Consider the following 144,179-nt stretch of genomic DNA (forward strand, 5'->3'; position numbering starts at 1 on the left):
TAGAGCCCCAAGGGTTTTTATATTCAAAATCAATTAGGTATTCGCTGAAATTATTTTTTACCATCTGGGCAAGAAGGAACAAGAGGCAAGGCTTAAAGCTATTTGTATAAAAAAGATTTTACTTTTTCTCAATATACATTTTAGAAAGACTGTCGCCTCCCACTCCAGATCTCATCTTGCACAATATGCATAAGACAGACTGCTCCTGGTTTGTGAAATAATTTTCAGAATAATTTACTGAGTTTCTGAATATTAAAAACTTAAGTATAAAATAAATCGACATTAACAGCTGCTTAATAGTGATAAAATATATTTTTATTTACTTTGTTGAGTCAGAGGGTTGTAAAAAAAATTATTGCTAAAGTAGATATCAGGCAAAAACAGAAAGGTGCTTTAGAAGTCCAGTTACCTTGGAGTTTATTTAAACTAAGAGAAAAAAGTCATAATGTTTTCATGCAATACATACTTGGTTCTTTAAATAACAATTGTGTGACAAATAGCAGAAGGAATTAAGGAATGCTGCACTTGTGATCCACACAAAACACCAACATTTTAGGTTGTACATAATTAAAGAAATATCTGAAACACTTTTTAAAACACTGTAGTAGCCAATACATAGAGGCATGCCGTAGGTGGGCACAGGAATGCAGTTTAGAAAAGAAAAAAAAAATCACATAGGAACTACTCAATTTCTTTAAAATCACTGAGCAAGAAAAGCAACATTGAACTTTCATACTGATTTTACACAACTTCTATACAGTACCTTGACTTAAATCCAAGAGCAAAAGTTAAGACTCTCCTCCTCTATTTTTGGTAAACAACTGCATGGTAAACTTAGATGACTCTTCCCCCTGGATTTTACCTGGGAGTGGCCTTTTTACATTTTTATTTAAAAGAGGGCAGGTTTGGCACTTTTATACTGATGTCACCAATGTTAATATTTCTTGGGATCTCAGGAAGATTCATATTCTTTACAGCTGATACAGCACGGGCTGGAGCTCCCGCTAAGCCAGCCTGTATACAGAAGCAAATAAAAGAAAAAGAAAATGTACAACTCAGGTGTAGCTCATCATAAAACACTTACAATGGAAGACAATGATAAAAGATTTTCATATAACAAGCTTAGGGACCAGATGGTAGTTTGAATTGGTATGGAATGGTTACTTTGAAATACTAATCTATAAAGAGAAAACAGTGACACATTAAAAAATACAGTGAACACATGCAATGATAACAATGTAAAGATTTAAATACAAATTAATGTGCACTACCACACAATATTCACACAATAAGACCTAAATCTTCACTTGTATCTTGATTTAACTGACATATAGCATGAAGCATGATTTACATTAGGTTCCTTATTAAATATCTCTTGCAACGATCATGATAGATTTTCTTTTGCTTTTAAAATGGCATTTATTATCAATATGTGCTGTGAAATAAAAATTGTAAGTAACAGATCGTGCTTGTTTAATTTCTTTTCTTAGGGATAAACCCTTAAAACATTTTAAAACAATAAAATTAGTTTTTTAAATTGTGGGGGCTCTTTTAAACTTTTCTAAGAAAGTTCTAGAACATTCAAAAAATAGGCTTTTAAGTAAAGCCTCAATCCAAAGAATATAGTTCTGCCTAAAGATGAAACTACAAGAAGAGGATCATTCCAACCCTTTGATGCATTAGTAAAAATGTAATGATTAAAAATGTTTTGTCATATAGCATAGATTGAGCAACATATATTCAGCTTACAGTTCACAAATTTAGAGAAAGAAGAGCATAAAAGCAAGAGGTAGTAAATATAAATAAATGAATTCTAAAATTTCCAGTAAGTACCATTAGTGCATAATACTTGGCTTTCCTATTAGTAGGAACATTTATAATTTGTGAAATAATTTTAAAAGAAAATATGCCTACAAATAAAAGAAAAATGCATGTATATCATTTTTCTCACCTACATTAACAGCCTTCATATTTAAGGTTTAATTTTTATGTCAATTACATTTCATTAATTTTTATTCAAGCTATATAATAAAGCAAAGTCAACAAAGACATCTGAGTTCAGTGGCATCATTTTGTACAAAAATAGACAACAAAAACGAATCTTCCACTTTGATTAGATTATATATAAGGCAATGTCCATCAAATTAGAAACACTAGCTTTAAGGTCCCTTTTCATAATTTTAGTTTTCTTTTCTTATGTAATCCTACCTTTGTTAATAAAAATAAAAATAATAATAAAGCTGTTACCTGAGAAAAATCTTGACTGATACAAAATAGGCCAGTGTAAACTATTTGCTAAATAAAGGATACAAACATTGTTAAGCAATGAAATAAAAGCCATGGATTATCAATTCAGAATTGGAAATAATAGAAAAATTAGTAGAATAGTATTAATAATAAGTATATTCTACACAGGCAATAAGGGTCATACAAATGAATAACTCCATACCCAACTAAATACTGAATAGGGCTGGAGAATTTTTATAATTTAATGGATGTTAGTTATTTTTGATGTACAACTAAAAATGTGATTGACCTCTATACTTATACCTACCTGAAGCAATGAAGTTTTTGTTATCCCCCCTTCCTTCCTGCTCCCCCAAAGATGTTGGAGATACAACTAAATAATAAATAAGGCAGCATGTATCATATTCGAAAGGGTCTTTAATTTCATCATTCCAAGTTAAAGGTCTAGCTACCAAAATTGAGAGTGGGTTGGGATCAAAGAAGAATCTAATTCAAAGAGGTTTACCATCTTTTGGCTTTGTTTTACCAGGAAGTATGCTGTCTACTAAGGAAGAAAAATTTACAAAATTGCAGATGTCCTGGAGGTAGTATCATTTTTTAGACAGGAGGATTTTGTAATTTTTCTAGTTAAAAGACCAATTTGCCACTATTTTTACTTTGGAATTTCCATAAAGAAGACAAATGATGAATTGACTATAGAAAAGTATTGACAAAATATTTGAGTATAAATATTTAAAAAGGCATGAATTATTAAGGGATTTTATTATTGCAAGAGAAATTCTGTGTATCTGTGTATTTTATTGGACACTATGGTTTACACTTATAAATAGTAAACATAATTTTTTTAGTATTAAATGTACATGAAGCTCTCTTTTCCATAATATCCTGTACCATGAACAGCTAAAGCAAAAAAAAAAAAAAAAAAAAAAAAAAAAAAAAATTAAAAAAATTAAAAAACACATCCTGTTAAATTTCATTAGACTGAGTTGTATCTTTGTGACCAAAGATGGTGTCGACTATTGGCTGCTAACAAGAATACATAAAGTCAATACAGCAATTGATTTAAATAGCATATTTGTGCTTAATATGTAAAACCAAAAGAAGTTTCTAAGTACAACAAACTACAATTCTTCTAAACATAAGCAGCAAGCCATAGACATGCAAAAGATGGGAACTATTCAGAACACGCAAATGAATTAGGAGAATCAAATTATTTCTCAAGCATGTTCAATACTTTTGTATAGTATGCCATGAATTTAAATGGTAGGAAATTTTAAAATTGTAATATGTACTTTAAGTTTTAATTAAACTAACATTTTAAGATAATTATTATGCAAAATATAAAATGTGAAGAAAATATGATAATGACAATTGATCAATAAGTAGATGTTTAAACCAGCTAGCAATGTTTATATATAAAAATTTAGGGCAAAAAAAAGACTTTATGTCACTCAGTCAACACCAGAATGGCTATAAAACAAATTTCATTTTCAGACATTCATGAAAGTGATGCCTGAAACATTTTTATTAAAACATAAAATGTAAAGTAATTTTCATTAGGGAATCAGTTTGCTGACACAGAGGTATGAAGTAATTTTCATCTTGATTAAGATATTTTTTTCTAGTAAGATACATTCAAAGCAACAAAGTAACTTTTACTAACACTTAACTTTTCAATGCTAAAACTTACAGAAATTAAGTTTACCTGACTTGTTAGCAGTACAGTAGTCCCCGCTTACCTGCAATTTCACTTTCCATGGTTTCATTTACCTGTGGTTAACTGTGGTCTGAAAATAGGTGTGTACAGTACAATATTGTGATAGAGAGAAGACTTACTCACATAACTTTTTTTTTTTTTTTTTTTTTAGAGACAGGGTCTGACTCTGTCACCCAGGGTGGAGTGAGTGATGCAATCATGGCTCACTGCAGCCTTGAACTCCTGGGCTCAAGTGATCTTCCCACCTGTCTCCTGAATAGTTAGAACTATAAGTGTGTCCCACCATGCCTAGTTAATGTAAAAAATATACATATCTTTTTGTAGAGACGGGGTCTCACTGTGTTGCCCAGACTGGCTCAAACTCCTGGCCTCAAGTAAATCTGCCTTGGCCCCTTAAAGTGTTGGTATTATAGGCGTGAGCCGGTGCACCTGGCCTCACATGACTTTTATTACATTATACTATTATAACTGTTCTCTTTCATTATTAGTTGTTAATCTCTTCGGGTGCCTATTTTAAAAATTAAATTTTATCGTATGTATGTATATGTATAGGAAAAAACATAGCATATATAAGGTTCAGTAGTATTCACAGTTTCAGGCATCCATTGAGTGTTTTGGAATGTATCCAACACAGATAAGGGGGGATTACTGTAAACACATTTTTAAACGTAAAAGTAAGATATTTCTGACAGTACAACATAGTTCTTAAAGATTTAAGATTATATAGTTGACACACAGCAGAAATAAAAAGAATGAAATTCTACTAGAGAAATAACTTGTTTCCGTCTATGTTATACTTGAGCACCACCATGGCAGGTAAAACTGCAGTGACTACACCAATAAAAACAAATATATGAATCCAAAGCAGTTAAGAATATGAACTGGATGAAAGAATGAAGTACAGTATATAAAAGAATGATCATGTTTTCTCTCCCATGAGATTAAATAAATTAACAGAATTAAGAGAAAGAAAACAAAATGAAGTCTGCAAATATACCAAAATGAGGCCAAACAGATAGAAGACTTATACAGACATACTCTTGGAAATTTCAAGCACTTGAATCACAAAGATAGTAATGGATGGATATGATTTGTTTTTGATTTTGTTTTTAAATTGCCAGACCCAAAAATAAACAAAATATGTGCAAGCAAAACTGAAAAAGCAGCATTACTAAAATATATTTCAAAGACCCTGAAAGCTCCCTTTTCTTCATGCAATAAACAATTGACTTTCTTGAAGGGAAAAGGAAAGTAATAATCTTGTTATTTATTTCATAAAATATCATCCTACCATCTTAAAATGTCTTTTTTTTTTTTCAAGTTTGAAATACAGCATAATAAGATGGTAGTTGGAACAATTTGTACATATTAAAACCTTTACCCACCCTTCCTGCTGGAAGTTGCTATATGCACATTCATAATTTTGACCTAACAGCAAAGTGAAAGAACACCAACATTAATAAACACAATATTAAATGGTTTCAGACTCAAAATCATTAACAAAATAATGGCAGATTTTGAAAGCATGTTTTTGAGCAAAAAAGACAATGTCAACAGTTTAAAAAATTTTTCAACATGAGGTAGAATAACTTTTAATCTGGGGATATATAATAGGCTTGTTCTTTGCTTTAATGGCAGTGCTTTAATATGGCAATTATAAACATTTAGATATGCTCATGACAATTCTCTAGTGAGCAATAACTATGGTGTTTTACAGTTTTAACAAAATTAGAATGTTCAAAAATCTAAAAAACCTTCCAAATTATTAGTCATTTTGTACGGATTATCTTCAATTATAGCTTTAATATCAAACGTAGGATTTGCCTGCATGAAAAAAAGAGAGCAGACTAATGACTTTCATGGATGTATTATTACTAGTTTTGACCATTACATGTAACCTCAAGGGTTCTCACCAAAATTTTTTAGAAGTACAAGACAAATGTGTATGTCAAGGTAGAGAGGCAGAACCAACTCATGAGCTGACCGTCCAACATCGGTATTAAAATACCGAGCCACTTTTCTTAGTCTCTACTCTTTGAAAACAGAAACTTGATTTTTTTTTTTTAAAAAAGGCCAATTAACAGTTCTAGTAATGAAAGTTAATAGACCAGGTGATTAGTGGTTCTTTGCTGGAAAATAGCAGTTTAACATAAATTATATACTGTAACACAGAAACTGGCAATAATTTTGCCCACTGGTGAGAATGAGACTACTATGTATTCTCTATATGAGGGACAAAATAACATGGATAGAGGGACCAAAAATGGTACCCCAGTTTTGTGATATAGCCCACAATCTCAAAATAAGATACTATAAAGCTACCTGTATGTTGCTACTTCCCAAACACATCCAGAGAGTAAGTAAAAATTTAGTGGCTAAAAGGCAATGCTTTGTGATATCACCACAATCATCAATTCTCAGTGATGTTTTTCTAATTAGTAAGGTGCATAATCTAACTTTGTAAGTTTACACATTTTTTTCTCCATAGGACTCAATAAATTACTTTTATTTTGAAATTTTCAATCAGAGACCTTATAAACATTTCTTTTTCTTACATGGTTTTACACAAAAGAGTTGCTCATCACCACATACATGGAACTTTTAAAAAAGTAATTAACACAGTTAATTTATGGTGTGAAAAAATATACAGGAAATATCAGAAGAAAAATTAGTTTTGTAAAACTAGAGGTCTATTAAAAACATTTCCAATATTTGCCAATATGCTTTGCAAAAATATTCAGGGTTTTTTAATCAATACTAACTAAAACATTAATGTATTTTTACTGATTCTGATTATGACATGTTTGGATGTCAGAAGGTTTGCTACAATGAAAACCCATTGTATTTTGGTCAATATATTTAATGCCATTTTTCGAGCATTCAAGTTTGAAATACAGTCAAGTTTTATAAGGTTTCTGATCTTATTTTCTGTTGGCCACTGTTAATATGCACCTGCAGGTCAAAACTGTAAAAGGAATTCTGTTAAGACTTTGGAACTGAAAACCATTTGAGGGGAAAAAGTACTATTTAACAGTCACTATTCTAAGCCTTCACTGCTTCCCATTTTGTATGCAAAACTCTGAAGGTTCAGCTTTTGGTTTTTAAATTCACAGCTTCCAAAACCCAGCAGGCAATTTTATGTTAGAATCCTAATTTAGAGATGGAAAAAAAACAAATCTGTGAGAGTTAAATTAAGATTGGTTCTGCTATATGATGCTCAAAATAAATTTTACGTTTTTATACACAAAGTAAATTGTCATTTCTGCAAATGCAATTTGTCAGTTAGATGACAATGTTTAAAAAAAATTTAAACTTTCCTTTTACAATGCAGGCAGACAAAACAGAACAAACATGACATCAATGATATACTAGTAAAATACACTAAGTCCAATAAAAGATGAAGAAACTACAAGGAGAAACTAGAATGGAAAATAGGCTACAGGGACTATATGGGTTTATTAACACAAAGAATTTTTGAGTCTGGCCTAAATAATTAATTGCCTTTGACATCATTTTGCTTTCCCTTTGTTATAGCACATATTTCTCAAAGTCAGCAATACCTTGTCTACCTGTCCTGTCTGGGAGACTGAAAGATAAAGGTCTGTAAGAGAGAAGAATGGAAAGAGCTAGAAAGATCAGGATGTTCGGGAAAAAAAAAGAGGACTGACTTTCAAAAAGTAGTGACTAAATTCAGACCCATTTATCCATCTTAAGAATAACATGAAATACATAAAAGCTAACAGATCTCCCCAACCCCACCCCTCTACCTCCACCCCCAGGGAGTCCTTTCATTCTTAGGCAGGTTCCTGAGTGCCTCTTATACTTGCCCCGAATCCCATCACCCTCCCAGCTTAAACCCTCCTCTCCCAATATTCCAATGTTACAGTAAACCATTTTTCTATCAAAACAGAACAGATGGAAATACATTCAGAGTATATCTTTGCTTCTCTCTTTCAGGATCTGGGAGAGCTTTGCTCTACCTGTCTAGGTATTGGGAATTAAATTGATTCACTTTTTTCCATTACCAGAAATGTACTAACTTTAGACCAACATAATAAAAGCTTTGATTTCTGACAAAGGCCTCTAGATAAATGCATGTTATGTTTCAAAAGCTGTGTTTTAATTATACCCAGAATGATTTTTAAAGATAAATGATGTTCCTAAAATATTACTTAAATGATGTAAAATATTGATAACCAGTTCTTTTCATCAATCATGACATTCTCGATTTTAAACGAGTCTTTTTTTGTGTTTGTTTTTGAGATGGAGTCTTACTCTGTCACCCAGGCTGGAGTGCAGCGGTGCAATCTCAGCTCACGGCAACCTCCGCCTTCCAGATTCGGGCGATTCTTGTGTCTCAGGCTCCAGAGTGACTGGGATTACAGGCAAGTGCCACCATGCCCGGATAATTTTTTTTTTTGTATTTTTAGTAGAGACGGGGTTTCACCATGTTTGCCAGGCTGGTCTCAAACTCCTGACCTCAGGTGATCTGCTTGCTTTGGCCTCCCAAAGTGCTGGGATTACCGGTGTGAGCCACTGCGCCCAGCCAAACAAGTCTTTAAGTTTATGCTTACATAATAAATTTTAACTGAAATTTAGTAAGAAGATTAGTAAAAGTTTACACTTTGCTTTCAAGTAATTTTGGATTATTCTGCAGAGTAATATCTCTGATAAATTTAACCAATTGAAGTAACATGGACATGAAACATATGAAAGCTTTTGACATTTCAATGTTTCTGGAATAAAGCTAGACATCGTTCAAACATACTTAAAATATATGAAAGCTACTGAAAAATTAGTCATCATACTTTTCAGTGCTGTTTTAAAAAGATGATCAGGACTAAATGGCCTCACTTTGATTTGAAATCCGATTTCATAACTAAAATATTAGCAGACATTACATGTATAGAAAATATATAATTTTGTGGTTTATCTCCAATCAAACTTAAAACATACTGTCTTGTAAAAGACAAAAAAAGGGAAACTAATTTGGTACCAGATAACAATTATGTATGATGCAAGATGATCAGGGAATGAAAAATAGAAGTAATCACCAGTATTCTAAACTATTTTAAATAGCATTATTTCTGTGAATGGATTTTAAGTTATAGTATTCTTATAACTACTTCCATTGAAATGTAAATTACATTTTACTGCTCTTTTAAATAAGAAAAATTGCCTCATTAACGAAGTTTTATTCAACAATCAAAAAGCAAATACCCATTATGCAATAATTACAGGTCCTTCATGACTTTCGTCAATATAGCACATTAACCCATTTATGTCAGAGGTTGCAAACTTTTTTTTGTGAAAAATCAGACCTTGGGGATGACCCTGAACAGTAGGATACAAATAACTCCCACAAGCTTAGCATTCCAATAACGGAACACTAGGCATAAATGTGTTAAGTAGCAGAAGAAAAAGAAGGACTACCACCAATGAAAAGGAGTTAAGTACCTGGAAAGGTGAAAATTCCAGACAACTGGTCATATTTTTATAGATGATTATACAGAATTCACAAATTACTAGATACTCATTCATTATACCAGTTATTAAAGGACTGCATAACTGTTTGTCCCTTGGCATTTAAAATCTATAACCATACAGTTTTGCAAAGCAATGTTTAACAAATGACACATATTTTAAGTTCTTTTAAAACTTTAAAAGCAATAGCTCAGGGTTTACAGTAACCTTTTCTTTACTAAATAATATATTGCAAGTCAGTTATACTAAATTAAATTATGAGTCTTTTTCCTTGTCCCAAAACAAAATTTTCTCTATTAACCTAATTTATGTTTTCCACTTTCAAAAGCCAATATTTTAAAAATTGGCTATAGGACAAACAAAATATATAGTTACTTAAGAGAATCTTAGCTCTAAATCACCATTATAAACTTCTCCTTTGGGAAACCAACAGGAATGGGAAATTGAGATAAAAATGCAAGACTATTTTATTTAAAAGAGAACATTGGAAAATGTTTTTACAAGAAAGCTTCAACTGTTTACATATTTCAAATTTATTCTTCATTCTGCGTTTTCTTCCATTAAAATGGGCACAGAATTGAGTTAAACTGATCCTTTAAAATGCCAACAAGATAAATTTTTCAGAACTCACCTGTTGTAAATTAATGCCAGTGTATTTTTAATACCTTGATGTTTTCATAGTAATATTTACTTTAAATCAACAGAACATCTGAGCTTAACACTAATAATTATAAATAAAGTTTGTTTTTTCCAATCTGAGTTATGACTGCAAATACCAAATGTAAGAGTATCCTCAAACCAGCTGGGTGGTGAATGAGAGATCAAAAAATTATTGATCTTTTTTTTTTTGAGATGAAGTTTCACTCTGTCGCCCAGGAGTGCAGCGACCTGATCTTGGCTCACTGCAACCTCCATCTCCAGGGTTCAAGTGATTCTTGTGCCTCAGCCTCCCGAGTAGCTGGGATTACAGGTGCACTCTACATGCCCAGCTAATTCTTTTTTTTTTTTGTAGAGACAGGGTTTCACCATGTTGGCCAGGCCAGTCTCGAACTCCTGACCTCAACTGATAAAACTACTGCTCTTTCTAAACCTCTGCTAGGGTAACAAACAACCCAAATAATGTGAACCCGGGCGGCTCAGCTACAGCACCTGCTACTGATATTCAGACTAGTGCTTGAGGGAAGAGTCACTAAAATTCTGAAGTAGGGTTTTTATACAATGCTAAAGTGCTGGTTGTTCCTCATTTATCCAATCTAAGGTTGAATCTAACAGCAGAAAGTTAGCTAAGTATAACAAACCAATCCTATAGAATGCAATAAAAACCACGGATATATATGTACCAATGTCTAAAATATGTGACTTAACTAACTTGTCAGTAAAATCTTAGGGAAAGATCTAGAATTAAAAGATTAAGGTATTGAATTTCTTTTTTGAATGTGAACTCAAACATGCTAGGCATTTATTTATAACTTGAAACATTACTTACTTCCTTATAAGAATTCCATTTCCTGTCCCTGCCCTTTCCAGAAGTAGTTTTGTAACACAAAATTTATATATCTTTAAAATATTAGTTCTAAGACTTCCTTGATAATTACTGACGTTTTACAAACCAAATATTAGATTCCATTATTCAGATAATTCTTTTAAGCAATAAGATTTGGAATTGTGCTTATTACCCAAGGCAGCTATGACTGTGGCTAAAAGAAGAATACACAAAGCTGTTTGGTAGATAATAGTCACAGAACCTTTAGCATACTAATATGTGTATATTCAATTTTTTAAAAACTGAATAAGCATAACGGCTGAACCTAAAGGGTGATACTGAAGGACAAACAGTGAAAGCTACAAATCATGCGTAATCTGTCATCATGCTTAGAACCTTTCTTAACTATAGCATTTTCCATTCTTACCTCAGATTTTTCCAGCTTATTTTGTGCATCAATTTGTGTAACAATCTCATTCATGTTTGTCTCCAATACCATTCCCCCCATCACCATTTCTGCAAGAATATTGTGAACCTAAAGGAAATAAAAGAACATATACCCATAAAGAAAACTGACTAAAAAGAAGTTTCATGATTCACTTTTTGTTTCAAATACCACTTCATCTATATTAAATGTATGAGTGGTAAAAACAACTTGGAGTAAGGGCTCATAATCCACTTTCATCACTACTGTGAAGTCCTAGGCAGTTATATAACCCCCTTAAGTTAATAGGCTATAAAACATTAAGTTAATGAGCTTAATAGGCTATAAAACAAAAACAATAGTACTAGCTTCATAGGACTGATGAAAGGAATAAGGTAATCCAACGCAGTACTCAAAACAAAGTAAATGACTAGTAAATATTAACTACCATTCTTATTCTTATTATGTCAAGTTTAATACTAAAATATGATTTATAAGGGTCTTTTATGCCAGATTCTTAGCCAACAATAATTAGGTTGTTATTTTACTCATTGTACTTAATGAAGCAATGTAGTACAGTACTTCTAACAGGCTCTAGATTGGAAAAAGGTAGAATTTTTAAAATTGTGGGTACTTTAATAGTGCTTTTACCCCCAAATCCTCTACACATGTAATACTCAGATTTCTCTCATAAATACATCTTATAATGACTAAAAATGGTGTCTTCCATTGGGAAGTAAAAATATAACTTCATGTCTTTTCATAAGGTATTATTGGATCAAAGAAATCAACAATTCAGAGCTGAATTACATTTCACAGAAGAATCTACTCTGCTATATATATATATTTTTAAATAATGTGGTAAGGTTAGAAACGGAGACTCCAAAATTAGATAAGCATGAATACTGACTCTACCACTTATTACTTGTAGCCCTTGAGCAGTTACTTCAGCTCTCTGAGTCTGTTACCTTATTTACAAAATAGAGACAGCAATAATATAGGCACCTCATAGAATTACCATAACAATTACATAAATAATTCATGTAAGTGCTTAGCATAGAACTACTAAGTATTATAAGGTAATTTATTTTTTTTCAACGAATTCTTTTTAGGTATTAAATATATATTATTTGATTTAAATTTCTTTGTAAGATTTCATGCAAATTTATTCATAATTTTAAAAATATCCCTGGAGGCTGGGTATGGTGGCTCACACCTGTAATCCCAACACTTTGGGAGTATGAGGTGGACAGATCACTGGCAATATGATAAAACCCTGTCTTTACAAAAAATGCAGAAAATTAACCAGGCATAGTGCCTCACGTCTGTACTTCCAGTTACTCGGAAGGCTGACCCAGGAGGACTGCCTGAGCCTGGGAAGCAGAGGGTGCAATGAGCCAAAATCACAGTACTGCCCTCTAGCCTGGGCAACAGAGTGAGACCCTGTCTCAAAAAAAAAAAAAAAAAATCATTATTTACTACTTTTCATTTTGGAAATATGGATACCTCATGCACAAATTATGAAGACAAATTTATATAAATTACTTTTTCTAGCCAACCAAACCAAACCAGACATCACAGTGTTTTGAAAACTACTGTAACTTAAAAAAAAAAAAGTAGAATATAGGCAAATGACTAAAAGTTCACACAGAAACTTATGTATGAACAATAGTCTCTACCACACTCTGCATGCGTTATTAGGTCCCTTCATCCAAAGCTAATCAGTCAGCTATATCTTAGGTATCCTAGAAAACTTGCTGTGCACATACTTGTTTTACATGTGTATATGCATATCTAATTTACACAAATGAGAACATATTATATACATTAATTTTTGCAGTTCTGCAAGAAAATAAAGAATTGAAAGTTAGAGTCAGGAAAGAATGAGAAATTAAGTTAGGAAAACCATAAAAGAGACTGGTGACAAATGAAACTGTATTGGTAAGAGCAAACGAACAAAAATATAAAAATTTAAAACAGTGAATCAACATTAACTATTAGACATATATTTGTATAATGAGATCTCTCACTGATCTCTGTCAGAGAAGCAAGTTGCAAATATGGAAAATGAGAAAGCCAGAAGAAATTCTATAGTATTGTACTAGATTCTGAGGTATTAAGAAGTGGTCAATGATTTTTAATATACATATCAAGATCTAGAAACAGCTGTGTGTGTATACACACATCTATTTCCCAGTTCAGTTCACTAAGAACCAGGAGTCACGTCACCCCAGCAACAATGAGCACACACAGTGCCCAAATCGTCATTTCTAAACATCATTCTCCTCTGAAAGAAGCCAGGGTTCCTTGGAGAAATGGTTGACTTGAGGGCTGGAGCAGAAAATATATAAGATGCTCTGTTCATTGAAAAGGCCAAGAAACAATGAGCAGCTTCATAATTATGAGCACCTCTAGACTGTGGTTACTATATATTATCTCCAACACAAAGGCATCAGGGCTCCTAGAAAGATGGGCAACTTGAACATAAAAGAAAATAATGTCTGCAATTGACTTAAACAAATCAAATACATTAAAATTTTTATGTCATAGGACACTAAAAAACTTAAATGATCTTTTTTGGTGGATATTAGAAAAGCAACCAGTTATGAAAATTGGTAAATATAAAAAAAAAAACCACTCTAGAATTTATCTGGCCTTTCCTATATAAACTGTGCCTTTTATTTAAACACATCTTTGTCTTCAATGAATTATTTCATTCAATGTACTTTTAGTGTATTGAATATTATTTCTACCTTTAATTATACTTTCTCTTTTCTCCCAATGTTTGTTAGTTTGATCTAATTTTATTACACTATTCTCTTCCTTTTAAATATGAGACTCTACTGTGCTTATACATCCCATTAATAAATATCTCTCCCTCTTAAATGACTTTGTTATTATTTATAAAACAAATATCAAGTCTTTCTAGATCACTGAGACCTTGTTTTCCTACTAAAATACTTTAATTCTTCCTCATTCTTTTTTCTCTCAATTGGATATGACCCTCCAAGTACTTGTATAATACATGTTAAATGCATCCTTCAAAGTCTCTTATCTTCTTCATGTTTTCCATCTTTCAGTCTTATGCTTTGAGATTATTTCCTACACTTGATCTTCTACCTTTAATTCAAGCCTCAATTGTGACCACCGTCTTTAAAACTTTTCAGTCTGAAAAACTCTTTTCAAGCCCAAGAAGACTTTTCCAAATCTTAAGTACTTTTTAAATCATTTTAAAATTTCAAGTGAGAGGCCAGGTGGTGGCTCACACCTGCAATCCCAATGCTTTGGGAGGCCAAGGCAGGAGGATCACTTGAGGCCAGGAGTTCAAGACCAGCCTGGGCAACACAGCAAGACCCCAACCATACCAAAATAAATAAATTTTAAAATAATAAAATTTCAAGTGTTCCTCTATCTTCTCCAGTAGTTCTTTTCCATGGAGCATAATTTCTGATTGTTCAATGTGTCCATCTTTCTTGTTCAGATGGCAGTGCTTTTTTTCCTATTGGTTTACTGTGCTCAGGGCTGGCCTCCAAGATGTTATTAATCACTAGCTCCTTTATTTGGTGAAAGTAAAAGGAGTCTCTCATTCTGTGCCTGTGGTTAAAGACCAGGCTATCAAAATCCTCAAGAGGGACCAGGTTGGAGGAAAACACTCTGCTCTTAAGTCTTCATTCTCTCAGCCTCAAGGGTAGGAAAGACACTTGGGCCTCCAATCAGATCTCTACACTAATCACTTGTGGAGGCAAGTGGGGGAATGCAGAGAGGAGAACAGAGTATATTAATAGCTGTCATTATCAAAGTCATACATCCTCCAAATCAAGCCCTTTAGCTGTCTCATTTTGCCTTGGATTTGGATGCTTTGTTCCAATACGGGCAACAACAAGGGGCCACCCAATTGAAGTCACACTATATAGGAAATGGGCAGATAACTCAGGAGCTGCTCCCAGCAAATCCACAATAAATATGTAGTCTAAGTAAGAAACATACTGAATTATTCATATTTTAGGATTTTAGGGGTAATAACCACAGCATAACTTAGCTGTACATGATAATGGGTCTGACTCCATTTTTGATGTTTCTCTGCTCACAGCCTTCAAGTTCTACTAGTCCCCATTCCTCTTCTGCCTTATATCTGGGCAAGCTGTTAAGAAGGTCTGGGTACTCCTTCCTTTACACTAGTGGAAAGTTCAGACTAGCTGAGACCTGGCCCACATGCAGAAATCTTCACCCCATTCCCACCACTAAACCACCAGAAAACCCAAGCCCGGTGTTGTTTTCTGCTTTCTCCGGAAAGCCTCATTATGTGAGTAATAAATCTTTTCCAATCCTCTTGGGGCACCTGTGACATTGTTAGTCTCTATATCCAAACCAATTGTGAGTAGGGGCGGGTCTGTCCCACTACTTCAGGGTGACCACACTAGCCTATGTGATTGATACAGCTATAGCATGTAAAGATTTATAAAAAGAAACTGGTAACAACCACGATAAAAGAAAATGTGTGACAGTGGTTTACAGGTTGGACGGCTGGCCCCAAGGAAACTGTTGTATTTGAGGCTAGGAAGTTACTGATGCATGTCTGTAGTGGCAAAATATTTGGTACAATTATCATCTGTGATACCTTGAAAAGCAGATAAATTTACTCAATGAAAACTTTTTTTCTGACATAGAAACTAACAATGTTCTGGATAGTGGCAGCTCTGTTACCATGGATCATTTGTGGAATACGATAAAAATACTGCGTGAATAGGAAATAACCCTTTTTTGTTTCACGGGGTTAACATTTTCATGTTTGTTACTGCAGCATAAATTAACTCATCCTGACTGATAACAGAAGGGGTATTCTCTACAACTTTCTCTTTTCATCTACTCAGTTGTGACCCAGAAGCAGTCTGAGGGTTGTGTGTAAACCTCTCTGGGTCTTGCCTTTAAGAAAATGTGAGCCGTGACTGGGCGTGGTGGCTCACGCCTTGGGAGCCACCACTTTGGGAGGCTGAGGCGGGTGGCTCACGAGGTCAGGAGATCAAGACCAACCTGACTAACACTGTGAAATCCCACCTCTACTAAAAAAAATACAAAAAAATTAGCCAGGTGTGGTGGTGGGTGCCTGTAGTCCCAGCTACTCGGGAGGCTGAGGCAGGAGAATGGCGTGAACCTGAGAGGCAGAGCTTGCAGTGAGCCGAGATCACGCCACTGCACTCCAACCTGGGCGACAGAGAGAGAATCCGTCTCAAAAAAAAAAAAAAAAAAGAAAATGTGAGCTGAGTCACTCAGAAGATTCCTACTGCTGGAAGGTCCAGAGCAGCTTAAAAGTTGAAATTTAAAAATAAATATATATTTTTTAAGTTGAAAATAATTTTCATCAAAGGGCTGAAAGCAAAGTTAGCATTGTCTTGGAGAACAGGAAGGAAATACTTATTTGATCTCTGACTCTTGGTATCCCAAAACTTTTGTCTCCTTGCCTTGAAAAAATAAAACAAGATCTTAGCCCAGAGAAAAGAGAGACAGTTAATTTTGGCAGGTTCTAAAATAGTGATATAGTGTTGTGTAAAATGAACAGGCTACACAAAATACATATTGTATGATTCCATCTTTACTGTTTTAAAGATGCATTTGTTTAAAGATTATTTGTTTTAAAGATGTAAAATCAAGAACTATACATATTCTAAAATGTTAACACTAGGCAATCTCTGGGATAGGGATGATTTTCACATATTTTTCTCATCTGTATTTTCTGATTTTTCTAAAATGAATGCATACTAATGAGAAATAGAAGTTTTAAAAACATTTTGTATCATGTATGGAAGTTGCAGATGAGTACAGCTTAATTTTCTTCGAAATTTTTATTCTCTTTCTCTAGTAAAAAAATACAAGAACCTTACTCTTACCACATTTCACAAGAGAGTCCTCAATTTTCTTAAAAGATGGTAAATGTGTTTATATAAGCTAATGATGACCTCTCAGCAGTCATTTTAAAACACAGCTTTCTAAAAATTTTAATCACGTATCAAAACACAAATTTTTTTCTTTTTTGAGACAGGGTCTCACTCCGTCACCCAGGCTGAAGTTCAGTGGCACAATCATGGCTCACTGCAGCCTCAACCTCCCTGGGCTCAGGTGATCCTCCCTCCTTAGCCTCCCAACCAGCTAGCACTACAGATGCATAACACCACACCTGGCTAATTTTTGTATTTTTTGTAGAGACTGGGTTTTGCCATTTTGCCCAGGATGGCCTTAAACTCCTGGGCTCAAGCAATCCTCCGACCTCAGCCTCCCAAAGTACTGGGATTACAGACATGAGCACTAGCACCTGGTCTTCAAAACAGAATTTTGAGTATTGTGAACCCTAACGACTAAAAATAACAAGTCTTTGTAAGTGTGAAAAAGCATTAGACATAGTAATTAGAGAAAAACAGCAGAACACTAAAAACAGACTCATAAACATATCATGTTTAAGTACTCTGTCCAAAGTGAATTAATTTATAAAATCAAATCACTTGGTAAATGAGAGATATGATCTAGAATATTGGCTAAAGAGAAAAGTATTTTTTTGACATTCACAAATAATGAAATTCATGCCTTGTACTTTGATTGTGATGCTGGTTACATGTACTATACACACCTGTCAAATCTTAGTTTTGTAAGCTTAACCCTGTTGACTTTTAACACCTGTAAATTATGCCTGAATAAAGCCAATTTTTAAAAATCACACTGCATTTTTTTTTTGCTAAAATTTTCAGACTATCTTATTCAATAGTTGAATCACTCATAAAGAATCTCTTAGATTATACAAACTTAATACAGAATAAAATCTGCACATAGTGCAAGTGGAATCTCTTCCTCCTAAGTTCCGTATCACAAATATCAACCAATACTGGTAGAAATCTGTCATTCTTTCTCTTACCTCCAGCTTTCAATAAGCCATCAAATCCTATCACTTCTACCTTCTCCCAAACCTCATCTTAGTGTCTTACCTTCTTTCAAACCTCATGGTAGTGTCTTAGTCATTTCTTTCTGGACTACTGCAATAAACTCTTAATTGACTTCCCTGTGTTTAATTTCTCAACCTATCAATCCAATCTCCATAACACAAGAAAAAATCATTCTATCAAAAAAATATACAAACAAAGCAATAATAATGTCAGTAAAAACCTGTTTAAAAACATTAAATTGCCTCACAATAAAGTTCAAAGTCATGGCATTAATGGTTCTTTTAAATTAGCCCTGTTGATCAATATCAGTCCCTCCTCACAAAAAGGCCTATATTTTGTATCTCTGCCAGTAGGACCATCCTCTCCTTTTCTATGTATGAAATATCTACTAATCCCTTAAAAATCCAGTTTAAATGTAATTTCCTCCCTTCACAGTCTCCTAGGGAGAGGTAAGTGGTTCAGCTGTGTCCCCATTAACATCCTGTACATACTATTATTATTTGTTAATGCCATTGTTTCCGCCCTTAGATGTGAACTCCTCTAAGGAAGGATCTGAATCTTCTCCACCAACCATAAAGCCTGGCTCACAGTAAAAACAATTTATGAACTGAATAATAAAAGAATAAAATAAAAGAAAAAAATAGAATTATTCATTAAAGCCACTTTTGCTATGACAATTATAAGTTAATGTTTTTTTTAAAAAGCTTAGATGTGACAATAGAAATAGTACCTTGTCTACATGGAAAATCAAATCCAGTTCACAGACATTTTCAAAACATTTGTCTAATGTTTCCACAAATACCTATGGAAAAAGAAAAAAGGTTTTGAGACTGTTTAAATTTATTCAAACCTGTTATCTATACAGAAGGCAATTCTTAATTATGAACTAAAATTTTGCATTATACATTTATCTTTTTCAAACTAAAAATTGTATTAAATGTAAAAAAAGTAAAAAAAGAATAGAGTCCTAAAAATACCAAGTTTAACTACAGATAAACTACTTTTCAATACGTAAGTATAGAAAACAAAATAAACTTTTTTTGAAAATCACTAAAACTAGAAAGTCTTAGCACCACTTCTTACAAAATCACTTAAAAATACTCAACTAAGTCTCCTTATTTTGACGTGAGTGGGGGAAGAAAGCTCATTAGGAAATATCTATCAAGAGAGGTGAGGCACAGTCCAACTCCCTACTATATCTAATGTAGCCAGTAACTTTTAATTATCAAATCAGTATAAAAGACCACTAAAAACTACCTATGGAAAAAGCACAGACCTTGGAATCAGACTTACCTGGGTACAAACTCTAAACTGAGTAACTTGTATGACATCGTGTGGAAAAGAGTCATCTCAACAAGCTTGCATTGTTTAAACTCTGCACATTCCCATAAATGGACTGTTTTCAGGACCAGCCCTTGGCCAGCTCCTGAGAACTAAGCTCCGACCTTTCAGAAAGTTGTCCGATTAGAGTGTTTTTGCGTGCTGGAGGTCTTGGGCCATGCTGTACCAGTATGAGCAGGTACTTTATGTTAATAATGTTGATTTACAGTGAATATAAGCTTTTTCTCTGGGGATCTGAAGCTTAAGTAGCCAAGGTCAGTCATGCAGGCATGACATACCCATGTGACTGACCCCCAGGGTAAACTTCCCTGGTTGGGAATATTCTGTACACATTATCACATATTTTGGGGGAAATTAAACATGTCCTGTGTAACTCCAGTAGAAAGGAACACCTGACAGCTTGCAACTGGAGTCTTCCAGACTTCATCCCATGTGCCTTTGCTGACTTTACTCTGTATCCTTTCACTATAATAAACCATAGCATGAATATAGCAACTTCTGAGTCCAGTGCATCCTAGTAAATGATTGAGATGGTCTTGATGATCCCTGATGCAAACCTTCAAAAATCAGTCTCTTAAATTCCACACTGCATAGTTGTCACCAACTATTCTATTCCCATTTCTATTCTCACCACCCCTTTCAGTGGTAATTTCAGATAAAGTGACCATACAATTTATCATCCCAAATGGGGTAGTATTAAAAGTAAAAAGAAACAGCTATTAATACTAAATTACATAATAGGATGCAATATTATCATAATGTAATAATAGCCTGGAACAACAGCTATAAACCAGGACTATCCCTAGTTTATTGAAATGAATAGTCATCCCAGTATTCACAGGTGATCCTATGGGGAAAGGAGTAAAATGTAAACAAGAGGCTTCTTGCTATAGTTGCTCCTATGTAGGGCACCTTTCTACACATCCACAATCCAAGGTTCCTTCCTGGCATCAATGTTAGATGGCTAAGTGGACATGTAACTACAGTTCATCCTTGAACAACATAGCGTTTGGGACTCCAACCATCCAGGCAGCTGAAAATTCATGCATAACTTTGAATTCCCCAAATCTACTAATAGTTTACTGTTGATGGAAGCCTTACCAATGACATAGTTAATTAACACATATTTCATATTTCACAAAATATGTGAAATAACGTTTTCATGCCTTCATGAAATTTCCCAAAAATTTCCTTTTCTTGCTGTTCAACGGTCTGTATGCTGGATCCACTTATCTTGAAATGGAAAGCAACCACAGCTGCAGATCTCAATCTAAGGTACATATCAAGTGATTCAACTTTTGCTGGTAATGTCATGACATTCTCTGCTTCTTGGGGGCACTTCTACCATCACTAGTGGCACTTGGTATGGGAGTTACCATGGTGTTATTCAAGGATTACGATATTGAGTAAACATGATGAAAAATACGTAAGAACCAGGAGAGATTACTTTTTGCTCATGGGGACATAGCAATTAGCAGGACATAGCAATTTAAGCAGATACTCAAAACACTTGACCTCACCACAAGGAGGTGACAACAAAATTATTATAGTTAATATATACAGTTAATTTTGTCTAGCTATAATTTATTTTAATTTCTGTGGGTACACAGTAGGTATACACATCTGTGGGGTACATGAAATGTTTTGATACAGGCATGCAATGCACAATAATCACTTCAAAGGAAATGGGGTATCCATTCCCTCAAGCATTTATCCTTTGTGCTACAAACAATCCAATTATACATTTTTACTTATTTTTGAATGTACAATTCAATGGTCATTGACTATAATCACCATAATGAGCTATCAAATAGTAGGTCTTATTCATTCTATTTTTTTGTATCCATTAATCATCTCCACCTTTCTCCAGCCCCCCACTACCCTTCCAAGTCTCTCGTAACCATCCTTCTACTCTCTATGTCCATGACTTCAATTGTTTTGATTTTTAGATCCTAAAATTAAGTAAGAACATATGATATTTGTCTTTCTGTGTCTGGCTTCTTTCACTTAACATAATGATCTCCAGTTCTATCCATCCATGTTGTTGCAAATGACAACATCATTCTTTTTGCTAGTACTCCATTGTGTATATGTACTGCATTTTCTTTATCTATTATTCATCTGCTGATGAACACTTAGGTTGCTTCCAAATCTTGGATATTCTACACAGAGCTGCAACAAATATGGGAGTGCAGACATCTCTTTGATATACTGATTTCTTTTCTTTTGAATATATACCCAGCAGTGAGCTGGATCCTATGGTAGCTCTATTTTTAGTTTTTTGAGGAACCTCCAAACTGCTCCCCATGGTGGTTGTGCTAATTTACGTTCTCACCAAGTGTACAAGGGTTCCCTTTTCTCCACAACCTTGCCAGCATGTATTATTGCCTGACTTTGCATATAAGACATTTTAACTGGGATGAGATGATATCTCACTGCAGTTTTGATTTACATTTCTCTGATGATCAATGATGTTAAGCACCTTTTCACGTGCCTGTTTGGCATTTGTATGTCTTCTTTTGAGAAATGTCTATTCAAATCTTTTGCCCATTTTTTGGTTGAATTATTAAGGTGCATGCAAATCTGAAATCCAGTGGGGGAGTCAAATCTTAAAGCTCCAAAATCATCTCCTTTGACTCCATATCTCACATCCAGGTCACACTGACGCAAGAAGTGGGCTCCCACAGCCTTGGGCAGCTCCAATCCTGTGGCTTTGCAGGGTACAGCCTCCCTCCTGGCTGCTTTCACAGGCTGGTGTTGAGCGTCTATGGCTTTTCCAGGCACACAGTGCAAGCTGTCAGTGGATCTATCATTCTGGGGTCTGGAGGATGATGGCCCTCTTCTCACAGCTCCATGAGGCAGTGCCCCAGTACGGACTCTGCGTGGTGGCTCTGACCCCACATTTCCCTTCCACACTGCCCTAGCAGAGGTTCTCCATGAGGGTCCCACCCATCTGTATCCTTTGTAATATTCTTTATAATAAGTGGGTAAATGTGTTTCCCTGAGTTCTGTAAAGTGCTCTGGGAAATTAATCGAACTGAGGAGGGGGGTCACAAGAATCCCAATTTACCATCACTCAATCAGAAGTACAGGTCACAACCTACTACTTGCAACTGGCATCTGAAGTGGGGGCAGCCTTGTGGGACTGTGTCATGGGATCTGATACTATCCCCATGTAGACACTGTCAGCACTGAATTATAGGACACCCAGCAGGAGAACTGCTTGGTGTGTCGGGAACAAACTCCCACACATCTGGTGTCAGATGTATTGTATTGAGTGACTGTGGGGGTAGAGGCGAAAAACCATCTTGCATTTTCCTTTTACAACAGGTCAGCCACAAGTGAGATTTTAGTTTAATTTTTTGGTAGGTAAAAAATTAGTATCATTTAGTATCCACCCAAACTCCCAACTTTATTTATTTCTCCTCAAGGCCCTGGTGACACGGTACCTGAAATGACTTTATTCATTCTAACTAATTCAGATACATTTTTCCTCTTTGATACAACAGACTCCTGTTATGAGGACTGAATGGGGTAACGCTGCTTGAACACAGAGTAAGCAATGAACAAATATTAACTTTTTGGAGCAAGTAATAATAGGAGTGAAAAGAGGAAAATTCTTGCTGTTACCAGGGCAGCCCTCATGAAATAGTTGGGAAAGTTCTTTTTCTTACTGTTTTGCTTTAGACCCCTATTAATAGGCATTGCTTAAAGAAACTAGACAGCCTGGGATAATACCAGGGCTCCGGAAACAACTCAAGGTACTGGTGACATTTCTATTGAGAAAGAAGAAAATATTTACTTTGAAAATAGTCTTTAACTTAGAAATCATTTGAATACCTATTTAGAAAATCATAGTTAAAAGTTATGGAAAATAAAGCCATTTAAGTTCTACCCCCTGCTTAAATTTTTACTTAAGTATAACATACACATAGAAAAGTACAAAAATCATAACATATAACATAAATTTTCTGTATAATCAACACTCAAATCATGTTTTAACATTACTAGCATTATAGAAGCCTTCTCAGAGTCCATCAGTCACTATCAACCATCAAAGGTAAACAATACCCTACTTTCTAACACTATGACTACATTTTATCTATGTCTGAACCATATTAAAATGAGATCATAGGATATATGCTCTTTTGTGAGTGGCTTCTTCATTGTTTTCTTTGTGAGATTTATTCAGGTTACTACATAATACAACAGCTAATCATTCTTAGTTGTACAGTATGCCATTGAATTAGAATATCACAATGTGTCCACTCTACTGGTGATATAAATTTGGGTTGTTTCCAGTATGGTGCCATTACAATTAGTACTGTTAGAAACATTTCTTACACATCTTTTGGTGAACATATATATATACACATATCTACTGACTATATACTCGGAATAGAACTCATAGGTCAAAGAGTCGCGTAGGTTAAGCTTTAGTATAGAGTGCCAAATAGACTTTCAAAACAATTATGCACACTTAGACTTTAAACAGCAGTATATGAGAGTTTCTGCAGTTCTATAGCCTTGTCACCACCTTATGTTACCCATCTTTTAACTTTAACCATACTCAACGGTGTGTGGTGGTATATGATGATATTAACTTGTACTTCTCTGATATAAGACTGTGTACCATTTCATCTGTATTACCCATTTAGATATCCATTTTCATAAAGTCTGTTCAAGATTTCTGCTCATTTTCTATTGGTCTTTTTATCATTATTTTTTCTTAAACATGGTCTCACTATGTTGCCCAGGCTGGTCTCAAACTCCTGGGCTCAAGCAATCTTTCCACCTCAGACACCTGAGTAGCTGGGATTAAAGTGGTCTGTATTTTCTTATTGATGTATAGGAATTCTTTATATATTCTAGCTACAGTCTTTTGTCATATGTATTACAAATATCTTTGCCAGTTCTGAGGCTTGCCTTTTCATTCCAAGAGCAGAAATTTTCCATTCCAATAAAATCCAATTTTTCAGTTTTTTTCTTTATAGTTAATATTGTTTTATGTCCACTGTAAGGAATCTTGGCCTACAGCAAGGTCAGGAAAGAGATTCACTCAGAAGAAAACAAAAGCTTTATTATTTTACTCTTCAAGTTTGAACCAAATTTATCTGAAATTGATTTTTGTGTATGATGTGGAGTGGTCTTACTAGATTTTAAATCATTATTAGATTTACTAATCAGAATACAATTTCCAGTATGCCTTTATTTTTTCTTTCTTAATTTTTCTAGTTCCATTGATTACCTATATGTTGCAGTCATCCTTTTTTAACTGTTAGAAGACCATCCTGGTAAAAATGCTGTCTAAATAGTTCCCCTTCACTTACAAGTATTTATAAAAGATCAGCAGAACCTACTAAATGTGCAGATTATACTGGGCAAAAAAGAAAAAAAAAGTTTGTGATAGCATTAAGTGTGCCTCTGGTAAACCAGGGAGTGGTAAAAAATATGGGTTGCCTATACAGACAGTACAGTACTGTGTTGAGGATACATGCTTTGAAACCAGGAAGACATACGTGGCTTCAAATCCCTGCTCTGTGGCCTTAAGTATCATTTAACTCCTTTAAATCTCAGAACTATCAGAGAGAGATAAAAGTACCTACTTTTCTGGATTATCATAAAAATTGAGTTAAACAATTTAGATCGAGGGCCCAGCATAGTTTCAAAGACCCATTTAATAAATGGCAGCCAGAATTATTTATCTAGCTGTTCAAATTACGTGATAATTATAAAATTAAAATAGAAATAGAAAATTGTAATTCTGCTGATAAATACTGATATAAAACGAAGATAACTACATGCCACAACCACCAAGACACTGTGATATGTTAACTTAGAAAGGAAAAATGCTGTCCACATTTAATTCAGAACAATACCAAGTGTAAAAAAATGTGAATACTATAAAAAAAAGTATACCCTGCAGCAAAATGTCATTATAACTGCATGTTCTTAATTTATGAAAAAAATCTTAAAATTTAAAGCACTCAGATACTATGTTCAGTTTTAAAAAATCAAAAACCTTCTTAAAAAGACTTTCTATTAATTTTCTTTTGATTTAGCAAAAATTATTTGATATAATTAGAAATCTAGAGCCCTAAGGTCCATACACACTGATGATCTGTTACATGGACAAGGCCAACAAAAAACAAATAAACGACAATCTGAAGTGAAGAAATTAGGGGGAAAAATTAGAGTCTTGATGGTTCTAACCATAACAACAACAAAATTGCTGTTGCATTATTATTTCACAAGGAGAAAGATAAAAGGAGGTAAGACCTAGAAGTGTCATAGTAAATAGCACCCTCTTGTGTCTCAATTTAAAAATGATATAAAGTTTAAAGATAATTTCAATATAACAGGTATCTAACCACTACTGAGTAGCTATTGAGGTGCCAGGGATATAAAACCAAAGACCTAAACTCTGTCTTCAAGGAATTCAAAAGCTGGTGGATAATATTTTAAATTGTCCTGCATTTTAATTACCTAGTATTCAAAAAATAAATATAAAAAATAAATAGATTCTGAAAAATGCCTCCTCCAAATATTAACAGTTCTCCTTTCCCATGCTATTCTAGTTATAAAACATTCTTGTGTTTTCTTTGTCTTTACATCCAAGCCATAAACAGTGACCTATATATCCAGGCTACAAAGAGTAACAGGTATCTATTATGTGGCAGCTTAGTACTGAGTACTCAAGAGCACAAACTTTAGCAAGCGTATACTCAAATTCTAGCTTTGCCTCTAACTCTGAGATCCAGGGCAAGTTATTTAACACTAAGCCTCAGTTTCTTATCTGAGCATAATAATGGTACCTATATTATAGAGTTGTTTTAGTGATTAAGTGAATCAATATAAAGGGCTTAAAACAATGTCCCACAAAAGAAAACACTCAATACACATTAGCTAGTATTATAATAACAAACACATGGAGAAATAAAAATGTACACAAGATAAAATAAAAATATCACAAATTACCCTTAAACAATACCACTTATTTGGCAGACCCCCTTTCAAGTTTCTAAGTCAAAAAAAATTTTGTTTCTTGGTTTAGAAATTTCTGTTAAAATTCAGGAGGAACAGATCCTGCTGTTTTGAACCTACAATAATAAATGAAATAAAAAAGGGTTACACTGACATGTTATAAGATAGGAAAAGTCTTCAGTGCAAAAATTGGAGGCATAAATTTAAGGATACTAATATGCTGAAGCAAAAAAAAATTTTTTTCATCACCAGCAAGATGTTCTAGAGAGAAACATCTTGGTTTAACTCAAACCAATAACTAAAAAATACCATTACAAATACTGAATGTACCAACAGGTCTAGGGAAGACAAACTGAACTTAAAATCAGATCATTTATCTTTGAAGAACAATTATGAATGTAGCCTAGGTACACTCTCCAATATGTACCACTGCATGTACTATTAAGAATCTTTAAAGTATGGTGTTCAAGATATGTAAATAGCACTTGACTCAACATATGACTGCATTCTGGACTGGATTTCTACTACACCTCACTTGGACACTCACATGCCAGTGATGACAATGTTAGCAAAAACAGTCATTTAATGTGCATTTACTATGTACCATGCACTTAATGCATAATGAACTCTTAATGTCAATATAGAGAAATTAAGAGTTGAAGAAAGGACCATCTATCTTCTGTATCACGTCATAACAATTCTGAAAGAGTTTACATTAATGATTCTTTCTCTGTGGTTTATAGAAAGTTAAAGATAGTAACAGCTAGCATTTACTTGGTACAGTTGATCTTTGAACAACAGGGGGATTGGGATGCTGACTCTCCACACAGTTGAAAATCTGTGTACAACTTTTGACTCACTAAAAACCTAACTACTAATGGCCTGCTGCTGACCAGAAGACTTATCGATAACATAAACAGTCAATTAGTACATTTTTTGTTGTATGTATTATATACTGTAATCTTACAATAAAATGAGCTGGAGAAAAAATGTTATTAAGAAAATAGTGAGGAAGAGAACATATATTTACTATTCATTTAGTGGAAATAGTTCATCATAAAGATCTTTATCTTCGTCTTCACATTGGGCAGACTTAGGAAGACGAGGGGTTGGTTTTGCTGTCTCGCGGGTGGCAGAGATGGAAGAAGTGGAGGAGGTGGAATGGGAGGCACGAGAGGCAGGTACACTCAGCGTAATCTTTGTTTTAAAAAATCTGTGTATAAGTTGACCCACACAGTTCATACCTGTGTTGTTCAAGAGTCAACTCTACGTAGTATTGTGGCATTAACACTGTTCAGAGTGCTTTAAGTATTTTATTTGAGCCTTCACAGTAATCCCATAAGGCAACTACTTTTATCATCAACCATTTGCAGAAGAGTAATCTAAAGCAAAAGGTTAACTCCTAACACTTAATGGTAGAGTCCTGATTCAAATCTCAAAAATCTAATTCCAGAACCGACATCAACAACAAATAATATATTATTTCTAATGTAGTAAGAAGCGATCATTTAGAAAATATGGAAAATACAGAAAAGTATAAAGCAAAAATCTGAACTGTCCATACAGCACCCACAAAAATCTACTGTTAACTGTTAAAATCTCATTCATAACTTCCTTTCAAGTGAAGAAATAGAAAAAGAACTAACTACAAACACAGGCTTTTCACACCATTCTTTAAAGTGTTTCATCTGCCTAAATCAAATGATAAATTTCAAGGAGAATAAAAGAAGTTAACAAAAGGATTCAACATGATGATGGTTAATATTAGGTGTTAACTTGATTGAAGGATGCCTAGATAACTGGTAAAGTACTCTTTCTGGACGTGTCTGTGAGGGTGTTGCCGGAGGAGACTGACATTTGAGTCAGTGGACTGGGAGAGGAAGACCTGCTCTCAGTGTGGGTGGGCACCATCCAACTGGCTGCCAGCATGGCTAGAACAAAGCAGGCAAAAGAAGGTGAAATAACCTTGCTTGCTGAGTCTACTGGCTTTCATCTTTCTCCCACACTGATTGCTTCCTTTGGTTTCTCCTGCCCTAAAACATCAGACTCCAGGTTCTTCAGCCTTTGGACTCTTGGTTTTACACCATGGTTTGCCAGGGGACTCTCCGGCCTTTGGCCACAGACTGAAGGCTGCACTGTTGGCTTCCATGTTTTTGAGGCTTTTGGACTCAGACTGAGCCACTACTGGCTTCTTTCTTCCCCAGCTTGCAGACGGCCTACTGTGGGACTTTGCCTTGTGACTGTGTGAGCCAATTCTCCCTAATAAACTAACTCCCTTTCATATATACATATATCCTATCAGTTCTGTCTCTCTGGAGGACACTGACTAATACAGATGGAAAGTCATTAATGTGTCTTTGGAACCAGGAGGAAGACACTGAGATACTCAAGAAAGCAGAAGAAACGGAAATACAACTAATGTAGTAAATGATATTGGCCATAATGTTAGTGCAGACTTCTGGAAGTAGAAAGAAGTAATATTAGTTAAGTTCATATTATTAAGTCATAGGGCTATGATTTCAACCCAGGAAAAATTTTGAGATCAACAATTTTTCTATGTGATAGAATGTCTGTATCAGTGTTCCTATTAGTGTGTTAGCAAAGAATCAATCTTAGTATCAGGCCAGGGCCTCTCAAGTCAACATATAATAACCTCAGAAACTAGGAAAAAAAATGGTTGCCTTACTAGTTAAGTGATTTTTTAATCCAGAAAGATTTAAAGTAACAAATTATGATGTGAACCTATAATATTAGTATTTTCATGTTAAGTTTAGAAAGAATCTATATAGTTGATATTTAAATACTTACGCCTTAAAAAATGTGGTATCATAAGAATACTTAACAGACTAGGCTTTTATAAATCTAAATTTCAATGTAAACCTGAATATCCAATTGGAATGGGTTGTTTTTTCTTTCTTTCTTTTTTTTTTTTTTTGAGATGAAGTCTCACCCTGTCGCCCAGGCTGGAGTGCAAAGGTGTGATCTCAGCTCATGGCAACCTCCGCCCCCCCGGGGTTCAAGCGATTCTCCTGCTTCAGTCTCCCAAGTAGCTGGGTACAGGCGCACACCACCCTGCCCAGCTAATTTTTTGTATCTTTAGTAGAGATGGGGTTTCACCATGTTGGCCAGGCTGGTCTCAACCTCCTCAAACCTCATGATCCACCTGCCTTTTTAAGCTGAAATATAAAGGAAAACTTGCCTACATTGATTTATGTATTAGAATGTTTAAGATAACTTAAGAATCACCATAATACATGAACTTCTAAAAATTAATTTGAGATATTTAAAAATTTGAGAAAGTTTGCCAAAATATGAGCATAATATTATATATATTACATATATAAATTCAGTTTAAAATACAGGTACTCCTTGCTTTATACGGTACCATGTTAATGGATCTCAGCAACCACTGAACCGTGCAAAGTGATAAACATGGTTCCTGAAAACATGAATTATTACCACGGTATTCTGCAAAGCGAGGACTGCTTGTACTATAGGAAGCTTAATTATGTTTCAGTCCCTCCATTTAAGTGACTTAATTTGATTTGTATGTTGAATTTCTAAGAAAGAACCGGGTTTATGAATTTGTAAGGTTAATAAGTATTAATTTTAAAAATGAAAGTAAACTCTGAATAATTTCTTTCTGTGTACAAAACTACTCATGAGAACATTTTTTAAAGCTTACATTGACAAAAATTGTCAAAACGATATTTAAACTCCCAAGCAAAAGCTGATTTTTAAAATGGTATTTGGCCTAAAAATACATTCTTCTACCTATAGTTGAATATGGTATGATTGATATTTTGAGCAGTGACTTAAAAAGAGTAAAAATATTACAAAGGAGGTGGCTGGCAAGATGGTCGAATAAGAACAGATCCAGTCTGCAGCTCCCAGCAAGATTAATGCAGAAGGCAGTTGATTTCAGCATTTCCAACTGAGGTACCTGGCTCATCTCATTAGGACTGGCGAGACAGTGAGTGTAGCCCAGGAAGGGTGAGCAGAAGCAGGGTGGGGCATTGCCTCACCAGGGAGGCGTAAGGGGTTGGGGAACTCCCTCTCATAGCCAAGGGAAGCTGTGAGGGACTGTGCTGTAAAGGATGGTGCCACCTGGCCCCCATACTACGCTTTTCCTATGGTCTCTGCAACCTGCAGATCAGGAGATTCCCTCAGGTGCCTATACTGCCAGGTCCCTAGGATTTAGCACAAAACTGGGCAGCCGTTGGGCAGACACCACGCTAGCTGCAGGAGTTTTTTGTCATACCCCAGTGGCACCTGGAACACCAGCAAGACAGAACCATTCACTCCCCCGGAAAGGGGGCTGAAGCCAGGGAGCCAAGTGGTCTATCTCGCTCAGTGGATCCCACTCCCATGGAGCCCAGCAAGCTAAGGTCCACTGGCTTGAATATTCGCTGCCAGCACAGCAGTCCGAAGTCAACCTGAGACACCGGAGCTTAGTCGGGGAGAGGTGTCTGCCATTACTGAGGCTTCAGTAGGTGGTTTAACCCTCACAGTGTAAACAAAGCCACCTGGAAGTTCGAACTGGGCGGAGCCCACCGCAACACAGCAAAGCCACTGTGGCCAGACTGCCTCTTTAGATTACTCCTCTCTGAGCAGGGCATCTTTGAAAGAAAGGCAACAGCCCCAGCCAGGGGCTTATGGATAAAACTCCCATCTCCCTGGGACAGAGCAGCTGGGGGAAGGGGTGGCTGTAGGTGCAGCTTTAGCAGACTTAAACGTTCGTGCCTGCCAGCTCCGAAGAGAGCAGCAATCTCCCAGCACAGTGCTCGAGCTCTGATAAGGGACAGACTGCCTCCTCAAGTAGGCCCCTGAGCCCTGTGACTCCTGACTGGGAGACACCTCCCAGCAGGGGTCAACAGACATCTCATACAGGAGAGCTCTGGCTGGCATCTGGTGGGTGCTCCTCTGGGACAAACCTTCCAGAGGAAGGAACAGGCAGCAATCTTTGCTGTTCTGCAGCCTCTGCTGGTGATACCCAGGCAAACAGGGTCTGGAGTGGACCTCTAGCAAGCTCCAGAAGACCTGCAGCAGAACGGACTGTTAGAAGAAAAACTAACAAACAGAAAAGAATAGCATCAACAAGGACCATAAGGATGTCCACACAAAAACCCCATCTGAAGGTTACCAACATCAAAGGCCAAAGGTAGATAAATCCATGAAGACGAGGAAAAACCAGTGCAAAAAGTCTGAAAATTCCAAAAACTAGACCGCCTCTTCTCCTCCAAAGGACCACAATTCCTCGCCAGCAAGGTAACAAAACTGGATGGAGAATGAGTTTGACAAATTGACATAAGTAGGCTTCAGAAGGTGGGTAATAACAAACTCCTCTGAGCTAAAAGAGCATGTTCTAACCCAATGCAAGGAAGCTAAGAACCTTCAAAAAAGGTTAGACAAATTGCTAACTAGAATAACCAGTTTAGAGAGGAACGTAAATGACCTGGTGGAGTTGAAAAACACAGCACGAGAACTTCATGAAGCACACACAAGTATCAATAGCTGAATCAATCAAGTGGAAGAAAGGATATCACAGATTGAAGATCAACTTAATGAAATAAAGCTTGAAGACAAGATTAGAGAAAAAGGAATGAAAAGGAACAAACAATGCCTCCAAGAAATATGGCACTATGTGAAAAGACTTAATCTACGTTTGATTGGTGTACCTGAAAGTGACAGGGAGAATGGAAGCAAGTTGGAAAACACTCTTCCGGATATTATCCAGGAGAAATTCCCCAACCTAGCAAGGCAGGCCAACATTCAAATTCAGGAAATACAGAGAACATCACAAAGTTACTCCTCGAGAAGAGCAACCCCAAGACACATAATCGTCAAATTCACCAAGGTTGAAATGAAGGAAAAAATGTTAAGGGTAGCCAGAGAGAAAGGTTGGGTTACCCACAAAGGGAAGCCCATCAGACTAACAGCGGATCTCTCTGCAGAAACCCTTCTGGCTTATAAGCCAGAAAAGAGTGGAGGCTAATATTCAACATTCTTAAAGAAAAGAATTTTCAACCCAGCATTTCATATCCAGCCAAAAACTAAGTTTCATAAGTGAAGGAGAAATAAAACCCTTTACAGACAAGCAAATGCTGAGAGATTCTGTCATCACCAGGCCTGCCTTACAAGAGTTCTTGAAGGAAGCACTAAATATGGAAAGGAAAAAACAGTACCAGCCACTGCAAAAACATGACAAATTGTAAAGACCATCAACACTATGAAGAAACTGTGTCAACTAACGGGCAAAATAACCAGCTAGCACCATAATGACAGGATCAGATTCACACAAAATAATATTAACCTTAAATGCAAAAGGGCTAAATACCCTAATTAAAAGACACAGGCAAATTGGATAAAAGGTCAAGACCCATTGGTTTGCTGTATTCAGAAGACCCTTTCATGTGCAAACACACACACAGGCTCAAAATAATGGGATGGAGGAATATTTACCAAGAAAATGGAAAGCAAAAGAAAGTAGGGGTTGCAATCCTTGTCTCTGATAAAACAGACTTTAAACCAACAAAGATCAAAAAAGACGAAGAAGAGCATTACATAATGGTAAAGGGATCAACGCAACAAGAAGAGCTACCTTTCCTAAATATATATATCCCAATACAGGAGCACCGAGATTCATAAAGCAAGTTCTTAGAGACATACAAAGAGATTTAGACTCCCACATAATAATAGCGGGAGACTTCAACACCCCATTGTCAATATTTGACAGATCAAGACAGAAAATAAGCAAGGATATTCAAGACATGAACTCAACTGTGGACCAAGTGAACCTAACAGACATCTACAGAACTCTCCACCCCAAATCAATAGAATATACATTCTTCTCAGCACCACATCACACTTATTCTAAAACTGACCACGTAATTGGAAGTAAAATACTCACCAGCAAGTGCAAAAGAACAGAAATCATTAACGAACAGACTCTCACCACAGTGCTATATCAAATTAGAACTCAGGATTAAGAAACTCACTCAAAACCGTACGACTTCATGGAAACTCAACAACCTGCTCCAGAGTGACTACTGGGTAAATAATGAAATTAAGGCAGAAAAAAAATGAGTTCTTTGAAACCAATGAGAACAAAGATACAATGTACCAGAATCTCTGGGACACAACTAAAGCAGTGTTTCAAGGGAAATTTATAGCACTAAAACCCCCACAGGACAAACTGGGAAAGATCTAAAATCAACACCATAACATCACAATTAAAAGAATTAGAGAAGCAAGAGCAAACAAATTCAAAAGCTAGTAGAAGACAAGAAATAACTAAGATCAGAGCAGAATTGAAGGAGACAGACACGTGAAAAACCTTTCAAAAAAATAAATGAATCCAGGAAGTGGTTTTTTGAAAAGACTAACAAAATAGATAGACCACTAGTCAGACTAATAAAGAAGAAAAAAGAAGAATCAAATAGACACAATAAAAAATTATAAAGACGATATAACCACTGTTCCCACAGAAATACAAACTACCATCAGAGAATACTATAAACACCTCTATGCAAATAAGCTAGAAAATCTAGAAGAAATGGATAAATTCCTGGACATATACACCCTCCCAAGACTTAAACCAGGAAGAGGCTGAATCCCTGAACCAGACCAATAACAAGTTCTGAAATTGAGGCAGTAATTAATAGCCTACCAACCAAAAAAAGTCCAGGACCAGACAGATTCACAGCTGAATTCTACCAGAGGTACAAAGATGAGCTGGTACCATTCCTTCTGAAACTATTTTGATCAGTGGAAAAAGAGGGACTCCTCCCTAACTCATTTTTTGAGGCCATCATCATCATGATATGATACCAAAGCCTGACAAAGACACAACAAAAAAAAGAGAATTTTAGGCCAATATCCCTGATGAACATTGATCGCGAAAATCCTCAATAAAATACTGGCAAACCGAATCCAGCAGCACATCAAAAAGCTTATCCACCATGATCAAGTCGGCTTCATCCCTGGGTGGCAAGGCTGGTTTAACACACGCAAATCAATAAACGTAATCCATCACATAAATAGAACCAATGACAAAAACCACATGATTATTTCAATAGATGCAGAAAAGGCCTTCGACAAAATTCAACACCCCTTCATGCTAAAAATTCTCAATAAACTACATATAGATGGAACATATCTCAAAATAATAAGAGCTATTTATCACAAAACCACAGCCAATATAATACTGAATGGGCAAAAGCTGCAAGCATTCCCTTTGAAAACTGGCAGAAGACAAGGATGCCCTCTTGTCACCACTCCTATTCAACACAGTATTGGAAGTTCCGGCCAGGACAATCAGGAAAGAGAAAGAAATAAAGGGTATTCAAATAGGAAGAGAGAAAGTCAAATTGCTTCTGTATGCAGATGACATGACTATATATTTAGAAAACCCCATCGTCTCAGCCCAAAATCTCCTGAAGCTGATAAGTAACTTCAGCAAAGTCTCAGGATACAAAATCAACGTGCAAAAATCACAAGCATTCCTGTACACCAATAATAGACAAACAGAGCCAAATCATGAGTGAACTCCCATTCACAATTGCTACAAAGAGAATAAAATACCTAAGAATACAACTTACAAGGGATGCGAAGGGCCTCTTCAAGGAGAATTACAAACTACTGCTCAAGGAAATAAGAGAGAACACAAACAAATGGAAAAACATTCCATGCTTATGGATAGGAAGAATCAGTATCATGAAAATGGTCATACTGTCCAAAGTAATTTATAGATTCAATGCTATCCTCATCAAGCTACCATTCACTTTCTTCAAAGAATTAGAAAAAAGTACTTTAAATTTCATATGCAACCAAAAAAGAGCCTGTAGAGCCAAGACAACCTTAAATAAAAAGAATAAAGCTGGAGGCATCATGATAACCTGACTTCAAACTATACTATAAGGCTACAGTAACCCAAACAGCATGGTACTGGTGCCAAAACAGGTATACACACCAATGGAACAGGACAGAGGTCTCAGAAATAATGCCACATATCTACAATCATTTGATCTTTGGCAAATCTGACATAAACAAGCAATGGGGAAAAGATTCCCAGCTTAATAAATGGTGTTTGGAAAACTGGCTAGCCATATGTAGAAAACTGAAACTGGACCCCTTACTTACACCTTATACAAAAATTAACTCAAGATGGATTAAAAACTTAAACATAAGACCCAAAATCATAAAAACCCTAGAAGAAAACCTAGGCAATACCATTCAGGACATAGGCATGGGCAAAGACTTCATGACTAAAACTCCAAAAGCAATTGCAACAAAAGCCAAAATTGACAAATGGGATCTAATTAAACTAAAGAGCTTTTGCATAGCAAAAACAAACAAACAAACAAACAAAAAACTATCATCAGAGTGAACAGGCAGCCTACAAAATGGGAGAAAATTTTTGCAATCTATCCATCTGACAAAGGGCTAATATCCAGAATCTACAAGGAAATTAAACAAATTTACAAGGAAAAAACAATCCCATCAAAAAGTGGGCAAAGGATATAAACAGACACTTCTCAAAAGAAGACATTTATGCAGTCAACACACATGAAGAAAAGCTCATCATCACTGGTCATTAAATAAACGCAAATCAAAACCACAATGAGATACCATCTCCCTCCAGTTAGAATGGCAATCATTAAAAAGTCAGGAAACAACAGATGCTGGCAAGGATGTGAAGAAATAGGAACACTTTTAAACTGTTGGTGGGAGTGTAAATTAGTTCAACCACTGTGGAAGACAGTGTGGTGATTCTTCAAGGACCTAGAACCAGAAATACCATTTGACCTAGCAATCCCATTACCAGGTAAATACCCAAAGGATTATAAATCATTCTACTGTAAAGACACATGCACACGTATGTTTATTGCAGCACTGTTCACAATACCAAAGACTTGGAACCAACCCAAATGCCCATCAATGATAGACTGGATAAAGAAAATGTGGCACATATACACACCATGGAATACTATGCAGCCATAAAAAGGATGAGTTCATGTCCTTTGCAGGGACATGGATGAAGCTGGAAACCATCATTCTCAGCAAACGAACACAGGAACAGAAAACCAAACACTGCCATGTTCTCATTCATAAGTGGGAGTTGCACAATGAGAATACATGGACACACAGAAGGGAACATCACACACCGGGACTTGTCAGGGTGTGGAGGGCTAGGGGAGGAATAGCATTAGGAGATAATGCTATCCTACATCTACCTCATGTAGATGATGGGTTGATGGGTGCAGCAAACCACCATGGCATGTGTATACCTACGTAACAAACCTGCACCTTCTGCACATGTATCCCAGAACTTAAAGTATAATAAAAAAAAATGTATCACAAAGCTTTTCCTCACAGAATTTCAACTATTAAATATTGAAGGTATGATAGAAAAAAAACCCCACCATTTGATAAACACCACAAATATTAATAATTCTTTTAGGTAAGAATGATCAATAGATACTAGGATGAATGAACAAATACATGATTAGAAAAAGTATATTTACATAGTCTCAAATATTCCCCATAATATACTAGCACAATGGGAAAATGAAACTTTATGGTGCATAAACCTGTTGGACCCCACCTTAACCAAGTGATCATCACATATCACAAGTAGTGGAACAAACGGACACCATATATCTCTTGATATGATGCACTATGGACATAACATCATTTCTGTGGCATTCTTGCCAAAAATGCACAATCTGTATCATTATGAAGTAACAAATAAACCCAAATTGGGGAATATCAAAATAACCAGCTAGTACTCATCAAAAGGATCAGTATATGAAAGACATGAACGAAAGACAAAGTTAAAGAATTGTTACACAGTAAAGGAGATAAAGGAGACACGACAGCTAATGGAATGTGTGAATTACATCCGGAATGAGAAAAGGACATTAATGGGACAACTGGCAAACTGTAAACAAGGCCTACAGATTATATAGTTGTGTATCAATGTTAATTTCTTGGGTTAATAGCTGTACTGTGGTTAATGTCAAATTTGGGGCGTCTCCCCACCATGTCCAATTCCTTCCTGAAAACCAACCATTCTACATTAGGACATGATGAATTTACCTTAAATCAAAGAAGAAGACCAACATAAGCTGAGTTTTTCTCTTAAACCTACATTGATAGGAAGAAAATAAATTTTAAGTCACTTCCAGCTCCAAAATTCTGATTTTAAGCACTTGAGTTCTAAACTACTTCCTTCACTACTGTGAAGTAACTAAGAAAAGTGTGTCCACTATATTCTAAATCATTTGCTGGTTGTTTATATAAATTAGTTCTAATTCTTACAACAATGGTGAGATAAGTATGAATATCAACACTTACAAAAAAGAAAACTGGGGAAAGATGAGGCTAAGTAATTGCCTAAAGTTATACAACTGTTAGGTGACAGAGCCAAGATTCAAATCCATACTACCTGACTCTAACACCCTGACACTCTAAACTTGACACCATGATGCCTCCTAAAAGAACTGCTAAGACATCAATGACACATGTAAATTATAAGAGCAGGTACTATCAAATTTGATACCAGGATTTGATACCAGGGTTTGTCACAAATAAATAGCAACATAAATAACTAAGAATTATTATATTTGCAATTGCTGGAAATTAGACTTCTCAAGCATGAAAATAATACAGGAAAATAATTTTAGGAATCCTGTACAACTCTAACAATCTGACCCAAACTATTTTTAAAAAATTGGGGGTTGCCCAAAAATATATGAGAAACAAATCTTATTGAAAACAGAAAGTTTTAAATAACCGGGTAACACAGTATAATGTAGGAGGCAGAATTTTTCTAAAATGATCCTAGGCATTCACTTGAGTGCCTGGAAAATAAGCTCGCTAGGCCAGGGATCCCTCTTGCTCCAGCAGGAGGAACTGTACCAGAAACTCATCTGCTTCTGGGACCAGGAGCTAGTTTATCTCCAACAGGAGAGTTGCAAATTCCCACAATTTCCAAGTGCTAGACGGTTGGTTTTCCCAGGCAATTTTAAAAAACAGGTGGTACCCAAACCTACACAGCCCAAGGCTTAAACAGTATATCTGTTACCCCACCAACAAGTGTACTTTCAGGCCTACCATCATGATAGATGAGAACAATAACTGGGTGGGCCTTCATTGGCACACCACTGTATGTTCATTCAGTCAGCAGTACCTACCTCACCATAATTTATTAGGTGATGCTGAGAAGATCAGAGACCTTTCTTCACTTAAGTATTCTTGCCTTATAAATTTCCCCAGTGAAGACTATTTCTTATCACATAAATGTGTCATATAAAATTCATTCCAAGCCATCAAACAACATATAGGATAAAAAGATTCACAAATGCTTCTAACAATGAGAAAGTCAGAAAGATTAAAAAAAAAAAAAAAACCTATTTACTTAATTCAGTTTGTGTACTAACAAAATAATATTTTATATGCCTTTCTTACAAATACATGCTTTAATGATAATGTTAGCTAAAAACCACGGACATGTTCATCATTTAGTCATGGGTTTCACATGAAATATCTTTTTTTAATGTGCACACCTACTCTGTGAGTTGGTGGTGTTGTTATTATCTCTGTTTTGTGGATGAGGAAAGTTAGGGTCAAAGAGGTTAAATAATTTGCCCAAAATTACATAGCTTCTATATGGCAGAGCTGAATGGTTTTAACCACTACAAGATAATAGATAGCTTTAATTCACAGGTCTTTTCTAACAACCTCATGTCTGTAGGCAACATGTTGAAACAAGTATACTTTACAGGTAAAAAAAAATTAAGGTCTATAAAGAATAAATAACTTGCTCAATATCATACTAACTTAGCATCAGCAGCCACGAATAAAATAATTCCTGAAAAGGTAGTCTAATGGTACTGTAATAATAACAAATGTTATATATGGAGTTCCAGTTTAAATATACATTCTAACAACATGGTCAGAATGTATCTTTCTAAACCTAAGAAAAGTTTAGCTGTTAGTTCTCAATTTTGTTATTTTTTTTTTCAACTAGCTACAACTGAATAAGACTGATGCTCTGATTACTGTTATATGTGGTACAGAAAACTGTAATAGAAATTTGGAATTATCCAGTGAATTTATATGCCTCCATTATCAGCTTGGCATAATAAACTAATTAAGGACAATACGACTGCTTATAAATAACTCAACCCAACATTAATATTTGATAAACTTTTATTCTCATCCTGTAAATATTTTAACACTTCCAACTTCCAATAACAATATGCTACAACAGAAAGGACTCCTTAAAAAGCTAGCTATTAACTCTCACATACATGGCAGTTAATATCACACTAAAATGGTATATATCAATAACAAAAAATGTCTACCCCTTTTTTCCAAACTTACAAGGAATTTTAAAAAAGAAAGAAAAGAAAAGAAAAACTGATAATTCATTGAGTAGCTGGTGTAAATTCTGTGGAATACTGATGTAAATTCAGTACTGGTGGAATAGTGGTGTAAATTTCATATCGAATTTACTAATAATGCCTTCTCCCAGATTTTATACAAGATACAAACTCATATTTGGGACAACATATGCATACCTCAGAGACACTAACTCTCTGTATTAAAATATATGCTTCCAGTTATATGAATGGTATCACTTTAATATTTAAAATATCAAAATTATAAGCATAGGTTTAATAGTTATATGCTGAGTTTTCTTGATCTGTTCTCTAAAAGAATATGCAAGACCAAGAGGTTTTGATGTAAACTCTCTTGGTTTATAATTTTCCACTTTTACTTTTTACATTAAAATTGCCTTTCTCCAAACTAGAGAATGAACAAACTAAGAAAATCAGTTCTCTCTGAACAGCTATTTGATGAAACAGCAGCAGAAACAATAAGCTACTCACTTCCATCTTTGTTTATTCAACCAATATTTTTAAAGTGACTGACTCATGTATGCTCAGTACACTTCCTCTTCAGTATTTAATGAACTGTGGTAATTGAAGGGGAAAGATCACAACCAAAGAACTTCCAACATGTTTCTGGTAGTGATAGACATAGTACCTATAAGGTGAATTACAGAAATCTTCTTTTTTTGTGACACAATACATCAGCATGTGGTAACTCAGGGGTATTGTAAAAACAGCTCTAGCCTACTTTAGTAATAGGAAAATGACAAAGTCCTCCTGAAATCCTTTCTTCTATATGTCACCTAATATCAAAACAAATGATCAACGTGTGAAGCATGGCTAAAAAATTTTGCAAACCACAGAAGACAGGTTCCACTTTCCATGAGTACACGACAGAATTTACTTCGGATATGACATATTAATAGCATGTTTGTTCTTTGAAAACTCCCCATCTAATCCCCTTTGGAGACAGAACTACCTTCTCATAACAAGATCAACCACAGTATCAAAATAATAATCAATGGTGAGGACTTAATCTCAGGACACAAGCATAAAATACTTCTGATTTACCTCTAGGAAAACACACATTTGCTTTGGTCTTTCTTAATTGCAATATTTCTCTTAAATAAGAGACTAAATTTGAAACGGTACACTTTTTCCTGTTTGTCTTCCTATAATTCTAGTGGCTAGGCTCAGGCAAGTAAACAGTGTTTTGGAACACAGTGTGCGTGTCCACCACTCTCTTCAGTCATGAGTAACAGAGAAATAGAAAACACAGTTCTGCATTAATTTTTTTTCTGTAAAAATATAATGCTCTCTTGACATAAGGATAAAATGAATTAATTACTCCCCTAGGTGGGATAAACTAAGAAATGTAAGAATAAACAAAGTTACAAGGCAATGCAATATATAGTCCTGATCAACCCTTCAATGTTATCAAAAGCAAGATTTGGCTTCTTTTTCTTTACTAGAAAAGCCTTGAGAAAGCAAAACAAAACTTAGCAGTGTTTCTCAAGTAGGCCCCAAGAGGAAAGTGAACATATACCCAAGGGATCTCGGGGCACCTTTCCTTCAAGCTCAAAATTTCTTTCAAGTCTCCACTTAGAGCTTTAAATATTATTAAAATTTTGTATTCTACCTCATAATATATACATGTTTACTTTCATTTCCTCATTGCCACCAATCTTCAAAACAAAGGAAAAACATATACCAGGAATATGTGCCATGATTATGTTGTGGTTTCATTTGATACCTGGCTCCTCCCAAAAACCCAGTTTAAGAATTATAGATTTAAGAGTAATGTGGCAAATGAATAGATCCATTTATCATTTATCTTCTTTTTTATTTTATTAACAATGTTTTTTTTTTTGAGACGGAGTCTCGCTCTGTTGCCCAGGCTGGAGTGCAGTGGCCGGATCTCAGCTCACTGCAAGCTCCGCCTCCCGGGTTTACGCCATTCTCCTGCCTCAGCCTCCGGAGTAGCTGGGACTACAGGCACCCGCCACCTCGCCCGGCTAATTTTTTGTATTTTTTAGTAGAGATGGGGTTTCACCATATTAGCCAGGATGGTCTCGATCTCCTGACCTCGTGATCCACCCGTCTCGGCCTCCCAAAGTGCTGGGATTACAGGCTTGAGCCACCGCGCCCGGCCAACAATGTTTTTATTTATATTTTTTTGAGACAGGGTCTCACTCTGTTACCTGGGCTGGAGTGAGTGGTACAATCTCGGCTCACTACAAGCCATCCTCTCTGACTCCCGCCTCAGCCTCCCGAGTGGCCGGGACTACAGGTGCAGAACAGCATGCCTCGTTAATTTTTGTAGAGACGGGGTTTTGCCATGTTGCCGAGGCTGGTCTCGAACTCCTGGGCTCAAGTGATCTGCTCAGCTCAGCCTCCCAAAGTGCTAGGATTACAGGTGTGAACTACCACATTTGGCCACAATGTTTCTATTTTTAAAGCCTTAGCCACAGTGCTAAGAATTTATTACCTAAGCTGTCTGCCTGGGTTAATTTCTTGTCTATTCTGCAACACCAACTAGAGCTCAAACCATGCCTCCTTCTTGATAACTTCAAAAGCCAATTTTATCTGTGTACTGGGAAGCAAGGTGCTAAAAGTGCTAGATATTCTAGGAGAGAGGAGACTGTATGAGTAGTCATCTAGAGGTATGGGAGAGTAAATGGACCGGGGAAACAGAAAATGATTCTTGGGTAGCATAAAGGACTCACTGAGCTAAGGGATCATTAATTTAAAGTGAGACTGGTAAACATGGTTACTTTTTTTTTCCTCTAGGTGTGTTCAGATGTATGGGTGTGGACAAGGAGTTAAGTGTACACAAGGCTATATCACTATCATGACTATGAAATTTAAGCTGCATAAAGAAAGTAAGATCAGTAAAATCAGAGACTGAAAAAAAATAGATTTTTAAAACTGAGGGTTCCAACAGGTCTAAACACTTCAAAACTGTGAAATTGAGATTATGGAGGGGTTATAGTTTAGACAAAGATAAAATATAAAGTGGGTACATAGTGAGATGGAATGCAGGGCAAAATTTATCGGAAGAGAGGAGTTTCAGATTTGAAGACACCAGGATATTAGAAGAATTATACATATGAACAATGGAATCACCGAGAATTACAAAACAAGCAGTACTGGAATGAATGCCAGTAAACCAAGAACCATAATCTATTAGGAGACAATTTTCCATGGATCTCGTGTTTCCGCACATATTGTGAGCAGAGGCATGGACTGTCTTTGTTCTGGGCTATCTTTTTAAGCATGCTTGTGTATCAAACAGCCCTGGAAAATAGACAGTGTCTTCTTCCACAGCAAAGGATAGGTTTCCTTACACTCTTGGAAGAGACAGTCTCCTCCTTCCAAACAAGGGCAGACAAGCTTAGTATCCATTATAAAAGATTCCAGTTCCCTAAGCTTGGTGTTCCTCATCTGTCATTTAATCCATGGTATGTGCAGGTATCATCTGGACCTCTTCATATCACCCCTTGGGAATCAGAGAATTCGTGCAAGCAAATGCTGTCACTTTAGCTAAAGTTTTTGCTATTAGTAATAAGGTCCTTTGTCTCTGGCCCAGAAATCTCCTGTCTTGTGCCAGCATCCATGAAATTATGGCAGGTTAACTTCTTAGCTTGCAAGTAAAGCAAATCTCAGACACTTCACAATTCTTAACAAAATCTCCACTGAATGAGAGATGGAGATGAGTGATGACTATAACTAAATGGATAGAAGGTGGTATAGTCTGACAACATAAGATAAAATTCGGAGGTGTTTGAGAAGAAAGAATGGTCTGGAAAATGTAACGAGAAGCTAAGAGTACACTTCCAGGTTCAAAGGCAGAAAGAAGCAGGAGAGAAAATGGCCACTACCTGAAAGGGTTGCAGGTAGTATCATCAGGGAAGCAAGATTTAGTTTAGAGCAAAATTAAAGTAATATTAACAGAAGAGGCTGAAGATAAAAAGAAATTTGCTGATGACTGACCTTGAGTTCCAGAGACTTTATGAAAGATTTTCAGGAAACACAGAGGTAGGTTTTAGGGTTAGTTTTGGATACATGTGTTAAGAAACCCACGAGTCTTGAGCTCCTTGCTGTAACTTACATGAGCAAGATAAAAGGTCATGATGAAATTAGTTATGATAGTTTTAATCAGATCAAATGTTTGCTTGTTTCTATGTCCTTTGACCACTTTTACCAACAAAATATCTATTATGAAATGCTTTATTTCTTACTAACATCATTTTAGAAAATTTAAAACATATAAGTTTTTAAAAATTTAAATGCCAAACTGTTATTTAAGATAGTAAGAAGCAAGTGTTAACTTACTTGAATTAGATCTAAAATGCCAAGTTCACTTTCTGAGGAATCCACACAGAAGACAAAATATAACGTTGCGTAATGTCTATAAATCAGTTTGTTGTCAGATCCTCCAATTAATCTAAATGACAAAAAAATTGTAATGTTATTGGAAACAAAATGCAAAACATTTTCATTAGCTCAAGCAAACTGACAATTTGTTTAAAAACCAGTTGTCAAACGAAAGGTGACATTCAATGGCAAAGCATTTAAGTGAACTTATTCAGAGACTAGGTAAATTAAGATGGCTGTTTTCTTTAGCAATATCAAGTAAAAGAAGCCAGTGCTTAATTTCAGTTCATTCATTCATTAAACCGTTCTCTGAGTAACTACTGTGTGCCAGGTACTGGTAGTGGGGAAGGAGCAATAAACAAACATATCAGAACATCATCAGATAGTGGCAAGTGTTACACTGAGAATCAAAATACAATGATGATATATTGATGGGTTCCCTATTTCAGGCTGAATATTAAGCAAGAGTGACATTTAAGCTGAGATCTAATGATAAGGAGCTCGCTTGGAAAAAATTTAGAGAAGAGCATTTCAAGCTAAGGTAGTAAGTAATAAACGGCCATTTCATCAAGAACAAAGTATGTATGTTCAGGGAAGAGAAAAAAGGCCAGTAGATAAGAAAAGATTAGTAAATGATAAAGTCAGAGAAGTAGGCAGAAATTAGATCATGGGGCATTTGTAAGTGCTTACTAGATTTAACTCCATACGTCACAGTAAGTTACACAGCTTAAAACTGATTATCAACTAGAAAAAAAAGAAGAATGACACTTCTTAAGTTTTGGATAGATTCACCATCAAGATCTCTTCCAGAATTACATTGTTTTGAAATATAAATGCAAGAAAACTAAGCTAGGATACTAAATTCTTTAATGAAATACTTTTATTTATAATGATTGGAATTTTAGTATTTTAAAAATAATAATTTAGGAATCATTCCAAACATCTTATAATTTTCTAAATATAGTTTAGCTACTTCATAGTTAAGTCTGCAATAATGAATTCACCTTCTTAAAAGACCCCTAAACACTTAACATAATTTATAATCAAGGTTATATGAAACCAAAAGTAAACTAACATCCATCCCAACAGAATATAGGAAAATGGCATTTCTTTCTCTCTCTCTCTCTTCTTTCTTTTTGAGACAGAGTTTCACTCTGTCACCCAGGCTGTGACAGAGCCTGGGTGGCGCTATCTCAGCAGCCTCCGCCTCCTGGCTTCAAGCCACTAAAGTAGCTGGGATTACAAGCGCGTACCACCACACCCGGCTGATTTTTGTACTTTTAGTAGAGATGGGGCTGGTCTCGAACTCCTGAGCTCAGGAGATCTGCATGCCTAGGCCTCCCAAAATGCTAGGATTACAGGTGTGAGCCACCATGCCCGGCCAGCATCTATTTTTTATGCAGTAAAAATAATACTAAACTTACAAGTTCTGTAGAAACAACTTCTCAAGGTATACACTGCTTCTATGTCCTCTAATAGCAAAAGGAGAAATGATCTTTGACAAGAATAAAAATTTCCTACTATCCTAGCTACTCCTCTAGAGAAGATATTTAATTTAAAAATATCTACATGCAATTTAAAGATTCTGAGAGTGTATTTATAGACTGTGACTGCAATTGTTCCCTGAAAGAGGTAAAAAGAACACAAATAGGAGGCTTCACTTCATTCTGAATCAGCAATTTAGTGATTATCTTAAAACTTCTGCTTTACTTTAAAAGGAGAGCAAACTTCTGAAGAATATAAGTTTCAAAGAGGCCATTAATGCTATTAAAAGCAAGCAAAAATATTAACGTGGCAAGTATATATTTTGCCTTTAAAAATATAATTTTATCTTTAAGCTATAGTATAACACTGATAAAAATTCCTGTACAGAATGCAATACATCATATACAACCACAGGATTGAGAAATCCTGTTAGTCCAAATAACTCATTTTATAGAGGAGAAAACTGAGGCCCAAGAATTTAAGTGACCTGTCCAAGAAAATCAGCCTGTTAGTAACAAAACTAGGATTAAACTAGATGTGTAGCCTCATCTCTGCTGCAATATTTGCTTTCTATTTTTTGTAAGGTTAAAAAAGAACAATCGCAATTTCAAGCCACAATTTCTATTTCAAATAGCATCCTAGTTAGATTAATCAGGTTCTTACTTCTAAATGCAGTGCACACTGTGCTGGGTGGTAAGTTTCCTAGGAGATAAGAAATCAAGAGACTAGGATGAGAGGAAGTGACAGTAATGTCAAAGACAACTAAAGTTGAATCAATACAAGTAAAATTCAAAAACAGAAGCAGGTACACTTGTCTCAATTATTGAATTAGAAGCCTTGAGTTAACAGAAACATTTTTAAGTATGTATTGGACATTTAAGGATAGCATGATATAACCTTTTAGGAAACCCAAGTTAAGTGTTCCACATGATAAAAAGTAACTTATGACCATGGATTCCCTGTTATCCAGAGTATTTCTCATCCATCATACACATTAAAATACAGAAAATTCTAGGTTTCTCTGACTGATTCATGTTTGATAACAAACTGTTTTCATGGAAGCTATTAGTTTAAAAGTATTTATTTGTAATATTTGGCAATATTCTTATTCATTTTAAAATAGAAAAATTGATTAGCTGAATTAGGTATATTTGAAAAACAGACTTCAGTATTGTAATAGTAAAATAAAATATGTAATCTAATTTTTATGCACATTCACACAAAGGAATACTCTATAGTCATTAAAAAGAATAAGCTTGTCCTAGATGTGTTTATATGCAAAGTTTTTGAACATACTGAGAACCAGCAACATGCAAATGAGCATATAAGCGTAATCTCATAAATAAAAATTTTAAGGTTGTATGTTAGTCAACACGTATAACATACTTCATATGTTAATCTATACAAACAATTTTCTAGAAGGATACACAAGAAATTGGGTAGAAGGACTAAGGTTGAGAGATTCTTATTTTACATTTTATGCTTCCCTGTAATGTTGGAATTTTTACCATTAATATATTACCTTTATATAAAATTCCCTTTAAAATTTTTAAGAGGGAAAAAAAGATTTCATATCTTTAAAAAATAATTCTTTAAGTTAGATTTATAGCTAACATAGGTGGCAATTAATTCACCTAATCCAATTAATCAAAATTAGAAAACTTTTACCATAAACTGATTAAACAGTATATATTTTAATCATATAGTCAAAACTTAGAAATGTCTATGAAATGCTTTACTTACAATCCTCCTTCTAGGAAATTACAAACATTTTCATCTCTCTTAGATACCAAATGGAAAGTCTCCCTGATGATTTGCTGTTGTGTATCTTCACTCTGAGGAAGAATAATTCATATATATTAGGACGGAGGGTATAGGTGTAATAGCATTTTAAGAATTTTTAAAATCAAAGGTAGTAATATGTATCTGAGAAATTCATCTAGGAGAGGGGTCCTTGGAGAAGTGACTTAAATTACACCTTACAGAAGCAAAACTCAACATTTTTTGATGAAAAAGAAAAGAAAAAACCAAGTATTTATATTTACCACTATAATAAAAGTAACATATTTCTAAGTTTCAAAAACCAACAAGAAAAAATATTAGATGAATTACACACACTGGTAAAAGGGAAACTAAATGTTAGTCAAAGCTGATTATCTTACGAATGAGTAAACTGAATCAGAAAGGTAAAGTTATAAATAGCATAGCTAATCTATATTTGAATGGAGAAAAGAAATAGAACTATGGAGCTTCCAATTAAGTTTAACCTTTACTAAATACAGACTGAGGTAAGAGTCCATATATCTTACTCATCTTTATATAAGCTGATCTAAAGCCAAGGATTGGCTCAATAAATATTTGTTAAGCTGGACTAAGCAATTCATATTCCAGTAAGAGTCAGCATCCTGACCAGGCACAGTGGCTCATGCCTGTAATCCCAGCACTTTGAGAGGCCGGGGCGGGTGGATCACAAGGTCAGGAGATTGAGACCATCCTGGCCAACATGGTGAAACCCCATCTCTACTGAAAATACAAAAACAGCTGGGTGTGGTGGCACGTGCCTGTAATCCTAGCTACTCGGGAGGCTGAAGCAGGAGAATCGCTTGAAGCCAGGGGGCAGAGATTACAGTGAGCTAAGATCGCGCCACTGCACTCCAGCCTGGTGACAGAGTGAGACTCCATCTCAAACAAAACAAAACAAAACAAAACAAAACAAAACAAAACAAAACAGGAGTCAGCTTCCTAAACACTGCAATAGAAAACTGAACAAGATCATGAACACCAATTTCACAGGTGTGAAAAGATGTGAATGGTCCACAAAGAAATAAAAAGCTACTAAACCTCAGTAGCAATTAAGTGAAATATAAATTAAAACAACGAGATAGTTCCACATGTACCATATTGGCAAAAGTATAAGAATATGATAGTATAAAATGTTGACAAAGATGTAGAGCCAAAGAAACTCTCACCTCACTAGTGGTAGGGTAAACATATAATCACTTGGGGAAACAGTTTTATTAACCAGCACTTTCTCTCCTAGATACTATTCTAAACCACATGAAACCAGTTTTTGAAGATCAAAAACAATTGAGCATTGGCAATTACACAGACAGTTGACCCTTGAACAATGTGGCGGTTAGGGATGCCAATCCCCCATGCACTTGGAAATCTACGTATAAGTTTTGACTCCCCAAAAATGTAACTCAGCTATACTTTTTCTCTTAACAATCTGTCATCATGACATTTTAAAAGTCAAACCTCTTTCTATAAGCAACAAACCATCCTTTGCTGGCATTAAATTCTCCAGCTTTAGATCCTTTACCTTCCTTATGCTTTATGTTATCATATAATGACTTCACTTTTTCTCAAATCATATTCTATAGGTATGCCTTTCTTACAGCATTCCTGTGCCCACATAAGAGCTGGATTTTCAATATTAGATAAAAAGGGATTTTGCAAAAGGTGCAGTTTTCTCACACATTGGCATAGCTATAGCTACAGATTCATGAATATTCTTTTCTTTTTTTTTTTTTTTTAGATGGAGTCTCCCTCTGTTGCCCAGGCTGGATGGAGTACACCGGTGCAATCTCGGTTCACTGCAACCCACCACCAGGGTTCAGGCAATTCTCCTATCTCAGCCTCCAGAGTAGCTGGGATTACAGGTGCCTGCCACCATGCCCAGCTAATTTTTGTTTCTATTTTATTTTATTTTAATTTATTTCTATTTTATTTTACCAAGACAGAGTTTTTGCTCTGTTGCCCAGGCTGGAGTGTAATGGCATGATCTCACTCACCACAACCTCCGCCTCCTGGGTTCAAGCGGTTCTCCTGCCTCAGCCTCCCAAGTAGCTGGGATTACAGGCGCCCACCACCATGCCCAGCTAATTTTTGTATTTTTAGTAGAGATGAGGTTTCACCATGTTGGCCAGGCTGGTCTTGAACTCGACCTCAGGTGATCCACCTACCTCAGTCTCCCAAAGGGCTAGGATTACAGGTGTGAGCTACCGCGTCCAGCCATAATTTTTGTATTTGTAGTAGAAATGGGGTTTTGCCATGTTGGCCAGGCTGGTCTTGAACTCCTGACCTCAAGTCATCTGCCTGCCTTGGCCTCCCAAAGTGCTGGGATTACAGGCATGAGCCACTGTGCCTGGCCATGAATTTTATTTTCTTTATGATAGTCCTTTTGCTGGATTCATTTATCTTGAAATAGTGGGCAACCACAGCCACAGACCTCTATCTAAGGTGCATATCAAGCAATTTAACTTCTTCCTGTAGTGTCATGACATTTCTCTGCTGCTTGGGAGCACTTCCAACATCACTAGTAGCACGTCAAGGTTTATGATATTATAACAAACATGACAACAAATTACACAGGAATTGAGAGAAAGCACTTTTTACTGTGATGTGCAATTTACTAAAGATACAAACTGCTTACCAAGAGATGATTAGCATCACACAGCATTTTAAGCAGATTCTCAAAACACCTGAATTTACCACAATAGCAACAGAATATTGGAATTACTACACTAGTACAGTATAAAGCACAGTTAATTTTATACAGTTATAATTTAATACTGCATCTTTCCATTTGTTTACAGTTCTCTCCACTGAGAGTAGCACCACGTACCGAGAGTAGCACCATATCCAGTCTCTAAGTGTTTGCATAAATTTTGATACATTTTAACTTTTTATGATGGATTTGTATATATTTTATGGCAGTAAATGATAAAATAAGCTAGTATCTACTGTTTTATGCATTGATGACATACCTTCAAACTTTTTTTTTTTTTATTTCTAGGTTATACAATTTGCAAGTGTTTTCAATTTGTCAAAAATCTCCAAAAAATTTCCCAATATATTTACTGAAAAAAAGCTGTGTGTAAGTGGAGCCTTGCAAGGGTCAACCGTACATAAAAAAATCTCTTAACCTCTGTACCAGGAGACAAACAGAAGAATGTTCATAAAAGCACTGTTTGTAATAAGAAAAGTTGAAAAGGACCCAAATGTCCACCAGTCACAGAAGGATAAATTACGGAATGTAATTGTACAATGGAATCCTATAAAAAGTAAGTTAAAGAAAGAACCGAACCATGCCCTTAAATATGAATGATTCTCAGTTGTGCACAGTGGTTCACACCTATAATCTCAGCACTTTGGGAGGCCAAGGGGGATCATCACTTGAGCCCAGAAGTTCAAGATCAGCCTGGGCAACACAGCGAGACCCCATCTCAAAAAAAAAAGAAAAGAAAAATTTTGGCCTGGTTCAGTGACTCACGTCTGCAATCTCAACACTTTGGGAGACTGAGGTGGGATGATCTCTTGAGTCTAGGAGTTTGAGACCAGCCTGGGCAACATGGCAAAACCCTGTCTCTACAACAAATTACCCAGGCATGCTAGTGCATGTCTGTAGTCCCAGCTACTTGGGAGGCTGAGGTAGGAGGATTGCTTGAGCCTGGGAGGTGGAGGTTACAGTGAGCCAAGATCATCCCACCACAATCCAGTCTGGATGACAGAGCAAGACCCTGCCTCCAAAAAATTTTTTTAAATAATAATTTTTAAAAATTCATTCACAATATCATCCCAAACAACAAGAAATTTTTTAAAAAACTTAGAAATAAATTTAACCAAAGATGTGTAAGCCATGCTACTTCCTTTCTTAAAGATCTCTAGCTTTTATTTGACCTAAATAAAAACTCCCTACCATGCCATAAAACGTTCTCCAATATCTAAGCCAGACTAATCCCTGAAGTTTCATCATCTCTTTCTTCTCCCCCATATAATCTGCTCCAGCCACAATGAACTTCTTACCATTCACCTTCTTCATATTTTCCCACTTCTGTCTGGGAACAACTTCCTCACTCCATTCTCCAGCAACACCCTTTCTAAGACACAGCTAGAACATTACGACTTCTATGAAGTCTTTCCTGACTCTCAATTAAAAGTAGTCCTTTCTTTCTCCATGTTTCTTTGGTATTGTTTCTATTCCTATCATACACTTATAACAATGTGCTCAAATTTCCTTTGTGGTGGTCTGAATTCCAACACCAGAATCTGAGCTTTGTATTTGAAATGCTCAGCAAAGTGGTTGATGTAGAGTAGCCAATAAAAGTGTACTGAATAAATAAATTTGTAATCTAGAAGACAAGATCCACATCCATTTATATTACCCAAAATCTGAGTTACCTTACACACAAAAAAAGAGGCAATAAAGTTAAGGCAGTATGGTATAGAAGTTAAAAGTGCAAGCTGTGTTCTAATTAAGATGGTAAATTAAACACACATCTGCATTTGTTGTCTGCCCAAACCCCAGCTAAAACAATATTAAAGGGTTTCTTTCAGTAAAGGCATAAACACACAAGGATGAGGAGAATGGGAAAGGAAGACAAGAACAACAAAATCTTGAAAGCGTTTAAGTAAGTGTTAAAGTATTCTCAGAAAATTTAATCCTAAATGGTGAGAGGGAAATCATAAAACTAACTCAATTTGTGTCACAAAATAGGCAAAAACTCATGAATTGGTGCTTTTACATATGTCTGGAAGTGAGGATGAAGACAGTAGTGTAAAATAAGGACTAAAAGTTTGTTTAAAAAGCAGAAGGATCACTAAATTCCCACTACCATCCCCAAGAAACGTTCTTAATCTTATTACTAGGAATAGATCAAAGGGAGGGTCTTCGGAGAGCAAGTGGTATTGTGGTAGGCAGAAAACTGGTCCACCAAAAAATGACAACACCCTAATCCCCGGAACCTGTAAATATGTGGTTAACATGACAAACGCCTTTGCAGATGTGATTAAGGACTCTGAGATGAAGATATTATCCCAGATTATATAGGTGGGGCTAACTGCATGGCATGGTACTTTAAAATCTGAGAATCTTTCCTGGGCTGTGGTCAGAGGGAGATATGACACAGAAAAAGAATCAGAGATATGCTATGCAGCTGGCTATGAACATGGGGAATGGAAGCCATAAGCAAGGAATGAGGGTGGCCTCTAGGAGCTGGAAAAGACAAGAACATAGATTCGCCCCTAGAGCCTCCAGAAAGGGATGCAGCTATACCAATACCTTGATTTTAGTCCAGTAAAACCCACGTCTGACTTCTAACCCAAAGAACCATACAACGATAAGTTTGTGTTGTTTTAAGCCACTAAGTCTGTGGTAATTTGTTACAGTAACATAAAATAAATTCAGGGACCACATTGAAAACATGGGGATTATGTAAATGTACAGATACCACCAGATCCTGTCTAATGAGAGTTCTCAGAATACCTAGCGCTAGGCCTTCTTCACCATCTAGGCAGGAGATTGGAATATAACTCTGTAGGAACTCCAACTAGATATAAAGTTAATGATAATGGAGATACCAACTATGACAGAAAACTGTTAGCTGCTCACTAAAATCTAGTTCCCTTACTTCCAGGGCACACAATTTCACCCTCCCTTGAATTTAGGTGGAGCCATACAACACAGTTCTGGCCAGTGGAATGTGGCTGGTAGTCTGTGGTATGCCAGACCTGGCATGAAAGTCTATTGGGTGTATCTCTTCCTAATTCTGCATTTGGTGACATCCTGTTGGTAGCCTGAAATTGGTCATGGCAAAGTATTTATACCACAAAGATCAGCAAATGGTATAAATCAGATCTTTTTTCCTCCCAGATGATCAGGTTGTTAAAAATATACTATTCAAGCCTCACTCATGAAAATTCCTGCAAAATCTTCCATGCTAACTAGATGTAGAAGTTCCTTTGTCCCCTTCTCAAGAATGATTAAAAAAAAAAAAAAAAAAGGCCCACATGAAAGGTTCCAGTTGACCAAGAACACCAACGCTGGACTTTATGTAAGTGAGAAACAAACTTTTATTATGTTAAGTCACGAAGATTTGGGGAGTCGTAGTTACAACAATTCCAATTCCTACACTACTTAAATTGCCTAGCTTGATTACCTCAAGTAAAGATCGCACAGGCAACCTCTAATCATGGATTGAGAGCTTCCAATCAGCTTTCAGTACTCTATCCTTAGAAAGGAGCAGTCAATCAAGGATTATTGGACAGTTGAAGACAACTCTAATATAGGTGCAGCAAACCACCATGGCACGTGTATACCTATGTAACAAACCTTCTCATTCTGCACATGTATCCCAGAACTTAAACTATAATAAAAAAATAAAAATTAAAAAAAAATAATTTTTTTTAAAAAGTTAAACATAAAATAGGGGAAAAAGCAACTCAGAGGAAACAAACCAAGTAAAGAGAAGAAAATTTAAAAATATATATCATTAATATGAGAGGTTAGAAAAGATAATGCAACTATAAAATAACAGTATACAATAAAAGAGTGAAATTCAGAAATAAAGAAGCTCATGGGAATTTAAAATATAAGGAGAAATTTTAAAAATTCAGTAGAAAACTGGAAAATAAAGTTGAGAAAATAGAGCCAAAGGGCACAAAGATAGAAAATGAAAGAAAAAGAATAAGAAATGTAGAAGAGTCCAGAGAAATTCAGAAAAACTGAAAAAAGGAGACTCGAGAACAGGAAATGAAGAAATGTTTCCAGTAGGGGACAAAAGTTTCTACAAAGGACCCATCAAGTACCCAGCACAATAAATGAAAACAGACCCATGGCAAGGGTCTGTGAAACTGTAGAAACTCTGCCCCCAAAACAGGAATCTACAACTTTTTGGAAGGTATAAATGATCACACATGAAAGATGAGTAATCAGAACTGCTTCAGACTTTTAGACAGCAACACTGGAAACTAAAAGGTAATGGAGCATATAATCAAAGTTCTGAGAAAAAATTCAAACCTAAACTTTTATATGCAGTCAATGTGGAGTCATAAGAATTTTTGGGCATGCATGCCAGGTCACAAAAAATCTACTTCCCATGACCTTTTCTCAAGAAATTACTGGAGGGTATTACTGGCTCCTCCATGGCAAGATAATAAAGAAATGAAGCAACAGGAGGTCCAACACAGGAAACATGCAAAACGAATCCCCTAAAATAATAAAGATCCCTGCATGAGTGCCTTACAACTGGTCTGGATTGGCCTTCGTCAAAAGGCTCCAGAAGAGACTTAAAATTTAAGAACATAAAACGGAGAAAAGATGCATAAGATTTAGACAACTGGCAAAGATGTAAATTAGTGATAAGCGCATTAAACACTACATCAAAAGAAAAGGTAATTACAACCTTTAAGGAAAACAAAGTGTCAGGAAAGAAAAAACAGTACAGTTTACAACATGGCTCGGCTGAAGAAAGTGTTTACATAATAAATTAATGTAAACATCAAAACACTGATCTAACCAAAATTATGAAATAACTATGAGGGGACTGGGAATTAGTTGTGGAGGAGAGAACAGCCAAATAATCCATTTTAATAGCAGAATAAACCACGTCTACAAATAATAAGTCAGGCAGTAAAACAAGTACATTATTTAGACACATGTACATAAACACTGAAAGCAGCTAAAAGTAGTTACTTGTGGAAAGGGAGAAATGAAGGAATGTTATTTTTCATAATAAACTTTATGAAACTATTAGATTCTTTAACCAATATGTATGTATAACTTGAAGAAACAAACTAAAAGGGAAAGAGGAACGTAAATAATCTGCAACCAGATATATGGGTTTATTCCTGGATGTACTCTTTGTTAACTGTGTGACTTTGGGCAAGTTACTTATCCTCTCTGTGCCTGAGTTTTCCTCATTTGTAGCATAGAGAAACCAATAGTATCTACCTCATGGTGGTGTTGTGAGAACTGAGTTCATACACTTACTTTATACATATATGTACATACTCATAGAATGATATCTGGCACATAATAAGCATGCATTAACAGTGACTTATTTTTAAGACTACCTCTGGACCTTATCTGAAAAGTCAGTTCTAGAATTCTAAGGACAATAAGATCTTATAGGAAGTTTTCTTTTAAGGAATGTTATCTTTCTGTATTATATTACTGCTTATCAAGGAAGAGGTCAACTGTGCTAACCTTTAACTATGTTTCATTATATTGACAGTGAAAGAATTTCTCATAGGAACTTCAACTGCTGCCACTTGGAATCTTCTTAGAATGCTGGCAATACTCAATGAAGAAAATCAGTAGGGTGGTTACCAGAGACTGGTGGTGGGAATAAAAGGAGGAATGGGGAAAGCAAAAATGTTGATCAACGGGTACAAAGTTTCAGTTAGACTGGAGGAATAAGTTTTTGTGATCTACTGAACTGCATGGTGACTGCAGTTAACAATAATGTATATTTTAAAACTTCCAAAAGAATGTATTTTTAACATTCTCCCCACAAAGAAATAACAAGTTGGTGAGATGACAGATACGTTGCCGGGTGGGAGGCCAAGGCCAAGGATCACTTGAAGCCAAGAATTTCATACCATCCTAGGCTACAAAGTGAGACCCCATCTAAATAAAACAAAACATTTCAAAAACTTAGTTGAGCATGGCGGCGGGCACCTGTAGTCCTGGCTACCAAGGAGGCCGAGCCAAAAGGATCCCTTGAAGCCCTTGAAAAGGTTGAGGCTGCAGTGAGCTAATGATCACACCACTGCCTGTCAGCCTGGGCATCAGGGCACTCCAGCCTGGGAGACAGAGCAAGATGATATCTCTTTTAAAAAAAAAAAGATGCTGGATATATTAACTAGCTTGATTGAATCCTTTTATAATGTATACATAGATCAAAACATCACACTGTACCCCATTAATACGCACAATTATTATGTCAATTAAAAATGAATTTAAAAAATAGGAAAGAATGCCTTAAAATTTTAATCAAACATCCAAAGGCTAAAGCTAAACTTAAATAAGTATCTGCTGACATAAAACTATTTCCCTTATTTAACTTAACAGCTTTCATTAAGGAGCCTAGAACTTACTTCAGGCTGATTAGATTTCCTAACAGTATAGTTTCACAACAGAAGTCAAAAGAGCTATATTTCAGTTGGTCACAACTCCTAGATTACATCAGTCTAAAGACGACTACAGTTACAAAAAGGCAAAAACTTTTATTATTTTAATATTTAATGCATTAATGAAAAACAAAAATAAACTTTACAAAATCAGAAACCCACTAATAATGTTTTCTCTTTTCCTATGTTTCCCTCCTGTCCTTACGCATATATCACAAAGGCAACTTTAAAACTTCCCTCTAATCATATCAATATATCATTATCCTCATCATGCTTTTAAAAATTTAGGAAAGTGTTTTCTTAAAATGCATTCGTTCACTCTGGCAGATGTTAAAATATAGAAGATTACCAAGATCAAAGACAAACAGCGTATGATCTAATACAAGAAGTAAAACATAAGATATCATTATTTTGAACTTATAGTTTTGTATTTTGCCTTTTTTATATTTCAAAAAAAGAAACAGAATTCCTCATAATCAACTAGGCGCAGCGGCTCACGCCTATAATCCCAGCACGTTGGGAGGCCAAGGTGGGAGGATCACTTGAGGCCAGGAGTTCCAGACAAGCCTGGGCAACATGGTGAAACTCCATCTCTACAAAAAAATACAAAAATTAGCTGGGCATGGTGATGCATGCCTGTAGTCCCAGTTACTCAGGTGGGTGAAGTGGGAGGATCGCCTGAGCCCAGGAAGATCAAGGCTGCAAGTGAGCTGTGATCATACCACTGGACTCCAGCCTAGGTGGCTGTGAGGTCCTGGTTGAATAAAAATATTAAAATAGGACTGGCTCACACCTGTAATCCCTGTACTTTGGGAGGCCAAGGCAAGAAGATCATTTGAGGTCAGGAGTTCAAGACTGCCCTGATCAACATGGTGAAACCCCATCTCTACTAAAAATACAAAAAAAGTGGCCAGGCGTGGTGGTGTATGCCTGTAGTCCCAGCTACTCGGGAGACTGAGGCAGGAGAATCGCTTGAACCTGGGAGGTGGAGGTTGCAGTGAGCTGAGATTGCACCACTGCGCTCCAGCCTGGGTTACAGAGTGAAGCTCCGTCTCAAAAAAAAAAAAAAAAAAAAATACACACACACATCTATATATATAGAGAGAGAAAGTAACTCTTCATAATAAAAGGTACAGGGCAATTTCTGACATAATAGTAGCACAAATAACATACTGTAAGAAGTCAAGAGGAACAATGATTTTGAGCAGCAATATTGTCATCTTCAAAGAAAAGTGACAGATACTGAGGAAGGGCCTTAAAGAATAGGTAGAATTCAAAAATATAGAGAATGGGGAGTATGAAGTTACATGAAGGGCAGAAGTAAAAATGTGGACAAAATCACAGAATCAAGAAATTATATGAAGAATAATAAGTTTATGTTGCACTTAAAAAAAAGAGATGTCTGAGGACAAAGCCTCAGAGCACTCCAAACATTTAGGAATCATGAAAAAGAGAAGACCCTAGCAAAGAAAATTCAGTTAGTGTGTTTTCTGCCAATGCCTCTCCTAAGTGAGAAGTCTGGCTGGAGACTCTGTATACATGGGCAGGCCTAACTTCAGCCAGAGTGTGCAAAGAACCAGCAATCAGGATGGCAGGATTCTTAAATTCCAAACAAGAAGAGACTAGGGCACCTACAATAGTAACTTAATTAGAACTCTCCAAGATATCTCATTAAATTTCTTCAGAGAAGAATTCTCTCATATTTTCTCTTTCTCATATAAAAAATGCTTAGCACACACAAAAAAGTACTAAATAAATGGCAGGTATAATTAACCCCCTAAATCACCATCAACCATTCCGCTTTGGTTTGAATGTATCCCCCAAAGTTCATGTGTTGGAAATTTAATCTCCAAGGCAACAGTGTTAAAAGGTAAGACCTTTAAAAGGTGATAAGGTCATGAGGGCTCTGCTCTCATGAATGAATGAAGGTCATTATTACAGTAGTGGGTTTGTTATCAAAGCGAGTTTGCTCCCACATTTGCCCACATGTGCATACCATGTGATGCCTTCCACCATGTTATGATGCAGCAGGAAGGCCCTCACCACATGTGGCTCCCTGACCTTGGACTTCCCAGCCTCCAGAACCGTGAACCAAATACATTTCTGTTCACTATAAATTATCCAGTCTCAAGTATTCTGTTATAGAAGCACAAAACATATTAAAATGTTTCCCAGTTTCAGGGGCAAACACTCTATTACTGAAATAACAAAAAGCTGAGAAGGTGACAGACCGAGTTTGAAATATTTAGAGGGTCAACCATGGTGGCAGCTGGAAGGTCTAAGAACTCCAAGAACAAGATAAAATTTGGGAGGAAAACTTGGGGTAAAGTACCAAGACAATTCAACAGGGAAAGAATAATCAACAAACAGTGCTGGAACAACTAAATATCCACATGTAAAAGAATGAAACTGGATCCCCACCTCATACCATACACAAAACTAACCTGAAATGAACCACTGACCTAGGTATAAGAATTAAGGCTACTAAACTCTTGAAAGGAAAAATGGTTACAAGATTTTGACCTTGGAGTAGGCAAAGATTTTTGAGAGAGGATACCAAAAGCTCAAGTGAAGAAAAAAGAGATAAACTAGATGATATCAAAATTCAAAACCACTGTGCTGTAAGTGACAGTAGCAAGAAAGTAAAAAGACAACCTATGGAATGAGAGGAGATACGTGCACAACATATACCTGATAAAGGATTTGCACGTAGAGTATATTAAGAACTCCTACAAGTCAATAATAAAATGACAACTCAACTTAAAAACAGGCAAAGGATTTGAATATATATTTCTTTCAAAGAGATATGTAAATGGACGATAATCACATGAAGAGATGTTCAACATCATCTGTCATCAGGAAAATGTAAGTGAAAATCACAATGAGATACTACTTGATACCCATCAGGACAGCTAGAATAAAAATGACTGACAATAACAATAGTTGGTTAGGACATGAAGAAACTGGAGCCCTCAGACATTGTTGGTGGGAAGGCACAATGGTACAGTCACTTTAGAATATAGTCTGGCATTTTTCCAAATAATTAAACATATTCTTACCATATGATTTGGCAATTTTACTCCCAATTACATACCCAAGAGAAATGAGAACATATGGTCACACAAAAATTCCTACATGAATGTTCATAGCATCATTACTCATAGTAACCAAAAAGTGGAAACAACCCAAATGTCCACCAATTGATAAATGAACAAACAAGATGCAGTGTATATACATCTCTCCATACTAAAGTATTATTTGGCTATAAAAAGTAATGAAATATTAATATATGCTACAACATAGGCGAACCCTGAAAGCATCATGTTAAGTAAAAGAAGCCAATTACAAGGCTGTAATACTTCATGATTCCATTTATATAAAATGTTCAGAATAGAAAAATGTATGAAAACAAAACAGATTAGTGGTTGTGGGGATTGAAGAGTGACTGCTAATAGGTACTAAATTTCATTTAGTTTGATAAAAATGTTCTAAACTTAGATTGTGGTGATGGTTGCACACCACGATATAATTCTAGAAGCCACTGAGATGTTTTTTAAAAAGGTTGGCTAATTCTCAGAGAAAAAGAAAAAAAGCTGGGGAAACTTTTATAGCCATACTTTCTCCTATAAAAGTCTTCTTACAGAACTTTTCTGTGGAAGAGTGTTTGGGACTTCGCATTTTATAATAAGCAGCAAGTTCATTCTAAAACAGAGCCCACATACTCTGGTTTCTCTTCAGATCTTATAAACCTTTTGCCTTTTACCAAAACAGGACCCATATAATTTAAACACTGGGGTTTTTGGAAAAAATAAAAATAAAAGAGATAATTCATTCTGAGAAAACACAAACAGTATTTGAGAACAATCTCTGGTGTGTACTATGGTGCTATGACTAACTACATGATCTTCCAATTAGAAGTAGGAAGTAACAAGCAGTAATAAAAGTAATCATCACTATTTACACAATTACTAAGTCTTTATATGTCAGGTTCTGCAACCGTTCTCTTATTTAATCTCATCAAAAAATCTTACTCAAAATTGAAGTCCACATTGGTTATAGTATACTATACAATGTACTATTATATAGTAATTAAAAAATTATTTTCTGGGTACGATACCAAAAGCAAGCACCAGCAACAACAACAACAACAACAAAACATGTAAGTTAAATCTCATTAAAAAGTTGTATCAAAGGACACTATCAACAGAGTAAAAAGGCAACCACAGAATTAGAGAAAATATTTGCAAATCATATATACAATAGGAGACTGATATCTAGAATATATTTTTAAAACTCCTACAACTAAACAATAAAAGCAAACAACTGAATATTAAAATGGGCGAAAGACTCAAATAGATATTTTTCCAAAGATACACAAATGGCCAATAAACACATGAAAGGATCCGCAACAGCACTAGTCACTAAAGAAATGCAAATCAAAACCACAATGAGATATCACTTAATAAACATTAGGATGGCTATTTTCAAAAAACAAAAAGTAACGTGGATGTAGAGAAACTAAAGCCTTTGTGCATTGCTGGTGGGAATGGAAAACGGTACAGCCGTTGTGGAAAATGATGTGACACTTCCCCAGAAAAAAGCGAAGCATAAAATTACCATATAATCTAACAATTCCACTTCTAGGTATGTACCTATAAAAAGTAAAAGCAGGAACTCAAACTGATATCTGTACATCTACGTTCACAGCAGCATTATTCAGAATAGCCAAAGGATGAAGCAACCTAAGTTTCCACTGACAAACGGATAAACAAAATACAGTATTGAGAAAGAAACTTTTATCTGAGGAATGCAAGTCCTTTTAAATGATCTGGCCCAGAAAGGCTTTCAAATGTGACAGCAATCACATCCTACTTCCCTCCTTTGAGCTATGGTAAATACTTATCTATTGAAACTGCTTTAAACTGCCACAAGTAACTAGAAAATAACCTAATAATGCTACACCACACATTATAACCAACTCCCTGTATCTCAACAATGTCAATCATTAACCAACGTTTTATCTATAAACTAGTGAGAATTCTTGACAGACAATTTAGTATCATCCCACCCCATGTCCCCTTTATTTAATGCCTGACTCTCCCAGGCAACTGTTCTCATTTTGGCTCAAGTAAACTCTTTGAATACTATTTTGTGCTTGAGCCTCTTCCTTTTAGGTCAATGGTATGTACACACATACAATGAAATATTACTCCATCTTAACAATTAAGGAAGTTTTGATACATGCTATACAACATGAGTGAACTTCGAAGACATATTGAAAGAAAAGCCAGTTTCAAAAAGACAAAAATTCCATGATGCCTCCTACATGAGGTTCTTAGAGCAGTCAAATTCATAGAGACACAAAGTAGAACGGTGTTTGCCAGGTACTAGGAGAAGGGGATAATAGGAAGTTAGTGTTTAATGTGTAAGGAGTTTCTGCTGGGAAAGATTAAGTTCTACAGATGGATGGTGGTGATGGTGACACAACAATGTGAATATACTTCATGCCACAAAACTGTACACTTGGAACAGTTAAAATGATAAATTTTATGTTATATATTTTTACTACAATAAGGTTTATTTTATAACCCTTTCATATCACACTAAGATATATTAATGACAGGAAATAGCAGGATATGTTATGCGGTAGAATCAACTGGTACTCTTCCTCAGTAAGTACAAGGTAATTGAAACAATTCAGTGAGTCTGGAATATTAAAAGATAGTCCTTTCCTCCTGAGTAACAAAGAGAACTGTGACTGACAGTAAGTGATACTTGTAATTATATCAGGATTGCAAGAGTGGAAAAATGTAAATGCTTTTTGGCACAATAGAGCTGGGTCCGGGGGCTTCACATAAACTCTATTCACATATAATGAAGACAATAAGTTAAGAAAAAAAATCATTTTCTTCTTGAGTTGTGTTACTTTACAGGTGACTTAGGAAAGCTTGATCACAGGTCTCATTGATAGAGAGGCTGTACAGAACTGGAGCACTCATGTTTTTTGTTTCTTTTGCTTTTTGGTTTTTTTTTTTTTTTTTTTTTTTCAGGAGACGGGGTCCTGCTATGGTTGCCTAGCATGGCCTCAACTCCTGGGCTCAGGCAATCTTCCCACCTTAGCCTCCCAAGTAGCTGGGACTATAGGCACACACCATGCCTGGTTTTGATGCACTGACTTTTATCTTTATTCACTGGCCTAGCAACCCCATCTTTCCAGAGCCTAACAATAACTGGGTAGAGAAGAAAGTAACTAATCAGAGGAGAGCCTCACGGCCCCTTCTGCAGAGGCACAGTTCAAATGGCAAAATATAAGTATGATTTGAAGAGGAGTATCTCCTCTTGTGGAGAACATGCTGGGCATGATGTCATCAAACTGAATGATGTCAAGAAGGGGCATGGTGTGGCATACAGGCATGATCTGTCCCCAACATTCTCTTTAGCTTCATCTCCTGCCTCTCTTCCCTGTGATTTCTCAGCTTACCTTCTTGCTATTCCTGAACACATTAAGTGTGGTCCCATTTGAGGGACACTGCACCTCTTTCTGCCTGAAACATTCTTTTCTTTGCTGTTCTCATAATTCTCCCTTTCTTATCTCATTCAGTTTTCCTCTCAAATGTCAGATCGTCAAAGAGGTATTCCCGATGACCCTATCTAATACAGGCTCTCCTCCATCAAGCTTTATTCCCTTATACTGTTTCGTTTTTCTTCAGACTAATTACAATCTTAAATAATTTATTGCCTATCTCCTATCACCAGAATGTAAACTCATAGGGCAAGGGTGACATCTGTCTTACTCATCACTGTATTACTAGTGCTTACAATAGGGCCATACAAGCAACAAATAAATACTTGAAAGAATATGGACAGGACAAGAGAAGAGTGTAATGGAGAGACAGATCAGAAAGCATCCAGAAACCTCACTCCTCTTCCCACAGGCCTATCTCTAGAATGCCTAGTCAGAGGCCTAACTCTGCAGGTGCTTCCTCCACTTGGAGTCTTAAGAAAACAGTTGGTAGCTAGAATTGTTCTTTTTTCACCTCAGTATCCTTCTAAGAGTTGCCTGATTCTTCAGCAAAGAATTCTAACTATATTGTAGTTCAAAGGATTTGATGAGAGGAAAGCTGAAAAGGCGGGATGGGTGAAGAAAGAATGTGTTTAGTAGGCCTAATGTGAGAGTTTTATATAACAAGAAGTTGGAAGGGGACTGGGCCCTCTAGATGGTAACAGCTCAGAACTCCCTTGAATTATAAACAGCAGTGACAAAATCCATAATCCCCAGGTACAAAGAAGACTCTAAGTGCTAAAGGCAAGAATGAACTCTTGACTTTCAAACAAAAATTTGCGAAGATTTCCCTTTAGAATGAAAAAGACAAGGACACTGATAACCTCAGGTTACATAGGTAAGTTTAATTTTAGACAAAAGATACACACACATTTCTTAAAACATGCAAATTATTAATGTGCTATTAACATATATTATGTTTTTAAAATTTTAACAATAGAGTGGCTGAACATTAACATACTCAAGTTACCTTAAAGCCACAATGTTTAATAAATCCACCATCAGCTTCAAAGCATTTATTTGTGTTATTAATGTCTAAAAGGTATATCCTATTCACTGGGATATTCTGAAAGGAAAAATAAAGACTGGGGGAAATACACTAAGTGTTAATAATTACCGTGTGTGGTAAAATCAAGAATGACCTTAGTGGCCTTAATACTTAATTTTCCACATAGTCACAAAAAAGAAACTTACTTAAAATTGAAAACAACTTTGTTAAAGAATATAATATAGGTACGTTATGTAAGGCCTTCTTTTAGAAAAGCCATGAAATGACCTATAATATTGTACTGTTTATAACAGTTACCTCAAAACCAAAAATCATTTTAACTTTGAACACTTTATTTCCTCCTTTACAATTAAATATTCAAAAGGTTTAACCTTAATTTTTAAAAAGCAAGTTTTCCAGCATACTTCATATAAAAACTGTGACCGTATCAGCACTGGGGTTTTTCGAGGACACTTTGATACAAGGAAAACCTGAAATTAAGACCTACTGTGACACATGTTCAGTATTGCATATTACAAGGAACCATTCCTGATATTAACAACCTCAGAAGCAATCTAAAATTACAGAAAACTAATATATATTAAAAGCTAATAAAGAGGGAACAGTGGTGACAGATATATTAATTAGCTTGATTTACCCATTTCACAATATATACATATACGAAAATGGCATGTACACTGTAAATATGTGTAATTTTTTTGTCATCTGTACCTTAATAAATTTTTTTTTTTTTTTTAAATTTTTTGAGACTGAGTCTCCTCTGGCACCCAGGCTGGAGTGCAATGGTGCAATCTCAGCTCACTGCAGCCTCGACCTCTGGAGCTCAAGCGATCCTCCCATCTCAGTCACCTAAGTAGCTAGGACTATAGGTGTGTGCTAACATGACTCGCTAATTTTTGTATTTTTTGTATAGAGACAGGGTTTTGCCACGTTGCCCAGGCTGGTCTTGAACTCCAGAGCTCAAATGATCCTCCCACCTAGGCCTCCCAACATGCTGGGATTACAGGCATGAGCCACCGTGCCCGGCCATAAAAATAAATATTTTTTTAAAAGTTTAGAAGAGGAAATAGCAGACCCTTGTTTGCCTACCCACCATCCATTCCTTTCTTTAATCTTTCCAACAGAATATCCATTTCATTCCCGTTTGCACTCTCATCTTCAGCTCCAATCCAAGGTTAGATCTTGATTAGGGTAAGCTATTAATATTATTGGTCTTGGGTGGGTCTAAGCAGAATGAAGAAAAAGACACAGTCCAGGACTGCAGAAACAGATAGTTGTCTCTTTCTGAATTGAACTGATTACCACCAATTTCAAGGAGAAAAGCAGCCTTTGGAAATAGTAATTTTGTGATGAGCAAAGCAGAGAAAGAAAAAGAAACTGGATCTACAATAAAGTCATCGATTTGTTGAATCATTTAATTTTGGAATCCGTCTACTACTCTGCACTTCCTATAATGTACCTAACATAGTTCTTTCTAAACATTTGAGTCAGGCTACATAAAACCCAATTTATGCAGACAAATGCATTATAACTAATATGGAAGGAAACCAAATCGTATGGAATTTTCTTCTTAACAAAAAGCTGAAATGCCATGTGTTAATACGTGTTAATACCCTCATACTCAGCAGTGTTGATAATTCTATCTTGATCACAGACTTAAGTTTAATTATCCCATCTGCTACAATGTCTTAATAGTCACTAAAAAAAGACATCAGTGAACATGGATGGATCTTTTTAAGGGATATTTTTAAAAGAAAAAATAAGTTATCCATACTTTCAATACTTTGTATTTTTATGTTAAAATTTTAAAAGAAAAATGGGAAAGAAGAATCTTGGAGTTTCTCCTAAGGCTTGCATTTGATTAACAGTTTAATTAAATATAGTTTATTAAAAAATTGAGGCAACTCATATACGTTAACTTGAAAATTTTCCGGCTTGTACTTCATATATGTGTGGTGTGTACGCACACATGCATATATACACACGGTATTTTATATCTGCAGAAACAACTAAGATAATCCACACAAAAGAAAGACATTTCCACTTTATAAAAGTAATTCACAGGCCAGGTATAGTGGCTCAGATCTTTATCCCAGCACTTGGAGAGGCCAAAGTTGGAGGACTGCTTGAGGCCAGGAGGTTAAGACCCGCCTAAGCAAAGTGAGACCTTTTCTCTATAAAAAAAATTTTTTTAAAGTAATTCACCAGAGGATACACTATGGAATCATAACCCAAGAGATTTTTTTGTTTGATAGCTATGTAAAAATATATTTGGTTTGTAAGATATAAGTCTCATTAGTTATTTACAGTAACGCACAAATACTGTTAGGCAAGTATTAAAAGACTAAAGGTTACTGTTGCCCAGTCGCTGAAGCTACGCATCAACTTAAAAAGACAAACGAAGAAAAATATTTGAATTTGTGCAGTCATAGACCAAGGATATAGAAGGCAAAAACAAAAAGGGAGGCATTCTGAGTACGGACTGGAGTTTTTGTTTGTTTGTTTGTTTGTTTTGAGACGGAGTCTCGTTCTGTCACCCAGGCTGGAATGCAATGGCACGATCTCAGCTCACTGTAGCCTCTACCTCCCCAGGTTCAAGCAATTCTCCTACCTCAGCCTCCTGAGTAGCTGCAATTATAGGCGTGCGCTACCATGCCTGGCTAATTTTTGTATTTTTAGTAGAGACGGGGTTTCACCATGTTGGCCAGACTGGTCTCGAACTCCTGACCTCAGGTGATCCGCCTGCCTCAGCCTTCCAAAGTGTTGAGATTACAGGCATGAGCCAAGGCACCCAGCCCACACTTGAATTCGTAATGTATAACTCTAGCAGAATGAACCAAAACTTCCGTTTAGCAAAACAGGTGTGTGACTTCATATTTCTCACATATAACAGCTTGGAGCCACAATCAAATCTAACAATCCATTACAGTATCAAATGGAAATGTGCACTGTTAAAGGGCAGATGAATATATAAGTTGTTATATTATGAGGGAGATAAATGAGGAATGAAAATGCAATGCAGTAGCATAAACTTGTTGGCAAAGGGTTAAACATTTTTCAAATTACTTAGTGTTAAACCATTACTGTGTGGACTCAAACCTCAGCATCCTGCCAGCATATGGAATCGTTAGCTCAGTCACATCCCTAGATATTGTTCAATAAATTAAACTCATAATTTGTATTCATATTGGACATATACTTCTTAGAGACCTCTTAAAACAGAAACAGCTGAGTAACAGGTATTCCATCACTACTTTTATGCTAAAGGCAGAAATTCGTAAAACCTCTAGTTAGTGAAGGACTACATTTTAAAAGACAGACGGAAACTCAGGAAGTCAATTCTAATCCAAACTCTATCCCAAGCTAGGAGATTCTAAATAAATGCATTCAGCAAAGAGTTAGTTTTCTATGTTCAAGCCTCAGTGTTGACTGCTAAGAATGACACAAATATCTCTAAAATCTCATACGTTCCTTCAAGTATTCTATAGGATGGCTGCCACGAGGAATTACAGGCTGTGAACAAGAATACTGTGCCATAACAAAGATAAAAAATAAAATCCTAAAACCCAAGAGGAGCCTTTGAGCAAGATCAAAGGCTTCACAGACTGTTTAGGTGACGTTTGTGCTGGGCCTAGAACAAGGGGTTGAATTTGTACACGTGGCAACGGAAAGGAAGGACATTCCAGGCAGCAAGAATAGAATGACGCCCTACACAGACACTTTCAACTCATGTTCCCTTACACAGTCTGCTCCTGCTATGTAGAAGTTCCTGCGGTTCTTCCAACAGGCACTCTCTTCAGGGTTTTTGCATTTGCTGCTCCTTCTACCTGGGATGCTCTTCCCCCAGATATCTGCAAGGCTGCCTTTCTTACCTCCTTTAAGTCTTTGCTCAAATGCCACCTTCTCAGTGAGAATTTACCAGACTATCCTATTTTAAACTGTCATCCTCTCAGTCTCTAAGACTCTTCCGTGCTTTATTTTTTTTCCACAGCACTTAATCTGGCATGCTATAATATAGCCTACTCCTTAATAGCTCTATCTATGTTTCTCAAGCAAGGGCAAAAGTTATCTGTTCATCTTCAGATTTTAAAACTGTTTCTGCATATGGTAGGCATGAATTAAATATCCGTCGACAAACTGATGGAATGAATGAATGAAAAAAAATAACTGCCCTCAAAAAGTTTATGGTCTAGTGGAGGAAGCAAATATGTAAATAATCTTAAATTATTCCCGAAAGACAAAAAACACACACTCGGCAAAACCCAACTTATAGAAACCTCATACACAGAAACAACTTCTCATACTCCACTTATACATGGCCAGTGACCACCAGATTCTTCTTTATATATCTTCTAGCTCTCTGCCCTCAGTGGCACGGTCACTCATACAACGGCCAAAAATGCCACCAGAGCTGCCACTGTTGCCAGAACTGCCTCTTCCCACATTAACCGTCACTGCTACCTAGTGAGTGATGGTAAACAACACTTCTGTTCCCACTTTTGGACAAGGGAAAGGCAGATTCCTGAGTTTCTAAATTAAATGCATTTTTCAGTAGATAGTTACATTCTACACTACACGAATAGTATACACTGATTATATGGATTAGCCAGAAAACCCACTGTTTTGAATATTGCTTAAGTTTAGATATGGAAAAGTAATTTTTTGAATTGTTTTACTATTGCAACATACCTTTTTTATACTGCAAATGGATGACACTGGCAAAATGGTTATGAAAAAGATTCCTTCAGTAAAGGCCGGTACTATATTTTAACGAACAGGTAAAGTTAATGGCATTTTTTTCACTCGGGAGGATCAACTAGAATTTAAGCTGGATTACAGAATGATGTAGAATTTTTAAACAGACCATCAGTATTTAAGTTATACTAAATTAAAACCACACAGGAGTAGCAGAAAATATTCTTTATAGCTAGCAAAAGCAAAACAACTGAAAAAAAATGAAGAATAAGCTCAAGATTTCTCACTTTAACTAACACCTCCACAGACTGCATTATCATTTTAGGCAAACTGACATTTTAACATTTACTTTGTAACGGCAAGATTGATTTCCATCTGGGACTTATCTGCATAAAAGTGTTAGCCTTGGCACAATTTCAAAATTGAATTGAAAGCTCATTTCTGGCTATAAGCAAAGTGCCACAATACCACACAACAGTTACACCTCACATTAATCCTACCACTGGGAACCCAATTTTATGTGTTTCAGCTAGTGAATTTTGCGCTCAGATAAGCACATACCTCTATAAAACCCTTCCTCGACCATCAATAAATCACTTATCTCTACTACCTTAATGCCTCCTGCACTTGTCCATACTAAACAGTATTCACACATCTAAAAGAGAAGTTCTACAAATGCTACTATTCTTCATAAATAGAAAAAAACTATAAATGATGGCAAATTCCCATATGTGGAAAAATGCCAAACCAGAAGCTGAAATCATAACTTTTAGGTATAGAACCACAGCTCCAATCACTCAACTACAAACGTCGCGGGTTACTTCGAGGGTAAATAATTTGCAGCCAGCTGCTAAAAGGCCTGATAAAAACATTAGGTCCTCACGTATCTTCCTCTTTAATAAGGAGACACCTGAAAGTCACACTGGGCAGTCGGTCACGTATCGAAACATACAGGAGAGAGACTGTACAGAGCGTGCAGTTATCAAACGCAGGAAGCCAAAGTTCCTGCCCTATGAGAGGATTACAGTGAAAACCAGTAGCCCATCTGTCCAAAGAACAGAAAGAAGTCCACTTGGAAAGGCTGGGAGTCGGGGGAGGGGGGCGAGAAGAACGAGTTCCGCCCGGTCTTCCTCCTCCCGGGCTAACTGCAGCCGCGGGCGACACAAGGCAGCCGCGCGGGATTAGCTCTTGGGGCCGGGGCGCAGGGCTCCGGGGCGCGGGTGGGCTGCCGCTGCCCGATCGGCGAGGGCCGGGCACCGGGAAGTCTCCAGGGCCTCGCCCGCGCAGCCGGGAAGGCACGCAGCCCACAGACGGGCGGAGGAACCGCCCGGGCAAAGCCACGTCGGTGGCTGACCGCGCGGCAGGGAGGTGGGCACCCCGTCCACACCCACCGGGAGGCTGACAGCCGGCGAGAGCCAGGCGGCCAGGACGGGAGAAGGGCCGCAGCGCGCCGGAGGGGGTCGCTCTGAGGAAGCCGCGCTGGGCGCTGCCCGTCGCCAACGACTCCCCCTCGCCCGGATCAGCAGCAGCTGGATACTCACGTAGGGTTGGTAGAACTTGGAGAGCCGCGGCTTCCCGTGGTTGTTGAAGATTAGGATCGCCTTGATCATGGCTGTGCCGGGCCGACCGGGTGGGCACTGGGGGCCAGGGCGGGGGCGGGCGCACGAGCCTCGCCTCGTAATCTCGCCGGCGATCCTTCCCCACCCGCCCCCTCCCGTACGCGCCCGCGCGCGCTCCCGTGTCGCCGGGCGGGGCCCGAGAGGCGGGGCCTGGGCGGGGCAGGCACTGAGGAAAGCGGAAACATTTCTAGGTCCGAGCCAGCGGCCTAAGAGGGGAGTGTGCGCATTCGACCAAGCACGGAGACGTTGCCCACCTCTCCTTTACTGAGGTCTGTAGTCGCGGAGAAACACATGTTGCGTTATTAACGTTCAGAAGTCTGCCACAGCTTCGATTTGAATGACTTGCCAGGAACACCAAGTTTCACTGTGGAATTGGGTCCCCCTACTCCGGCGCCTCCTTTGCTACGCTCTCTGGAGAAAAAGCACGCCCACTGCACGCTCTCAATCGCTACTTCCGCTCTCCAGTCTCTCCAAGCAAGATGGCGGAGGAGCCGCAGTCCTTGTTGCAGCTTCCTCCCTCAAGTGCTGCTGGAGGGGAAGGACTTACGGAGGTCTCCCCAGAAACAACCACCCCGGAGCCCCCGTCTTCCGCTGCAGTTTCCCCGGGAACAGAGGAACCTGCTGGCGACACCAAGAAAAAAAGTAACTGAATTAATTTCCGGGCAGAGAGGCGGGAGGTTCAGATTGCATCCGACTGGGGGTGGCGGCCAGTAAAGAAGCAAAATTTAGAGGAGCTCCCGTCCTAGACCTGCATTTTGACTAGTCATCAGAAGAAGTGTACTTTTTGATTTTTAAGGCTTATGAGTTGAGTGTTAAAATACTATGTCTGTCGGTGTAGGTCCTGATACTTGGCTGCCACACCCCTTTCTATATTGTATTCTTTGAGTTGACCAGCCTGCGAGCTCTTTGAAGGTGGGAGGGAGCTGAGTGGGGGTTCTCGGTAATTCCAGGTACTTAACACAGGAGCTAATTATTTTAATAATGTTTTAAGGTGGTAGGGATGGTCGCTGGCAAAGCCTGGATTAGAATTCACGCCTTCCGACTTACTCGCTTTTTTGGTTTTTCCCCCTCCCAGTTGGTTGTGAATTCGCTCCTTAAACCAAAAACCAAATTCTTAACGCAAAATCAAGACTGCTAAGGGAAAGCTAAAGGCATAGATGTTACCTTTTTAAGAAACACATTTTGGAACCTTTTTGAGTTATTTCATTGCTTGAACCAGCTATCCTCAACCCTTTATTGTTTGAGAATGTTTTCCTTTGTAATAAGAGATTTCCAAGGTTACGTGTTCTAAAGCACTCTCTAGAGTTAGAGTTGCCAATGAGAAAAGCAGCATATAAGCATCCTCGATTCAGAGAGGCTGATTTTGTCCTTAGATAAGTTTTCCGCCTTCAGTCTTAAGATGACAGTGGTCTCTGGACGGGCGCGGTGGCTCAGGCCTGTAATCCCAGCACTTTGGGAGGCCGAGGCGCGTGGATCACCTGAGGTCAAGAGTTCGAGACCAGCCTGGCCAACATGGTGAGACTCCGTCTCTACTAAAAATATAAAAATTAGCTGGGCTTGGTGGCGCGCGCCGGTAATCCCAGCTACTCGGGAGGTTGAAGCAGGAGAGTCGCTTGAGCCCACGAGGCGGAGCGGAGGTCGCGCCGTTGCACTCCAGCCTAGACAACAAGAGCGAACTCCACCTCAAAAAAAAAAAAAAATACATTGGTCTCATTGCCTTTTCTTCAACTTCTGCTGCTGTGGAGGATAATTCTCTCCCAAGACTGCCCCCCTCCCCCTTTAAGTCAGACTCCCATTTCCACGTGATGCACTGTGAGAATTTCCATGGATAGCCGCTAGAATCTTTCTTCAAAAGAATTCCGCGGGTTTTACAGTTTTTTGTTGCGTTTTTTCTTCCAATGTACTATAGGCAAGAGCGGACTTTCCGAGATTCGTTTTAAGGTCTAACAGTCTTAGTCAAAAGCTTATTACTTGACCCTGATGATAGCTGTGTAAAACAGAAGCTAAAAAAAACAGTGGCTTACAATCTAAATATTGCCCGAGGGCATATTTTCTTGGTCTGAACAGTATTTTTTGCAAATTGAACTGTCATTTAAGGATCAGATTTTTATTTTCTGGCTCTTGTTAGCATTTGAGTTTGCCTCTCCAATATAAAACTTTCTATTCCTAACCTTTTTCTAACTATTCCTACCTTGAGGTTGTCATCATTTGTTGAGGATAATCTGATGAAAGCAGCTTAACTGTTTTGTATCCTCAGCCTTTGTTTTAATCTACGGAAGAAAGATTGTTGAAACAGACCAAGGTTTTGGCACTGGCGGTATGTTAGGTTGTTTTCCTAGTTGATTCTAATGTGTATCCGGGGTTCAAAACTACAGGCAAATCACCTTTAAAATCAAAAAGAGAGGGCAACTGTAATTATTTTCCTTCTCTAGTTTCTCACTGTCTTACACTTCTTCCTTAGGTAGCATAACTCATGATATTTTCTGCTTCACTTTCTGGAAATGTTTAATTGCGTTAATCGATTTACTGATAGCCCCAGGGGATTGAGGGAGCAGTGAAGGGAGGTATGAAAGATAGGATAAATAAAATCCCATGTTATCTCCAAATACATTCCTATTCCCGAGATAACTGGGCCTAGGATAATTAGTTCTTTAGTAGGAAGATAAAATGTGCATGCATCATGTGTTCTAGATGCCTTCATTCCAGGGGTAAACTTGAATAAATTGACCTCTGATCTTTCGGCTCCAACATTTAATACCAAAAGAATGGAGCAAGAAGGGTGTAGTAGAGTAGAGTTAACTTTAGGGGGCAGCAATACACTATTTTGCTTTCAATGTGTCTTGGTTTTTGACTGCAGATGTCTTTTTTTTTTTTTTTTTTTTTTTTTTTGAGAGGATGTCTCAGTGTGTCACCCAGGCTGGAGTGCAGTGGCGCATCTCGGCTCACTGCAACCTCCGCATCCCGGGTTCAAGCGATTCTCTTGTCTCAGCCTCCCAAGTAGCTGGGATTACAGGCATGCACCACCACCCCTGGCTAATTTTTTGTATTTTTAGTAGAGACGGGGTTTCACCATGTTGGCCAGACTAGTCTTGAACAAGAAGTTGGAAGGGGACTGGGCCCTCTTGAACTCCTGACCTCAAGTGATCCTCCTTCCTTGACCTCCCAAAGCGCTGAGATTACTGGCGTGAGCCACCGCGCCTGGCCAGATGTTTGTTTGTTTGTTGTTTTTTAGCAAATAACTTTATTCAAGAGACAGATTCATAGGGTTTGGATTTGCATATCTGTGTTTTGGATCATTGAAACCTTAAGATTTCTCTTTCTACAACTTCTTTTTGGCCTTTGGTTGTTCTATTATTGTTAATAACTTACTGCTTTCCTTTATTGAAAAGTTTATTACAGAAAATTTGGTAGTTACAAAAAGCATAAGTAAAACCAAGTAACCATTGCCTACAATGTCACTAATGAGAAATAACCTTTTGGTGCATATTCTTCCATATTTATGTGAATGTGTTTTTGATGGTTTTTAATGCATTTGAGATATTATACATGCTGTTGGAGAGATTAAATATCCACATATATACCCAGCAAATGGCAGAGCCAGGATTTGAACCTCAGGCAGTTTAAAGTATATGCTGTTTACTACATTCCATTTAATCAGTCACCTCCAAATATCCTTTGGATATTTAGGTTTACCAGTGTTTCATGTAAAAATAAATGCTTAAACGGAGGTGAAATCTTTTTAAGTGAATTTTTACACATCTCATATTTTCTTAGACTAGATTCCTAGAAGTATTATTGAATCAAAGTATACCTTTATTGGGATCTGTATTACCATATTGCATTCCACAAAGAGTGTACCATTTTACATTCTCAGAAGTAATATCATCTACACTGGTAATTATTCTAATTTTAAGTAGTTTGGTGGGTGAAAAGGGACATGACATTATTTTACTTTGCTTTTTGTGAACTTAAATATTGTTTTTGTATTGATCATTTGTATTTCTTCTCTTTGGAATTGCCTGTTAAGATAAAATGCATTTTAAAAATTAGTCCTGTTGGGAGAACTTCGTAGGATCAAGAAAAAAATTACGGAAAAGAATCTAACATTTTTATACCTCTCACATATCTTCAGTATCATAAATAAATAAGATGGGTGTAGATTAAATATTTCTGATTTCTAAGTCTTTTATATTCCATTCTCTTTAGATGTTTTCATGTAATTGTCAGTAAATTTTATTCTTTTACAGTTGACATTTTGCTAAAGGCTGTGGGAGATACTCCTATTATGAAAACAAAGAAGTGGGCGGTAGAGCGAACTCGAACCATCCAAGGACTCATTGACTTCATCAAAAAGTTTCTTAAACTTGTGGCCTCAGAACAGTTGGTATGAAACCAATGGTGACGTTTTCCTACAAAAATTTGCAGGAGTTCCTAGGCAACAATGAATTAACTGTTGTTTATAGAAATGCATATGGAGCCACATATGTTGCTTTTGTTATGCCCTTTTATCCCTTTATTTTTATTTATTCATTTTCTTTGAGACAGTCTCGCTCTGTTGCCCAGGCTGGAGTACAGTGACTCACTGCAACCTTCTCCTGGTTCAAGCGATTCTCCTGCCTCAGCCACCCGAGTAGCCAGGATTACAGGAGTGCACCACCACGCCTGGCTAATTTTTGTGTTTTTAGTAGAGACGGGGCCACCTCAGAAGTGCTGGAATTGCATGAGTGTGCCACTGTGGCCTGCCTTATCTCTTGTTAGTAGAGTTTATGTACTTTATCAAAGGATTCTCTGGGGAATTCTGAAATGAAATGTTTTAGATTTGTTTTATAATGTGAACCAGTTTATTTATGTATTTATTGCCTCCTGTATTGTTTTCCTCAGAAAGTCACTGAATACCCGTGCAGAAAAATCTGTCATAGAGCATTACAATATCTGTACATTACTACAAAAGTTTTGGATTTTTTCAATTTGTTTTGATAGCAGTTACTTTTTTCCTATTTTTCTTGAGGTAAGCAATGTATCTTTGCCATATATTGTAAAAGAACTAAGAAATATTTCATGTTACAGTACACACTAAGCACTTCACAGGGGCAGTTGTAGTAAAGGTTAATTCTTTAAATGCCACTGCATTTTTTTTTTTTTTTGAGGCGGAGTGTAGCTCTGTTGCCCAGGCTGGAGTGCAGTGGCCGGATCTCAGCTCACTGCAAGCTCCGCCTCCCGGGTTCACGCCATTCTCCGGCCTCAGCCTCCCGAGTAGCTGGGACTACAGGCGCCCGCCACCTCGCCTGGCTAGTTTTTTGTATTTTTTAGTAGAGACGGGGTTTCACCGTGTTAACCAGGATGGTCTCGATCTCTTGACCTCGTGATCCGCCCGTCTCGCATTTTAACTTGGCATTTGACTACAGAAATTTAAATGTCTACATGTATTTGGCATATTAAGTGTTTTTTATATATACAATTTATATATATCAGACACCTTTATCTGCAAATAGATCACAATCTTGGATAGTATTAACTCAGGTAGCATGAGTGAATAGGTAGTTGAAGAATCGCTATGTATTTTTTAAATAAAATCAGGAATTTTTGTGTGGGGGCGCTAGGGGGAATTATTTGCTTCTGAACACAGGCGTGTGCATGGGTAAAGCAAGTGAACTATCATTAAAGCAGGACATGTTGGAACTTCTTTTTGTCAGGGAGGAGCAAAAAACTGACTGATCTAAGAGTTTGGCTGCAAGTGCTCTCACAAAGGTGAAGCTAAATGGAAAAGTCAGGGGAATGAGGACATACATTTGAGAGAAATGAGCAGAGGCTATATATTTACTAAAGACGCAACATGAAGAGTTGGTAAAAATAAATGTACTGACTAATTTAATGCATTAGTTTAGAAATACATGGAAATTAAAAAAAGATGAAATGATACTGTGTTCTCTGTTAAGAGTCTTGAAATTTTGTATTGCCTATATTCATTCAGTAACCTGAAAGGACTGGATTGATACCAATACATAGTAGGTTGAACCACATAAAATTGCCATCATTCAACCATTTTACCCTATGTAAACAATTTCATAAAGGTTAAATTAAAGCCTCTGTAGTGAATGTGATTATCCTTTCCCATTTAAGCGATAGGAAACATAAAAAATTATTTCATCATTTTCCTAGATTAAAGTAAAACTGGTATCTTCTCAGTTTTATCTAGCAAAATGGACATTAAAGGAAAAAAATTAATGTTAGGAATTCTGGGAAGATAGTGGTATCAGAAGGCATGCGTGAATCTCTCTGAATTCTCACAAAACTTAGTCAAGTAGATAGCAAAACCAAAAACCATGATTAGTATTTGTAACAAAACTAGGTGATAAGATACCCTCATGAGCCCCAAAACACATGTTGGTGGGGGCAAACCACCAGCAACCACAGGACCTGCATGGTATCAGCATCTGTGCTGAAAGAAGCAGTAAGAAACAGGGTTGGCATCTGACAGCACTGAGACAAGAAGAACCTCAAAAGCACTAATAGATCCTGACTGAGAAGCAAAGTGAGCCAATTTAAGAGTAGAAGCTGACTGAGGAGTTTTGCCCTCTCCTGTAGCACGTGATAACAATGTATTTGCACTAAGGAGGACTTGAAGGGCTCAAGCAATCTCAAAATAGACCCAGGAGGGCTCCAGGACCCCATACTGAGGAGAAATTTTGGAAAGTGAAATGAAAATTAAAAAGGGTAGGGACATGAGAAAGGAAGGAAAGAGAAAGACCAGATCAAAATGGAGGGGAACAGAACTTAGAAAGCTCAAAGCAGGCCTCCATCGTTTTGAACAGTATACAAAAAACAACAGGGGGAGCGCTGTGAAGTTAGAAAAACTACCCTAATTCACCTCATTCTAAAAATTGAGGAAAACTAATTTCACATAAAAACAATAACAAGGTCAAATTCCGTACAGTGTTACAAGAAAAAAGAGATGCGGAAAAGAACAACATCCCTAGAGATGATGAAATCAAGCCAGAAAAATATGCCTATAAGACAAGTGGAAAACTGGAACCTTGTATTTCAAAATGAGCTAAAAACAAGAAGATAGTATAAGACATGAAAGAAAAACAATGATCAGCATTAGTAAAACTAAGAAATGAAGTGACAGAGCTCAGGAAAAGAATTAGAAATAAAATTATTTCAGAAATGGACACTAAAGTAGGAGGAACGTAAACAACGGATAATGGGTTAAGAAAAATAGATGAAAAAAATTTAAAAGTGAGTCATCCTTTGGACAAGAGTCTGTGAAGAAAAAAACCAGAGCAAGGGAACAGAAAAAATACTGTAAGAATGTCATTTAAGAGGTTTCAAACTACATATTGAAAAAACATCCCAAGTACCTGAGAGTATCAACCCAGAATAATGAACACCAGGATGCATTCTGTTAAAATTACTGGACTTGAAATCATTTGGAAATGTAGGGGTTGGGAAAGAAGGCATGACTTAGAAAATTAGGCTGTCATCAAACTTTGACAGCAAGAATGCTTAAAGAAAAAGTGAAATAAGGCTTTCATATCCTGTAACTGACTTAATCAAGGCACAAACTATTAGCAGAAAATGCTATTCCAATGAATCCATGAGGAATCTACTAGACAGCTTTATAACCAGAATAACTAGAGACATCAATTTAAAGACTGCTGATTTAAAAGTAAAAAAAAGCTGATTTAAAGGCAAAGTAATTAATAAAACTAACTAATTTTTTCTGCCCAAGTTCTTGTAGTTTGGAAATAATACTTCCATGGAATTTTACTTTTGCGAACCTGGAGTAACTACATCTACTTTAAAGGAACAAATTATAAGCCACTTAGCGTTTCTACAGTGGAATTGATGTTAACCTGTTACTTATATAGAGCTTTATCTCTTTTAAATTAACTGAATTGCTTTTTTAAAATTTCCCATTAACACCTGTTAAAAAATCACATTGAATTCCTTCGGTTGGTTCTCTGCTCCATCTAGTCTGCTGTTTTCTGTGAACACACCACCATCTTACTCTTTGTCTCCTTTGCCTATGAAGTCCTAATTATTACTTTCTTCACCTGGTTAAATCCTGCTTATTTCCCACAAAGCCGTCCCTGACCCTTTTGCTAGGCTAGACTAGTGTACATTTCTGTATGCTACATACTTCATTAGATGTACTTTTCTTACCCATATTTATTCATGTGTGTCTGCCTCTCCTATAGATTATAAGCTCATTGAGGGAAGAGGTCACATTAATCTTCATAGTTCCGTGTACAATTCTCAGCGCATCATCAACACTGATAAAATAAGCTGTTATTGAGAGCCCTTCCCCTCATTTATGATGTACAAGAGTAAAATCTGGATTTGCTCATAAATTGTCAGGCACTGAACACAAATTTTATTTGTATTACAAAAAATTCACATTAAAATGCACATCGTTTTCTGTTACAGTTCTGAAATTTTTGTGCCAGAACTCTACTCAGCCGTAACCACGAATTGATATTTCAGCATGAACTATTTAAATTTAACAATAACATCTCTTGAGTACATACACCAGGCACTGATACTTAGTGCATTATCTCATTTTGTCTTTCCCAACAGACCCAAGAGGTATAGTTACTATTATTTTCCATATCTTACAAATAAAGAGGATGAGACATTATTTGTATTTAAAGCCAGGATTCAAACCCAGATGTGTCTCAGTAGAGCCTGTACACTTAATCACCACACTATGTTGGCTAAGAGAGATGCGAGCAATATTGATTGTTCATGGTTGGTGATCAAAATAGTATCTGTCAAGCAACTATTCTGATACTTTTTTTTTTTAATACTAAGTTTAATCCAGGACATTTTAGTCCCAAATTTGGATATTAAAGGAAAACTAAATATGTTACCTGCATATAATGTTTTGTTTTCCAAAAAGAAAATTATTAGAAGGCACTTGGACACTGTGACTTTTTTTAAGTACTAGAAATATTTTAGTAAAAACAGACTAAACTGAAACATTAAGCAGCGAATCCTTTAAAGAGCAAGGTTATAAGGTTTTAATTTTGTTACTTTTTTCCTTGTTCATTTGCCTTTAAGTGACTTTATAAAAAACCTAAGTATATATGTCATACATTTACCCAAAGAAAGTGCACAAACTACCTTGAATATTAGACATACTGATTTTTGACTGTGTGTGTGTGTAATTTTCTTAGGGGAAATTCTTTATGGGTAAGTGGGGACATTTTTATGATAATGTAATTTCTTGAATAGCCAGCCCTTCAAAAGCTATTTGTAAAAAATATTTAAAAGTTTCTTAGTTATAAAAAGTTAGGAACCACTGTTCTAGGAACTGGAATTGTGTTATTTTTATTCCTCTGGAGGAAAAATGAGATCTTCATAAAGATCTCTTTGAATTGACTAGAAAAGTTAGGAGTTCAGAGCAGCTTTCTTCAATTGTGAAAACAATATGAAATAGCTAGCTGATTGGAATGCAGAAAAATGCAGATTAATCAGGATACCCTTAAACATCTCTGTTTTTCTCTCCTTTCTTGTAGTTTATTTATGTGAATCAATCCTTTGCTCCTTCCCCAGACCAAGAAGTTGGAACTCTGTATGAGGTAAAAAAAAAAAAAAAAAATACATTGCTTTTTTTTCTTAATGGAGTATGCACATCTGTATAATATGTGTAGTATTGTTAATTCACATTTTTATTTCAAGAGATGGCATGCCATTCTTTTTTTTTTTTTTTTTTTTGAGACCGAGTCTCACTCTGTCGTCCAAGCTGGAGTGCAGTGGCATGATCTCGGCTCACTGCAACCTCCGCCTCCTGGGTTCAAGCAATTCTCCTGTCTTGCTCTCCCGAGTAGCTGGGACTACAGGTGCGTGCCACCACACCCGGCTGATTTGGTTTTTTTTTATTTTTAGTAGCGACAGGGTTTCACCGTGTTTGCCAGGGTGGTCTCGATCTACTGACCTTGTGAGATCTACTCACCTTGGCCTCCCAAAGTGCTGGGATTACAGGCATGAGCCACCGCACCCGTCCAGCATGCCATTCTTAATTGTCTGGGATAGAAGAAAAGATGACTTTCTTGTTCTGTTATCTAACATCTTGATCATAGTAAGATCTTAATTATACAGTGATTGAAGAACCAAGGAATAAATTATATTTCAAAGTCATCTTTGTAATTCTTAGAAAGTAAGACTTTTTATTTATGGTTGATTTCTTCTGCATTGTTCTTATAATCTGTTATCCAAATCTGCCTACAAGAAATTGAAAAAACAGCATAAGAATGACTTTGTTCAACATCTTACAGTGTCATTGCAATAGAGTATACCTAGTAGCACCACTACTAGAAAACAGCTGAAATTACATACATTGTGGTTGGAGATGTAGAGAAAGGACAAGATTAAAATACATAAGCTCATTCATGTCTAAGATGCTTAAAGGACAGATTTTATTAAACACTTCGGATTATTAATATGTGTCTGATAGAAACAGGCATCCTTTGAAAGAGATAGCCTGTAACATAAGTAACTTAGTGTACATGTGTGGATATTAATGATACATGTGGCATTTATTTTCTTAGTTTCATCTAAGAATAATAAAGATTGAGTTTGATTTGTTGCCTTTTTTTTGTAGTGTTTTGGCAGTGATGGTAAACTGGTTTTACATTACTGCAAGTCTCAGGCATGGGGATGAACCACAAAGAAAATCAACTTGCTACATAAGATGGATTTTCACAGAAGAGACAGCTCTGAAAAGTTTTGCTGCTTGTGGCAAGAGACTTAACAGATGTGATCTATTCAGTATGTGTTTACTCTATGTTTATGCATAAGAAAACATCCATAGCATGAATGGACTCAAAAAAATGTGATTTGTATTAATACACCAATCATCATAAAAGATGGTCATTATAGTACACCCATTGCTCCTACTTGTTATTATTATTGCTGCAGATCTGCCTCCAAGGTTGAAAAGGAGACTAAGACTGTATAAGCATCTTCATTGCCAGTTCTCAAAATGACTGAAATTGTTTTCATGATAAAAGTTAATATACTAAAAGGTTCCTTTTTTTTTAATGTTTACATTTATGTCTCTGTTTACCTTCTTAAAAATAGTCACATTGACCTGCTGGCTGAATACCTCAAAGAGTCCAGTAGAGGGCAGCCCACCAGGCAGAAAAGATTAGGCACTTTGGTTTCACATCTTTGCTGCGGAGTAATAGGGGAAATGGCTGTTTTTGCTAATTTTTAGCTAATATCTAGCCAGGAGAGCAAGCACGTTGGACAGACTGAAAGACTGTAATTTTAGACAATACACATGGTTATATTATAATACAAATTCTGGACAAATAAGTCATATACCTGTTTTCAGTACTATCATTTAAGGATTCTTGAGTCCCAATCACCTAACTGTGGTGTTATTCTGTCATTTATATAGTGTCAAAAGCACTTGATGAGTAAACCCGGTAACATCTTTTTGAGTGTTTCATAATGCATTTTCCAACTTGAAAACACTCAATAATTGAAAAATAGCCTTATTGTGTATTTTATGCCATGACTAAAAGTACCATTTTTACTGATGCTGTTAGACTGATAATTTCTTGAAGTGAGATTTAACCTTTTTTTTCTTCGTTCAGTATTATATTTGTAATGCCATATTTTTAGAAAGCATTCCAGATCAGCCATGGTGGCTTACACCTGTAATCCCAGCACTTTGGAAGGCTGAGGTGTGGGGATTGTGTGAGGCCACAAGTTTGAGACCAGCCTGGATAACAAGGCAATTTCCCCAACTCTACAAAAAAATAAAAATTAAAAAAAAATTATTAAGCTGCAGAGGCAAGAGGATCCCCTGAGCCCGGGAGTTCAAGGGTATAGTGAGTCATGATTGTACCGTGGCATTCCTGCTGGGCAACAGAGTGAGATCCCATCTCAAAAAAAAAAAAAGCATTCTAGTAAATCAAATGGAATGTGAATGGAATTTCAAAACAGGATCTAAGATGGTATGTAGTAGAATTCCAAGTAATATCATTTTAAAGTTAAATAAGTTGAGTATGGAAAAGATCTGTTCTCCAGTTTTGTCCACTTCAGTCTACTGAAGGAATATATTTAATTATATTAATATATTTAACAAATAAAAATATGTTGAATTTTTTATTATGTTTGCCACTGAGGTTTCAGATGATAGACCTCAAAAATCGAAAATACTGGTTGAATTTGTAGCATCCATTTATTCTTTTTGACCTAAATAACTTAATAGTTTATTAAATCTAAGGTTAGCTAAATATGCAGCTAACCTTATTTGTTTTCTTTCCTAACAACTCTGAAGAATACATAGGACTTTGCACTTTTTTATTTTTTTTTTTAAGAGACAGTGTTTTGCTCTTGTCACCCAGGCTGGACTATAATGGCGCAATCTCAGCTCATTGCAAGCTCTGCCTCCCAGGTTCAAGCGATTCTCCTGCCTCAGCCTCCTGAGTAGCTGGGATTACAGGCGCCTGCCACCACGCCTGCCTAATTTTTTGTTATTTTTAGTGGAGATGGGGTTTCACCATTTTGGCCAGGCTGGTCTCGAATTCCTGACTGACCTCAGGTGATCCACCCACGTTGGCCTCCCAAAGTGCTGGGATTATAGGCGTGAGCCACCCTGCTGGGCCTGGACTTTGTACTTTTTCAAATCATATTTAATTATTTCTTGATGTTTACTCAAAGAATCATTCTGTGCTAAATTTGCAACATGAAGCAATAATTAAGCCTGGATCTGATAAGTTATTGGGTGACTAGAACCTAAAACACAATTTATTTTTAATTTAGACTCTCAAGTCTTATTAAACTTGGGGGGAAAATTGAACATTCAGATGATATTTTAAGTTTTCTTTGTGACTAAATAGATGTCAATGTCATGCTTTATTTTACTGTACATAGATGACCCATGGCACACAAAGTATATGTATAATATTACAATTTTGTACTTCCACCTTTAAAAGTATGCCAAAGACTTCATAATGAATTCACCATATTTAATGAATAAGGCAAATTAATGTTTTATCTGAAATCAAAATGAGATTGGATAATTCCTGGAATCTGATTTCTATAAGTTTCAATCCTAAAGGGACCTTAAATATCTACTAGAAGTACAGTGTATTCTTCAGATTATATGACATTAGTCAACCAATTTAGTTGTAACACAAAGTGGGAAAGTCTTAGGTGTTGAAGGAGTGTGAAAATAAAAATCTCATGCAGTTTCTACTTCATTTTCCAAGGATTATAATATGCTGAGTAAACTCTTGGCACAAAGGAGGAAGCCAGCTACAGACCACATAATGAAAATTATTCAGAAAACAGTTCAGCAAATATTACTATTTGAATACAGTTCAAGTCGTATTTATATAAATACTGTTTCCCTACATTATTTAACCCAAACTGGATTATTCACTGTTCTCTCAAGATGCCTTGTGTTTTCTGTTTCCTACTTCTGCTCGTGCAGTTTACTTACACTTTCACCCTTTAAAATCCTAACTCTTCTTCAAGACCTGATTCGGATTTTAACTTTTTAAAGGCTATCTGAATCATTCAAGGAGAAGATACCCTTTCTCTCATAAAAACACTTACAGCAAACTACCACTATTATAGCACTTACTGCATACTGCCTCAGAGCCATGTGTCATTCTGGTTTTTATCTGGTACCCACACACACACAATACTTGCTACATTTCCTTATACATAAATAATTAGTAATGTAACACATTGAGTGAATGAAATTGTGATTTGCAAAGTATGACAGCTAAAAACAGGAAATTTTGTATAAAATGTTTGTACAGCAGAAGGTAATGGAAAAGATTTGCAACATATGACAGTGCTTTTAATGTCTTAAATATGTGAAGAATTCATTTCAATTGGTAAAAAAAAAGACCAACTGAAAAATAGGTTAAACATACCAAATTTTGATTCAGAAAAAAAATGGCCAATAAAACATGAAACACCTTGAACCCTATTGGTTACAAAAAATACAAATAAAAACAATGCTGATGAACATCAATAAAAATAATATACATCTTGGTATTAGCAGAGTTGTGGGGAAATCCTGTCATATTTTGGTGAATAGAATATGAGTTGGTATATCACTTTTAGGGGGCAATTTGGCAATATCAAAAACCTTGAAATGTAAGTATAAACTTCAATTTGTTCATATAACCTTCCATTCACACACTGAATGCCTACTATGTCCTAAATATTGGAATAACACTAATAAAGCTCATAAGAGACTATAAAGTCCCTGTTCTTTAGTCACTTTCATGTTGACTTAAGGGGGTAGGACAGATTTTTCAGATTTGAATTTAAGTCTCAAATTTTTTAAAACTCAATTTTTAGAAATAATGGAAAGTAAGTAGAAATACTATTAGTTTACCCATGTTTCCGTATTTAATATTAATGAAAGATAAAACATGTATGTATGTGAGTAAAATCTTTAGAGGAATCTTTATAAATCAACTCCCATAGTTCCTTCTGTCATCGTAGCTGATATACACGAATCTAGGTTGATTACTTCTAGTGATAGACACAAAGGATGTCCTGTCCATTTTGAGATGGCTATTTGTTTCATAACTGTTTTTCTTACAACATGCCAAAATCTGCCTCCTTGCTTCCTCCAAGTATTTGTTGCCAGTTCTTTTATCTACATCTACAAAACATACCTTTCCCCTTTTCCTGCCCCACTTTTCCCGAGTCTTGTCTCAAGAATGATAAATCTATCCCTCTAGTTGCTTAGAATTTTGACTGTCTTCAAACCTAGTTTCACTCCATCAGCAAATCCTGACAGCTTTACTACCCAAAGCAATCTACAGATTCAATGCAATTGCTTTCAAAATACCAATGATATTCTTCACTGAAATAGGAAAAAAAAAAGTCTAAAATTTGTATGGAACCACAAAAGACCCAGCACAGCCAAAGCCATCCTGAGCAAAAATAGCAAAGCCAGAGGCATTGCATTACTGGGCCTCAAATAATATACTACAAAGCTATAGTAACCAAAACAGCATGATAGAAGCATAAAAACAAGATACAGACCAATAGAACAGAACAGAGAACCCAGAAGTAAATCCATGTATTTACTTACAGTCAACTCTTTTGACACACTAAGAACATACATTGGGGAAAAGACAGTCCCTGCTATAGTAAATGGCGCAGGCAAAACTGAGTATGTGAATGCAGAAGAATGAAATTAGACCCCACTCTCCCACCATATACAAAAATCAGAATAGATTAAAGACTTAAATGTAAGACCTGAAATTATGAAGAGAAAATTGGGGGAACCGAAAGTTTGGGCTGGTCAAAGATTTCTTGTAAGACCTCAAAGACACAACCTATGTGAAAATGATCATATGAGATCACATCAAGCTAAAAAGCTGCACAGCAGAGGAAACAAAGTGAAGAAATATACTACAGAATGGGCAAAAATATTTGCAAACTACTCATTTGACAAGGAATTAAAAACTAGAATATATAAAGAACTTAATAGCCAAAAAAAAAAAATCCAATTAAAAATAGGCAAAAGATTTGAATAGATGTTTCTTAAAAGAAGATATCAAAGTGGGCAACAGGTATATGAAAAAATGCTTAACATCACTAATCACCAGGGAAATGGAAATCAAAACTAAATAAGATAGCACACCCCAGTTTAAATGTCTTTTATCCAAAAGACGGGCAATAATGGATGCTGGTGAGGATGTGGAGAAAGGAGAATACTTGTACACTGTTGATGGGAATGTAAATTACTAAAACCACTAAGGAGAATAGTATGAAGTTTCTTCCAAAAACGAATAGAACTACTTTGTAATCCAGCATTCTCACTGCTGGTTGTAAACCCAAAGGTAAGGAGATCAGTATATCGAGATACCCGATTGCAGCAGTACTCACAATAGCCAGGATATGTAATCAACCTCAGAATACATGCATGGATGGATGAAGAAAGTGCACATGATGGCATATTCAGCCTTAAAAAAGAATGTAATCCTGTTATTTGCAACATGGAACTGGAGGATATTATGATGTTAAGTGAAACAAGGCAAGCACAGAAAGACAAATAGCACATATTCTCATATGTGGGAGCCTAAAAAAAAATGCTTTTAGGATTGACTGGCAAGATGGCCGAATAGGAACAGCTCCAGTCTGCAGCTCCCAGTGAGACCAATGCAGAAGTGGGTAATTTCTGCATTTCCAACTGAGGTATCCTGTTCATCAGATTGGGACTGGGTAGGCAGTGGGTGCAGCCCACAGAGGGCGAGCAGAAGCAAGGTGAGGCATCACCTCATGCAGGAAGTGCAAGGAGTAGGGGAGCCCCCTCTCCCAGCCAAAGGAGGCTGTGAGGGACTGTGCTATCTGGCCCAGATACCACACTTTTCCCCTGGTTTCAGAAATCCACAGACCAAGAGATTCCCTCGTGTGCCTACACCACCAGGGCTCTGGGTTTCAAACACAAAACTGGGTGGCTGTTCAGGCGGACACCGAGCTAGCTGCAGGAGTTCTTTTCACACACTGATAACCGAATCGATCAGTGGAAGAAAGGATATCAGAGATTGAAGATCAACTTACTGAAATGAGACATGAAGAAAAGATGAGAGAAAAAAGATTGAAAAGGAACAAAGCCTCCAAGAAATGTAGGACTATGTGAAAAGACCAAACCTATGATTGGCTGGTGTCCCTGAAAGTGATGGGGAGAATGTAACCAAGTTGGAAAACCCTCTTCAGGATATTATCCAGTAGAACTTCCCCGACCTAGCAAGACAGGCCAACATTCAAATTTAGGAAATACAGAGACCACCACAAACATACTCTTTGAGAAGAGCAACCCCAAGACAGATAATCGTCAGATTCTCCAAAGTTGAAATGAAGGAAAACTGTTAAGGGCAACAGAGAGAAAGGTAACCTACAAAGGGAAGCCATCAGACTTAACAATGGATCTCTGCAGAAACCCTGTAAGCCAGAAGAGAGTGGAAGTCAATATTAAACATTCTTAAAGAAAAGAATTTTCAACCCAGAGTTTCATATCCAGCCAAACTAACTTCTGTAAGTGAAGGAGAAATAAAATCCTTTACAGAGAAGCAAATGCTGAAGGACTTTTGTCACCACCAGGTCTGCCTTACAAGAGCTCCTGAAGGAAGAACAAAATATGGAAAGAAAAAACCAGTACCAGCCACTGCAAAAACATACCAAAATATAAACACCAATGACACTATGAAGAAATTGCATCAACTAATGTGCAAAATAACCAGCTAGCATCATGATGACAGCTGGTTAATACATAGGACTTTGCACTTTTTTATTCACACATAAGAATATTAACCTCAAATGTAAATGGACTAAATGCCCCAATTAAAAGACACACCCTGGCAAATTGGATAAAAACTCATTGGTGTGCTGTATTCAGGAGACCCATCTCCCATGCAAAGACTCAAAATAATGGGATGGAGGAATATTTACCAGGCAAATGGAAAACAAAAAAAAACAGGGATTGCAATCCTAGTCTCTGATAAAACACTTTAAACCAACAAAGTTCAAAAAAGACAGAAGGGCATTATATCATGTTAAAGGGATCAATGCAACAAGAAAAGCTATTCTAAATATATATGCACCCAACACAGATGCACCCAGATTCATAAAACAAGTTCTTAGAGACGTACAAAGTGACTTAGACTGTCACATAATAATAGTGGGAGACTTTAAACACACACTGTCAATATTAGGTCAAGGAGCCAGAAGATTACAAGGATATTCAGGACTTGAATTCAATGTGCAAAAATCTCAAGCATTCCTGTACACCAATAAAGACAAGCAGCCAAATCATGAGTGAACTCCCTTTCACAATTGCTACAAAGAAAATAAAATACCTGGCCAGGCGCAGTGGCTCACGCCTGTAATCCCAACACTTTGGGAAGCCGAGGTGGGCAGATCGCGAGGTCAGGAGATAGAAACCATCCTGGCTAACATGGTGAAACCCCATCTCTACTAAAAATACAAAAAAAAAAAAAAAAAAAAAAAAGCCAGGTGTGGTGGTGGGCACACAGCTACTCAGTAGGCTGAGGCAGGAGAATGGCGTGAACCTGGGAGGCAGAGCTTGCAGTGTGAGCCGAGATCACACCACTGCACACCAGCCTGGGCAACAGAATGAGACTCCTGTCAAAAAAATAAAAGAAAATACCTAGGAATACAACTTACAAGGGACATGAAGGGCCTTCAAGGAGAACTACAAACCACTGCTCAAGGAGATAAGAGAGAACACAGACAAATTGAAAAAAAAAAATCCATGCTCATGGATAGGAAGAATCAATATCATGAAAATGGCCATATTACCCAAAGTAATTTATAGATTCAATGCTATTCCTATCAAGCTACTATTGACTTTCTTCACATAACTAGAAAAAAACTACTTTAAATTTCATATGGACCCAAATAAAAGCCCGTATAGCCAAGACAATCCTAAGCAAAAAGAACAAAGCTGGAGGCATCACGCTGCCTGACTTCAAACTATCCTACAAAGCTATGGTAACAAAAACAGCATGGTACTGGTACCAAAACAGATATATACACCAACGGAACAGAACAGAGACCTCAGAAATAACACCACACATCTACAACCATCTGATCTTTGACAAACCTGACAAAAGGAAGCAATGGGGAAAGCACTCCCTATTTAATAAATGGTAGTGGTGCTGGGATACCTGGCTAACCATATTTAGAAAACAGAAACTGGACCCCTTCCTTATACCTTATACAAAAATTAACTCGAGGTGGATTAAAGACTAAAATGTAAAACCTAAAACTATAAAAACCCCCCAAAAACCTAGGCAGTACCATTCAGGATATAAGCATTGGCAAAGACTTCATGACTAAAACACCAAAAGTAATTGCAACAAAATCCAAAATTGACAAATGAGATCTAATTAAATTAAAGAGCTTCTGCTCAGCAAAAGAAAGTCTCATCAGAGTGAACAGTCGAACTACAAAATGGGAGGAAATTTTTGCAATCTATCCATTTGACAAAGGTCCAATATCCAGAATCTACAAGGAACTTAAACAAATTTGCAAGAAAAATCAACCCCATCAAACATTTGGCAAAGGATATGAACAGACACTTCTCAAAAGAAGATATTTATGCAGCCAGGAAACATGAAAAAGAGCTCATCATGACTGGTCACTTGGAGAAATGCACATCAAAACCACAATGAGATAGCATCTCACACCAGTTAGAATGGCAAGCATTAAAAAAACGAAACAACAGATGCTGATGAGGATGTGGAGAAATAGGAACACTTTTACACTGGTGGTAGGAGTGTAAATTAGTTCATTGTGGAAGACAGTGTGGTGATTCCTCAAGGATCTAGAACCAGAAATACCATTTGACCCAGCAATCCAATTACTGAGTATATACCCAAAGGATGATAAATCATTCTATAAAGACACATGCACACGTATGTTTATTGCAGCATTGTTCACAATACCAAAGACTTGGAACCAACCCAAATTCCTATCAATGATAGACTGGATTAAAAAAATGTGGCACATATACACCATGGAATACTATGCAGCCATAAAAAAGAGTAAGTTTATGTCCTTTGCAGGGACATGGATGAAGCTGGAAACCATCATCCTCAGCAAACTGACACTGTAACGGAAAACCAAACACCACATGTTCTCATTCATAAGTGGGAGGTGAACAATGAGAACGCATGGACACGAAGGGGAACATCACACACCGGGGCCTGTGGGTGGGGGGGGGTTGGGTGGGGGGCAAGGGGGGAGAGAGCATTAAGACAAACACGTAATGCATGTGGAGGTTAAAACCTAGATGATGGGTTGATAGGTGTAGCAGACTACAATGGCAGCTATTTAACAAACCTGCACGTTCAGCACATGTATCACAGAACTTTAAAATAAAATTGCTTTTATGGAAATAGAGTGTAGATGATGGTTACCAGATGCTGGGAAGGGTAGTAAGAAAAGGGGAATAATAAAGAGTTGCTTAATGAGTAAAAAAATACAGTTAGAACGAAAAAAGATCTAGTGTTGGGTAGCACAATTGAGTGACTCTAGTTAATAATGTATATTTCAAAAAATAACTAGAAAAGTAGAGTTGGAATGTTCATAACACAAAGGATGAGAAATGCTTGAGGTGATGGATATTTCAGTTACTCTTATTTGATCACTACATACTGTATGCTTGTATCAAAATTTCACATGTACCCCATATATATGTACATTTATGTATCCATAAAAATTTAAAAGCCTGACTGCTTTACCTGCAAAACATGTTCAGGGTCCAGCCATTTCTCATCTGCTACCGCTGTGGACAGAGCCACCATCATATTTTTTTTTCACTCAAATTGTAACAGCTAACTGGTTGGTTCCTCTGTATCTACTCTCTCCTCCCCTAGAATCCCAGTGGCTTTCTATATTGGTGTAAAAGCCAAAGTCTTTACCTTGGCCTATGTGATATGTAGTCATCACTTCCCCATACTCTGCCACTCAAATGCTGTTACTCAAACACTAAGCTTTCTCCAATCCCAGGGCTGTTGGACTTACTGGTTCTTCCACCTGGAAACTTGCCCTAGACAAATGTCTTACTAATATTCAGTCCTTGCTCAAATACCACCTCAAGGAAATGTTCCCCTGAACTCCCTCTAAAACAGCAACTCGCCACTCTACATACCCAACTTCCCGTTTTATTTTTCTCCATTGTATATTTTATAAAGTGTTTGTATGTCCGTTTCTCCACGTATGCTGCATACAATATTTGTTGGTGTGCTCCTCCTACCAACCCAACTCCATTAAAATGTAAGCCCTCCGAGGGCAGTGGCTTAGTTTTGTTAGCAGTGTCTGGCATATAGTACGTGGTTTCTTAAAATATGTTGGATAGTTCCCTTCTCTGTATATCTACCACCATGTCAATGTCTGTCTGAAAATGTGACAGTCATTGATTGCCCTGGGCAATTCAGAGTACAGTAGAGCTACCTCTCTGGATCTAGGTATTCTACTTATGTTAATAGAGTCTATAATGTCAACTTTTTTAGATGACTATAGTTAGGTTATAATATGCCACTGTTGGGAAGAATTCAGATGTCCTTTGCAAAGAAACAACCTGAAAAAAGTCTTTTCTGGATTTGAAATCACAACCCTAGGATCCTTAAAGAGGAATGAGGAACTAGATGAGTTGCTCTAGCCAATATGTTTTTACTAACTTCATTTATGCATACACTTAACAAATATTTCTATTTGTGCCTAACCTGCACAAAATACTGTGCACTAGGCACTGATGGTGATATAAAAATAAAATGTAAGAGGAGCCTGTCTTAAAGGTTCTCACTGTCAAAGTGATCCACATAAGTAATTGCAACACATGCTGAGAAATGGTAAGTGCCATAAGAAAGATAGTGATTGTTCCGTTGTTCAGGAGGAGGAGAGATGGCTCATTTGATAGGAAAGTAAAAGCTGGATCTTAAAATAAGATTGGGACATGTTGAAATAGCTGGCTAGGATTCAAGCAGAAGGAAAAGCTTAAGCAAAACAATGGATTTGGTAAGCACATTGAATTTGGCTGAAAGATATATTCATAAAGAAAAATAATAAAGGGCAAAATATCAAGAAAGGTAGTTTACAGCCAAAATATGAAAAAAAAAATTAATGCCAGGCTAATAAGACCTATTGTATAGGAAAGTTAGAGTTATTGGAAGAATGTGACCAGGAAACAACAACATCAGTTCTGTGCTTTAGGCTAATCAATCAAGTGATTGTGAATAAAGGATACCTATGGGAGAAAGCTGGAACCAAGGAATCCAGTTCAGAGGCCAGTGCCATAATCCAGCCAAAATCGAATAGGGGTTTGAATAGTGGAATAGCAATAAGAATACAAAGTAGGGAAAATGATAAGGAGATACAAAACTTGGCAATTGGTTGAATGGGCTCTGGATAATGATGCAAGGAAGGAGTAGGCAGCAATGGATGAGGTTTTTGAGCCTGGGTCCCTCATTGCAGAAATAGAACCTTTAGGAGTTTGGGAGCGCATTCTTGAGAGGAGTTTCTCACACACTGCATCTGAGGTGCGAAGAGGTGCTGGAGATTGCAGTCTGCATGTAAAACTAAGGGACTGTGGGAGGCATCCACATACAGACGATCAATGAAATCCTGGGCGTGGGGGAAGGGAGGGAGTTGAGAGAAGAAACAATAAAAATGTGTCAATATCGCTATATTAATAAAGTTCCTTGAGGTCTTTGAAGGTCAAGAGGAGGAGTCAGATGGACATAAAGATGGCAACAATAGACACTGGGGACAACTAGAGGGAGGATGGGGGAGATGGGGGAGAGCAAGGGTTGAAACTGTTGGATACTATGCTCAGTACCTAGGTGACAATAACATTCATACCAGAAACCTCAGCATCACACAATATACCCAGGTAACCTGCACATGTAACCCCTGAATCTAAAAAGTTGAAAAGAGGGTAGCTACGCACAGTAGCTCACGCCTATAATCTCAACACTTCAGGAGGCTGAGGCAGGAAGTCACTTAAGCCTAGTAGTTCAAGCCCAGCCTGTGCAACATAACAAAACCACATCTACAAAAAAATTAAAAATTAGCCAAGGGTAGTGGTGCACCCTTGTAGTCCCTGCCACTCAGGAGGCAGAGGCAGTAGGCTTGCTTGAGCTCAGGTGTTGAAAGCTGCAGTGAGCCAATGGCTCCACTCAGTGTCCAGCCTCAGTGACAGAGCAAGACCTTTGTCCAAACAAACAGAGACAAGTCACAGACTGGGAGAAAATATATACCAATCACACATCTGACTTGTTTCTAGAATATATAATAAACTCTTAAAACCCAACAATAATATAATTTTTAAATGGACAAAATACTTGGATATTTCATCAAAAATTATTTACAAATAACTAATCACATAAAGATATGCTCAGCATCATTAGTCATTATGAAAGACAGGACTAGCTCGATTTCCTAGGCCAACTAAGAATTCCTAAGCCTAGCTGGGAAAAGTGACTGCAACTACCTTTAAACACGGGGCTTGTAACTCAGCTCATACCCAACCAATCAGGTAGTAAAGAGGGCTCACTAAAATACAAATTAGGCTAAAGCAGGAGGTAAAGAAATAGTCAAATCATATATTGCCTGAGAGCACGGGGGAGGGACAATGATCAGGATATAAACCCAGGCATTCAAGCAGGGAGTGGCAACCCTCTTTGGGCGCTTTCCCATTGTATGGGAGCTCTGTTTTCACTCTATTAAATCTTGCAACTGCACATTCTTCTGGTCTGTGTTTGTTATGGCTCAAGCTGAGCTTTCGCTTGCTGTCCACCACTGCTGTTTGCCACCATCACAGACCCGCCACTGACTTCCACCCCTCCAGATCAGGCAGGGTGTCTGCTGCTTTTCTGATCCAGTGAGGCGCCCACTGCCAATCCCGATTGGACTAAAGGCTCGCCATTGTTCCTGCATGGCTAAGTGCCCTGGTTAGTCCTAATTAAGCTGAACACTAGTCGCTGGGTTCCATGGTTCTCTTCCGTGACCCACGGATTCTAACAGAGCTATAATACTCACCGCATGGCCCAAGGTTTCATTCCTTGGAATCCATGAGGCCAAGAACCCCAAGTCAGAGAACAAAAGGCTTGTTGCCATCTTGGGAGCGGCCGGCCACCATCTTGGGAGCTCTAAGAACAAAGAGCTGCCCGTAATAATTAGAGACATAGAAAATGAACAACACAATGCGATATCAGCACACCCCTATTTGACCAAAATCGGTAAAACTGACAATACCTGGTGAGGATGCAGAGCAACTAGAACTCATACATTGCTGTTGAGAATGTGAAATGGCACAGACCCTTTGCAAATTAGTTTGTCAATTTCTTGCAAAGTTAAACATGCACTGACTAAATGGCCCAGCAGTCTCACTCCTAGGTATTTACTCAGGTGAAATGAAAATTTGTATTCACCCAAAAAGACATTTGTTGAATAAATTAATGAATGAATAATAAACTAGTGGAGCTTTCATAATGTAAAATGACTAGATAATATCTAAAATTGCTGAAACAAAAAAAAAAAATAAACCTATTTTTGGAAAAAGGAAGTAATTACCACAAGGAATAGTTAGAAGAGCTAAGAGACTGACTCTTTAAGTACAGGACAGATCGTCGGGAATGGTTAAAAGGACCTGCTGCTTTTCATTGACCTTCCAGTACTACTGATTTTTTTTAAGCTATGTGAATATATTACTTTCATAAAAATTTAAAAAGAAAAAGAGGAGTCAGAGAAAGAAAAATGAAATTGTCAGAAAAATTTAGAAGTTTTATCAAGTGAAATGTAGAAAAGATAAATTGTGCTTACTTTTTTTTTGTTCATTCCAAATATTTATGGATTACACTAGCTGAAATGAATTAAGAGACTCAGTAGAAAACATTGCCAAGAATAAAAAACAATTTGAGTAAACAATGAAAAGTTTACAGGTTACTCTGTCACAAAATACTTTGTTAATTCACTACCCGGTAGCAACACACATTACCAAAGCTGGCTTCTGGAATGCTTTCTACCTATAGCCATTTTTGAACAATAGGTGATTGAGCTTTTAACAACACTGTTAGAATATAATGTAGCGAGTTTTACCAGAGATGTTTAAGACTACCTGGCACAAGTCAATTTCATTGTATACATGTATATACACGAGGGAGGGCGATCATAGTCTAGAAAAAAAACAGGTCTTCAGAAGTCTAGAACTTTAGTAACCTTAAATCCAAATTATTCCCTGGGTCCATCCATAATGGGAAGAAAGAAATCTACACTTGAATTTCCTCCGTCTTTAACATCTTTCTCATTTAAATGCTACTTTACTTGATTTGTGTTGTTCCCAACGTGTTAGGTGCTATGCATGACGTAGAAACGTGTTTCCTTATTAGCAGGCTCCTTCAAGCACATGCTTGAGAGATTCAAATCTAATTAGAGCCTCTGAAATTATTGCGTCAGAGCCCCATCTCCTCAGAAAAAGCCCCCTTTTACACCATCAAATGAAATACCAGATTCCTTGCACTGGAATTTTTTTTTTTTTTTTTTTTTTTTTTTTTTTTTTTTTTTTTTTTTTTTGAGACGGAGGCTCGCTCTGTGCACTGGATTTTTTTAAAAGAAAATATTTGATTTTAAAATCAAAGAGTTCTTGCTTTTCCAGCGTTTCACTATTTGTCTTACTAGAGACCCGAGTCTCCTTTGCCAAAATGTATTTCAGTACACATTTTAAAAAATATGTGTATGTACTTAAATATATTTTGGCAAAATATATATATATATATTCTTTTTTTAAAAGAAGATATTTGATTTTAAAATCAAAGAGTTCTTGGTTTTCCATCGTTTCACAAATTGTCTTACTAGAGACCCGAGTCTCCTTTGTCAAAATATATTTCACTACACATTTCAAAAAATATGTGTGTGTATACTTAAATATATTTTGACAGAAGGTATGTGTGTGTGTGTGTGTATATATATATATACGCACACATATACATATATGTCTTCGACTTATTTCCACCTAGCCTGGGGCGTATTCTGGATAGTTTCAATTGACAAAACAGGCGATCTCCGGCCTAGGAGTGGAATCCATCCTCAGTCTTCGCAGGCTCCTCACAATTCTCCATTTGAAGAGATGTCCCTCTCCTTCCCTTTTCTTTTCCTTCTTTACTCAGCGTCCGCCCTCGCAGCAATCTCCGCCGACCCTTTTTGTCTACGTCCCAGCGTCGCGAACCACAGCGGCGGAGGTGGAGCGGGGAGAGGCGTTAGGCCGGACGGCTAAAACGCGCCGCAAAAGTGGGGGAGAGATTGCGCGGAGCCCACGCGAGCCCTGGGACGCTGGAGACAACGGGGCTCTTGGGAAGGCGGGGAGTCCGGGGAAGCAGGGCATATGCGCGTGGTCCGTGTCCGCAGTCTCCCCGCCTCCGCCCTCTTTCTTGGGTGGCTCTCCGCCTCGTCCACCCTCCAAGGGCCGTTGGTACATTCCTAGTGACTCCAAGCGCTTAAAAGGGGCCCGGGAGGGTGAACCCCACAGATCTGAACCTGATTTATGTGCGCGCGGCGTCTCCAACGAGCCCGGATCCACTGCGCTGCCAGCGGCGGGGGGGTGGGTCTCTTGCTGTCTTTGCGACGACATCCTTACGTTTTGGCACTCGAACGCTGGGTTTCTGCGTGTGTCTGCTTAGCGGTCTAGCGGGCTGTTAGGCTCCCTCGCCCCCAGCTCCTTGTTTCGCTCAGCTACTCTTACCGCAGCCCAGCAGTGAGACGCGCACGCAGCCGGCTCCGCACGAGATGGAGCAGACCGAGGTGCTGAAGCCACGGACCCTGGCCGATCTGATCTGCATCCTGCACCAGCTCTTCGCCGGCGATGAGGTCAATGTAGAGGAGGTGCAGGCCATCATGGAAGCCTACGAGAGCGACCCCACCGAGTGGGCTATGTACGCCAAGTTCGACCAGTACAGGTGAGCGCGCTGCAGCCTCAATGCCAGGCGGCGCCCACTCGCCCAGTCTGAGGAGGAATGGACGTGGGGCACGCAGCCCAGTGTGACTGGCTCGGGAAGCTCGGGCCGCGCTGCGCCAGCCGCTCGCCCCCTCGCTGGCGAGCCGCGGGGCTGGCACGACTCGCTTGGGGCTCCGCGGCCACAGCGCAGGCGGAAGGTGGATCATACTGGCCTTGCTGGCCTCCGGCCGGGGACTGCGGGCAGGCGCTGGGAAGGGAGGTCACAGCGCGTCTGCGAGACTTTTGTTCTCTTCTCTCCCGCAAACCCCTCTGCTTCTAAACCACCAGTCCTCCTGCCCCTGGCCTCGGGAGCAGTGCCCACACTCCCAAGCCATCGTTAGCCCCCGGCGCGAAGATGCAGAGAGACCGCACTCAGGTTCCGGCCCGCCTGGCAGCTTAAGGAACTGTCTGGCGGTACTAGCGGAGGGTGCTCCCAGGAGAGCACTACATCAGCCGTCGGGAGAAGTGGGTGATGATGAAGAAGACAAGTCACCCACGTCAGTTCTCCATCACTGCGCCTTCTGTCGCCTGCAACCGGGCACCTTATAGCAGGCATTTTTACTCATGTAAAATAGCTTTTTGTGGCCGTCAGCTGCCACTACGCAATTTCTGTTGTTCCCTTTCCCAAACCAACTTCCCCGACTGCGGGTTTATTCAAACCACTGCCAGGTTTCGCAAATTGAATATTCGACCGTCGTTTTTTTTCAGCCCCCAAACGATCTGATTTCTCTTATCCTCGGTTCTGAGCATCTACAATGTAAATTAAAGACTCCTACTTCCCAGATATATTTGAGTGAGGTGCCCTGGTAAGCTGACTTTTTTGCAGCCCCTGCTTGGCTTGGTGATTAAGTTGAATCTGTCTACCAATCCTCCGGGGCCAGAGGTAAAATTTAATCACCCCGAAGTGTGAGAGGTTCTAGTTTTTCTGAGCAGCCAGCGCATCAATCTTTATGGTTTTTTGGGTTTAGGGTTGGGAGAAAGGGGTAAGTGAAAGAAAATAAGGAAAGAAGTAAGTTTGTTTTTCTTGGGAGCAGGTTCTTTTAGTCACTGTTTAACAGGTAGGATATTTGGTAAAGTTTTGTTGGCATGGGCGGTTTCAACTCTATTTTAGGATTTGAAATAGAAAAAGTGAAGCCCACTAAGGATCCCATTTTTCATATACAAGTGACTTGAGGAAATTCCTTTGGCTCCTGTCAGCTTAGTTCCTGGTAGAGTGCTTCTGTAGCGGTGAAAGCTACCAGAGAGTCTAGCTTTTAAATTTTCTTGCATTTGCTCCAGGTAATTGAAGATTTGTTATCGGACAGGAAGTCTTCCAGTTACTTGACACATATGAAGCATGGTAGGCAATGAAGAGGTTGATTAACTTGCACGAGGTCTTCTATCGAGTAGCAGGGTTAGCATTATTGTTCCAGAGCCTACACTCTAAACCACTATTAAATCAGGACAGGTTGTAACCGTTTTTAATCTTTAATCTTTAGAACAAGTGTATTTTCAAGGACCTTGAAGTAGTCTTGATTGACAAACTCTAAACCTTTTGAAGGGCAACCAGTCGGGTTGATTGGTCTTTTCACAGATATCTGAAGTACAGCTCATTAACATAATGGATGTAGTCCTGAGCAGGCAGTTGTGGGAAGACAGGAGATGGGAGAGAATTCAATTCTACAGTATTTTTTTTGCGTTAAATAGATGCCTAGCTCTGTGAAGGATTCTGTTCTCTGACTTCGGGAGGGCCAGTGCAGAAGAATCAAGACAGAATATGCTCCAGTGTGGGCCAGGCTGTGAATTCTTTGAAAGAAGCCTTAGAGAAGCAAGAAAGATTATCCTAAGACTTGTGAGTTCCTTCTGCAGTAACTCAGTTTACTGTGAATTGAAGGTTTTGTGCACAGCTTCTTGTTAGGTCATAAAGAGCTACAAAGTAGAGAAAACTGAGGCTAAAAAGCACTTAATAGGATCGTGCTCTTCGGGCACCTGGGGGTGGGGAGGAATGGGACGGGATGGAAGGGGCATGCTAGACAAGGGTTAACTGATGACCAAGGGAACAAAAACTCCCCAAAAATGGAGTAAAGACCCCTTTTCTTTAACGTGACAGCCTAAATGAATGTCATAATTATGAAACTTTGCTAACTAGATGCTGTCAACAGTACACCTTGGACCAATAGAAACTTTGACGTTGATTGTACCTTTTTCCTGGTGCTATCATTGTGGTCGTGGTTTGCAGTTTGTTGTTGTTGGTGGTGGTGGTTGGTTGTGGTATGTGTGTCTGTGTGTATGTGTTTGCCAGTTACTGGTTTCTCCTAATTGTAAGAGGTTTAGAGGGTTCTTTACTTCACTAATGTAGTCTTCTTTGTTCTGGTACTTAGATCAACCCCCACAGAAGACTTTTCATTGTAAGGGCCTTTGAATGTGGTTTGTGTCTAGGCTTTAGTGAAACTAAGAATTCTAGAACAGCTATTTAATGAAATCTTGTTTCTCAAGTCCTGATTTAGCTACAGGCAGAAAAAGAAAAAAAATACAATAACAACATTCTTGCCTGAACCAGTAATGCACTTTGGAAATATTTTTCTATGAGAAACTTACTCCAGCAGTTTGAGGCCGTCACATTGAGAAACGTGCAATTTCAGTTTTTTTCCTGTTATTTTTCCCATGCCATTAATTAAAACTGAGCAGCTACCTCTGTAAATGCAGCAGTTCAAAATTAACTGTGAAAAAGGATTTTTCATTTATGTTGGATTTCTAATTAGAAAACTGCATGCAAAATTGCTTAGGGGAGAAATGTTAACATTTGTGAATAAATGGTACTTGGTGACACACTTACTTTTTCCAGTGCTTGTTTCAGCAACCAAATTAAAACTTCTGAATATATTGGGTTTTTTTTTTTTTTTAGGTATACCCGAAATCTTGTGGATCAAGGAAACGGAAAATTTAATCTGATGATTCTCTGTTGGGGTGAAGGACATGGCAGGTAAAATAACTATTCATTCACAGATATTTATTACAGCATGTGTTCTAGCATATGAAAAGTATAGTACCAGGCTAGCCACAGGCCTTACAAGTACTAACAAATCTCTTTTTTTGTTTTTATTTATTTATTTATTTATGTTTTTTGAGACGGCGTTTCGCTCTTGTTGCCCAGGCTGGAGTGCAATGGCACAATCTTGGCTCACTGCAACCTCATCTCCCGGGTTCAAGTGATTCTCCTGCCTCAGCCTCCTGAGTAGCTGGGATTACAGGCATGCACCACCCTGCCTGGCTAATTTTGTATTTTTAGTAGAAACGGGGTTTCACTATGCTGGTTAGGCTGGTCTCGAACTCCTGACTTCAGGTGATCCACCCACCTCGACATCCCAAAGTGCTGGGATTACAGGTATGAGCCACCACACCCAGCCCTCATTTTCTAATTACTTGTTCATAATGTTCCCTAATCCCAACAAAAATTCTCATGAGAGTTAGCACAGGGCATTCACGCATACACCACACATATTAAAAACAGCCCCCAAAATGAATAGTAAATCAAAGGAGGTAAGTAACCCCCTTAAGTTAACCATACTCTGTTTTCTATGGAGTTAAATTTTATGTGAAATTGTGTTTACACTTCACATTTGTGGTGTTTGAAGTGTGTAAACAATCGTGGGACCAAAGACCAAAGGATGGAGAAGCTAGAAAAGCATTGCAAATTCAGAAAATTGCTTTCTACTTCAAGTTAATGATTTAGTTTCTTTACTGAAAAGGCAGTTTATACTGTTTCCTTGAAACTTAGCTCCTTAATTTGTCTTTAGTTTCACGTTTGACAGTCTTATTATCATCTAAGTATTACTATCTTTCTCAGTCTTTTGAGAATGGTAAAAGCAATAATTTAGATCCATTTTTATGAAAGGAAACATGAATTTATAAGTGTTTAGAAAGTAGGTCTGTAGAGTGCATTTATTTACTCATATGGAATGAAGTGTTTCCATTCATTCTCTCAATATTTTTGAAAGCACATTATGTCCGGAGTGGGACTAGGCTCTGTGGATTTAGGAAACAAATTCTTTTTATGGTACATATATAGATTAATAAAATTCAGTATACGAAATGAATACCCAAAATGTATAAAGATACATATATTTTAATTAACCCTGTAACCATGACTGCCTCATATACTTAAATACTATTTACTCTAAGATTGCATAAATAAATCCTTTGTTTCCTCAAATCCAATTAACTTTCTCCCACCAATGTTGGAAGGTAATCACAGGTAGAGCACTCTAAATTGGCACAGTGTTAACATTTTATGTACAGTATAACTTTAGGATGGTAATACACATACAGATACCTTCTCTCCTTACAGCTCGCCAAAGGAAGGAGAAAAGAGAAAAGCCTTGGGGAAAAAAACATTAAATGTTAAGTGGATCTTCTCAATGTGGTACAATTGCTATGGATGATTGTCTTAATCCTTTCTAAAATTTCTCTAATGTACTTTCATAATCAAATTCTAGCCCAGTTTAAGTGAGTTATATGTATTTGGGGGAAGAGAAAATGTTGCTGGTTTTGTGTTTCTATTATCAAAATAGTATAACAAAGTTAATAAAACTGTTCTTTAGTAGGGGTATGCATCAAAATTGTACTTTTTATATGAATTGATATAGATGACATATTATTACTTTACCCTGAACATTGTTGAACTGTAAATTGATAACATTTTTAAAATTTAGCTGAAATGGATTTTGGCTGGGGAGATGGCTTATTGATAGTATGTAGGTGTCAGTTCTGGGAAGACTGTTAAGTGCAGGTCTGGACACTAGACCATCTACTGAGTTCAATTGTCATTTTGTGTACATGTAGCAGTATTCATGATCATACCAACTCCCACTGCTTTCTGAAGATGCTACAGGGAAATCTAAAGGAGACATTATTTGCCTGGCCTGACAAAAAATCCAATGAGATGGTCAAGAAGTCTGAAAGAGTCTTGAGGGAAAACCAGTGTGCCTACATCAATGGTAACATCTTATTCTTTTTCTAAGGGCAAGTGGGAAGAACCATGACCTTTTTTCTGAAATATTGGTTACTTATACTTTTTATGCAGTAAAACCTGGATCATGAGTCATGATTTAAAATACTTTGGAAATGACTTAAACATTAAACCTGGGTTGGAATCACTTATTGAAAACATATGCATGCAGGTTAGTATCCACTGAAAAGTCATTTACTTGCCAAGACAAGACAGTTAAAATAAAATATGAATTTACTTCAGTGGAGTCTTTCAACAAAACAGATCAAGTTGGAAACATTAGCTTTGTGTTAGAGAATAGAACAAAATGTTCTGTAACTAATTAAGAATGCTAGCTAGTCTCTGTTTTTCTAAAATACGTATAGCATACCTAAAAAGTATCCTCCAGGGAAATTTTACAAAGCACATTATTGGCTAGTGATTTATACATATCTTACCAAGATTTCATTATCTTTTCTAAATGAGATATGGGATAGCCAAATACTTTTCAAGAGAGGCAGTGATTAACTTTCATATTCCTAAAAGGAATAGTAACTTTCCAAAAAGCTCATTAAAAGGTATATGAGACAGGTAGTTTTTTATTCTCATTTACATATGAAGTTGCCAGTACATAGGAAGATAAAATAATTTGTCCAAGGTCACTCAGCTTCTAAGTGGCAACCAGAATTTGAACCTAAGCAATTTGATTCAAAAACCTATGGTCTTATTCAGCATGTACCCCACCTATATAAAGTATTATAGAGTTTTGGGGGACTTTTTTTGGCAAAGCTAGTTTTTTTTTTTTTTTCATAAATCTTACTGGCCTCGATATTTGGCCTGTATGCAAGTCACTTGCAAAGGTCAGATGGTATGGGAAGTTTTCCCTCATTCACATAACACAAGGATGTTAGTTTCCTATGTGGCAGGAAGCTCTGATTCATTTACCCAGATAATGTGAGGCTTGGTATCTATAAGGCACACCAGATTTCCAAGAACAATGTCTGTTGTCTGTATATTCACAATAAAGCCACACATCTTTCAGAATAATTACTTCCAGCTGGAGTCACAGTGCTTGTGAAAACAGGTCAGATCTTTAAGAATAAGTAAGCTTTTTCAAGGGTCTTCAATGCAAAATCCTATAGAATCCAAACAGATAAGGAAGTGATATACATCAGGGATAAAGCTGTGGTGAGGCCTGGTATGAACTGGAGTATACAAGCCTCATACTAAGGTGACAGCAGTGGCCACCCAGCTCCAGTGAAATCAGCCTGGTTTCTTTCTCCACAGAAGTTGGAAATTCTGCATTTTATATGAAATTTTGCCAATCAGTAAAGTATTGGGTGGGATATGTTAATTATTCTGTAGACTAATTACCCAAATAACTTAAAAGCCACAAATTTTCAACCTCTGATTCTTACAGATGCAGGAGTAGGGGTGGAGATGAATAGTGATCAGGGGGAAGGATGTTTCAAGTACAAGGAAGAGCACAAGTAAAGGTACAATCATTGTGAAAAATGGAAACTATTCCAGCATTGGGGGAAGTAAAGAAAGAAGAATGGGTTTGGTCAGTGGATTAGCAGGAGAGTAAAGTGAGCTCAGGGTATGGGCCTGCAAGACCAGCTAAAAGTAAGGACTTTGTTTGGTCAGCAGAGTTGTAATTGGGAATATCTTGATCGATTTGGTAGCAGCATGCAACATAGGGTGGAGGAGAAGGGAGGACTGGGGCAAGGAGACCTAGTTGCCTATTGTAATGGGCAAAAGGTCGACAGGGCCTGAGCCTAACTGTCCTTCATAAATATCCCCAAGAAAAGTCCAGTATTACTGTGACAGAGGGTACACCATGACCATAAAGGAAAAAGAAGCAAAGATCAAAATATAATAATAATGCCTGGATTATTAATAGGAGCTTCTCTAAAGGATGGGCAACTTGTTTTTGCAGGGTCTTTGCTTGCAGGATTGTCAGCATGCATTAGATAATGCATGAACCTGCAGTGGTGAACAGTTGTTCAAAACTATGCTTAAGCCAGTATATTATGAACGCAACAAGCTACAGGATCAAAGAATTTGCAGATCTGAGAATTAGGCCCTAGTTTCAGAAATAAGGAAAATGAAAGATCCTAGAAGGTGTGACTTGTTCAAAGATAGCTTCGCTAATTAGCTAGAGAAGTAGAACTTAAGTCTTCTGGTTCTATGCTTCATTCTTTATGATGCGCACTCATGGAGCTAGATCATGAAGAAAGCACAAAGTCACATGGGTTGCCTACATTAGTTACACTAAATTCATTACTTGATTAATCCTTGAAACTTTCTTGTAACTATGTAAGTTTATTAACATTTTTAATTGAGTATTTCATCTTTTTTGGGGTGTGTGTGTGTGTGTGTGTGTGTTTAAATCTTCTTGAAGCTCTCTCTCCCAGGGCCTCTTGACTGCTTCAGCACAGATTGGTTGATCTCTAGGCCCGGGGTGAGCTGTGATCCTGAGATTCCTTACAATGTAAGGCTTACATTCTCTCAAGCTTTCCCTTTGCTCTTTCCTGTGGCTGGATCCCCTCTTTCCTGATCTCATGATTTTTTTTCATTCTTGGTTGATGCCCTTGTTTTGGTGGAGCATATGCTCCAATGGCTTCACAAGAAAGGATTCTTGGAAGGTAAATTTTTAAGACCCCATGTATTTAAAAATCTCTGTATTCAACCCTTACAACTTGATTGATAATTTAGCTAGGTATGGATTATCACCTGGTAAACATCTTCCCTCATAACCATGAGGGTAATTCCTTTGTCTTTTAGTTTCTAGTGTTCTTATCAGAAGGCTAGTGCTGGCTGGGTGTGGTGACTCACACCTCTAATCCCAGCACTTTGGGAGGCTAAGATGGAAGAATTGCTTGGGCCCAGGAGTTCAAGAACAGGCTGGGCAACATGTTGAAACCCCATCTCTACCAAAAACACAAAAATTAGCAGGGCTTGGTGGCAGGCGCCTATGTCCCAGCTACTTGGGAAGCTGAGTGAGAGGATCACTTGAGACCGGGAGGTGGAGGCTGCAGTGAGCCAAGATCCCACTGCTTTACTTCATCCTGGACAGCAGAATGAGACCCTGTCTTTTTTTTTTTTTTTTTTCCCCAAAAAAAACAAAGACAAAAACAAAATAAAGAAAAACCTGGTGCCATTCTAATTATTGAATCTTTCTATGAAACCTTTTTTTTCTTTCTAGAAACTTTAGGGACCTTCTCTTTTGGTGCCTTCTCTCTATCCCCAGTATTCTGAAATTTCATAGTTATGTGTCTTGTTTGATGACTCATTCATTGTGCTGGGTACTCAGTGGGTTTTTAAATCTGGGAGTTCATGTCCTTCAACTCAGGAAAACATTCACAGGTTATTTCTTTGAATTATTTTTAAAATTCTATTTCTGAAACTCCTATTTAGATATTAAACCTCTTGAACGGTTCCTCATTTTTTTTGTCTTTCTTTTCTATTTTCTGTCTTTGTCCTTTTGTTCTTTGAGTCTTCTTCAGCATTTCCTGCCAACTCTTTTCTGGTTTCTGTTTCTTCAACCTCTTTTTGTATTATGGTCCCTTTTATGGTATTTTCTCTTATTTCTGGGAAAAAGTTAATGATAGGCTTTTGAACACTTCCCCTGAGTAGTCTCTGTTGCAGGTTGCTTTTTTGTTTGCTCTGACCTCTGTCTTTCATACTAGAGGCCTTGCTCAAATGTCTGGTGACCTTGGCGATTTGCTAATATTTAAAAACCAAGAACAAAAAAATTAATTGGTAACCCTGAACATGAGTGGAGCTTGTCAACTGGATTTCACTTTTTGATAGTCTGGCAGAGCCTTTTCCTTCAGGAACATCCAGCGACAATATCTTTAAAGCTTTTTTCTTGAGCCAGTCAGATTCTCTGAGAAGCTGCTTCCTATCTTCTGCCTGGAAAGAAAAATCTTGTCTGGCAGCATTCTTGCAGCTAGGTGATGACTAAAGCAGGGACTTTTACCATTCAGTATGGAAGCTTTTGTTTAATTCATCTGTTTTTCACCTGATTGCCATCAGTCCCAAGTTGATCTCTTACACCTAGAGACTAGATCTTAGTCTGCTGCTGAAAAGAAAGAAGAGAGAGAATTGGTAAAAGGGTTTTGAGACTCTACTTCTTAAACAGGCTTTAAACCAGTTCTTATATCTACAGCCCTATCTTTACCCTCATTTCCGGAAGTACCTGGTGCTGTCAATTCCTGTGCTATTTGGAGTTTCAAGATATAAATCAGGTTATTTCTTGACTTCCCCCATGGATGGCTAAGGATTTAGCTTTCTCTGCTCTGTAAAGCTATCCATCTTACTTTCCAAGCTTTCAAATTTTTGTTAGTGTTTTCTCTTTTCCTATTTTGTCTTTGTATATTGATGTCTTTTTTATTTTTTTACTGCCATTGGAGAGGGTTTTCAGGAAGGAGCAGAGGCTAATGCATGCATGTTACTTACTATCTTTAAGTACAAGTTCAATTCTAATATCTATTCCATTTGAATCACAATTGATTCATGATCTCAGATGACTCACAGAAATTTTACCTACAGCTGTTGTCTAGGCTTCTTTATCTATTTTTCCCTCTTGGATATTGTTTAGATTCCATTGGCTTACATCGAGTAGAGAACATCAGCCATACGGAACCTGCCGTGAGCCTCCACTTGTACAGTCCACCTTTCAATACGTGCCATGCCTTTGATCAAAGAACAGGACATAAAAACAAAGTCACCATGACATTCCATAGTAAATTTGGAATCAGAACTCCATATGTGAGTATAATTTCTTCTAGGTTTAAATGCCTTGTAGGTTGGCACTATTACACTATATGTATGCAAAGAATGAGATGAGTCTTAACTCATGGGTAAGGCCCAATATATCTTGATTGTTTTATTTAACTTTAGAGACTATCTCTTCAATTTATTTTTAGAAACTTATTATGTTAGATCCAAAGATTATTTGACAAACTTCAAATGTGTGCTTAAAATGTTTTCATTTACTTGGGAAATAAGAGTGAAAACTATTATTTGATATAACTGCCATAACTTACTATTCATAGGTCTAATTTGCTGGGCCAACAGGAATAAGTTGCATAGTCAACCTTTGTAAAGGTTATTCTGAGGATATAACTAAAGAAAATTGTCTGTTTTGTTTGCCAAGGTTGCTTAGAGTTGTTATGCCATTTATACCACAAATAAGAATAAACTATACTAACAGGTTCCTCCTTGAGAAAGAAGCATTTCCTACTAAAAATAAAAAGGCAACCAACACTAATATAGCAGGGCAGTCTTCTACCTCTGAAATAAGTTTGTTGTTTAGAGGAATAGTCTTTATTTAATTATCAGAATATCCAGAAATAGACAATGTGTGAAAATGGAGACCAAAACAATCCTTATGAGTCTTAGTGAAAGCACAGCCTCTGAGGGAAGCCAGGGCAGAATTTTCTCATTATCGCCCCACTTCATCTTTATCTTCCACATTCCAAACCCTAAGAGAGATTCTTATTGCAGGAAAAACAAGGCTCCCTTGCCCTTGCTGAGTTTTCTTTTTTTTTTTTTTTTTTTTTGAGACGGAGTCTTGCTCTGTAGCCCGGGCTGGAGTGCAGTGGCCGGATCTCAGCTCACTGCAAGCTCCGCCTCCCGGGTTCACGCCATTCTCCTGCCTCAGCCTCCGGAGTAGCTGGGACTACAGGCGCCCGCCACCTCGCCCGGCTAGTTTTTTGTATTTTTAGTAGAGACGGGGTTTCACCGTGTTAGCCAGGATGGTCTCGATCTCCTGACCTCGTGATCCGCCCGTCTCGGCCTCCCAAAGTGCTGGGATTACAGGCTTGAGCCACCGCGCCCGGCCGCCCTTGCTGAGTTTTCATACACTGCTACAAAAGCGGAACTATTTAGAACGAGCCAAAATGTCTTTTGTAAAGATTCTTACACAGCTTTCTCTTTTTCCCTTTTTTACAGGCAACTTCGGGCTCACTGGAGAACAATTAAGGAGGACCAAACCCTCTGAGGTTTTACTTTAAGCCTTGCTGTATGTTTGCCTTGGACAAAAAGGCTACCTACCATGTGCTATCCAGTAATGTACTTAAATAAGCCAATACTTAGATCTACTGTAAGGCAGATGCTAATTATAAGCATTAAGTAAGCAAGTAGTGCCCTCAGCTACTGCAGAAGAAAAGTCCCACTAAGGAAAAGAAAGTCTTGTGATTTTTAAAGGCAAGTTTTCAAGTGCTCTCCTAGTTCTATCCTCTGATTCCATTGAATCCATACTAGGAGCGTCAGTGAGGGTTTTCATAGCTTTTGGAAATACTTTGGTCTCTGAACTGTAATTAGCAAGAAGTAAAAACAGAAACCTCAAACATCAAATGCTTGCTTTGTTACCTGGAGGACTAACCGTAGATGTCTTTAGTATACTTTGTATGTTCTTAATATTGGAAGATAATTTTGTGAATCTGTAGATTTTATTTTTTCAGTCTTACCTTACAAATTTCTTTTCTATGGATAATGGAGAGGAACTTACAGCACTCTGCCATTGGGTAATGAAAGGAAGTGCAGAGGATTTAGAGAAGTACATGCTCCCCAAACCACAACAAACCAAAACATAAACTCACGTCTGTGTCCCATGGTCATAGTCAAAAGATTTTGTACGGCTAAAATTGCAAAATAATTTTAATAAAGTGGATTTGAACACAATTTGAAGTTGTCTTTCTGATTAACGTGATACAAACTTCCCATAAATCAGTTTCGTAGATTTAGATGTACAAAAGCACTGTGACAGATGCTTTTATGATGTAAGAATATGAGAGAGCCAGAAAACATTCAAAAACAACTTACCTTTTTGGACTTAATATCTTCACTAGTTGGTCAGAGACACCAACCTGAGAGCCTCTGGCTGTAGTGTGGCTCAGACATGGTCAGTGTTGCCTGAAAATTGTGTGTCTATACATGTATGTGTTTAAATATGGATTGGTTTTCAACATTTAAAAACTGGAGATTTCGTAGAAGTTGAGGGATTCTAGCTGCTCAAAATTTGAATTATCTAGAACACTTGGTCTGCACTGCATTTTTATTGGTTTTAGTTGGCTAGGCTAGGGTTTGCCTCTTAAATGGGCTGGCCCTCCAATCTGCTGCAGTCCCAAACTCACCTATTTCCATTATTTGTTACCTGCAAAGCCTGCATATGCATTCGAGTTTGCTCTTCCTGCTCTAAGCAACTTTTTTAGGAATGTCTGTCATAATCTTAGAGCTTATTGATTCTGGGAATTTAGTTAGCAAAGTCCTTATTTAAAAATAGTTTCTGTGTAGCTCATTGGTTACATTGTTTGTATAGCTCACATTAGTATTTATGTTAGCTTCCTCTCATCCTTTAGAAAGATTAACACTTATTGAATGCTTACTATATATTAGGTATTGTTATAAGTTGTTTGAGCCTACTAACAATTCTGAAAAGTAACCTTAATGAATTGGTATATTTCTGCTGCTGTATGTAGCACATTATCACAAACTTAGTGGGTTAAAGTAATGCAGATGTGTTATTCTATAGCCCTGCAGAAGTCTGCTGCACAGCGCTAGAATCAGTATTATAAGGGCTGCACTCCTTTCTGTAGGCTGGGCAGTATCTGTTTTCTTGTTTTGTGGGTTTCTTTCTCCTTCAGCTCCTAAAGACTGTCCAGTATTCCTTGACTTGAACATCCTTCCTCCATCTTCAAAGCCAGCAATGGTGGATTTAGTCCTTCTTCTATGTCTTATTTACTTCCCTTTTCCACTTTGAGGAAGTGGACAATGTCTCCATCTCAAGATTGTATCCTTAATCACATCTGAGAAGTTGTTTTGTTTTGGGCCACATGAAATAACATTTCTAGGTTCTGAGTATTAGATATCAGTGCCTTTGGAAGACCATTCTCCTGATCACAGAGTTACATCCCATTACAATATTAACCCAGAAGTCCAAAAACCTTGTCTATATATCATTCTCTAAATTAGGTGTGAGGGAGGCTCTTTTTACCATCCATCCTAGGACACAATTCCTCTCTCTATATACACATATTCAGCACGGTTAAGAAACTTGCCAAAAGGTATCAGCCAAGATATTACAGAGCTAGGATTGAAGCCAGGATTTGATCTCAAGCAGTCATCCTCTCAAATTCATTCTCTTTATATTTAGGCCTTTTGACGTAAAAGAAGGCTGAGCCACTTCTCATTTTTTTTTTTTTTTGTATCCCATTATAACAAAAAGCAAAATTATGGTATAGTTATATGTTTTATACATATACATAAGTGCTTAATAAATAGCACCTTTAACACACATAAATGATATAATACCCTATGTATGACAGTGATGGTCAAATGTAAATGTGAAGAACTTTGTGAATGTGAGGCTCAATATAGATGGCCTCACCACCCTCCCTGCCTCTGTAATTGGCCTGCTCCCTCCAGTCCATAACAACATTTATGCAGGAGCCAATGTACTGCTTCTCCCAGAACTTACTGTTTGCTTGGGTCACTGGGGTATTTGCACATAAGCAAGGCAGTGATGGCATCAAGATCTCAAGAGGATTTTGTAGGAGTGAGAAGGAATATTGAGGGCTGGAATCATACTGTTTGCTAAAGTAGGTGGGATGTAAAAGGGAGTGGAGACCTGAGGGTAGAAGAGGAGTAGCCCTAAAGTGAGGAGACAGGTGGAGACAGATGGCCAAGCACACCATAGCACTCAGTACCTCCCATCTCACCTGCAGCTGGAGCTTGGCACTGTGGCTCCCTCTGCCTAGAATGTCCTCTCTCAGTTCTTTACGTGACTGGCTCATTCTTGCCCATCAGGTTTCAGATCAGATGCCATCTGCCCAGAGAGGAATTTCCCAATCACACTATCTAACAGTGAGATCTCTAGGCCACTCTGAAGCACAGTTATCTGAAAGTGTCCCTTCTTTTTTCACTCCTTTATTGTCTAAATCCTAGTAATAGGATGCAAGCCCCCATAAGAGGAAAGACACTGTGTTACTCACTACTTTATATCCTGAGTGTTTGGACTGTACCTGACACATAGGAAGTGTTCAATATTTACGAAATGAGTGAAAAAATCCTCAACCTCCTTACATGGTAATCTTGTACTAACACACATGGATGCTTTGGTGTTTTCTGTGTGCCACCAAATCAAATGTGCAATGTTATTTTTATTAAGGATGGAAATTCTAAGGGTCATTTTCTTAAGCCACAGACTTCTTTTGTAAAGCCGATTCAGAGACTTATCTTGGCGTGGATTCGTGAATCATGTACTCACACAATCTTATTGATGAACAAAGCGTTTTGACATCTGTTCCAAGGGAGGGGACAGAATTAATTATCCTATTTAACAATGGTACTTAGCCTTTTTAAAAAATTATTATTATGGACCCCTTTGAAAATCTCTAAATGCTAAAGAACTTATCTCCCAAAAGGGAACACATAACAAATTTGCCTACAATTTCAGAAAAGATTCATGGACTCTCTGAAGGCCTCTAGGGCCCCTCTTCAAAAAGCTCTGCCATATATGAGCCAAGATTTGTGGGAAATGGTGGCTATTTGACTTCATTTTCTGAGATTAAGAGGGTATTAGCATGCTGGGCAACTAGTTAACCTTTAAAGGTTGCAATGACTTATCTAAGATTTCTAAGAAACACCAGGCATGAGTTACCTTGTCCAAGGCACGTCCACACATTTCACAAGATCTGTTCTCTTTTTTCTAAAGACATGAAGGACATTTCAAACTTTCACAACTTTATTTATCCAGCTGATAGATGTTTTCTTTAGAAAACAAAAGTATGTGGGAGAATGGCATAAGCCAGACACAGAACAAATATTGTATGATTCCATTTGTACAAGGTAGCTAGAATAGGCAAATTCATCAGAAGTAGAACAGAGGTTACCAGGGGCCTGGAGGGAGGGAGAATGGGGAGTTATTGTTTAATGGCTAAAGAGTTTTTGGTGAGAATACTAAAAATTTGGTGGGTATAGATAGTGGTGATGGGTACACAGCACTCTGAATCTATTTAATGCCACTGAATTGCACATTTACAAATGATTAAAATAACTATATTTTCCCACAATAAAAATTATTTCTGTAAAAAGTACATGTGGGAAAAAGTGTGTTCATGTGTGTATGCATTGGCATAGGTTAAGACACACTGATCATAGCAAATACTAAAATGCTAAAATGTGATAAACCATTTTATGAAAAACATAATGTGAGAAGTCTCCTTCCTAACCCCAAGCACTTCGTTTCCCTCCCTAAAGGTAGCCAATATTATCACTTTCTTGTGTTTCCTCATTTATTTTTTCCCATTTTTTATACACAGGGTAGCATTCTGAAGTCAATGTTGGGAAATTATAAGGAGATCTTTCCATATCAGGATACAAACAGCTTCTTTATTCTTTTGTACTGACAACTGTATGCTATCCTATTGGATGAATGTACCACAGTTCCATTAACTAGCCCTCTACTGACGGAGTTTTCGGTAATTTCCAGCCTTTTATAATTACAAGCAATTCCGCAATGAATAACCGTGTGCATAATGTCATTTCACAAATATCAGTTGACATATTTATTTATTGCAAAACAAGCAAGATAATAGGGCCCAGGAAATGAGGTAACAGCAGAAAGTCATAGCCAGCTGCCCTGCTTGAAGGTGTCCCTTTGGTGCACAGCCTGCCGCTCCATGTCTTGACTCTTCAATTCAGCCATTTCCACTCTGTTCACTGGCCTGCTGTATTCATGTGAAGCTCCAAAGCTGTCAGAAGTTTGACACTCATAGAGAGAGTATATACCACAACCAAGAAAGCTCTAGGGCCCCTGTTAGTAAGAAAAGTCACGATCTAGTCATGCTCAATTTAGGATTCAGCCCCACTCTCAATAGGAGAGTTGAGGCATTCCTGATGTTTGTTTTTGTTTTTGTTTATCACTGAGCTTTCTGTGCAGTTGAAGGAGATGTAATAGCTTTCTGGGCTGTTTGAAAATATGCCTCACATGGCTGGGCGTGATGGCTCACGCCTGTAATCCCAGCACTTTGGGAGGCTGAGGCGGGCAGATCACGAGGTCAGGAGATTGAGACCATCCTGGCTAACACGATGAAACCACGTCTCTACTAAAAATACAAATATTAGCCGGGCATTGTTCCAGGTGCCTGTAGTCCCAGCTACTCGGGAAGCTGGGGCAGGAGAATGGCGTGAACCCGGGAGGCAGAGCTTGCAGTGAGCCAAGATCGCCCCACTGCACTCCAGCGTGGGCGACAGAGCAAGACTCTTGTCTCAAAAAAAAAAAAAAAAAAAAAAGAAAAGAAAATATGCATCACCTGTTGCTTACTGAGGGGCATTTGGTGAATTTTTTGAATAATTCACACATAGATAGCGATGGTGAGAGACTGATTCTCCCTCAGTAATCTGAGGGATATTCTTATATGAGCTCAAGAAAGTGGTTATCTACTTAAAATATCTGTATCTAAATATCCACATACTAGAGTGCTGTGTGTAATGTTTGCCTAAAAGCATCACCAGACCAGTTCCTTGCTCATGAGGGATAGACATATTACATAACTAGAAAGCAAATTAATGCAAATAAAGGTTGACTAGCCGTCGATGCCAAGATCCCTGCTAGGCATGTCATAGCATAAAGAAAAAGTGTCATTACAACAGTAGATGACTGCACGGCACCTTTCAGTGAAAGCTGTATGATTATAATTAGTGAAACAAGTGTTATGATAAGTGAAGAAACTGAAGCAGAGGAGCTAACCAATGGATGTGAGCAATGGTGTGCTGGTACAGGCTCATACAGTCCTGTTAGAGCTGATATTCGGGGATTTTGCAAGCAAACCTGTAGGTTGAAATTGACTATAATGATAGAATTTCTACTGTGGAAATTAGTCAAAGCTACAAATTAGGGTATTTTTATTCCCTCAGAGAAGCTTTTGTTAAACATGTGCCAGCACATTGTAATAGCTGAGGTTATTCAACCAATTCAGAGTAAAGATAAGATTTGCTTGAGCAATTTAAATATACTTTTTTAGGTTGGGCGAGGTGGCTTTCACCTGTAATACCAGCACTTTGGGAGGCCAAGGTGGTGGATCACCTGAGGTCAGGAGTTCAAGACCAGACCAGCCTCGAGATGGCAAAACCCCGTCTCTACTAAAAATACAAAAATCAGCTGCGTGTGCTGTAATATGCTTGTAATCCCAGTTACTCGGGAGGCTGAGGCAGGAGGATCACTTGAACTCAGGAGACAAAGGTTGCACTGAGCCCAGATTGTGCCTGACACTGAACTCCAACCTAGGCAACAGAGTGAGACTCCATCTCAAAAAAAAAAAAAATATATATATATATATATATATGTACGTGTATATATATACACACACACACGTGTGTATATATATACACACACACAAATATATATACTTTTTTATCCTTTCATTTGTACTAGACTTTTAAATTTTAAAATCTCTTTTGTATATATATTTGTTATTGTCACTTAAGTAGATATTATATCTCCCTGCTCCATTTCAGCAATGAGAACACTTAGCCACACGTACATGAAATGTTTTGCCCAAGGACACAGAGCTTCATAATGGAAAAAACAAAATAGACATCAATTCTGCCCAGAACATTGGACCTTTGACAAAAAAGAAAAACTATTAAGCAGGGACAAAGTAAACAATGTGGCCAACGCAATTGCGATTCTGATTTTCCTGTTTGATATCTGTCAACTGGTTTCTGACCTCATAGTTTACAAAATATATTCATGAGATACTCAAGCCCAGTGGAAGAGAGAGTAGTTTTGTTTTTCCTGAATAGATTCAACTAATGATTGTGTCATAGCGGAGGCTGAGACTGGGCTGTGCTTTATTCCTACTTATTTGACAGGGCATAGGTGATCGACTTTGGGGACCATGTTCATGGCTATACTCCATGGCACCAGACCAGTATTCCAGGTTGTTTCAGTTAGGGCTTGCTCAGTTGCAAGTGACAAAATGTGACCCAAACTGACCTGAACAAAGCAAGCCCATGTTGCTGTAAAGGCCAAGTGTAAGTAATCAGGGAGTGTGTGCCAAGGAGTTCAAACAGCTTATTAGGACTCTATCATGCTCTCCATATTTCCTGCCCCTAAAGTCTGCCTTTGCGTGTTAAGATGACTCCCCAAACCTGCAGACTTATGACCCAAGCTCTCTATTTCAATTTTGGCAAGATAAGGGGTCACGTCTTCACAGTCTTTCCATAGGTGTTGAAAGGAATTTAGCTTTATGGGTGCTGAGTGCACAATGACTATCCCCGGCCCATTCACTATGGCCAACAGGGTGTGATCTCTGGCCTGGCCAGAGTCCAGTGTTGGCCTCTGGAGTCGAAGGTGGAACCAATTCCACCAAATCATATTTGTTGAATGTATGAATAAAAGGATAAAATGAAGAATTATAGCAACCAAATGACCATCACCTTTTTACCCTTGATAATACTAATTTTTTTTTTTTTTTTTTTTTTGAGACAGGCTCTCACTCTTTCTCACTCTTTTGCCCAGGCTGGAGTGCAGTGACAGGATCACAGCTCACCGAAGCCTCACCCTCCCAGGCTCAAGCAATCTTCCTGCTTCAGTTTCCAGAGTAGCTGGGATCACATGCCACCAGATCTGGCTATTTTTTTTTTTTTTTTGTCCAGGTGGTGTCTCACCATGTTGCCCAGGCTGGTGTTGAACTCCTGGGCACAAGCCATCCTCCTGCCTCGGCCTCCCAAAGTACTGGGATTATAGGCATGAACCAACGCACCTGGCCATATAACACTACTTTTAAAACTGCAAGACTAGGTTGTTTCTTTCTCTTCTTTTACTGATGAAACTTACAAAAACATTCTCATCACTCCAAAGATAAAGCACTTTACAGATAGACTCGTGAGGGAGCTCAAGGGAAAGCTCCCACATCTCAATATCCTCCATCAATCCCAACCCATGTCAAAACTCTTCCATCAGAATTACTGCCCTGTGTAACAAGAGACAGGTGGGATGTTTTTCAATGTCCTGAAATCCAGCTAAGGCCTGAGGTCAAACCCAAAAGATATCAAGTACTCTCACATTACAAAGAAAACTGACAAAAGTCACTAAGAGCTTGGGATCAGGCATGTTCCCTTGAGGACTTGTTAGGTGTTGGTGGAGCTTGCTCTCCCAGCAGCACCCCTACTCCTTCACCATCTTGCATTGCCATGGTGAGTTACTGAAGTACCTCTCTTAACGTTTATTTCTAAGTCTGTATGTACTGAGTCTGTTACAACCGTATTCTAGCTTCTGCTGTGATCTCACCCTACATGGCTCTAGCCCTGACCCTCAATCTACTTCCCACTTCTCCTGCCCAATAGAGCCAGGTTTTGCACTTAGATCTTAGCACTCCACAATCCCTCACAAACACACACCCCTTCCCCACCCCATATTCTGGACAAATAGCACTTTGCTACCTCACTGGTTCTGCTCTGCCTCCTTCTCCTTCTGCCTAAAATGCACTCTGCCCCAGTTCCCTGCCCTCTGGGGACATAGCGGCTCCTTTCCAAAGCCCAGCTCAAATATCAATTATTTCAGAAGTTGCCTCAGTGGGAGGTAATCTCTCTATCTTTGGGCTCCCATAGAATTTTATTTTCACTTTCTTATAGCACTTGCCACATTCTGCTCTGTTACAGGAATTAGTTTGTGTTTGCTCTGCTATGAGTTAATAGGTTCCTGAGGTACCAATTCTTGCATTGAGTTGTAGCAGGACAATTTTAAACATTAATTTCATTTTTTAAAATTAACAAGTAATAATTGTACACACTCTTAAGGTACATGGCAATATTTTGATACATATCTTGTATAGTGATCAGATCAAGGTAATTAGCATATCCATCATCTGAAACGTCATTTCTTTGTGTTGGAAACATCAATATCCTCCTTCTAGCTATTTGCAACTATATATTATTGTTAACTATAGTCATCCTGCAGTGTTGTAGAACACTAGAACTTATCCCTTCTACTTTGCTGTTATTTTGCATCCTGATTTTTAAAAATAATTAATTAATTTATATATTTTTGAGACAAAGTCCGGCTCTGTCACTCAGGCTGGCATGCAGTGGTGCAGTCACAGCTCACTCTAGCCTCAAACTCCTGGGCTCAAGTGATCCTCCCACCTTAGCCTCCCCTACCTGGCTATTTTTTCTTTTTAATTTTTTTGTAGCAATGGAGGTCTTACTATGCTGCCAGGCTGGTCTTAAACTCCTGGGCTCCAACAGTCCTCCTGCCTCAGCTCCCCAGAGTGCTGAGATTACAGGTGTAAGCCATCACACTTGGCCTTACCTAAGGTATATTTAAAAGTCAAAAACCAAGTAACAGCAGTTACTGGAGATGGTATGCAGCTTACACATTCTGTTAAGTGCTACCCTGTCCTGCTTTGGTGTGGAGGCCACTGCTGGAGGGGACAGAGTATGCCATTGTCAAGTATAAGAAACCACTAGGGGAGTTTCTAAAAATGCAGTTTCCTGGACTCACCTCCAGATAGTCCAATTCTGTGGGTCTAGGGTGAAGACCGGAAATACCCACTTTTAACAACGTTCTCCAGAAATCTGGGGGATTCTGATGCTGAAGGTCTACAGAGAATACTTGAAGAAATATCATGCTCATTACTATTACTGGGAGTTTCTTCTACTACATTTTATGTGCCTAAATTATTTCTTAGTAACTTTTTGGAATTTTAGTCTTTCTCCTTTGACTTTGTTTCCTACCCTGCACCAAACCTCTACAAGGAGCAGAAAGAACACTCAGCCAAGAGTCCTGAATTCTAACCTTGCTCTGTCATTAACTTGTACTGGGCTATTGGGCTTCTAGCTTCTTTGGGCCTCAGTTTCCTTATCATTCGATTAAAGGATTAAAAACAAAAACTGAGCTCCATAGAACCCTAGGATTCCCTAGATTTGCCCCAGACCCAACCATTTAGTGAGGGGTGAAGGATAGACTAAGTGGTCTTGGATTAGGGCCTCGCAACCCTCCAACTCCTCTAGCAACCAAACCAGCCAGGCTTTGAAATTTTACTGTACATCTTGGGATTTCAATAATGGTTTTGCCTGCCTAATTACTTCTTTTTTTTTTTAATCCACAGGATTTAAAGAGGTCTTTAAAGAATCCCTTTGATCTCTGCTGTGTCTAATTTCAGAAACTCTGGCACATGTCTTTTTTGTGCAATTTTTCCACTCCACCATACGCCTAATCTGTGGTAGCCAATTTTTATTAGTCTGGGGAGGAAAGATTCCCTTCTGGGAAGCATGTTGTATTAAGAGCCAGGAGCATGAGTGGGTAACATGGGCATTGTGACAATCAATATTACTGGGGAATCCACTCAAGAATCATTTAAGCCTAATTGCCAGAGAAGGACAGTGCTCCATCTATTTTTTTCTCAGTCTCCACCAGAGTAACCACTCCCCCACCGTTTTACCCCCGCTAACAGTGATGTTCCTGATAAATGACTTCACAGTTGTGGTGTAGACAGAGACAACAGAGTGTTCAGAGAACACACAGAGCATTTAAAAGGTAGATTTCTGCTCTGAGAGGCAACACAACCTCTTAGGACAAGATAATCCCTCTAAGTTATTGCTCTCTGTTCAAGAACAATGTGTTATCACCCTAGCAGGAAACCCCTGGGGCTGGGCAGCCACAATCAGCAAATAAAGGAGAGAGACATCCTCCCAGACTGGGCAGTGGTGGCTATGTGCAGGCACAGTAGTTGCCTGTTAACAGGAAAGGGTGAGACACCTGCTTCTCAGTGGGAGCAAAGTTCTTCCTTTGCCCAGAGGTTGAGGTACTGAAAGGATTCATGACTCCCATTAATTGAAGAATCAGGGGACATCCTTTCATGTGTATAAATAAGGAAAGTGCAGAACAAAGAAACACCTGCTATCTGTGGACATGTTGGAAGACACAAATGGGACCTGTCCCAGATTGCCAGCATCATCATCTGCTGGGAAGCACTCTGTCCCCCTTGTCAAACTCCTTCTTTAAGAAACATGGCCTAGCAGACAAGAGCATTTATCTGACCCTGGTCTAACTTGTCCCCACAGCCATCTTAATCATTTGTTGGCCAATAGGACATATATTATTATCACAGGCAGCCCCATGGCTGTCACAATGTCACCAACAGAAAAATAAATAAATACTTACAGCTCATATATATATATATATGCACATACACACATATATAACTTGCTGATATATAATTAAAATGTTTTTATCTACAATACAATAAAATTTGCCCAAATGTCAGAGAACTCTATTAGGAAACTAAGCCTTGGGGTTAAATAAGTTGTAGAAAGTCTGCTTTGATTGATTTAATGAAATCAATTCAGTAAATAAAATAATGTATTTATTCAATAGACATCTGTTGGTCCTTCTGAGGTGCTAGACCTTGTGTAAGGAGTTGTAGCAAATCTAAATAGAATACAGCCTCCATCCTGAAAAGGAGTATCTCTCTCTCTCTCTCACACACACACACACACACACACACACACACACGTACCAAACCAAAAAGAATAATGACAAATGTCATGAAAGAGATATGAACTGAGGACTATGGGACCTGAGAGTGGGGAGATTTTCTGCCTAAAGGATGGGTTGGATCTTTACATTTAGACCTGAGGAACAGGGTATTGTAGGGAGATGGAATGTCTTAAGGTGGCCAAGGCTCACATACTTCTGTATCTCATCCATTTAAGGAGGCTTTACTAGTTTGGAAAGTTGTGATTCCAATTTGACTAGAGGGCATAGTGGGAGTGGAAGGCTGAGTGGAGAAGCAGTGGGCAAAGGCTGAAGACTTTGGGTTTCATTCTGTAAACAATGAAGAGAGATCCAGACATAATAGTGATGTGATCAGAGCTGGGCATTAGGAAATTTTACCTGGTTCTTTGTGTAAGTTTGTTGTAAGGAGAGAACTGAAGACAAGAAAGTCATTTCAGAGGTCCCTGCAGGAGCTTTGACAGGGAGATCTAGACTAGGAGTTGACAGTGGAATGGACAGAAAACAAGGGGACAGAGGAGCCATTGCAGAGGCAGGATTCACAGGACCTGATTGTGGATTGGCTGGAGAGAGAAAGTGATCAAAGATTACTGTGAAATCTCCACCAGGCTCCAAGGAGAAGGGATCTTACACATTTGACCCAGACAAGTCAGGAAGAAACATATCTTGGGGAGATAAAGTGAAGTTTGATTTTGGGCAGTGTCATAGGGAAATAGGATTTATGAACTGGTCTGATTTATACTAATTCTCTTATCAAACTGAATTGCGTTGTTACCCATAGCATATGACCAGAAGGGACATGTGAGTGAGAAGGAGCAAGAAAAATAAATGCAGGCAATGACAGGATCCAAGACGCTTTATAGGGACAGCCTATTCTGCGTGAATGTCTCAGATAATAAAATGCAGAATCACTAATTTGCTTGGGTAAATAGATTGTTATGAAGCAAATACAGCAGTCTTCTTAGGTACATTGTGGGAAGAATCATCATATATTTTTCTTTCAGAAAGAAGAATCCTCATGTAAATCATTAAATGTAGTTTTAATGCTTCATGAAAATCTAGTTCTGCTTGTTTTGTTATACTTTATCTTTCTCCAAGATACAAATACACCTGCATATGTTAATTCAGTCCTTGTTTGCAAGAACATCAAATTCTTTCCATCTACAATATTTTAAGATAGACGCCGTTAATCTGAGCTGTTAACTGCGTTTGAGTCTGATGCATCTTTCCGTACCCGTATCAGATAACAGCAGGAAACTGACATAGTCCCAACTGGAAAAAAATTGTTTTTAATATATAGGTATCAATTTTAGTCTGGGAAAGTCAAACTCAACCTCATTTCTTCTAACTTCAAAATCCAAAATGCTTGGAATCAGAACTCTATTACTTAACAAAGTAATTTTCACATATTTTTTTCAGAATAGCCATGAAATGATCTCTTTTTACCTCTTTCACCCTGTCTTCACAAAATGTAAAGAAATCGATGAACAAATTTGTTTAAAGACATTTCAATGATTCAAATAAACAATGGTCCAAATAGCCAGTCTAGGTGGGAGGTGAGATTTGAGAACGATCCTGGGTCATCTCAGCATGAGAGAGTAGCTTTGAAATTGCACAGCAAAGTCACATAGGGAAGAACTAATACAGCGGTCAGGATGCTGAAACAAAAGCCTCTGGCTCACCAACTCAGCCCGACCTGGTCCTCTGGGCCTCAGAGTATCTGAATAGGCTAGAGTAAGAAATAATAAATAATAATAAATATATGATTAGAGTAATAATAAAATAAAAATGACTATTGTAGCACAGCTACTTGTGCCAGGCACTGCACTGCATATTCACGTATTATTTTACTTGATCTTCTCAACAATCTGTGAAAGAGCTGCTTTTATCCCCATTTTACAGATAAGGACACTCAAAGACTCAGAGCAAGCTGCAAAGGGGCAGATTTCCGACTGGGACCAAGTTCTATCTGATTCCAAAGTTCGTGCTCCATGCATTCTGCTGCTTTGCCTCTCTAGCAGGTTTTTCTCACAAATTTGATCAGGAGACCAGTAAAGCATCCTGATTTCAGGCTGTGAAATTCAGATGCTAACAGCCAGGAAACTGAGCCCTTAGGCATTAAACTTCCAGAGGCTCTTCCCAAATTCCCCTGGCTAGTGACTCTTATTTTAGAAGTTCTCACTTTTCTATCCCACTGGAGGTCATTTTCTAATTTCTCATAGTCCTAATAAATATTTTCTACTATTGAATAAAAACAAGATACCAAAGGGTTCTATTGCCCTCTGCTCATTCTTATCATGTTTTTGTTTCTTCAGTGACTAAATAAGAGCTTTCAAATGCTAAACTTTCTCCAATTCCTATTTATTGAGATCCTTTGGTATTTTTAGCTCTACATTACTATTAGATTTTTCTTTCATATGTCTTCAATTTTAAGACTTTATTTGGCATTGACATTAAAAATTCCTTATCTCTGTAGCACTATTTATTCATATTTAACCAACAATATAAATATACATCACTCTTGCATCTTCTTTTGAGCTTCCCTGAGCTTGAGGTCTCCTTTCTTAGCATTTGCCTCAGCTAAGATATGTGTGGGAATATACTATCTAACTCATAACATATTCACCAATAGGTTGCTTTTTATTCTGAGAAACTAATGGCATCTTGGCTGACAGTAGGCTTCTTAGACTGTGCTCCTTTCATTTGACATCCCGTAGATATTATTCCACCATCCTATGGCTTCCATCACTACGTTTGAGTAGTCTGATGCCAATCTGAGATTTTGTCTTTTGTCTGGAAGCATGTAAGATTTCTTCTTTATCCTTGCCATTCAGAAACTTACTAGGCTGTATCTAGATATTGACATAGGACTTATTTTTCTAATCCTGCTTGAAATTTAGCAAACCTTTTCAAGGTGGTGACTTCAGTCTTTACATACATTAGAACTTTTTGTTCTTTGTTTTGAAATATTTCTTCCACTTGATTAGCACACCATTGATTGGATTCTCAACTGCTTCTTTCCTCTCTTTCCATTTTTTACTGGATTATTTAACTTAAAAACAATGCTTCATAGTCACAGAAAGTCCTTTTTATGCTTTAAAAGAATCTCTTGAGTGGGTGCTTATTTATTTGTTTATTATTGTTTTAGTTAAAGTTGTCTTTTGTTTCCTCAGCAATTACTATAATAGAAGCTAACCCAATTCTGTCTATTTTTGCTACCACAATGAGACACCACTTTACACCCACTAGGATGGCTACAATATAAAAGTCAGATAACAAGTGCTGATGAGGTTTTGGAGAAATTGGAACCTTCACACACGGTGGTGGGAATGAAAACCAGTGCAGTCACTTTGGAAAATGTCTGGCAGTTCCTCAAATGATTAAACATAGACTTGCTATATGACCCAGTAATTTCACCCCTAAGCAACAACCCAAATAGCAACAACCCAAATGTCCATCAGCTGTAAATGGATAAGCAAAATGTGATACATCCATACTATGGAATATTATTTGGCCACAAAAAGGAATGAAGTACTAACACTTGCTATACCTGGGCAACACAGCAAGACCTCATCTCTACAATTTTTCTTTAACTAGTTGAGTGTGGTGGTGCACACCTGTAGTCCTAGTTACTCAGGAGGCTAAGGTAAGAGGATTGTTTGAGCCCAGGAGCTCAAGGCTGCAATGAGCTATGATCATGTCACTGCACTCCAGTCTGAGCAACCAAGTGAGACCTTGTCTCAAAAAGAAACTTGCTATAGCATAGATTACTTTGAAAACATTATGCTAAATGTGAAAGAATCCAGTCACAAAAGACCACGTTATATGGTTCTAGTTATACAAAATGTCTGGAATCAGCAAATCTATAAACATAGAAAGTACATTAGCAGTGCATAAAGATGGGTGTATTAGTCTGTTTACATTGCTATAAAGGAATACCTGAGACTGGGTAATTTATAAAGAAAAGAAGTCTATTTTGGCTCATGATTCTGCAGGTTGTACAGGAAGCATGATGCCAGTATCTGCTTCTGGTGAGGGCCTCAGGAAGTTTTCACTCACGGCAGAAGGCGAAGATGGAGCAGTCATGTCACATGGTGAGAGAGGCAGCAAGGGGGTGGGGGTACCGCACTCTTAAACAACCAGCTCTCACATTAACTCAGAGTGAAAACTCATTCATTATCATGAGGACAACACTGAGCTGTTCATGAAGGATCTGCCCTCATAACCCAAACACTTCCCATTAGGCCCACCTCCAACATTAGAGGTCACATTTCAATATGAGATTTAGAGAGGACAAAACATCCCAACCATATCATTTGACCCCCAGACCCCCAAATCTCACATTTTTCTCACACTGCAAAATGTAATCATACCTTCCTAATGGTATCCAAAAGTCTTCACTCCAGCACAAGGTCCAAAGTCTCATTTGAGACTCAAGGCAGGTTTCTTCTACTTATGAGTCTGTAAGATCAAAAACAGTTATTTACATCCAAGATACAATGGTGGTACAGGCATTAGGTAAATAACGGGGGTCTGGGGTATAAAGGATGGGGGACAAAACCAGATAGCAAAAGGACACAGGTTTCTTTTTGAGATGGTGAAAATGTTCTGAAATTGACTGTGGCCATGGTTGCATCCATCTGAATATAATAAAAACCATTGAGCTGTACACTTCAAGTAAGTGGGTTATATGGTATGTTTATCTCTCAATAAAGCTGCTAAAAACTATGTTATTCTGAAAAAAGAATAATATTGCTAATGATATTGCATAAGAACGATTAAAATAGCTCTAAGTCTGTATACCCAATAAAAGGCAAGCAATATTACTAAGTCTTATACAACAGGCAAAATTATATATAAAGTGCCCCAATTTATTATAAACTATATATATAAAATGATATATAAAACACATAAAAATCAATCTCTACTAAAACTTTAAATTTGAGCTAAATATACAGTTGCAGTTTAGCAAATAATAAAACAGAAAGCCCAGTTAAATTTTACTTTTAGTTGCCTATATATATACATTTAGAGAAATAAAAAATATTGCCTAAGACATACTTTACTATGAAAAGTATTTGTTCTTTATCTGAAATAAATAACAACCATCTAAATTACATATCCATTTTTAAAATTTTATCCCCCTAATGACTTGGCTTTCCTTAACAGCTCTTTGTTTTGCAGAATTTACTTATAAAACTCCTTGTAGTTATAATCTATACTCCATTTCCATTTTAACATGTCATTTACAGTAGTCATATCCAACAAGTTGTATTCTTTTGTCCATTTGACATTTACCAATGACAAAATATGCTCATTATGAGCTGGCATACTAGGCATGTACTGGCCTAAAATTAAAATCCCAGTAAGTGCTCTTGAAATTTAATTTGTTGAAGAACATACCATCTTCGGTGACATAACTTGCTTTTCTATTCTTGAGGATTATATTGCATCTTGATCAATGACTTTTTAAAATGTTGTCCAGTGTCATAAAAGAGCATTGCTATGAATTTTTATTCCCTTCCTCTTCAACTGTACACACGATGACTCCTCTTGTTCCCAGGTTGAAGGTGTATTTAGTAATATCTCTATAAAAGAATCAAATTCTTCAAGAGATGGTATCAATTTCAAAACATAGTTACAATAAATGCCATAATAATGATCTAATCCAGTTGGAATTTCTTTTCTGGTTCAAAGTAATGTTGCCACTTTTAAAAACAACTTTTGTAGTTACTCTGGAGACTGAGGCAGGCAGATGACTTGAGCTCCCAGGAGGCAGAGGTTGCAGTGAGCTGTGATTACACCACTGCACTGTAGCCTGGGTGACACAGCAAGGCCGTGTCTCAAAAAAGTAAATAAATAAAAACAAAATAAAATTAAAACAACTTTGATAATTAAAGGAATAAATTTTTCAAGTCATTCTCTAATGCATTTAATAATTTCCTTAAACAACTACTTCAAAAACATTGTTCTTTCAATTTGCATAACCCTCTTGCAAAAGCAATTGCAAAATATGAAAAAGAAATAAGCAGACTTTATTTAATAAACTATTTAAATACTCAACAAGAATTTGGGGGAGTCTTTTCTTTGGAATTAAAGTATGATATCATACGGAGGATTCTCCCGTATACACTGGTTAAAGAGAGCCAATAGATTTTGAATCTGATAGAACAGAAAAACGCTGTTTGTAAGTATAGTAAGTCCTCACCTTAGGTCCTCCATAGATTCTTAGAAACTGTGACTAAGTGAAATTTCATAGAATGAAACTAATTCACCATAGGCTGATTGGTATAAAGAAGAGTAAAGTTTCTATGGCATATTTCTGGTCACAAAAACATCATGGAACTTGGGAATAAAGATCCAAAACACTTCTAATACTAAACATTGAAATTAATGTGAACTATACATACTATTAGGAAAGATTAATACAAACAAGATAATTATTTACCCAATTGCTCCAGTTTAGAGTCAAGTGTGGCTGGAGCCTATCCCGCCAGCTCAGGGCATAGGTGGGAACCCACGTTGACCAGGACACCAACCCACTGCAGGGTGCTCTCACACACACTCCTACTGTGACAATTTAGACAACTATTTTTTTATTAATGTTACAAGGGAATGATGTTGAACAAAATGATGTTATTTGAGGACTTGCTGCATAAATGCTGAAGAGAAGAATTTCATAACAATGTCGTGACAATATCAGTAGAAGGAACATCATATGCTATTTGAACAGCATTATGCAGAATATGGGCAGGACAGCCAACCCCTTCTATAGAATCATTCATGCTTTGCTTCAATTTTGACTACACATTTTCTGTACCTGTATGCATACATTGACATGGTCCCCACCAAAAGCTATACAATTTATCTCATGAATTTCTACCTCATTAATTAAGTCCACTAAAATTGTCCAATGTGCCTGAAGTCTTTTCTGGCAGATTTTACTCACAATAGTCTTAAAAACAATCCTTTTTCACAAGAAAAATATTGCATAAGAAATAGGAAATTTTTTCTGATCATGATTATTTTATTGCACTTGTCTATGCCACAAAAAGGTGAGGCATTAGATCTTTAATAATCTGTACAATAAATGTAACTATTATATTTTTTATTATTGCTGTAGATTTTGTCCTGGCACTTAAATATTTGCTTGCAGTTTTGGAATCGAAAAATGCTCTGGTAGCAGTACCTTCAAATAGTCATTTGAGCTTTAAGATTGATGAAGACATACACTAGGGAAAGCCATTACAGTTTCTGTTGCCCAGGCTGGTCTCAAATTCCTAGTTGAAGAGTTCCTACTGCTTTGGCCTCCCAAAATGCTGGGATTACAGGCATGAGCCACATCTGGCCTATAGCTGACTTTTTTGTGTGTGCTGAATGAACAACTGCAATTACACAAAGAGCTTGAAGATAACTTACAAGACACAGTAAGAACTGTGCTTGTAAGATAGTCTACTGGAGCAAAGCCAGAGTCGATCTTACATAGGTTTTGAGAATACTGACATTCAGGGACTGGCGGGCTTTCAGAAGTGAAGTGCCAGAGACTGAAGGATTTTCGGCTACCTGACTGTGGTCACTGGAGGAAGGCTGCTGTTGACTGGCTGACTGGAGTAAGGCTAATGGAGGGAGGCCCTCGCCTATTGGCTGTTATCTGTGAGTGTGGGGCATCTCAGATTACTGAGACTGATTGGCTTTCAGATGCTTTGGGCTCTTACGGATTTGCTGCATTTCAGAAGCTTGTAGGGAGGCTGTTTTCTGACGGATTGATGATGATAAGCATGGCCGTAGGAGTGAAGCTATGGCTGTTTGGCTGATTTTCAGAGCCTGTGTGTCGATACAAAGTCGTCTGGGAATGAACAATGCTTATTCATTTATGACTTGGAAATGTGGCCAAAAAAATAGTCTTTTACTCTCTGAAATATGAAAAATAAGTACTTTTCATTCTTAGTTTCCTCTTTCGGCCTTCTCTTAGCCAAAAATGCAGGAGAGACAATGAGGGATTGTCCAGATGTTTATTTCTAAAGGTATGATTTTTAGCTGGTGTTGCTATTTAAGTAATTTAAGCACTAATTATGGGTGCAGAAAAATAGTACTAGTTGCTGAACTTTTCTAATTTATTGGGGGAAAAAGCCAAATACAGGGCATTTAATGTGTTCTGAGAAAGTCAATACAGGACACTGGATATGCCCTGTATGCAAAGAATGCCTGGCAACCCTACCAAATACAACATTCTAGTTGCCACAAACATTAAACGTTTTGTGTAACAGTAATAAGATTTTCTTTGTAAAGTGTTTTTAAAAATATCATTTGAATGACCTTGGTTTCTCTAAAAACATCAAATTAAATTGGGCTTATTCCTTTTTTCTGTCTCTCATTTATTCTCCTCAAATTACGTAGAAATCTTGAAGATCTATTCTGCTACGAGGCACTTAGTTTTTCTTTTATTCATTGTGTTGCCAGTGATGGTAATAATTTCCCACTAAAAAATTCTTAAAATAAGGTCTGGTTTACCATATAACCCTTTTGCATTTGCTTACTTTTTTGCTTTATTCAAAGCTATAATTCCACTTTCCCTCTGTGAGATCAATTAACATTACCGGGAATGTGGTTAAGGGCTAGTTTTGCCTTTTTAAAACAGTAAGTAGAAAATTTCATATTTCTTTTGATGTGTCTTAATACAATTTGCAAATCATAAAGCAAAAGTATTTTTAAGGGGGCTTTAAGAAATCTCTCACAGGTCTCTTAATAGAGATCAAATATCGTTAAAATACTGATAAATGTTCTGGACAAATCAGCCTGTCCTGTTTCTCTTGGGTGCACAAAGCAGTGGGCAGCAGCTGTTTGACACCCTAGATTGGTCCTGGGGATAAAATGACAAAGCAGTGCTACCACATGGCTGTGAGCTTCCAAGGTGGGTGGGAAAACCTCTCACTCAAAAGACAATGGTTGGAATACCTCCCCTTGGCCACAAGTCCCATCCCACCCCACATCAGAAGTTATACATCTTTTATCTGTTTATGTCCCTGGAGGCAAGCTGTAGTCAACTGCAGCAGAATCCACAGACCTGTATATACAGAACCACAGATACAAAGATAAGAACACGACTACCAATCACCAAACATTTGAGGAACACTGTGAAAGTGAGGCACCAAGCTCAACAAACAAGCAAACTCAAACAGGGTAAATAGAACAGGCAGAAAAGACTCCAAAATAGTTGTAATTAATACCCTCAGTGTGATAGAAGAGGCACATTGCATATTCATATGCAACAAGATAGGCAATTAGAAAAATTATTATATAATTGTGGGTTTTTTTGGTCTTTATTTTTTGATCACAGAAACTGTAAAAGCTCGGTAAATAACCCTAATATAAGAATGGACAAATGTAAACATTAATTAGAAGATCTAGATGAAGAATGTTCTTATAATCTAGCACAATCCAGAAGTTCTGGTGTCCACCTCAGAGGAGGAGGGGAAGGGAGGGAGAAGAGAGGGAGGGAAGGAACGAGGGAGTGAGAGAGATCAGAGGTAATGGAAAGAAGAAAAGAAAGAAAGAAAAAGAGAGAAAGGAAGGAAGGAAAAAAAGGGAGGGAGAAAGGAAGAGAGGCAAGAAGGAAGGAGGAAAAAAGAAGACAGATTTCCCACATCTGAAGAAAGACAAGAGTCTTCGAATGAAGGGTCCCAATGGATAAGGACCCCAAAAGGCCCTAATGGGTAGGATTTTTGAAAAGCACCCATTAGACACATTCAAATTGTATTCACTATCCATGGATAAAGAGAAAATCCTAAAAGCATCCAGTAAGAAAAAATCATGATACCTCCAAAGAAACAAAAATCAGATTAACTTTGGATTTCTCATCATTAGCTCTGAATGTGAGAAGATAATGGAGTAATATCTTTGAAATCCTGGAAGACAATTTTGAGCTTAAAAATTTTTGAAAAGCTAGATTAGCATGAATTCAATTATTTCAGTACAATTACAACATCTTTTGTCATGCAGGTATTCAAAGGTTCACCACCCACAGATTTTTTTTTTTCTAAAAGGATTACTTAAGAATATAATCCAGTAAGACAGAAAATGAATATAAGAGAGAAAATGTTTAGCTTACAGAAGCAATAATAAGCCAAGAAATTGCTAAAGCATATAGTTATGTCTAAATAACCACTCATGCATAATGTAAAAAAAAAAAACAAACAAACTAATAGCAATCTAGAAATAAAATCAAAGGCCATTTCAACTAGAAGATATGAAGGATTCAGAAGTAAGTGAAAATATGCTAAAAGTTTTCTTTTGTGTAGCTTGACAAAAAAATACAGATTATATCTAGACACAGATAGGTAAACAGAATTTTTTAGGCGAATTGCAACTTTCAGGGTAACCAAAAAAAAAAACTGGATGTAGGACTTGTAACTTTCAAATAAATAAGAAAAGAGTGGGCAAAAAAATTAATGCAACAAAAGAAAAGAGAGGAAAAAACAAGAAAATGATAAAAAGAAAACAGTAAAAATTAGACAAGAATAAGAAAAGCCATATCAGATTGACAATTATAGAAATTGGTTATATTTCCCCATTAAAAGACAGAGATGCTGAGTAGGAAAAAAGAAAAAAATCCAGCTACCTGCTATTTTGTAAGAGATATAAAGAAAAAAAAGAGAAAAAAAAGTACAGGAAAATACTAAACATATGAACGAACCATTAGTATTAGTTATTAATGGACAGAATCATTCAATGGGACAAAATAAACATTTCATACTGGTGAAAGATATAATCCACCAAAATTATAAAACAATGTAGCTTCATAACATATAAAGGAAAAATAGATAGATAACAGAGGATTTGACAAATCCACAGTGGTAACATATTTTAATGCTCTTTTCTTGGGTCAGAGAGAGAAAAATTGTTAAAGTTATAAAAGATTTGAATAAACCAGTTGTAAACTCGACCATAGGTAATTTGCATTCTTTTCAAATACATGTGGGGTATTTATAAAAATTTAACATGTATTAAGCCTCAAAGGGAAATCTCGTTTTCTAACCACAATGTAATAAGAACAGAAATTAACCAAAAAAAGGTAGTCAAAAATAAAGAAAGAGTAAACTTGAAAGTTAAAAAAGTAAAAAAAAAAAACTTTTCTAAGTAATCTTGGGTTAAAGTAGAAATAAAAACAAATATTTGCAATGGGTTAAAAATCAATGTTAATGTAAACACACGTTATCAAACTTGTGAGATTAGACTACTGAGAAAAAATTATGAAAACTGTGTCAGAAATAGTGTGACGAGACAGCAATCTCTGATTCTCTTCAATCTGCCTTTTCCTTATTATTGTGGAGAGTCTTTTTTGAAAAAATATTGCACGGTAATGATACTATGAAGTTGTGAAAGATGGGTTATATAAATGAGAGAGAGGGGGACATGTTGACTTTTTAGGCATGAAGAATGTGTGGGTCTCACGCAGGGGTGTCCCATCTTCTGGCTTCCCTGGGCCACTTTGGAAGAAGAATTGTCTTGAGCCACGCAGGAAATACACTAACACTAAAGATAGCTGATAAGCTTTAAAAAATCGCAAAAAAAGATCTCATAATATGTTAAGAAAGCTTACGAATTTGTGTTGGGCTGCATTCAAAGCCCTCCTGGGCTACATGCGGGCTGTGGGCCTTGGGTTGAATAAGCTTGGTCTAGAGCAAAGGGGTTTTACCAGTCTTGGCTTTGAGGGGCTAACAGGAGTTGCTGAGCTTGGGCAAGTGCTAAGCGCTTTGGCTCCTTGTAGAATGTCCCGCAAGCGTTCAGGATATGGGAGTCTTAGAGATGGAAGGATTAAGGGAGATCAAGAGAAGAGGGAGACTCATGGGGAGGTTTTTGTATGGACTAAAAAGCAACTCAGTGAGGAGAAATATTTTCCAGAATGTCCTCCTCTGCATTCCAAGCTGCATTCCAACTGAGACCCTGTCTCCAAAAAAAACCAAAAAAAAACAAAAAAAAAGAATTAAAAGGAAAAATAAAGATCCTTCTGTAGCTTGTGCAATAAATCTTTCTTTCTCTCCATACGTATGTTTGTGTGTGTGTGTGTGCGCGTGTGTGTGTGTTTATTTACATACATACATAAAATCTCCTTCTAACTCTGTTCTCTGGTAGAATCCTAACCAAAACACCTGTTCACTAAGTGATGAGCACTAAATATTCAAAAATAAACACAATAAAGATAGAATTTACAGTTTAATATTGAAAGAACAATAAATAGACAAGTACTTTGCAAGTTGTGGTATGGGCTAAGAAGGAAAATAAACAGGTGTTATTGCAAGGAAATTATAGGAGGGGACTTAATTTAGATTGGGTGGCCAGGGACCTCCCTAGGTAGATGACATATAGGCTAAGGTATGGGAAGGCACCAACTTCTAAAAAAATGTAAGGATAACAGGGTCCCATGTAGAGGGAATAATACATGCAAAGGTCTTGATTCTGATGAGTGCTTGACATGTTCTTGGAACTTCCAGAATACTAAAGTATGTCCTGATCTCTCCCCTGAACACCTGACTCTATACCTAATTATCTACTTGACATATCCACATTTATTTGTATAATTCAGTTTTTTGTCTGTCTCCCATCCACTAAAATGAAAGTTCCATAAAGCAGGGATTTTGCCTGTTTTGTTTCCCTGCTCTGTCTTAGAGTGTTGAAAAATTCCTGGTACTTGGTAGGTCCTCATCAATATTGAATGAATGAATGAACAGTTAGGAACAATTGCAGAAGTCCAGGCATAAGATGATAGTGGCTTGGTGAAGTGGTATAACAGTGAAGGTGGTAGAGATAGAAACAGGTCAACAAGTTTGAGGTATATTTTGGAGTTCAGCACTAGTACGTAGATGAGAAATGGAGTATATAAAGAAAAGGAAGATATTTAGAGTGATTCATGAGTTTCCAGCTTGAACAGCTAAGTGGGTGGTTTTGCCTTTAATAGAAATGGGACAGCCTATAGGGTAAACATATTGATATTTCCAGGACCTAGCCTACAAGCTTTGTGACTATTTGATAAGTGAATTAATGAAATGGTGAATTTAATCACCATAATTGTGTTTAGGCAAAGAACAACTACCTTAATGTGTTTTTCTTTTATACATTTTAATGATATCTGTAGCTACTTCTAGAAGTTTTTTTTTTTTTTTTTTTTTTTTTTAATGCCAGAAAGTAAATATATTAGTAGTAGAATGAAGAACTGTGTTTGGATGACTTGTGGGACCTTTGGCTATAGCGAAATATGGAGGACAGGAAAATGCCTTATGCCAGCAATAACTCACATTCTTGGTGCAATATCCATAGAATGAACCTGTGTGTATCACAAGAATCAGGTTTCCCTTTTCTTGATCTATTTCTCTGTTTTAAGTCAGATACTTTTACTTCAAATTTTAAAATTTCATCTTGCTGAAATGCTTTAGTCTTGTAAAATATCCAAGATATTTTTTGCTTTGGAACTGTTTTTCTCAAATAATGCGGCATGGATTATTATTATCTGGGGAATAGAGGCCCTGAAGTGAGAACTTGCTAAAAAGTGCACGCTCCTAGGTCCTAGGCCAGACTTAGGGAATCAGCAACTTTGGGTGTAGAAGCCAAATCAGCATTTTAACTATGCCTCCTAAATGATTCTTTTTTTTTTTTTTTTTTTTTTTTTTTTGAGACGGAGTCTCGCTCTGTCACCCAGACTGGAGTGCAGTGGCCAGATCTCAGCTCACTGCAACCTCCGCCTTCCGGGTTTATGCTATTCTCCTGCCTCAGCCTCCTGAGTAGCTGGGACTACAGGCGCCCGCCACCTCGCCCGGCTAGTTTTTTGTGTTTTTTAGTAGAGACGAGGTTTCACCAGGTTAGCCAGGATGGTCTCGATCTCCTGACCTTGTGATCCGCCCGTCTCGGCCTCCCAAAGTGCTGGGATTACAGGCTTGAGCCACCGCGCCCGGCCTAAATGATTCTTAAGCACACCAAAAGGTGAGAACCACTGCTATAGGAGTATAAAAATACATACACTTTTAGAATAAAAATACGAAACATAGTTTAATTTTATTTCCTTTTTTGTTTTTTTAATATAAATTTGTGACTCTCAAAACCAGCGCTTCTGAAAGTATGGACAAGGGGATGCTAAGAACGCCCCCCAAGTCCTTTCGGTAGAGTCCACAAGATCAAAACTGCTTTTGTAATAATACTGAAATGTTGTTTGACTTTTTCTATTCATTTTCTCATGAATGTGCAGTGGAATTTTCCAGAGGCTAAATGACAAATGCTATCATAACAAACCAAATGCAGAAGCAGATAGGAGGACCCAGCTTTCTTCTATTAAGCATACATTGAAGAGATTCTCAGAAGTATAAAAACGCCACTCCTCTCATTACCTTTTTTGAGGATCTCTTTTTTTTTTTTTTTTTTTTTTTTTTTTAATTTTTTTGAGACACAGTCTGGCTCTGTCGCCCAGGCTGGAGTGCAGTGGCCGGATCTCAGCTCACTGCAAGCTCCGCCTCCCGGGTTTACGCCATTCTCCTGCCTCAGCCTCCCGAGTAGCTGGGACTACAGGCGCCCGCCACCTCGCCTGGCTAGTTTTTTGTATTTTTTTTTTTTTTTTTTTGAGTAGATACGGGGTTTCACCGTGTTAGCCAGGATGGTCTCGATCTCCTGACCTCGTGATCCGCCCGTCTCGGCCTCCCAAAGTGCTGGGATTACAGGCTTGAGCCACCGCGCCCGGCCGTTCATTACCTTTTTTGTTCTAGAAAATACAGCTATTTTTCATTAAAAGATGTTAGCATTTAATGAATCTGTTATTATTTTAAAATAAATAAATATTTTTAGAAATTACATAATTTTAGTTTCCATTACAGTGAATATCAATAGATGTAATCCACATAAACAAAAGCTCTTTGGGATGTTCCATAATTTTTAAGAGGGTAAAGTAGTCCTGAATCCAAAAGTTTGATTTGTCCTAGATTTGTTTTCCTCTCTAAAATAATCCTAAGGGATCTTAGTGGGAACTCTTTTCTGGTTCCTGATCAGCTGCACATTCTGAATCCTTGCGGTTTATGACCAAACAACTGGATGACCAGGTGAGCAAATACAATATTGAGACTTTGGTGAAGCCCTTTATCTATTCTAGAGTAAACAGTGATGGTTTCCATGAAGATTAAGTAAAAAACTAGAAAAACAGGCTCTTCAGAATTTCATTCTAGCCAAGTCTTGACAACACCAAGAAAGGAGCCGATAGGGTATTATTAAAACAAAGATGTTTTAGGCATGTGTAATATGACACAGTAAAAACAACATTGTCCTTGAAGTAAGCTTTCTTGAGTAAATCAACCCTCTCTGGGCCTCAGTTTTTTCCATACAGGGTTTATATTGGAATCTAACATTTATTCATTCATACATACATGTATTCTTTCTTTCTTTTATTCAACAAATATTTATTAAGTATATTTTTAGCTTCAGACACATTGTTAAAGACTGGAAAAATAGAGGTAAATGATCTAATGTCTGACCCTGAGGTGTTCATAGTCTACAGGAAGCTAAATCTATTTAAAATTTATTTAAATTTACTCTAAAATAGGTCTCCAGTTCTACAACATTTTCTCTATTTCCCGAGTTTAATATTTCTTCATAGCACTCATCATGACCTGATGTCTTATGTATGTATGTACTTACTTTGGGGAGAGGGTACTAATTGTCTCAGTAAACTATATATTCCAGGAGGGCAGGGCTTTTGTCTTGCTAGTTTTTTCCTGGCACATGGTTGACACTCAGTAGGAATTTTTTGAGTAGATAAAAGAAAATAAGGGAAAAAAGGAGGGATAGATACATATATAGGAGTCCAGGCATAAGATGATAGTGGCTTGGCTAAAGTGAATATACAGGGGAAAGAGAGAGGAAAAAAGGAAAGAAAAGGAAAAAGAGAAAGAAAATACGTAGGAAAAAAAATCAATATATTTATTGAGTAAAGAAGGATGAGCTGAAGTTAGGTGAAGTATTAGAGAGCTGGAAAGAGCATTCCATGCAGAAGGAGGCGCATGTACAAAGACTAAAAATGTAGAATATCATGGGACTGTAAGTTGTTCAATATAGAGAGTTGAAATGTGTGATCAGTAGTACAGGGAGAGGGAAAGAAGAGATGGGCAGCTGTAACGTTCTGTGAATCTAGGAAGGAAAGGATGTGAAGGAGTGAGCAGCTTTGTGCATGCTTCTACTTCATGGTCTAAGCAATGTGGACTTCTCTGTGGACTGGTCGGATAGACATGGTTTTAGTGTGGGAAAGCTTTTAGTTATTATCCAACAGTGTCGATGGTAGAATTATTGTGATTACAGTTAATGTATACTGAGTTCCTGGTAAGTGAAAAGAATTAACATATGTTTTCTCATTTTCGAACAACCTCATGAGGTAGAGACTGTTATTAATTCCTGTTTCATAGATGAGGACATTGGTGTTCAGAGGGGTTACGGGACTTGCCCAAAGTCAGTGGCAAAGTGGTAGCCAGTCTCAAGAAAGCCATCAATGATCTTTACCTCCTGATATTCCTGCCCATGTGCAGTATACTCCCATAATGAAAGCACAGCTGGTCTGCATGTGCTGTGAAATATGGTGGAAGTGATGGTGTGTGACTTCAGAGGTCAGATCACAAAAAAACATTTCAGCTTCAACCTTGACCTTTTGAATTGCTCAGTCTGAGGGAATCTCAGGGGCTGGCCTCAGGTGGCTTTTCTTTTTCTAGGCAGGGTAATTTGTCTGGGGTCAGGAATTAAAGGTAGAGTAAGGAATGGAAAGACACTCTTGGAGTTTGTGATAAGAATCCTGATGCGGAGGCAGTAGTAGTAGGCTTCTATTTTTCTAGAGAAGCAGCTGATTTCACTTTAGGGGCCCGACAGCCCTATATAAGCTCTGGGGAATGATGGAGAAGGAACTGTGTTCACAGTGTGGCATAAAGTGAACTGAACGGAAAACCACTTGGAAAAAGGGAGTTTCCTCCTAGGAACTTTAGGCTTTGGACTTCCAGAGTTGTATGAGATGAGACTGTTAATTATTTATTTATTGTGTATTTGAGATGAGACTATTAATAGGACATTGGAGGATTTGGGAAGGCGTGGGGTTGCCTTTGCAAAGTCACCTAATGTGTGTCTGACTTACAGTAAATATCTACATAGGCTTGTTGGATGTGAATATGTTCATTTGGTCTATATTTTAAATATCAGTTCAAACAAAAGCTTATCTAGGATATAAGTCAAAACAACAGTCTTGTTAAACCAAATTTTTCAATTCTTTCTTTTTAAAATCTCTCAATTTTTACAGTAAAGATTTTGTTGAACTAAAGAGGCAGAAGGGACAAACATGTGTAGACCATCTGTTTTGTGTGAAGCACTGTGCTAGGTACTTTTACATGCACTGTCACCTGCTCCTCCTTGCAGCAATCCTCTCCATATGGGTTTGCTTTGCTCATTTAGCCCAAATAGAAGCCCCACGTGGCTTCTGCCTAGCCTTCCTGTGCTGGTTACAGTTGGGGAAGTTCTGCCACTGAGGAGGAGCCAACCACCTGGCTGTGGGCCTGTGTTTCATAGTCTCACTGTCACAAGGCTGCTTGGTAAGAACCACTTTTTTTCTGATCTGTAGTGATTTGCACTTCTCCTCAGTAACTATATTTATGCTTAAAATAATTAATGCCCTCCATTTAGCCCACATCTTTCTTCTTATGGAGCTGTAGTACACATTAATCTCACCTGACTTTACATCTCATTTAAGGGAGAGCATGGGAGAAAGTTTTGTAGTTGAGAAACTGAAATAAAGGGGGACTAGTACCAGATTATAATTATGTCTTACAGTTTTCAATTTTTAAAAATGTCCTAGACCAGTGTTTCTTAAATCTGGGAGCTATATTAACCTTGTAAATGGAAAAAATTTCATGAAGTCTCTATGTCTACTTACTTGAGTGGGAAAAATACTACTTTATGGAACAAAAGTCTTATTCTACAAGCAAAGTTTTTCAAATACGAATTGTCACTGCAAATAATCTTTAAAACAGGTGAAGTTATTTTTGTACTATCTTTAAAATGAAAAATTAACACTTAAAATTCCTCACAAAACTCCCAAGTCACTGAGAATGCAGCCAAGTCTGCCCCACCCAGTTTGAGAAAATCTGTATCAGCTACAAGTTTATTTCTATATTATATATTCCCAATTATATTTGAGGTCTTTGGAGGCCCTATTTCTTTCTTCTTCCTTCCTTTTTTTATTTTTTATTTTTTTGAGATGGACTCTCAGTCTATTGCCCAGGCTGGAGTGCAGGGGCGTGATCTTGGCTCACTGCAACCTCAGCCTCCCAGGTTCAAGCGATCCAACTGCCTCAGCCTCTTGATTAGCTGGGACAACAGCTGTGCACCACTACACTCAGTTAATTTTTCAGTCTGGCCTTGAACTCCTGACTTCATGTTAGCTGCCCACCTTGGCCTCCCAAAGTGCTGGGATTATAGGCATGAGCCACCATGCCCTGCACACATATTTCTTTCTGTATGGATTTAAAGGGGAAAAAAATCACAGCGTATTTCTTTTAATTTGTTCATGCAATATGTAGTTATCTTCATTTGTCTGTGTTTGCTGAGTGTGTGAATAGCTGGTGTCATAAGTACAGACAAGGCCTTCAACTTTGTTTTGCACATGCTTTAAGCCCCACTTGTATTCTCAAGTGTCAGGCTCTCTCTGGGGTGGTCTGATGACCATTCTTCCACCTGGAGATGTGCATTTCATCCAGCTACTGGCAGCTGCAAGAGTTTCAAGGCCTAAGAAAAGCTTAGTCCTCTGAGACTGCTGCTTGCCCAGAAATACAAGTCATACTTTTGTGATATCTGGTTGCTTGCCATATGGTGTCTCAAGGGGTCTGGGATCATTTACTGCAAGAATTCAGTGGGATCATGTTACAGTGCTCAGAGTCTAAGACAGGCACACAAGAAACACACTACTACTGCATGGCCTTCTTTAGCAGCATGTGGAAATGTTGCAAACCATGGGATGGCTTGGATTAACCCCATAAAGAGACAAACACGGAAAGAACTGACTGGGATTCCCAACAATCTTGGAGTTCAAAGGACCCATTGCAGGGCTGTTCTGGAGTGTTGGATGGGGTGATAATTATTAATAGTTCTATTTGGTTCCTATAAAAACAATCACTTCAAAAACATTGATTATTAAAAGTCTCATAGAAAATTTATTTTTACCACTTCTCGGCCTTCTGGGTAAGAGCAAGTGTAGTATCTATTTATATCAGTTTAATATCTGATACATCCTCTATGGGAGGATAATATATTGAATGGATTTTTGGAGTTAGGAGATGGACTAGGAACTTGCCCCACTCCACCTGTTGACCTGGTATTGTAGTACCTCCAGGAATGGTGCATCCCTTTTGGGGTATAGAATGGTTGCAACAAAAAGTAGATCAAGGCTGGGTGTAGTGGTTGATGCCTGTAATCCCAACACTTTGGAAAGCCAGCGTGGGAGGATCGCTTGAGTTCAGGAGTTTGAGACCAGCCTGGGCAACATGGTGAAACCCCGTCTCTACAAAAATTATACAAAATATTAGCTGAGTGTGGTGCAGTGTGTTTGTAGTCCCAGTTACTCAGGAGGCAGAGCCAGGAGGATTACTTGAAACCAGGAGGCAGAGATTGCAGTGAGCTGAGATCGCACCATTGCACTTCAGCTTGGGCAACAAGAGGGAAACTCCATCTCAAAAAAAAAAAACAAAAAAACAAAAAAAAAACCATAAAAAATAAAAATAATAAAGAATTTTTTTTTTTTTTTTTACTGGGAGGAACAGTGTCAAAGTTTTGATGTTGTCTTTCAGTGATAAGATGACAAATGGCTTTTCCTCCTGCTTCTCTCTATATTTCTATACTTTCCAAATGAGCTACAAGAATGTAAGTGTAGACATTCATACTCAGACTGACTGGCTCCACTATCTAATACCTAGGTGGCCCTGGACTAATTTCTAATCTCACTGCCATTTTTTTTTTCTGTCAGATGAGGATTCTATTAATAATGCCTGCTTTCCTAAAGCTGTTGTGAGAATTAAATGAGGCAATACAAGTAAAGGTTTAAACAGTGCCTGGCACATAGTAACTATATCCACATTTTGGCTATTGTTACTATTACTGCTATACTTAATTGATTCTAAGACTCACATTTTTCTCTTTCATTTTTAACTGCTTTCTAATTGAGATATATCACAGCTGATGGTGTGACATGCTTAATGGACAGCCCTTTTTATTGTCTTCGTGACTTTTGAGGTTTGATGCAGTCAGTCTGAACAGCTGTGCAGTTAGCTTTGCACTGTTGCAGCCTAGGTCAGAGGTTCTATCCCTTGGGCTATGTGGTATTTTGAACTTGCTGATTACTGCTATTTATGAAAGCCTTATCCACAGGTCAATAGCTATCTTTATGAAGGCAGATCCGACAAATGCATGGGGTCCACAGTTGCCTTCAGAAGATGGCCATGAGGGGGCTGGCGAGCAAGCAGATACTGGCCTTCTTGTCCTCAAAGCTACTGTCCCCCAGTAGGGGCTTTGCTGAGCTGGCTGCTGCTTGTCCTTGGATTACACAGGCATACATGCTCTGGCCTCTCGGGCTTCTGGACAGATTCTAGTGGGCCTCAAAGGGCTTAATACTGAAAACTCTAAGGCAGTAGTCCTTTTTTAAGCGGGTGCGGGAAAGTCGTTGGACATACTTTTAAAGCAGCACACTTTTGCTACTTTTAAAATGCTATGCAGCTGAAGGGTGTGTGAGTGTGTGTGTGTGTGTGTGTGTGTGTGTGTGTGTTGCAGGAGTTTCAGTTAAGAGTGCCAGACCCTGGGAAGGAGCACTAGATGAGCTGCTCCAATTTCATTCTGCATCCAGGACCAAAGAGTGAGCTCTGAAGGAACTAACCTTAAATTCACAGGATTTGTACACAGATTCAAGGATCACTCCTCATTGTGTGATCTCAAGATGTCCCAGATTAGAATGCAGAGTTCTTAGGACGATTGACCTGGCAGTAAGAGGTAGTAGAAACAGCCTCTATGAGCAAAGACAGAAAAATCCAGATCAGAAAAGAATATGAATACTTGTAACTTGGCGGTGCCTACGTTCATTTCAATATTGGGGTGCTAGTGAAGGAAGACATGTGCTCCAATGGAAAACTATGAAACTTATGTCACATTTAGACTAGCACAATACACCCTTCGTGGTTATCTAATTTCTATTCTGTGGGAGCTATTTTCTAACTCTAAGTAGGAAGATAACTGATACCAATCAAAATAATTACTTTCTTTGTATTTTGAAATGTTTTTGAAGTGAAATTTTTTCTGGTGGAGGAACAATACTCCCTCATCCTCTCACCACCCCATGGCCATGCAGAAGCCTGTTTTGCATCCAAATGAGCATTCATATCAACATTTCTTAGTCCATAAAAATTTGTACTTCTATGACTTCTCCTTTGAACCAGTTGCCTGGTTTCTCTACGTAATTCATGAGTTAAATAATACCTTGAACATGTACTCATTTTCTGTTTATATGAGACTCATGATTTTGCTTCTTTAAAAAATATCTTTGAACACTAGAAACACAGAATTCAAAGGACAAAGAACAACTTAGGAAGTTTTGAATATACTGGATGGGAAAGAAAGGCACCTCAAATAAGACTGGGAATGCCCTTAGGTCAGTTCTCTGGACTTTGCTCAAAGCAGCAGTATCTTAAATGCTCTTTTCTGAGAGGCAACAGTATGCATAGGAATATTTCTCTCCCCATCTGGAAAATTCATGGTTCCAAAAATAAACTCTTGCCAAGAGCTATTTCCCAGTTATTGTTAAGCTCCCAGATCATGGCCTATGGACAAGTGGCATAAACTTTGGCATACTGGTGCAGCTCAAACCAAGAAGGTATCCTCTTCCCCTCAATGCTGCTGAATCTCTGCTGCGGTCTTTGGCGACTGTCTTTGGTTTAGGCTAAGTACTGAGTTGGGAGAATATAATTTTGTTCTGGGATGACTGCCCTGAGGACTGGGGATGGAGTAATTTTCTAAATTTGGTAAATGTGGGACCAGTGCTATTATACTCTTATAGTACTACTAATTAACTCTGAACTTTTTCCAAGAGTGGCTCATGAAAGATTTAGCATGAAGTAATACTACGTCTTAAGAACTACACTAATTCTGGTATGGAAGAGCTTAAGCTATGGCTGCTGAAAGAATCACAGTATCCAAGATGGAGAATCTCTCTCTGAAAACTGAACAAGATAAGAGATTGAGGGGGTAAATTTTGAATTGGTATGTCTTTGGACATTCACACTGAATGGCAAGGGAAACTGATTCTGGACTTTTAATTCCACTGGACAATCATGTTTTTAGAGTCAACTTGTAAGCAGGCTTAGTTGCTCTTGTGAACTCTTTATTTCTCTCGAAACAGATTATTGCTCTATTGCCAGGTTGGGGTCCAGTGGTGTGATCATTGCTCACTGTGATTTCAAACTTCTGGGCTCAAGCAGTCCTACAGGCATGTACCACCACACTTGGTAGTTTTTTTCCAGAAAAAATGTTAACAGGTTTATTTATAATTATTACAAAGTTGAACCACTGAAACTTGTTCATTGAAACATTTTGACTTGTATTAATGCTTTATGTCCCGCATTTATATTAAAAATTCACAAGAACTACCAATAACAGGAAGAAGAGTTTTTTTGTTTTTTTTTTTTTTGTTTTTTTTTTTTTTGAGAATGAACTGTTTCCCATCATAGTGGATTCTTGAGCACATTCTCCACTTACGCAACGTGCTACCTGGATGTCTTTTGGCATACTTGTTACACATTTGGCATGGATAGCACACATTTGGTGTCTTCAAAAAGGCCAACCGGATAGGCCTCACTTGCCTCCTGCAAAGCACCAATAGCTGCACTCTGGAGCCCAGATCTGTATTAAAGTCCTGAGCAATTTCTCTACCAGATGCTGGAAAGGAAGTTTGCGAATCAGAAGTTTAGTGGACTTCTGATAATGTCTAATTTACCAGAGTTCCACAGAACCATGCCTGTAACGATGAGGCTTCTTTGCCCCTCCAGGAGACGGTGCACTCTTGCGGGTGGCTTTTGTAGCCAGTTGCTTTCTGGGTGCTTCACCACCGGTCGATTTGCGGGCAGTCTGCTTTGTAAGAGCCGTGGTATAGAGATCTCCTTACTTACCTGCCTTCTCCTTAGGCTGGAGCTCGGCAAGCGAGAGGTGTTGGAGAGCGATAGTGGCATGGCAGCGGCTGCCCATACCTGGTAATTTTTAAAAATTGTTTGTAGAGACGGGATCTTCTTGTATTTCCCAGTCTGGTCTCGGACTCCTGGCCTCAAACAACTCTTGTGAACTCTAAATGGAAGAGAGTTTATATCCATATTTCTATGCTTGCTGACCATTTTTTTGTTGGACTATCTTAATGTTGAACCTCTAATAGACTATGCTGGTGCATGAGGCTGCTCAGGATTTGTGATGAGAAACAGAATAGGCAGTCAACTTTTGGAATTGGGTACAAAGTGGCTTTGGACTTAATTTACCTACTGTACTGTTCCGATGCATTTAAGACTCTACTGGGAGCAAAATCAAAACTGCTCTCTGGTGGTTCCAGGATGATATTCAAAGGGGAAGTCGTTGGTATTGCAGAAGCACCCATGAGGTAGGAGCATGGACCTATACTGACAGCCTGCTGATATTTTTCCCCAACGGAGGCTGCACCCCAGGGTTAATGGTTAATAAAAAACACGACTAGACAACATGTTTAGGAAACTCTCCTGACTTTTCTTTCCATATGAAGGACATTGATTACATAACACTGTCTCCACCCCTTTACTTATAAATCCATGAGTTTGGAGGAGAAAAATGGGCATACAAAGTGTAAACTCTTCACTTTTCTTTCCTTCTGACAGTGAGCTGCCCTACAAAGGATATGTGTCTTCCTCCTCTACATGGAGATGGTGGCCTTGACAAGCACTGCTGGGAGTGGAATCTGTAATTCTGGTTCCAGTATCAGGCAGCTTGCTTGTCCACAGATATAAGCTTCCTTCTCCAGTATCAGTTTTATCAATAATGAAGGTAATATTTAGATGTTACATCTGTTTCTTTTATTTTTTTTTCCTTGCTCTGTTACCCAGGCTGGAGTGCAGCAGTGTGATCACAGCTCACTGTAGCCTTGACTTCCTGGGCTCAAACAATACTTCCACCTTAGCCTCCAGAGTAACTGGGAGCACAGGCATGCTTCACCACCCCAGCTAATTTTTAAATTTTTTGGTCTCCAAAGATGTCATTCGCCAGATAACTTCCCCCATAGCAGGATACAAAAATTTCAAATACGTACACACAGTCACACAAGTGCCCGTACAAAAAAATGTACAGTTATATATTCAAAACACTAACAAGTTTCTCAGATTTTTCTTTCTTTCAGTTATTTGATCTACCTTTGTTCTCCTACATTCTCCCACATTCCTGAAGGGAACATATATT

At 37.6% G+C, this 144,179-nt stretch overlaps 3 protein-coding genes and 1 non-coding gene across 7 annotated transcripts; 3 read left to right on the forward strand and 1 right to left on the reverse strand.

The window, feature by feature from the left end:
- Window positions 1-293: 293 nt before the first annotated feature.
- AP3S1 (adaptor related protein complex 3 subunit sigma 1) lies at window positions 294-70,804 on the reverse strand. 2 transcript variants are annotated; one of them, XM_008014190.3, is made up of 6 exons: window positions 70,593-70,804; window positions 47,615-47,706; window positions 44,345-44,456; window positions 19,015-19,086; window positions 11,359-11,466; window positions 294-1,014 (listed from the first exon to the last, which is right to left on the reverse strand). In XM_008014190.3, the coding sequence occupies exons 1-6, from the start codon at window positions 70,659-70,661 to the stop codon at window positions 886-888; spliced, it is 582 nt and encodes a 193-aa protein (XP_008012381.1). In that variant the 5' UTR covers window positions 70,662-70,804; the 3' UTR covers window positions 294-885. The 2 variants fall into 2 exon arrangements, with proteins under 2 accessions (XP_008012381.1, XP_008012382.1); XM_008014191.3 differs by lacking the exon at window positions 19,015-19,086 and having other exon boundaries at window positions 70,593-70,772.
- A 60-nt stretch (window positions 70,805-70,864) lies between these two features.
- Window positions 70,865-84,707, forward strand: ATG12 (autophagy related 12). Of its 3 annotated transcripts, XR_005244056.2 has the most exons (5): window positions 70,865-71,312; window positions 74,918-75,054; window positions 75,552-75,678; window positions 80,192-80,254; window positions 81,277-81,699. XR_005244056.2 is itself a non-coding variant. In XM_008014186.3 (4 exons), the coding sequence occupies exons 1-4, from the start codon at window positions 71,150-71,152 to the stop codon at window positions 81,334-81,336; spliced, it is 423 nt and encodes a 140-aa protein (XP_008012377.1). In that variant the 5' UTR covers window positions 70,865-71,149; the 3' UTR covers window positions 81,337-84,707. The 3 variants fall into 3 exon arrangements, 2 of the variants coding, with proteins under 2 accessions (XP_008012377.1, XP_008012380.1); XM_008014186.3 differs by lacking the exon at window positions 75,552-75,678 and having other exon boundaries at window positions 81,277-84,707; XM_008014189.3 differs by lacking the exons at window positions 74,918-75,054; window positions 75,552-75,678 and having other exon boundaries at window positions 71,046-71,312; window positions 81,277-84,707.
- Window positions 84,708-96,642: 11,935 nt separating this feature from the next.
- Window positions 96,643-108,838, forward strand: CDO1 (cysteine dioxygenase type 1). The gene is made up of 5 exons (XM_008014185.3): window positions 96,643-97,141; window positions 100,064-100,141; window positions 102,001-102,155; window positions 106,752-106,921; window positions 108,107-108,838. The coding sequence occupies exons 1-5, from the start codon at window positions 96,972-96,974 to the stop codon at window positions 108,134-108,136; spliced, it is 603 nt and encodes a 200-aa protein (XP_008012376.1). The 5' UTR covers window positions 96,643-96,971; the 3' UTR covers window positions 108,137-108,838.
- Window positions 108,839-138,894: 30,056 nt separating this feature from the next.
- On the forward strand, window positions 138,895-139,081 carry LOC119618427 (U2 spliceosomal RNA). Its single transcript, XR_005234733.1, has one exon. It is a non-coding gene; the product is annotated as a U2 spliceosomal RNA (small nuclear RNA).
- Window positions 139,082-144,179: the final 5,098 nt, after the last annotated feature.

This window comes from Chlorocebus sabaeus, chromosome 23 (genome assembly GCF_047675955.1).
Source record: "Chlorocebus sabaeus isolate Y175 chromosome 23, mChlSab1.0.hap1, whole genome shotgun sequence".
Taxonomy (NCBI): domain Eukaryota; kingdom Metazoa; phylum Chordata; class Mammalia; order Primates; family Cercopithecidae; genus Chlorocebus; species Chlorocebus sabaeus.

Coding starts and splice junctions, on each gene's coding strand:
- AP3S1 (XM_008014190.3), bottom strand. CDS start 70,661: ATGATCAAGGCGATCCTAATCTTCAACAACCACGGGAAGCCGCGGCTC. Junction 19,087..44,344: donor GCATTTTAGATCTAATTCAA/GTAAGTTAACAC, acceptor CTTTTTCCATAG/GTATTTGTGGAAACATTAGA. Junction 11,467..19,014: donor TGATTTTCCATGTAGACAAG/GTACTATTTCTA, acceptor TATTTCCTTTAG/GTTCACAATATTCTTGCAGA.
- ATG12 (XM_008014186.3), top strand. CDS start 71,150: ATGGCGGAGGAGCCGCAGTCCTTGTTGCAGCTTCCTCCCTCAAGTGCT. Junction 75,055..80,191: donor TTGTGGCCTCAGAACAGTTG/GTATGAAACCAA, acceptor CCTTTCTTGTAG/TTTATTTATGTGAATCAATC. Junction 80,255..81,276: donor AAGTTGGAACTCTGTATGAG/GTAAAAAAAAAA, acceptor TTTTTTTTGTAG/TGTTTTGGCAGTGATGGTAA.
- CDO1 (XM_008014185.3), top strand. CDS start 96,972: ATGGAGCAGACCGAGGTGCTGAAGCCACGGACCCTGGCCGATCTGATC. Junction 97,142..100,063: donor GCCAAGTTCGACCAGTACAG/GTGAGCGCGCTG, acceptor TTTTTTTTTTAG/GTATACCCGAAATCTTGTGG. Junction 106,922..108,106: donor TTGGAATCAGAACTCCATAT/GTGAGTATAATT, acceptor CCTTTTTTACAG/GCAACTTCGGGCTCACTGGA.